At 48.1% G+C, this 138,478-nt stretch overlaps 9 protein-coding genes and 1 long non-coding RNA gene across 20 annotated transcripts; 1 reads left to right on the top strand and 9 right to left on the bottom strand.

Annotated features, from left to right (window-relative positions):
• Nucleotides 1-9,519: 9,519 nt before the first annotated feature.
• Nucleotides 9,520-11,194, bottom strand: HOXB1 (homeobox B1). Its single transcript, XM_063354478.1, has 2 exons — nucleotides 10,594-11,194; nucleotides 9,520-9,845 (listed from the first exon to the last, which is right to left on the bottom strand). Exons 1-2 carry the CDS (start codon nucleotides 11,192-11,194, stop codon nucleotides 9,520-9,522), a joined length of 927 nt encoding a protein of 308 aa, XP_063210548.1.
• Nucleotides 11,195-19,999: 8,805 nt separating this feature from the next.
• On the bottom strand, nucleotides 20,000-22,863 carry HOXB2 (homeobox B2). Its single transcript, XM_063354684.1, has 2 exons — nucleotides 22,318-22,863; nucleotides 20,000-21,147 (listed from the first exon to the last, which is right to left on the bottom strand). Exons 1-2 carry the CDS (start codon nucleotides 22,709-22,711, stop codon nucleotides 20,516-20,518), a joined length of 1,026 nt encoding a protein of 341 aa, XP_063210754.1. The 5' UTR covers nucleotides 22,712-22,863; the 3' UTR covers nucleotides 20,000-20,515.
• Nucleotides 22,864-26,803: 3,940 nt separating this feature from the next.
• Nucleotides 26,804-36,912, bottom strand: HOXB3 (homeobox B3). Of its 4 annotated transcripts, none has more exons than XM_063354700.1 (3): nucleotides 35,022-36,912; nucleotides 29,808-30,361; nucleotides 26,804-28,731 (listed from the first exon to the last, which is right to left on the bottom strand). In XM_063354700.1, exons 2-3 carry the CDS (start codon nucleotides 30,241-30,243, stop codon nucleotides 27,965-27,967), a joined length of 1,203 nt encoding a protein of 400 aa, XP_063210770.1. In that variant the 5' UTR covers nucleotides 30,244-30,361; nucleotides 35,022-36,912; the 3' UTR covers nucleotides 26,804-27,964. The 4 variants fall into 4 exon arrangements, with proteins under 4 accessions (XP_063210770.1, XP_063210773.1, XP_063210771.1 ...); XM_063354703.1 differs by having other exon boundaries at nucleotides 26,804-28,728; XM_063354701.1 differs by having other exon boundaries at nucleotides 35,913-36,912.
• Nucleotides 36,913-52,611: 15,699 nt separating this feature from the next.
• On the bottom strand, nucleotides 52,612-84,119 carry HOXB4 (homeobox B4). Of its 3 annotated transcripts, none has more exons than XM_063354791.1 (3): nucleotides 83,967-84,119; nucleotides 54,834-55,260; nucleotides 52,612-54,069 (listed from the first exon to the last, which is right to left on the bottom strand). In XM_063354791.1, the coding sequence occupies exons 1-3, from the start codon at nucleotides 84,117-84,119 to the stop codon at nucleotides 53,753-53,755; spliced, it is 897 nt and encodes a 298-aa protein (XP_063210861.1). In that variant the 3' UTR covers nucleotides 52,612-53,752. The 3 variants fall into 3 exon arrangements, with proteins under 3 accessions (XP_063210861.1, XP_063210863.1, XP_063210862.1); XM_063354793.1 differs by lacking the exon at nucleotides 83,967-84,119 and adding an exon at nucleotides 67,916-68,063 and having other exon boundaries at nucleotides 52,613-54,069; XM_063354792.1 differs by lacking the exon at nucleotides 83,967-84,119 and adding an exon at nucleotides 55,369-55,607 and having other exon boundaries at nucleotides 52,613-54,069.
• On the bottom strand, nucleotides 69,757-71,992 carry HOXB5 (homeobox B5). The gene is made up of 2 exons (XM_063354794.1): nucleotides 71,373-71,992; nucleotides 69,757-70,458 (listed from the first exon to the last, which is right to left on the bottom strand). Exons 1-2 carry the CDS (start codon nucleotides 71,920-71,922, stop codon nucleotides 70,211-70,213), a joined length of 798 nt encoding a protein of 265 aa, XP_063210864.1. The 5' UTR covers nucleotides 71,923-71,992; the 3' UTR covers nucleotides 69,757-70,210.
• Nucleotides 74,186-84,105, bottom strand: HOXB6 (homeobox B6). Its single transcript, XM_063354795.1, is given in 4 exon segments — nucleotides 74,186-75,143; nucleotides 75,146-75,271; nucleotides 76,645-77,232; nucleotides 83,967-84,105. Coding segments are annotated over 3 exon segments (732 nt in total). The 5' UTR covers nucleotides 77,054-77,232; nucleotides 83,967-84,105; the 3' UTR covers nucleotides 74,186-74,946.
• Nucleotides 84,120-86,541: 2,422 nt separating the features above from the next.
• Nucleotides 86,542-92,257, bottom strand: HOXB7 (homeobox B7). 4 transcript variants are annotated; one of them, XM_063354475.1, is made up of 3 exons: nucleotides 92,065-92,257; nucleotides 90,412-90,694; nucleotides 86,542-87,484 (listed from the first exon to the last, which is right to left on the bottom strand). In XM_063354475.1, the coding sequence occupies exons 1-3, from the start codon at nucleotides 92,143-92,145 to the stop codon at nucleotides 87,231-87,233; spliced, it is 618 nt and encodes a 205-aa protein (XP_063210545.1). In that variant the 5' UTR covers nucleotides 92,146-92,257; the 3' UTR covers nucleotides 86,542-87,230. The 4 variants fall into 4 exon arrangements, with proteins under 4 accessions (XP_063210545.1, XP_063210546.1, XP_063210543.1 ...); XM_063354476.1 differs by having other exon boundaries at nucleotides 90,412-90,765; nucleotides 92,065-92,206; XM_063354473.1 differs by having other exon boundaries at nucleotides 90,412-91,011; nucleotides 92,065-92,163.
• A 106-nt stretch (nucleotides 92,258-92,363) lies between these two features.
• Nucleotides 92,364-95,731, bottom strand: HOXB8 (homeobox B8). 2 transcript variants are annotated; one of them, XM_063354470.1, is made up of 2 exons: nucleotides 94,340-95,731; nucleotides 92,364-93,568 (listed from the first exon to the last, which is right to left on the bottom strand). In XM_063354470.1, the coding sequence occupies exons 1-2, from the start codon at nucleotides 94,758-94,760 to the stop codon at nucleotides 93,261-93,263; spliced, it is 729 nt and encodes a 242-aa protein (XP_063210540.1). In that variant the 5' UTR covers nucleotides 94,761-95,731; the 3' UTR covers nucleotides 92,364-93,260. The 2 variants fall into 2 exon arrangements, with proteins under 2 accessions (XP_063210540.1, XP_063210541.1); XM_063354471.1 differs by having other exon boundaries at nucleotides 92,365-93,565; nucleotides 94,340-95,728.
• LOC134524432 (uncharacterized) lies at nucleotides 93,355-98,610 on the top strand. Of its 2 annotated transcripts, none has more exons than XR_010073590.1 (3): nucleotides 93,355-93,482; nucleotides 95,974-96,082; nucleotides 97,227-98,610. It is a non-coding gene; the product is annotated as an uncharacterized LOC134524432 (long non-coding RNA). The 2 variants fall into 2 exon arrangements; XR_010073589.1 differs by having other exon boundaries at nucleotides 96,557-98,610.
• A 1,044-nt stretch (nucleotides 98,611-99,654) lies between these two features.
• On the bottom strand, nucleotides 99,655-108,088 carry HOXB9 (homeobox B9). Its single transcript, XM_063354662.1, has 2 exons — nucleotides 107,331-108,088; nucleotides 99,655-103,855 (listed from the first exon to the last, which is right to left on the bottom strand). The coding sequence occupies exons 1-2, from the start codon at nucleotides 107,836-107,838 to the stop codon at nucleotides 103,620-103,622; spliced, it is 744 nt and encodes a 247-aa protein (XP_063210732.1). The 5' UTR covers nucleotides 107,839-108,088; the 3' UTR covers nucleotides 99,655-103,619.
• Nucleotides 108,089-138,478: the final 30,390 nt, after the last annotated feature.

Raw genomic sequence — 138,478 nt, 5'->3', positions numbered from 1 at the left:
TCACTGGCACCTTTCACAAGCTCGCCATTGAGTGAACGAGAACGAGGAAACTACAGGGCGATACGCAGCTCTGAATTTACTGGCAGAATCAGCAGCAGTTTTGGCTTGATGCTGTTGACCTCTGATCCCTGCATTAAGTTTTTATGTTCAAGTAGCTGGTACAAGGCCAATTTTATGAATTGAGTTTTAAACTTGTACGAAGGTTTTCAGAAGGAACAAAATTTAGACTGTTAAGCTGTTGAAATGACACTGATACTGACCTGAAATACTCCGATCTTGCAGAGACAGAGCCCAAAAGGCACTCAGATGCTGAGCAGATACTTTGCATGCGTCAAATGCATTAGTTTAGTGACATGTATCCTCTTCTTGTGCTTCCATGAATGTTTCTCCTCACTGAGAGTTGATGACCACCAAAGACAGTTAATATAATGTGCTTCATCTGGAATACAGTGCAGCACAGCAGGGTATGGAGGCCTTGGCGCAGAGACAGTTAAGCAAGCCAGATGAGGTTCCAGTCATACCTTTCATAGCCAAGACTGTGCAATTGATTTATGTCCAGTGCTGATGATGACAGAAAAGTGCAGGCTAGTTAAAACAGGGCTCTTGGTGTATTTCATGTATGACTGGACAAAGCTTAACACAGCAAGTCAAAGACATTGCAAAAATTCAGGTCCTTAATAAAAACTCTCATCTGCATCTCGCTGGAAGTCTGCAGAGGGTATCACCCTATTGAGCTTAGCACTGTCTGCGAGCTGCAGATTCCTGCCCTCGGGCTCAGTCCGCATTGTACAGCACCAGCCAGCTGCCCTCAGACCACCTTCATCAGCTGGTTGAATGAACCTCACTCAAACTGGCCTCGGGGAGCGCTCAGACCACCCTTCCTGCTCGCAGGCAACTGGGAATCGGTCAATTTGACTGCCATGTCTTAATGTAACTTAAACGGGCTTGATCCAGCATACCTGAGGAATGTCACTTCCCACCCAGCTGCAGAAGTTACAGCGAAGGGCAGAAGCCACCTGAGACAACCCAGCCAACCGTCGTACCTCTGATGTCTTTGAGTGTAAGGTGCACGAAGCAGAAAGCGTCTCCCCTCCACAGCACCTAGCAGAGTGAGAGCCTCACCCCCTGGGAAATAGTGTGCCCAGTACAACAGCTTATCTCTGTATTTCCCTGCCTTCTTCCCCTCATCGTATCAAGAGAAAACAAGAATTTTGTGTTTGGATTGTATTATTAGTGTGGGGTTTTTTGATGGAGCAGCAGAAACAATATAAAATGCACAAAGAATGCCTGCTGATTTTCATGGCACTATCAATTTCCTCTCCAGCGTGGAGGAGAGGCAGGGTATGGGTCAAGGGAAAAAAGATTTACTTTTCCTTGATACACACAGCCTTGGCAACACAGTTGTGAATGTACTGAATTTGTAATAAGCCATTCAAAAAAAGCTCCCCTAGAAGACTTTATAACTTTGTAGGCAACCAGCCTCCATAATCAAGTCTTACAACATAGCCCGCTACTTCATAAATTTGAAATAAATCATAAAAGGGGCATATTAAAATAATTTGTATCAGTAGGGACTGATTTAAAGCCCAGCTCCTCATCCATCAACGAGATGCTTTCATTTACTAGCGTATTCCTCCAAACTGCAGGAAAAGCTTCGCCAAATCCATTAATAATAAAGAGAAGAGCGCCTTCACAGAGCAAACAGACAAAGGGAAAGCAGAGAATGATTCTCATAAACTTCTTTTTCTTTACAAGATCCCCTCCAAAAATAATCATGGCAGACAAGATTAGAGGTAAAAGACTTTTGATCTTTTATTGAAGAATAATTTAGGACAATTTCTAATGCCATTCAGCTCAGAGGGGATAATACATTAAAGGAGAGAGTGGCTGGAAAAAAAAATTGGCAGGCAGTAAACCCATCGGCTTCAGTGGGGGAAGTCTAGCGAGGAAAAGATTTATCCTTTGGAAACTGCTAAAGGTGATGCAAAGGGAAGGACTTCCACTTTTTTCCCACTTCCCTCGCCGTTTCGGTTGCCCGCAGGAGCTATTGGCTGGCGGGGGAAGCGCCCCGTCCCTGCGCGTCCGCGGGGCCCGGCGGAGCGGCGAGTCCCGGCGCCGAGGGAAACCCCGGCTCCCCCGGGCTCCTCTGCTGGGTTCTCCGCAAACTGCAGCAAAGCTGACAGTAGCTCTAACCCGTCCTTTGGCTGAGCCCTGGGACTAGAAGTATTGCTCCAAAAACATTTTGTTTGCACACGCTGGAGCGTTTCTATCAAGAAGACTCAGAGTTGCTTTTGAAATAAGAGAGCCTTAAAAAATCTCCGGCTGCTAGAAGGAACTATATTTTCTTCACTCTGACGATCGGCATTTAAATGTGAACTATCTCGAAGCCTTCCGTAGGAAACACAATTAAAGTGTCATTAAGAAAGCATTTTTCTCGTATCCTTTTCTGTAGTAAACGAGTTAGGCTCAGTGTTTCGGCGCTGTGTGGTGTGCTGAAACACGGGGTAAATCCGTGGCCATTTAACACTCTAGTTGGAGCAAAAGGGATTCAAATTTGGAACAGGATTTCAAGTACTGCTCCTTTTCATCCCAGCAATGCCAATATTTTCAATATTCACAGTAACTCACACAGAGAAATATTTTGTAGTAGTAACCAAAAAAATAAAAAATTTCCTTCCTTTCTCCGAGACATATTAGCAATATAACCGAGGTTAAAAGCCGCTTTTTTTGTTTGAAGGAAAACGTTCTCACCTAATTTACGGAAATTCTTTGGGAAAGGCGTTTTCTTGGTTTTGATCTCTTAGCATGGCGCGAACAGGGACTCTTTGAACCCTTAGCAAAGGAGATACTTTGTTTTTAGATGAGAAACAGTTTCTTTTACCGTCTTTTTGCAGTGCCAGCTTCTCTATTTGAAATAAACGGCATGTTTTCTTTCAGGTAACGCTGTTTTCTCTCTGTCTTCCCACGTGTAGCTCCCTGCCTTCCTGTCTCCAGCGAAAAGAATGCAAAGAAGTGGACAAAAAACACGGGGAACTCCAAGCACCCACTGCTGAGCTGGGAGAGGGAAATGCAAAGAAAATGATTCGGGCAGAATTGCTGAATGAAGGAAGAAATTAAATAAAGATCGAGGTAAGGTTTCCACGAGGTAATATTTCCACTGAACTAACTCCCGGGGGAAAGACCAGGAGAATCATGGTGCAAATTCCCCACCCTTCCCCCTTTTTTTTTTCCCCTGCGACCAAAACGTTTATGTTTTGCCACCTCACCAGGTTGTTTAATCAACAGGGACTGTGATAACCCCCAGAATTTTATAGCCATTTACAAATCCGTTAAATCTTTTGGGATTAGCTTTATGGCCACTGAAAGGGAGCTCACCTTCCTCGTGTCTGATTTTAAGACATAACTCATGCACGGTTATTTGGCAATCCTGTGTGAAAGGGCTGTAGACTCACAATATAGACCTCAAATTCCCCTGGTTCTCAGACGTGCCCTGCCAAGGTGTTAGAAGGATGCAAATATTCCGCAAGGCTTCAAAGATAAGTTCTTGCCGTGGGCTCTGGGGACAAACCCTGCCCTCTCTGGGACCCTTCAGCTCTCAGGTAGGAGCTCCAAGTCTGACCCCAAACCCTCTAGAAACTCGTACGGGATTTTTGCCAAGCCCCAAACAGACAGCGGGTGCCCCAAAAAAAGTCTCTCCGCCTTTACCAGAAACCCAGCAACCTGGAGAGGGGCAGATTCAGCTCCCACGGTATCTCTGAGACATGTCGGGTGTCTGCGATCATCCCCAGCTGACCCTTGTTCCCTCAGTCACCTCGGCCACAGACCTGCCCTACATATCGACCCAGTTGTTATTTTCTTTGAAGCCACTTTGGTTTTGCCTTGTGGTTCTGTCTTCTTTTCCTTTTTTAATGGGAACGCGTACGGGTGTTGCAATAAGCCTCTTTGCAGTATTTCTAATTTGCATCGGATTTTTATTTGCTTTTCTGACAAAAGGCTTTCAGAAGAGTCTTTTGGTATTTTTGCTGAGGCAGATTTCAGCTTGCTGTTACCTAAAGCCACCTCCTGTGTCATGGCTTCAGGCAGAAACAAATCAGTCTTAATTTTGCACATTTTAGGTTTTCATCCCTTGCTGTCGGGTATACTTTTACATTAAAAAATATAGATTCTATAATATATAATAAGTAATATATATGTGTGCTTTTTATACTTTGTATAAATATATATTTTATATATATGTATATCCCTTTCCCCCCCCTGCTGCAGTTTTTATGATTGTACTGAGTTTGCGGGGTTGTACCTTGTCACACAGGCCCCCTGGGCAGAGAAAACGTCCATGAACTATCCACCCTCCCGGAAGGGCTGACCTGTGCTCTCTGCACTGAAAAGCAGCTCCTGCCTTTCTTGGTGTGTCCTCCCTGGCCCGGTGCTTTTTCTTTTTTAACCCCAAATAATTGTTCAAAGCAGCCTCCTGGCCGGGAGTGCTGAGTGCTGGCCTTCGTGAGGGCTGGCTGGGATGCAGAGACCCAGGCTTGACCCCATCTCTGGTCCTCAGGCCAAGCTGGGCCCATCTTTGGGTGAATTCATTTCAGGCTGAACTTTGTGTGAACCTGGGCCCGAGGGGAAGGGAACCCGACAGAGCAAGGCTGATGGAGGCAAGTTCTGAGCAAACCCATCAGCCTGAGTAAATATTGAACAAGTCCATATGAAGGCTGTGGTTGAAATGGAGCTGTCAGACCAGTGTAAACTGAAAGGATAGGTGAGGCCTCTGAAGAGCAAGGAAACATTTTGTACACTCACTTCTGCAATTGTTCCTTCTACCCAAGCCCTTTGCCCCAGACCTCATTTCACCTGCCTGAGAGGCTAAAGCAACCCTGAAGCTGATAGGCGCTGAAATATCTGTGTTGGTGGAAGCAAATGGCTGAGGGGCAGCGGGGTGAGCAAAGGGACGGCACCGTGGGGTGGCCCTTTCAGTGTAATGAGCAGGGAACATTACAGCTGGGGTCGGACACGAGACAGCAGATCGGAGGTCCCTGACTTAAATCCAGGTGACCTATGCAGCATCGATACTGAAAAATAAATGTACTATATATTTGATACAAATACAAGTGAAATACATTGTCTATAAACATACACAATCCAAATAAACACATATATGCCCAGTTCCCATGCCAGACAATGCTGCTGGGGCGTTGGGGCAGGGGAAGTCCCAGGGATGGGAAGGGCGTTGGATGTGCAAGCTCCTGCCCAGTTGAGATCTGAGGGCAGCTCCACTCACCCAGTGCTTCCCACAGCTGCAGGTCTTTTGGCCAGTTCTCCAGGGGTTTTAGTGACACCTAAAAATGTGTTCATGTCAAAATGTTGAGTTTTACGTAGCAGGCATGAGAATCCCTCCTGGTTTACCTGATTTAGTGTGTATCAACTCCCTTGGCAATGTCAGCGTGCAAGCAAGTGCATGTGTACCTTGCTGCCTTGGTGCCACTCACAGAAAGTGGATCAAATTCTGTTGCAGTTGGCTCACTCACGGTGTGATGAAAACCTCTCACCCTCATCCTGCTCTGGTTTTGCTGAGAGCTGGGGAAGGGGTGGCCCCTGACTAATTTTTCTGTGTGAAACAAGTTTGGAGAAACACAGAAGGCTTCCTCCCCTCTTCTCCTCCACTTCAAGGCATCAAAGACCTTGTGGGCCAAAGGGGCCAGCAATAGCCCAATGCAGATACAGTACAGTCACTGAGGGGGAGGTTTTGTCCCCAGAGACCCCCAGGAACGCTTCACACCTTCAGTGCAAAGAGGCTCCAGGAGCAGAGTTAATAGCAGCCAGCAAAGTGGAGTTGAAAGTAAGGAAGTCTTCAGGGTATTATTATTATTATTTTTTAATAGGAGGTCCTCTTCTGAGATCAAAAGGGCCTCACATTGTGAGAACAAATGCTTTAGGAAGAGGAGAAACATTTCACACTAGGGGGGAAAGGAACAGATGGCCCCGGAGTAGCTGACACACCAGGCCAGAGCGCTGGGTGTGCTCCTCGGGTCCCTGCTCTGGGAACAGAGCCAGAGGAGAGGGACTCTGGGCGTCCCTTCCTCATTCCCTCCTCCCACAGAGGGACAACAGCTCCAACACGGTGACTGCCATTAATAATTTACACAGTTACGTTTCTTTAACTGGGAATTTCCCCTTCCTTTGGGATATTAAAAGAATAAATCTCCATTAAGAAGCGGCTTTGTGTGTGAGTGTACAGGGGCACTTGGCTAATTTTCCTGCTCATGAAAAATGCAATACCAGGGACCCACAGACAGACACACACAGAGATATGGGAATATACCGGATTATAAATAGCCACGTCGTTGTGTATCATTTATATAAAACAAAGTGCGTGTAGACCTCGAATTTGTGATAAAGCTTGACTATGGTGATAGGGCTATATCTCGACAGGGACTGCTGCATGCACATCTGCAGTGCGTGCCCCTTTCTGTGCAGCCGATGCCGATGGGCTGTGGGGAGGAGCACATGTTCATGCCCCGTATGGATCCATGGATACCTGTGCGGGTACTGAAGTACCAGTGCCCGCTCTTTATCTGCTTCTCCGGTTGTGGAGCGGACACAGGTGTCCCTCACCACCTCACAGGAGCATCTGCTACCGGCCGAGGGACCCCCAGCCGCGGGTGTCCTGGCGTGGCCTTCCCAGCCGGCTCCTGCTTCACAGCAGTGGGTTTCGGGCTCTTGAGACAAAAGGGAGCGTGAGAAACTTGGAGGGGAAAAAGAGATTAGCTGTGTGCGGTGATCGTTGTTAGAGAAACAGGGCTGGGCAGCGAGGGGGGCAAAGGGAACGGGTGAGGGGGGAGCCCGGAGGGGGTTACATATGTAAGGGCGCATCGGCACCGTCTCTGCGGACCCTTCCGGAGACTCCCTTTGAGTTTCAAATGGGAGCTGGCAGCCTTTGTTGTGCCCGACACACTGACACACCAGTACCCTCCTTTTTGTCCCGGCCTTTCCGCTCTCCTCCGGCTCTTGGGGGCCGGTCCGCCCGGCGCTGCCCGCCTCACCCGGCGGCCGGGGGGCAGAGCAGGGCCCGGAGACACAACCGGGGGTGAATATCGTCTCAGTGGAAACCCACGGGCTTTCTGAAGCACAACGCCCTGTTTCGATGAGACAGCTAAAATCGTACAGCTTCAACAAAACCTTCAATCCCGTTGGTTCAACGAATAGGTTAAATCAAGCTGACTCACACCCAACAGGTTATAAAGCCAATCTGTCTGGCTGTGCCTTTTTTTCTCTCTCGGTGTTTGCTAGTGTAACAAAATCCTCTTTTCACCTTTTCCCCCCTCTTTTTTTTTTTTCTTATCTCTGAGCTAATTGGCCACTCAAAAATCTTTTCTTTCGAGCAAGAGAGGTGTATTAGATGGGGGAAGATTGTATCTCCGGGGAAGAGCGATGCCCTGTCGCCCAGGGACCTCCAGATGAAGCGGGCCGGGGCCGAGCGGCGCTGCGGGGCAGGGTGCCCGGTTCCAGCAGGTACTTTGCTCATTCTTCGCCCCACTCACGCCCGCACCGAAAAGGTTCGCAAATTTGACGAAGCCAGAACAATAGGTTCTCCTGGCAGCCCCTCTGTTTACTTGTTTAGAAATCCCAGAGGCGTTTCGAGGTAAAAAGGTCAGAGCTATACTCGGGCTGGCTGCCTCCTTCCTCCCCGCCCGGCCCCAGCACGGCTCTGCCCCCGCCCAGCGCTCCGGTACCCGCACAGGGCCCTGACCTCCATCCCCCCGCGAACTGGTTTCGTATGTTACTTATACTGTGGAAAACAGCCTTTCAGGGGTCGCCTTGGGAAGCTGAAGGGAGGAAACTAAAGCGACGCTTCGTTTTGGTTTTGAGTTGGATCAGCCTCACAGGACTGTTCCGTATCAATGAGAAACTCGCTTTGCCCCCACCCCGGATTGCAAGTCCGTTCCAATTCGTGTTGCTGCTTCATTAATGCAGATCTGCTTCCGTGCCGGGATGCTTACACTGAGGATGACGATGATTTTCTGTTCTCATCAGGCCTCGTTGGGCTGTAAAATAACTCCACGCGGGGAGCGCCGCGTTTCTCTCCGGCCCCGTCTGGGCGACTTGCTCTGAACGCCCCCGAAGCAGAGGCGAGCGCCGGGCCCGATCCTGCCGATGCCAAGGAGGGAGTGGGAGGGGTTCGTAGGGTACCCACAGGAAGAAGGATGGGGCGTTTTGTTTGGAAGCTTTGGCAGCAGCCGGAGACCTTTCCTTCCTCCTCCTCCTCCCACCGAGCCCAGGCTCCCCCCGCCCTGTGTCGCGCATTTCCCTGGACGGGAGAGATTTCCATTTCCATTAGAGTAGAGAGGACTTGCGTGTGGAAAAAGTAAACTTTATTAGACTGAGGTAGTTTCATTTCGAGATACAGAGCACGGGGAAGGGAGTGGAACGGAAATAGGAGATTCCGATTAAGAAACCGCTAGTTTTTCTCGATGACGTTTTTCCCTTTAAAACAATTTTTCACAAAAGTCGCCGTGGTTTTCAGTTGGTCCTACCCTAAAGTTTCTCGTGGGGAAGGGAAACAATTTAGCCATGGTTAAATAATGTTTTTATCGGACTCCGATAAGCCTAAAAGGGTGGGGGTACAAGGAACCGTGCTACTTCGCTCCAAGACTTCAGGCTATCGAGACGTACAATAAATAGCAGGCAGTGCATCAGTGCCTGGGGGAGCCAAGCCCTGCGGCCCCCCCGCAGCCTTGTTCCCATCCACCTTCACACCTCCTACGACAGTGACCGTTGCCCAAAGTACTCCGAGGTCAGCCTTCGCCTCATCTCGTTTCCTCTGATAGCACAACCCTCCCTCCCCCAGGATCAGTAACAGCCACAGTCGCAGAGCGTGTAGAAAACCCTGTAAAGCAGTAATAGTGCAAAATGGTAGCGGAAGAGTTGCGTTTTTTTGCTTTGTGTTTGTGTCTTTGCAGAGGCTTCTTAGCATCTTGGGGGCCTCAGATTTCATTCCAAGATATACATACAGTAAATAAAAGGGAAATAAAAAAATACCCAAAACTTTTTTACAATCTCGCGGGGAGGAAAAACACATCAAACGTAGGATTTTTGCAGGCAAAAGTCGTTGTGCATATTTTTTAAAACGGGAGAAAACTAAATTCGTTTTAAAGTTTCTGTAATTGAAAGTGCAGTTCCTATGGGGGGGGAGAAGGGAGGGGGAGAAACGTCCCTGAGACAAACGCCTATTGCTAAGGATGTACGAGGACACGGCTGCTCCTTTGGAGTCCAGTGTTTTACAGAGGGTCTATAAATTAAGAGAGAGAAATGCGAGCGGGAGAACCGGTATCACACGTGTGGAGGTGGCCGGAGCCGAGGGGACTGCTCGGAGGGAAGCCTGGCCTTCCTTCCACGCCTGTGTGCGGTCGGGGCTGTGCGTGGGAGGTGCGTGTTCGTGCCTGTGGGTCTGCTGGGGTCTGCGGGGAGCAGCTGCCCCTCGAGGGCAGCCCCGGGCTGGTCCCTGCGTCCCCGCGGGGACGCGTTTCAGGAAGACACCGAGCTGGGAGAGGCCTCAGGTGAGGTGCAGTTGGACTGATCCGAGGCTTCGCTCGCTTCCTTGGCAGACCTGGAGGCAGCAGCCGGGGCGAGACCTTCCTTTTCCCTCTTCTTCTGCTTCATCCGCCTGTTCTGGAACCAGATCTTGACCTGGGTTTCGTTGAGCTCCAGGGTAGCGGCGATCTCCACCCGCCGGGCCCGGGTGAGGTACTTGTTAAAGTGAAACTCCTTCTCCAGCTCCGTCAGCTGCTTGGTGGTGAAGTTGGTGCGGATGGTGTTGGGCTGGCCCAGCAGTCCGTACTCCGACACTTTAGCTGTTAAGGAGCAAACACCAACAGGGCAGGAGCAACCAGAGAAATTCCCTTGCTGGGACGTGGCGGGGCGGGGGGGCTTTTCCCCGCTCCTCTCCTCTCCTGGGCATTTGGTCCCTCCACCGCCCGGAGCTTCGTGCTCCCTCCCGGATCCTCAGCTACCCCTGTCTTCCCAGCCCAGGAATACGGACTTCACCGGGCTCTGCAGAACTGCCCCCCCCTTTCCCTTGTAACCATTCCCCCCAGTTCCCTGCAAACTACCATGAAACCTGAACGTGCGTGGGAAGGAGTGGAAGGGGAGGGCGAAGGTGATGATGAGGGGAGGAGGGAAGATTGTGATTTAAGGAAGGTTGTGGAGAAGGAAGTTGAACAATAGGGGAGTGGAAGCCACGACTGTGGAAGAAGCAGGAAGCCTGGAGAATTTCCCATTCCGAGCTGGGCTTAAATCGCATTGGGCCTGCGGGAAACTGAGCTCAGGGACCCTCCATCAGGCGTGTCTGGGAAATCTCTAGCTGGCTTTTCCGCAGCGCTGAGCTGGTGTTAAAAAAAAAAAAAAAAAAAAAAAAAAAAAAAAAAAAAGACCCCCAAAGCAAAACAAATCTGTGTTCCCCTGGAAGATGAGCCCAGTTACCTTGCGTACAAACCCCGGAGAAGGCAACCTTTCCTTGCAGGGCTGGGGAGCTGCCCCCCGCCTCCCTCCTCCCCCGGCTGGGGACCATCCTCACCCAGCTCTGCCCTCCCCCAAACTCACCTGTCTTGGGGGGGTTCCTCTTCACTTTCATCCAGTCGAAGGTTTGCGTTGCGCTGGCGCCGGGGGGGCACGGCTCGGAGGGGCACGCAGGGTCTTTGTCCTCGTTTAAAGAAGGCGAGAGGTTACTGTAAACGCCGGGCAAGTAGCCGGGCTGCTCCTGCCCGTAAAGGTGTTGCTGCTGGTACTGCCCAGCGGCCCCGCAGTAGCTCTCTGCTAAGGAGCTGAGGTTGGATCCCGCGTTGGCGGAGTAGCCGGCCGCCTGGAAGTACACGCCATCCGCGTCCTGCTGGCCGAGGTAGAGCTGGTGGTGGCCGTAGCTGGGGCTGCAGGTTTGGGCCGGGTACCCGGCGGCCGGGGCAGCGCCCGCGAAGGGGATGGGGCGCCCGGAGGAGGGAGGGTGGTAGCCGGGGTTCTGCGGGGGGAGATGGGCGGCCGCGCTCCCTCCCACGCCAAAGCGCCCGTCTCCGTTAAAAGTGTCACTGGCGGGGCTACCTGAGCAGGAGAGGAAGGAAGGGGAGCTTTGCTCTAAATGGTGGTAGGCGCCCGTCCCACGGTTACAAATTGCATACTCTAAGAAGGAGTTCATCCTAGTATTGTCCATCTGCCACTGATGGAGGAGGGTCAGCCTGTTTTGGGGGGGATTCCGCCTGCCCTACAACCTTTAGATAGTATGTCAAAGCTGTAAAACTTCCTTCCATGCATCGCTGGCCCTCGAACCCCTCAGCCTTCGGCGGGGCCGGGGTGGGGGCAGGGGGAGGCGGCCACGTGGTCCGCCCCCAGCCCAATGAGCGAGGGGCTCCTGAAGTTTGTCACATCTCTGAGCTCATCCATCAAGGCCCTGACATTTGCATGACAAAGGGGTTTCAATCAAACCCTGCCCATCAATCTGATAACAACACGAATACGTCAAAATCTTTCCTCAAAGACTTTAAAAGAGAGGAGGGAGGTGGGGTGCGGGGAGGTGGAGGGGAAGAGGGGCTGGGGGAAGAATTAGAATTATACACAACTGTTTTAAGTGCTAAAAAGGCTCCCAAGTTATGCGAGTAGCCAGTTTCAGCAGAACTTCCCCTTACCCCAACTTAAAAAGGTTTTCCCCAATCCTAGCTCCATCTGAGAAAAAGAAAGACAGAGGGAAAAGAGGTAGGGAGGTCTGACTACTCTTTCCCCCAGGCACAAAAGGATGCTCTTTTCTTCATTTCGAAACTTTGCCTACAAAGTGGCTTGAAGATGTTTTGCGTTTTCTGGGCTGAAGAGTCTAATAAAAGCTCCGAAGAAAAAAAAGGCTCCGTGTGTTCTAATTTTGCCACACCGGCTTTGTGTCTAGGGCCAGTGTGGGTAAAAGCAACATAATTAAATCAATATTCTAATGAGGCCATGAAATAAAGTTAGGAAGACAGAATGTCTTTTGTTGGAGAAATACCATGCCCAGTTTAGCAGTTGGAGGAATGGAACTAAAAATGATCCGTATGTCTATCTTCATGTCCTCCTACCCATCCACTCACCCATGCACCTACCTATCTACACATTTACTACTGAAAACAGCAGCTGTTTTAAGGGCTTTAACCAATGCTGGAACTTTAAGCTCCTCTTTTCCATGGCAAACCTGGTTTGATCTTTCTCCAAATCTGTTGCCACTGGAGCTTTCCCCTAGCAGAGTCCAGCTGATGAGTAGGTGGAAAGACACTGACTTCAGGCCGGCCACTCCACTGCTGAGAGAATGGAAACATAGGTAGGCAACATTTATTTACTTGTTAGCAGAAGGGAGACAAGAGCACCCAACAATATGACGCCCACAGTCATTTGTTACTTGTCAAGATATTTACTGGTTATTCAGCCTCTAAGAAGAACCAGGAGGGCTCTTTTTTTTTTTTTTTCTTTCCCCAGGCCAAAAGTTCACTTTGAAAGGCATAAACACGGCCTTCAGTTGGTAGGTTTGGCTGATGCAACACGTTGGGGTAACATTTGTTAAGAAACTGCAACACAGACAGCCACGACACCAACCTTCCTCCCTCCTTTAAATCCCCCCCGAGAGAAAGTGTGAGTTTTAGCCAATTACAATTCTCGCCCTTCAATAAAAAGAATAAGGAGAAAACTATTTCCAGAGCTGCGTGCCTATTTATTCATTTATTCTGCCGACTTTGCTGATGCTGAGATATTCAAGAAGAAAATCTTTCAGGTTACAAATGTTCTCTGAAACTCGCTACCTCCTTTTTTGCATAAAACAACCAAAAGTGATTATAAAGATTCAAAGCAACTCTCATGTCATTCCACTTGCAAGAGAAATCGGTTTCTAATTTGATTCCAGGAGTGCTTTTTATATTATGTTGCACTCGCGTTTAAATTTAATGTATTATATTTAAACGATGTCTACAATAGATGATTTATGGGTGTAAAATGAAAAAAGAAAAGGATAGATGTTTATTTCATCCATGAATCAATTGTTTCATATTGTCTGATAATTTTCCACTGTGATCTCACTCCACTGTTACATTAAGGAGATGCTTTATGTCATTAAAATACAGCTGTCTTCTGGAGTTTCAGAATTAGCTCCGAGAGAGTTCACTGCTGCGGAGTTAGGGAGGAAAAAGTTTTGCTATTCACCTCCTCCCAGCGAAGGCTAAACCAAAGTTTAGACCTGAGGCAGCTCTGGGTGAAAGCACGGAGTTTCTTTGGTAGATGGGAAAATCAGCCAGGACGGGATCAAAATTTCAGCCATGAAATGCAGTAAGTATCCCGACCCGAGCAGGGGATGAAATGAGGTCCCCGGGCTCCTGGACTCCAACCCCACTTTTGGGGGAAAGTGAAGATATTGGGGAGGTGGGTGTGTGAAAGTGAAGATAGAGCTGAGGAGGGCATGTGCGGAGGTGAAGTCACTTTGGCAAAGGCTTTTTTTGTCTCTCAGTTGAGGTAACTGTCAGATCACGAAAGGTGGGGTGTTGGAGCCGATTTCCCCCCAGAAAGGAAGTCCAGGCGGCAGGATACCGGGCAGGTCTCGGGGTGTGCTGGTTTCCCACCCCCTGCCCGGAGCCGGCACACCCGGGGCTCCCCTGGCCGCCCCTCCCCGGAGCTGCCAGGCTGACGGCCCCGGGCAGGGCGAGCGGGGTAGCAGCGCTTCAGCCCACGCTGTCCTCCGGCTGACCTCCCCAAAGTGGCACGGTCTTCCCCAAAATGTATGGCTTGTGGTGACTGCGCGGTATTTTCGAAAACCGCAGCGTCAACGTGCATGCAGGCGCACTGGGAACGGCTTAGGAATCGCTTTTCCGAATTTCCTGCTTAGCCCCTCACCCTGGATCCGATATAAAATTGCTGCTGTTATTATTATTGATTTCCATTCCCCTTGTGGAGAAGGTGTGAGACCCAGTTTCGGTGCAGACCTTCATAACCTGCAGGAGAAAGAAATACCACATTATTGTTAACAAGCAATCGCCGGGTGAGCCTATCACACGTTTATTTATGTAAAACCTCCTTTATGGGGAGCTGAGAGAGGGAAGGCGGTCAAACAAAAGGTGTTGGTGGAGGTTCTCAAATTATCAGAGCTTTCTCCTATATCCCCCCGAAATAGTTACTTAGCCTTTCACTATATTAACTACTTGATTTTCACTTATGTATAGAGGGAGACAGTAATTATTCCTACCCCCTAAACTACAGACGGTGCCGTTTTGGGGATGCTGCTGTTGTTCACAAAACAGGATTAAAACAAATTCTCGAGAGATGGATGATGCTAGAAGGTGAGCGGGGAATTTTTAGCTCTTTGATTCCTGGAAAAAGAAACTCTGCTGTCCAGGAGCGTGGTCGGCTGCTCGGTGGGAGGCAGAAGAAATCACTTCTTTACCTCCTGGTCCCGATTCCTTGCCCGGCACTGTGTGTGCGGGACTCCGCAGAGCTGCATCCCCGCTCCCCGAGAGCCGATGCTGGCCTGAAGCACTTCGGGAGCTACCGCCCCTAAACCGCAGGCTTTTTTTGATGAGCAGATAAGAAATGAGGAGGTCACCAGCAGAATAAGGTTTTGGTGGCGGGGGACTTACGATGCCCACCACAGGCATCCCGTGCCCTTGGCCCCTCCATCCACCCCGAGGCAAATCCCGGGGCAGCTCATCTGCTCGCACACCCACACCCCCTCACTACAAAATGGGGCTTTTGACCCCCTAGGGAAAACCACGACTTTTGTTCCAACCCGATGAAGATATCGTATTAAAATAAACCTTTTCTTGAGAGCAGTTTCTCCCTTTTAGCGGCATAAAGCGGTTCCACAAAACCCGGGGCTGCAGCAGCCTGGCGGCGGGGAGAGCAGGGGACATTTCTCCCTTCCCTAAGAGACGGTTTGTTTGATTTCAAACAACTCTCCTGACATGAGGGATAGGGCCCTTCTGAAGGCGGTTTGTGGAAACACGTCTTATAAGAAATCTTAACGCGAGAAGTTTTCTGTGCAGGCGACACAGAAGGAATGTAGCGTTTCCAAAGGCTCCAGAGTGCTCCGAGTCTTCAGATACTTCGTTTTGGAGTTAAATATAACTCTCTGCAGAGAAAGTTTGTGTCGTGCGTAAGAAATGTCACTTTTGGCTCCTGGCGGGGTGATTTATAAGAAGCACTGCTGACGCTGGGGGTGCGTGTTTGGCTGCGGACTTCGTTATCACCAAAAAGGACTCGTCCCTAGAAATTGTCAGAGAAATTTATAGCCCCGGCATGTGTCTTGGTTAGATCATAGCCTGCTAAGCTATATTTGGGGCTAAAAACTGAAGAGGGGAAAATAAAACTGAATATGGAAAAATCCTTCAGAGTTTGGGAGTCCAAAGAAATGCAGAAGGAATCCTTTTAATGAGTTACAAGCGCCGGGCTATCCCCGAGCTGCAGAATAAATACGGGACAATTAAGATAAGATACAATAGTTCTTATCTGCCGCTCTCGGGAGCGGGGCGGGCGCGGCGGCGGGGACCGGCCGGGCGCCGGGCGGGGGACCGGCACCGTGACCAGCTCCAGCACGATGTCGTGAGGGTCCCTGGACGGGGACTGTCCGCAGGTGGTCAGCGTCCCCCGGAGGGGATGGGCGCCTCTTAACCAGGGAAAGGGACGTGTTTTGTGTTCTCGATCTCCTGAACAATACTTTGAGTGGAAGATTTGGGTGAGAAATGCCTCTTTCGATATTTTTCCTTCTCAGGATGGCACTAACCGCTCAAATCCCGCCTCCTCCTGCGCCAAAACATCAAATTCCTCCTCCGACGGCTCTGGGGAACCTGTCCTGTTTCCCTGTGAATCCCATCGGCTATTTCTCTCTGGTCCCCAGGGCAGGGGTGTGTCTGTAAACCGGCTCGTCTTACTAATGAGGATCATTTAAGCCTTTCTACTGGGTGAGGGCGAGAGGAGAGGTCTGTATCTGCTGCTCCTGCGTGCAGCGGTGCTTTCTCTCGTAGCAGGCAGACCCTGTGCGCTCCTTATCCCGGCCGAGCCCCGCTCCGGGCCGTCCTTGCCTTCCCCCAGGGCAGCTCGGCAACCCCGAGGGAGCCTCGCCCGGGCCCGGTTGGCTCTGGGCTCAGGGCCGGCCTCGGGCAGCTCCAGGGGGATGCACGGCCGGGACCGAACCCGAGGGGTCCCAAACCCTCCGCGTTTCGTTCAGATCCAGCATCTGGCAGGCCCGGCGTGGGCTAACTCGACCAAAACCCGCCCTTTAATAAGTGCATGAATTTATTAATAACTTCATCGACGTTGCTAATATGAATAGGTCCGCATTATTAATATCCACCAGCGTTAAACAGTATTCCACTGGGGATGAGGACTAGATTCACGTGGGCGAACTGCAGCGTTTCTTAAGTTAGTTTCCCCGGACCCGGCAATCTGTATTTTCCCCTGCGATGTATATAAAGAGGGAAAAAAATATCCGGCAAAGCTGGGATAGAGGCGGGAGGTGCCAGGATGTCGAGCAGGAGGTGGTTCCCTCTGCCAGCTCCTTCCTTTGATGGTGGTGGAGCATTAGGGGCACTCCTCAAGCTCTGGCCACAGAGGACTGGGATGCGGTCAAGTGCTGGAAAAGAATGCTACAACACAGCTGGGAAAACGGTCCCTGGAAGGATATTCCCGGAAAGCCGGAGTCTGGCACCGGCAGCTGAGGAAGACTGGGATGAATCCCCAGGAGAAGTTAACTCTTCCCACCTCACCCATCAAAGGCTCAGCTCCTTCTTCCCTCTCTCCCCCGCGTTTCCTTCACAGAAGGTTTTCCGCCTCGAGCCTTCCCATAGCTCGAATGGGTTGGTTCAACATCTTCAGGGCTTCGAGTAGCTCTTTAGCAAACACATCCCCAGACTAGATCAGCACAAGATAAATATTACTTTAACACCCCTACAACACGTGCGAGCGTATCTCATTTGCATATTTCTAGGTTAATAATCGTGAGGCAATTGCAGTGTTTTGACAACGATCAAGAGCTGAATACGCTTAATATGCTTAATATATGCCCTCCAGTTGCACAGAACAGAAGGGCAGGGTTGCAAATATGCATTCCCCATTTGTTTGACATTTTGAAGAAGGTAAAGAATGGCTGAACTAATGGCGAAATCTTACAGTCATTCAATAATTTAGATTTTATTGAATATTCCCCTTCTTTCCTCCGACATTTCAGTCTTGCTAATTAGGACAAATAAGAAGGGGCCTGCTGTTAGCAAGGATAATAACTGGCGAGGTTCCATTTATTAAGTCACTTTCCGTGGGTGTAGAATTGATCTGTGGCTGTGACTGGCATGCTTTCTAGACCTGCAGCAACTTTGAGAAGTCATTATGATCTGCAGCAGGGCCCTTGTTAGAGATTTGTATTGATAAGGTGTCAGGGTTTACGTTGGGGGGTTCGTGGAAACCCCTTCCCCGCTCCCGTCCCATCCTGGCGCTGGGGGGAAGCCGCCCCCTCCCAGCTCCCTGCAAAGGGTGACCCTGCAGTGGACGGTGTCCCTCTTGTCCCCTCCCCTCCGCCTCTCCCTTCCCCTCCTCCCTTCCCCACGGAAAGGGCGTGTGTGTTTGTGGAAATCCGCTGCACGATCGATTTGCGGAGAGATCTATCTATGTGCACCTATTTTTGAAGTTGAATAAGAAGTTCCCTTCTTTGGAGGGACAAAGGGGATGTGCAGATCCATGATCTGGACCGGGACCGGGCAGGGCTGAGCGGCCCTGGGGACCGGAGAGGGCCCCGCCGTTGCGAGCACGGACTGCCCGGCAGCGCTCGGGGCTCTTGGCGTGGGCCAGCCCCGACCGTCTGATTCCCTGCTCCTGCCGTCCCCCAACAAGCCTGTATTCAGGCTTGCGAGGGGGAGGAGGCGGGAGGAGAAATATGTAAAGCACTGGAACAAATGGCGCTTTGATAGACAACGTCTGGCAGTGCCAACGCTGCCGCTGAGTATGTTCCAGAAGCTGGAGATATTAAATAAACTTAAAGATAATGAATAGCCTTCTGTGGTACTTGGGCTGTGCCTGGGTTTTCTTCCCCCACGAATGGCTCTGGGACTTCCAGAGCGAAGAGGAACCGGTGAGAGAGGGCAGCGCGATGGGGGAGGCATGTGATGACTCCCAGGCTGGGATGCGAAGGCAACTCGTCTGCAGGCAGCGCAAACTATGCACTAGGCGCTTCCTTTTATTTATGGGAAGGTGTTAAGTAATGTTCACTTGCATATTTTAATTGCAATCTACTTCGATTTTCAATATAAACCTACTCTTTCCCGGAGTGAGATGCTAGCAGGTTTGAAACGTCTGCTCGTTTGGTAGGGAAAGAGGCTGGCAATATTATTAAGAATAAAAAGGTAGCCGTAAAATCACCCCCTCTATCTTACAGCGGGAAGAGACAATCCAGATCTTCGCGCAGCAATTTCGAAAACATCTGTCGAGGGCTTGCTTTATTTTATTTTATTTCTTTTCACAGCCCGAAGTAGAAAGCAAGCCTGGCTTCTGATGCTCTTAATCCGAAATAAAATATCGGGCCACCTCGCGGAAGTTTCCCGGACTCCACGGTTCTCCCGGGGACTCCTGGGGGAGGGGGTGGGTGACACCTCCCAGGCCAGCCCCAGGGACGCAACAACGGCCCGGGACCCTGCGGGGTGGGGGGTGGGGGACGGCAGCCCCCCGAGGAAACCCCCCGAAGGCCAGACCATAAAAAATAACCCTAACCCTAAAGAATAAGGCTGGTGGCAACGCCGCTTGTCATGGCCGCTCCGCTCTTCTCCGCGGCTCCCTGCGCCATTTTAAGGCCGCGGGTCCCCCCCATGATTCCCGGCCGCTCGCCTCCTGCCCCACGCTCCCCCCGAGCTCGCCTTTCCGCTTTACTTTCGCACAAACCCCGCTTGAACGCCTACCAAATTTCTGCCGTGGCTGAGGAAACACCAATGACTTAGCAAAGACGTAATATGATTTATTTTGGGTGTCACCGCGATTGATTCCTGCGCTGACCCCTTTTCATTCATAAGCCTCCCCACCCCCCCCGCCTCACTCTCCCTCCTTGATATATGAGTTTTGTATTTAAAATTACATGTTGCCAGAAAGCTTTCGTAAAGGGATCCGCGAGCCGGGACAGAGCAGCACAAATTGCTGTGGAAGGAGATCACAGATTTATAAGGCTCGGGGTGGTGGGGGTGTGTGTGTGTGTGTGCTGGTTTGTACTGTTGAAAAAAGGAGAGGAAAAAAGAAAGGCCTTTTTCAGGCTGATCTCTTACCCCTTTTTCCTCTATAGCATTTATTTGTTGACTAAAGTGCTGCCACGCACCACCCTCCCAGGGTGGATTTTTTGCATTTTCTCAAAATCCTCCCTTTCCGCCTCTTTTTTGGTACTCCGGGGCATTTACAACACCCATAATCGCGATATGGCACGGCTGTGTTTTCTGCTGCAAGAGCCGAGAGAAGGGGGAGTGGGCTGAAGGCAAGAAGCGGCGCTCGCCTGGCCAGGCCGGGCTGTGGGAGAAGCGCGGGGGGGTGGGGGGCGGGATCGCCGCGGGGAACGGGCCGCGGAATGTGCGGGGGCTCCGCGGAGCGGCCGCGGCCCCCGCGCCTCTCCGAGCCCGGCCTTTGTGTCGGTTTCCATCCCTTTATCCGGAGATTTCCTTACAGGAGGGATTTGCAGTTACAAAAATATAACCGCAAACATTAAAATTGGAAACAAATGTCTGCTTTGGTTTGGTAAAAAAATTAAATAAATAAAAACCAATGCAAACAGAACTGAATACAGCAAATATTTCTGACTCCCGAAGCCTCTTGAAGTGTTAGTTGGGAGCAATGTCTTTTGTCTCCTCTCTCAATGCACACGAGGAGATCATTACTGCAAAGCAGGAAGGAGGAAGGCGAATGATTTAGGCAAAAAATATCACATTTTCGAAAGAAATATGTAGCAACACACGTTTCTTGGTTTTATAAAGACATTTATTTACTCTATGAAAATAATGTACAATAAATAATTTGCCATTTACTATTAAAGGATTTGAATAAATAGTCTACATCTAAAACTTAAAAAGAGGAAGGAAAATTCCTCTGTTTTTATTTTATTTTATTAAGAAATCTAAAAGTCTCGTTCTGATTCCTGAGAAAGTCGCTTGAAGGATTTACAAATGTTTTCTCTTGGGGGCTGGCATCTCTGACGTGCGTGAGAACTATCGGGTGCTTTCTTTAAAATAAATAAGAAAAAAATATTAAAACTATACTTAAATACCTGCATTTAGCAAAACTCGGGCCGTTCTTTCATGTGAGCCTCCTAGAATAAATATTGGGAGGGTGATGCGGGTCCCACAGTGTGAGAAGCTTTAAAAGAAAGTGTTTGGGGGGTGGAATGAGGTGATTGAATGAGAGATGGCTGGGGTTTATTTTTGGGGTGCCCCCCCTCCTTGCGGAAGCCTGGGGGGAGCTGGCGGTGGCTCGGGACGGGACAGAAACCAGAAACGGCGAGGCGGGCGGGGAGCGGGGGCGGCTATTGGAAATTTAAATGTTGCAAATCTATAGTACAAAGTGCGCTTGTAAAAAAGTCCAAGTCTTCCTCGGAGAAGTGGACGGGGCTCTCCAGGGAGCCCTGGAGACCGGGGGAAAGCCCCTCCGAGAGCTGCAGGCAGGACTCTGCCGAGAAGATGCTCAGCTCTGGCAACAAAGGCGAGTCCTGGCTCTCGGGGTAGGCACGGTCCGAGGGGCCGGCGACGGCCCCGGGCTCCCCCCTGGCCCCCGCCGCCGCGAACCGCGGGCTCCCGGGCTCCTCGCTCCCCGGCTTCTCCCTCCGGTAGGGCCCGCCGGTCTCCGGAGCCGGCCCGAAAGCCGGGCTCTCCTCAGCCTCCTCCGCCGGGTCGCTGCCCTCGTCCAGGTTGGGGTAGGCGAGATCCCCGTCAGGGGTTTCTTTGTACTGGGTTTGCCTCTTGTGCTTCATCCGGCGGTTCTGGAACCAGACCTTGACTTGCCGCTCGGTGAGGTCGAGCAGAGCCGCGATTTCCACCCGCCGGGGCCTGCAGAGGTATTTGTTGAAGTGAAATTCCTTCTCCAGCTCCAGCAGCTGCGTGTTGGTGTACGCGGTCCGGAGCCTCCTGGAGCCGCTGGTGTCTGCCAGCCCCTGGATGTCTTAAACACATAAAAAACCGCACGTTGCAAAGAGAGGGAGCGGGGGCAAGCGGAGGGTCCGGATCCGTCCCCTCCCTGTTGCGGGCAGGGCAGAGCCGTGCCCCGCATTAACGAGCATGAGTGTGTGTGGGGGGGAGCCGCTACGGGAAAAAAATAAATGTTTTATTAAACTCTTCCCACCGTGGAAGAGGCTTGGAAATCACTTTCCTTGTCCCACGGAGGAGAAAGGATTTTTCTCCCTGGCCCCTTCCTTCAGGGACCTTCCTTCTCTGCCATCTTCGCGAACAAGGGGAATTTCGACCCTTTCCTTCCTTTTATTTTTTTTTTTCTTTTGCCGGTAGTCCGGGGACGGACGCTGTGGGGCTTTGATTTCATTATTCCTGTATTATCTGGCCAATGAGCTCCGGTGTCCGCCCTTCTCCTGCCCGGCGTTTACCTGAACGGTGCCATTAAAATACTGAAACACTGAATTGTGCCTTAAACACTTTGTCCCGGGGGAAGGAGGGTCCCTGTCCAGGGCTGCTGAGCTCCCCGGCCAAGAGGAGCCTCAGGGAGAGGTTATCACTTTATTGGGGGATTAGGGGGGATTTGGGGGTGTATTTAGTTTATTTTGCCATGAGGAACTGGCTCTCCCCACTGTGCTGGGCGCTGAGAGTCCAGCTCTCGCTCTTTCCACTTCCCCATCCTGCTGGGAGCAGCCGCCGCGTTACCCACCCGTCTTTCTTTCCCCCCTCCGCTCTTCCTTCGGGTTTTTTGGCTTTTTTTTCCCCTCCTGTAGGCTGTAAAAAAAAAAATAACTCAGGGCTGGGAGGGAAAATCAAACAAATGGAGCTGTGGCTCGGCTGCCAGGTCCCCCCGCTGGAGCTAATAAAGAGCCCGGCTCCCCCCGGCCCCCTCTCCCTCTTTGCTTTCGCAGGAGTTACATCAATTTGCTCTTTTATTTGCGGGGGGAGAAGGCAGGAGAACCCCCCCCCTCCCTCGGCTGTGTACATTGCTGCGGTGTATTTTATTGCGTGACATGCGTTCGGGGGAGGTGCGGGGCAAAGTCTGCTGGGGGGCGGGGGGGGCTGGGGTAGGGCTGCTCTGGGGTCGGGGAGTGGGGGGCATTGTTTATTATTCGGATCCTCTCCGATTTCAGCAAACACCCCCTCACCCCCTCATTATACGAACCTGCAGGAGATCCTGCGGCAGGGACCGGCACCGAGGAAGATGATGGGGGGGAAGAGGAGGAAGAAGAGGATGGAGCCTGGGTAGATTTCTTGGAGGATTTCTTCTCCTTCATCCAGGGGAATTCCGCTGCCAAGGGGCCGGGCTGTGCCGGAGGCTGGGGCTGGAGCTGGAGCAGGCCATGAGATGCTCTTTTTTGGCTCCTCGGTCTTGCCTGGCTGCTGGAACAAGGATTCAGGCTGAGGACGGTTTGCTCAAAAGGAGGAGGAATTAATGTCGAGTCCTTGATTGATGAAGTTTGAAATGTCTCCAGGACAGCGGGAAGAGACGTCAGGCACTCTGCGAGCGAAGGCTGGCTATTTATAAACCCGATCTCCCTCTCAAATTCAAAATTCATGGCTTTTCCAGGGCCCAGGGTTTAAAAAGTGGGAGGGGGGAAGAGGGAGGAGGAGGGGGAGAGGGAAAGAAATCTGAGGGCCTCAGTTTTTATGGCAGTGATGATGATGGTTCTCGGGCTTTTTATAATTGTTATATTGCTGATAATACAGGCGTATGGGGACCTTGCTCTATTAAACTCGAGACTGGGGCGAAATTGCAGCCAATTCCTGGTCACGTGGCCAGCCCTGGCCAATGGCAGGCGGGGCCTGGTGGCAAACAGAAAGCATTATTTTCTTTAATTGATTAAAAAAGGCGAGAGAAGATCCCCAGAAAAGTCCCCTCCTCCCCTCCGCCGCCATCCCTCCTCGGCCGGCCGCGGGGCGACGGGCGGCTCTGCCGGGGCCGGGGGCTGCGGCCAGGGAGCTGCTGCCTGCGCTGCCTGCCCTGCCTGTGCCGTGCGGCTCCAGACTCCCTCGCTGAGCTCCCGAGTGTTTGTACCCCCGAGGAGGGGGGAAACCAGGCGTGGGAAAAGGGGCTTTCCCCCCCTCCGAGGAAATGCAGCCAGGGAAACGCAGCCTAAACCGCGAGCCAGACGGGATCTCGGGTCTGGCAACCGAGGCCGGGAGTGCCTGATGCATTTGCATATCATATATATATATATATGTATTGCAGAGCTTGGGAAGTTCGAGCCAGCAGGAGGGTTTGGTCAGGAGGTTTGTGTCTGGGTCTGGGTATGAACACTTAGGAAATCAAGTGAGCTTTCAAGTCAAGTATATTTAAATCGGCCTGATTTACCTGGTTAAATTACTTTTAAAGGAACCGCATAATCCTTCTGCTTCTAAAGCCAGACTTAATGGATTCTTTGTGCTTTTCTTAAAGGCCAAACATATTTTAAGGTCACGGATATCTTTGAAATCACGTTTCTTCCTTCCCATCTTTTTTCCCCCTTTTCCCCCACCGCCAATAAACAGCGCCACTTCCAGAGTTTACAAAATAAATAAATAAAACGAAAAGCCATTTCCCAGGAAGATTTTTTTTCTTCCTTTTAAAGTGCCCGGGTCCACACAAACCAAAAAGAAGAGAGAAACGATCAATCTTTTTCTCGAAAGACTTTTGACAGCTCGGCCTAACTCAGCGAACAAATTTGGCTTTTGCTAAAGAGTTACTTAAACCAAGAAAGATTCAAGAAGTTTAATTCAAGGGTCTGAATTCAGGAAGTCTAGGAAGCAAAAATTTGGGGGGAGGAAAAAAAATAAGCTTCTTGTGGTAGAATGGAAATGTGGCTGGTTTGCAGTTTGTTTGTTCAAGGTCCATTTCTCCCATTTTGCAGCAGAGAGGGACTGGCGGGGCTGCATTCACGCAGGGAGAAGCCTAGAAACTTTTGTCAGTTCAAGCATCTGTGTGGGTGGTAAGGGTTTCTGAGAAACACATAATAAATCTAAAGCTGAAGCCGAGGCCGAAGCGCAGTTTAGCAAAGGGTGGGGGGAAGAAAATAAAAAAGCATTTACAAAACGCAGCTTGATTGAAGGGAGAATTTCCATAAATATTTCCTATATGTGAACACACTTACCGAAATCAGCATAAATCTACTCAATCTCGGCAGATCAGGACTTTTATAAAAATTAATAGTTGAGTTTCCGGTCATTTCTTGCTTGTTTGGTTTAAAGTGGCATTTGGGGGGTCTCGGGCTTTGCCCCGAGGCTGCCAGTTCCTCCCCGTGCTTTGAGGGACGGGGTGGGGAGCTGGGAGACAGCGAAAGAGTTTGGGATGCAAAAGGAAAACTCTTTCCATCCGTTTCCAGCTGGTCTCGCTGCTTTTGCTAACACTAAAGTTGCAAGGAAATAAAATGAAAGAAAGAAGGAAAGAAGGAAAGAGAAAGAAAGAAAGAAAGAAAGAAAGAAAGAAAGAAAGAAAGAAAGAAAGAAAGAAAGAAAGAAAGAAAGAAAGAAAGAAAGAAAGAAAGAAAGAAAGAAAGAAAGAAAGAAAGAAAGAAAGAAAGAAAGAAAGAAAGAAAGAAAGAAAGAAAATAAAAAACCTCTTGGGGAAAGAGGGATTTTTTCCCACGCACCAGACGGAGGCACAAGAAAAGAAATATCTCCCTCCTCAAGGGGCAAGGCATCACCTTATACGAATAAATTCACAGAGTTAGTGAGCGACAGAGAAATGCAATAATTGTAAAACAAACCCAGGCCTGCTTCTTTAGTGCAAATTAAAGTGGGGCTGTGAGGAGCTGGAGGAGGGGGAGCCCATCGCCAAACTGAGAGGTGTCACGCTCCGAGCCTCGGAATTGCCTTCTTTTTTCCACGATTTTAACTAGCTCCTGGGAATCCCTGACACAAACCCCAGCAACATGGCGACCGGGATGCGAGGCTGGGAAAATTATATTCAAGGAGGGGGGGTGGGGGGGTAGAAGCCAACGACAAACCCAAGCCCAACCCAAGCTCTTGTTCTTTGAGCCGATCCCAATCAGACCCTGCACGCTTTTATGCTTTTAAATTACAGTATCCCCGAATGGTAAATTGCTCTCTGCATGGACGGGCATAACCCAGCCCCGGTCCTGGGGAGAAAAACAAGCCCTGTCTCTCTGTTATACCGTTATTTATTATTGCACGAAGGTTATAATTATTAACCTGGAACTTCATTTATTAAGAGAGAGCAGAGATAGAAAGAAACGCGAGATCATTTCTCATGTAAAGCTTTCTCCACTCGACCTTTTTATACGTGTGGGTTTATCCAGGCACCTATGGACGTCCCTGGCTGTGCACACCTGCGTGTGTAAAATACGGATGCACACACTCCTTATTTCTACAGCCCAGCTCTTTTTTTCGGTACTTTTTACAGCCTTTTCACCCTTTTCTCCCGGCAACAATCAAATCCCCCCTCTCTTTTCCTCCGGAGGGGACCTTCCTCTCTTCACCAGCCACAGAAATGGAGCATTTGGAGCCTGACAAACAGTTCACCCCCTTTCCAGAGCCATAAAACTTTTACGGGCCCTCGCTGCTTTAATATAAGTTTTCTTAGGGCTTTAGAGCATAAAAAGCAAATTATTCACGGTATTATCCCATCTGCTTTTGCTGCTGGCACAGAGTTATTCTCCCTTTCGCTCGCACTGATAACGTAACCTTTGTCGGTGGCTTTTTCTGCCTTTTAATAACAATTTTAGATGCGTGTGTTGGTCTGAGGGGGATGTAAGTGTGTGGGGGTTTGTGTGTGTGCGTGTGCACATGTATGTGTGTCTGTGCGTGCGTGCACATGTGCCGTATTTTTATAATAATTAATTATAACAAGTAATTTAATTTCTCCTCACTTTCAAGGAAGGACCCCGCATAGAAACTCCGGGGCTCCCCCCCCCCCTTTTTTTTTTTTGTGATTAATCCTTTTCCTTTGTTTTCATTCGCGGCCCAATGGCAGCCCGGCCCCGGCGCCACGTGACCCCCTTTTGTGGCCGCGGGCGCGGGCCGGGCCGCGCAGGGCCGCGGAGGGGGCGGCGGGGCCGGGCCGGCCGCCCCGGGCCCGAACCCCCGGGGTTTCACCCCAGAAGGGGACGCAGACGTGAACCCCCCTGTCCGAACTCCGGAACATTTCGAGCGCTGCCTTCCCTGCCTTCTCTTCGCTATTTTTACATACACGTTATTTATGTTTTGCCTTTCAGCCCGACTGAGAGGACAAGATAAAATTGATAACAGAAAGTTTATTCAAGAATTGTTCAACAGACAACCCTTAAGCAAGGAAATAAAATAACTACTATAAGAACAAAGAAAGATCTCCAAAGAGGAGGGGTGAGGTGGGAGGGAGGGATTAGCTATAGTTCTTCTAATTCAGGACTATACAATTACAGTCTGGTTCTGCTCTCATGCCTCCAGTAGAACTAATTACATTATTCATAAGTACGCAGGTAACATAAAACTACTGGTCTTTCTAAATTACAATAACTAAAATAAGCTTGTTGTACAATGACAAGGAAACACAATGTCCTTTATAACAAGTAAATACTAAAAAAGTACAATTTGATTCTTTTTTCCTCATATAAATACATAATATTGGGGATAAATAATACAAAAAATGAAAATATTTTAAACTGGCTATAACCAATAAATATATATGAATGTTCACCAGAACACACACCTATTGAAGGACGTCTCGACTGAGTTGTACGAACGCCCTTCAAAGTTGTTTTTATACCCATTATATGTAAACTCTAAGTGCAACAAAGATGTCCAGACAAGAAAGCATTAGCAAATACTAGAGATCCATTCACTTCTGCTTCGATTGGAGGACATTCCGTTTGTTCAAATATACCCTGTTTTCACGTAAGGTCAAGAGAATAGGAGGGAAGAAGCATAGGACTTCTAAGTCTTAAGATTGCTTTTCTGTTACTGAACCCTAAGAAAAATACCCCCAGAACAAAAAACCCCAGTGTCGTCGAATGGAGACTTCATGTCGTCAGAGGCGAAGGTGGGAAAATATTCAGACCTGTCAACTCTTTGTTCCTCTCTTTGGACTGCTGTTATTGTTGGTAGAGGAGGTTTTAGGCATTTCAAAAACTTGTTTCCCAAACCTTTTTGCAATTCTTAGACCTCTCTTATTCTAATTTTTAAATTTTTTTTTTTTTATTTTTGAGAGGGGAGACAGGGGCTGGAGGGGAAGAGCGTGAATCCCATGTGTTGGCAGGTGTGTATATTTGCAGTTTATGTGGGGGCTGGTGGGAAGTTACTCAGTGAAAAAGGATGCCGCCTTCTGAAGGCTGGAAAGGAAAGTGCGAGGCTCCTCTTGAGAAGGAGTTGGAGAGGAGGGTAGTTTTCTTGCAAATCTCTTTTGATTGCATATGTATACACGTGTGCATGTTTCTGTAGACGTAGAGAGACCAACTGTAAGGAATTGGCTGTCTGACTGTTCTCCTTTCCAGTGTCCAAGAATTATCAGTGACGATTGGTACTTGGTTTGGAAGGATGTTGCTGATAAAAATCTGCTAGATTCCCACAAAACTACCCCAAACCCTTTTCAGAAGCATTTGTGTTGAAACACAGGAGGTATATCTCTTCAGAGAGAAAGCTGCTCTTGGCAGTAAATACTGAAATGGTTGGAAATTGTGCCTAATAAAACCCAGAAATAGTAATAGCAAGCACAACAAATGGGTAGAAATTGCCCCGTCAAAGAAAGAAATAAAATAGCTCAACACAAATGTTCCTGAAGCCAATCCTGCCCTCTTCCCCTTTCCCGTGCCCTGTGGCGAGGTCCCATCCGCTTCACCTGAGCCTGTCCCTGCTCTCTATCACAGGTGGGTCAGCTTGGGCGCCTCTTGGATTCTGCCCTGAGAAGAAGCGTGGTGCGTGGAAAGGTCTGTGTAGGTGGGGTGGGTCTCGCATGGTCCATGGTGCTGGCTCGGGGGCATCTGCGGAGGCCCGTTGTAGTCCATGTTGGCAGCCTGGTGATGTGGCAGGTGATTGAGGCCATAAAGGGACGGGCCAGAGGTGGGCATAGAATCCACATAGTTACCTCCAACATAGACGGGGCTTCCCTGCATACTGGGAGTCCCGTAGGCCACCCCGTTCCCTTGTAAGACGTGGGGGTCATACTCGGGGGCCGTGTTGGCGTATTTCTGCTGGGAGGGGCAGCCTTTGATGGGGTTTTGGTAGTTAGTTGACATGGCATAGGCATTTTGGTGGGGTTTATTGAAGGAAGGCGGTGAGGGGGCATCATAGTTACTGCTCATGGTGTGCAAGGCGTTCATAAATCCGGCTGAGGATTGCATGGGCTGAGGTGGGCTGCCGGTGGGGGAAGGCCCTCCAGAAGAGGACCCCATGCCTTTCGACTTCTGATCTTTCTTATACTTCATCCTCCTGTTCTGGAACCAGATCTTGATCTGCCTCTCGCTGAGGTTCAGCAGGTTGGCCATCTCCACGCGGCGGGGCCTGCACAGGTAGCGGTTGAAGTGGAATTCCTTCTCCAGCTCCACCAGCTGAGCACTGGTGTAGGCTGTGCGGGCTCTCTTGGAGGCCGAGGAGCCTGGAGGGCTTTTCTCGCCGCTGCAGGTTTCTGCTGGCCGTGAAATGAAATAAAAGATAATTACTTACATGCAGAAATTGAATGCATCGTTTCTTAATAAATCCTGGAACAGGCACAAGAGTTTGACCCCCCCCTTCCCTCACCCCTTTGCATTAGCCTGCACTCCATAATCATGTCATTTATTAAGAGTTCTGTTCTCCAAAGCTGCCCCTGGTTTATGAAAATTTGATCATGTCATGTAGAAAAGGATTCCAGGGCCATTTATTTAGGAGTCGATTATTTCCAACAGATAATTTTGAGAAAATAATATTTGGCAGGGGGGCAGTCACTGCAAAGCCAATTAATACTAACACGGGTCAGTGTTGGGAGGTATTTTGTTTGCCGAGGTACGAATGCACGCACACACACACATCTTGAGTGTGTCTTGTATTTGTGTAACACAAATATTTGCATGTACATTGTTAAACACTAAATCACATTTGTACCTACCTTTTTGGGAGATGAACATGGATATAACAGATAAATTATATTAACATAGAATGAAGTGTTTGCCCCAAAGTTTATATGAGTGTATTTGTCAGAACAGTGATATTTCCGTACCATTTTTTTTTCTTGATGGCATTAGGGATGTGTGTATGCATGCAAGAATATCCATGTGTTTACACACATGCTCTATATACACACACGTACACTCAGAGAGCACCATGTTTACTGCTGTGTCTGGAGGCAGGGAGGTGGGATGAGAACAAGCGCTCTGCTTTAGCATCGCTAGGTTGAGCAATGGGTGTACATTTTCATGTATCTGTATCCACACAGCCAGACACCGGCTGTGTACAACCGCCTGGCTGTATTTCCCTGTGGTGCTCTGGATATGTTTAAAATAAACCAAGTGTGCGCAGCCAGTGCTGCAGGATGGGCCAAGGCTCGCTCAGCCTGGCCAGGGCGTGAGGCTGGCAGTCTTGGGATCGTGCCCAGCATCGGGATCCTCACTGGACTGTTGCTGGATCCTCTCCCCATCTCCCCTCCCTCCAAAGAAGACCACTCTGGCCAGCGGCTTCGTTACCTCGCTGTTTAGGAAAGCGGAGAGTTACAAAAGCAGAACAGTGTACCTGTGCTAGGGGAGCTGTTTTTCTGTTTGGAGTTTTGCCTCGATTCTTTCATCCAGGGGAAAATCTGCTTGGTGAGACTGGCGTTTGCACTGAGGTTGGCTTTGCTGGGGGCAGTTTTAGTGCTCCCCGACTGGTTATTGCTGTTGCTACTGGTGCTGTTGGTGGCAGGGTTTGGGGGCGGCGAGACGGGGGGAGGCGGATGGTGCTCCTGGGGCAAACTTGGACGCATGCAGCTCCCGTTCAGGTCTTTATTTTTTGCGTGCGGGGTTGTGTTGCCAAGAGACTGGAGGGAGCAGGCGGACCGCTGGTAGTCGTTCTCCACGTGAGAGGCCGGCTGGAAGGGCTGCTGGGGACCCTCGTAGCCGAACCCATTGGCACTCCCATAGGAGTAACCCCCAAAGAGCGTGGAGCTGTCGTAGTACGTTGTCTTCTGCATCTCTGGGACTCCCCAAAATGATTTTTCCGGCTACCAGGGTCTTGACACCCCTATGGCAGAACATTGGCACCCCAAGGCCACGTGACAGGCCGTTTCCAGCTGTCTATTGGAAGCTGACCTGAAAGGTTAGGAGAAAACACACAATAATAGTACCCAGCCTATGAATCCATCTTGGGGCCTGAAAGGCCCATGACATGAATAGGGTCCCGTAGAACAGGGCGAACAGATGCTTTGAGCAGATTTTGTCCTGTGTGCAGCCTAAGGAGGCTCAACAAATGTTACAGTGCAAAAGAGTTGAGCTGGTTTTGGGGGTAGTTTTCCTGGTTGGTTGGTTGGTTGCACCTTTTTTTTCCCTTAGAGGATTGCACCCAGGATGTATAACTACACACATGCTCTGTAAGTACACGTGGTTTCCTCTGTATACATCTACTTCTGTATTTATCTGTATACATATATACACACATCCATGCATACGTATATGCATGTAGATGTGTGTTTGTGTGCACGTATACACATCCATGTCCAGATAACACACACATTAATGTAAATATAAGAATCCAGAATGGATAATTGCTAGCTACAAGCATGAAAGTAATGAAAGTCTTGCTTTCTTACCCCTGACCTATTCAAATCTGCCAGTCACACACACGAAAACCATCAAGACATCATATCATCAGAAATTAAAAGTCTGCTAAGTTTATTGTAGGGCCTCTGTCTGGTATATTTGTTTTTAAACTGGAAACAGCAAATAGTCAATGTGTTTTATCCAGGTAACGGTGTCCTGACACAGTTGGCTTGATTTGCTGTTTACACAATGTCTTTGGAATTCAGTGCAAATATTTTAAGCAGATTTAAGCAGGGGCATGAATTCAAGAATGTGCTTCCTTTGGCCTGTTTGTTACTCTCTCTGGTAGCACAGGTTGTATTTAGAAAACATACCCCTTCATTGCCTGCGCTGCTTTGTACTCATCAGTCTTGAATCTGGAACTATCATTGGCAAGATGTGATTCCAAAACCAGTTTAATTGCTGTTGTTTTTTTTGCCTTGGAAAACAATCGCGTCACCAGGCCATTTGCTCTTAACTTTCTACCCTTTGATTTTTCATCGTTCCTCCCTCCCTTAATCCAAGCTCAAAAAGTCTAAAAACCCAATCCAAAACCTCAAATTACAAAATGAAACCTTCCTTTTTTCTTTCTCTCTCTGACCTTTTTATTTTTCTTTATCTCTTTCTTTCTCTGTCTTTTCTCAAAACATAAACTTTCTCTACCATAAACACAGACTTATTTCTACTTAGAAATATGAAAACTATCTTGACCTGAAAACAGTCTGATGTGTGAGGATCAATCAAGCAGCAAACGTGTTTTAAAAAGGCAGTGACTTCTCTCTGCAGCTTAGAGTTTGCGAGGAGCCACTGTGCATTTTGTTTTGAAATTGATATCCATTGTATATTTAATTGTATCTATTGTATATTTAATTTTATCTGGGCTCTTTCATTCTCTAAAATAAAATAAAATAAACTCGGTGGAGATAAAGTCTAATGCGATATTTCTAAGTACCGGGGTTTAACAGAAGCCACAGCTCGACAATAAATAACATCTTTTTTTTCCTTTCCCTGACTGCTGTGTTCTTATGTCATGTCAGATGAAACCTCCGTACACTTCTAACACAGCCTCAGACAACGTGTCCACGAAGGGACTGCTTTGCTTTTTTACACTGATTAAATCCTTTATGCATTCCCAAATCTGTATTGTATCTTCCACGGAGATGTATTATTGTCTACAGAGAGGATGATATCCTTGCTGGGAGTTATTTTCATTTGGTTTCCTCGCCATGATAAATATGTCTTATTAAAAAGTAGACTCCACTACCCGAGCCGAGAAGCTGTGAATTAATTAACAAACAGCAGCGCCTTTATTATGAATAGGTTTGCTGAAAATATCTACGAGGGCAGAGGTGGGAATTTCTCCAAGGCCTTCCCGTCTGGCATAGGTTTCTTAAAAAAAAAACAAACCACAAAACAAACCCAAACCAGAACAGAGCGGAGAGGCTCAGCTAAAGTAGCTAAAAATAACAGCGACGATTTTTTTTTTAAATGTCCATAAAATAAATTTACAATCCCCTTCGCCCAAAAGCTCGCTCGCTTGTGGCTTCCACAGAAGATTTGCTTTGTACCTCATCTCTCAGCGCCTCGCAAATGCCGCTCATTTATCTTCGCCGAGGACGGCCGCAATCCTAATTATTTACTCCAAGGAATTGTTTAAAAAAAAAAAAATCTCAGGCAGAATAATAAATATTCGATTATCTCCTGTTCCAATTAAACCCGGGCAGGATCCGCGCTGGGTGTTTCATCACGCTCCAAGTTTCACTTTGCGAGCGGTAACATTTAACCACAAACTCTTTTCCTGCAACTTTTGAGTGCGAGGATTTAGAGGCATTTTAAAAAAAAATAAATTAAAAATAAATAAAAATCGGGGGAAGTTGCGAGAGGGAAAGGGCTGCGGGGAGGAGGATGCTCGGGAAAAAAATCAGGCGGCCGGGGGAAAAAGATAAAAGAAATGTAAGGCAGAGGGATTCTCCTGCAAAGCCATCCCCTCCATGTTGGAAATCCTAAATTCACAACCTGACTGTGTTTATGAAGAAGAGCAGCGCCTTTCCCCTCCCCCCGCCCCCTCCTAAGGTATATTTCCCAGAGCCAGCGAAACCAGGCATAGCCCCGCTTTTAATTTAAATTATTATTAATAATAAATATTCTAAACATGCCCTTAACAATAGGTCGGCTGCTCAGAAAGAGCTCAAATCCCAGCGACTGCCTTGCGGTGGATATGCCTGGAAAATAGAGACACATTCCTAAAATTTCCCTCTTCCCTCCCCCACAACCGAGCTTCACCCCAACCAGAACTCCCCAGTTGTAAAGCAGGGGGGGAAAAAAGGGCCCTGGATGAGGGCTGCAAAAGAGTCTCTGCGTGGAAGGAAGCTTAAAGCTTGTGAACTCTTCTTGAACCGAGATTGGAGTCATATGGTCATAAATCATTGGGACATATACTCCGCCATTCACAAAGTGATAGCCTATTTGAGTCCGGCTTACCTTAGTCTCTGACGAGCAAAGCACAGGCAGACATAATATATTTTCACATCCAGCATCCACGCAATCAATAAGCAAGGAATGACCCCCTTCCTTTAAAAACGTTAAAGGAATATACGAGAGAGAGGAAAAAAATCCAGCATATGCATGTATATATGTATAAAAAAAAAAGCCAAAACAGAGGGGGAGGGGGCTCAGCCAGTGGAGCTTTCGGTTACGGCAGCTCAAATTGTCTCTCTGTCTCCGTTTGGGAAGAGGGAAAAAAAAAAAAAAATCAAGATGCTTTCCAGCTTCCAAGATGTGCAGAAAAGCTGAGGGCTTTGAATGGACAAACCCTGAGATTCTAGTTGCCCTATAGACTGGTACGCGCTGCTCACTGATAACAATGGCCTCTGCTTTACCACAGCAAAGGGGAAGAAGGGAAAGGAGAAGGGAAAAAAAAAAAGAAAGAAAGAAAAGCTGAACACAACACCCCCCCCCCTTTTAACTATGCAATGCTTGGCTGGGATTAAAATAATAACGAAAAGAATCCAGGCTACGGGAGGGTGGGCGAGGGGGGAATAAAGCGGAGGGGATATTTAAAAATAAAGATTTGTTTCGGATTGCCGGGCAAAGCCAACGAGCCTCCCAAACAGCGTCACTAGTGAAAAATTATGCTAATTGCAGACGTGGTGGACAGAGGCCTAGGCAGAAAGATAGCAAAGCTTGCCTTTGATTCACGTGTTTAACAATTAGGTGTCAATTTATGCTAATAAACCGTTTCAACATAGTCATAGTCTCCCCCCTCCCCTTCCGCGGCGGCAATCGCGGCTCTTTCAATAGCTGATGCTTCTCCTCCCCCGGCCCTGGGGCTGCCTCGGGCTCCGCGCAGAGCCCCCCCCATATGAAGCCCACTTTTCTGGGGGACTGGGAGGGGTGGGGGGTGGGAGCCGCCGGCCCCCGCGTTTGCGAGGGCGGGCGGGGGGGGAAGGGGGAAGGAATCTCTTGTGTTGATGTAACTCCGCAGCCCCGCGTAACTTCGGCGTTAAGTTTGTGCTTCCCAATGTCCGGGGGGCTCCTCTCGCCCCTCGGCCTCCGCCGGGCAGTGAGTGAGGGGCTTGGGGAGGGGGGGGTCAGGGCCCAAATCGCCCCCGGAGGAGGCCAAGGCAGCGAGGTGTTGAACAATAAAGATGATTATTATTGCTATTATTAATAACGCCGTTATTGCTATGCAAGGCGCTGCCGCTGTCGCCACGGGAGATTTATGCCTTTCCCCGCTCCCACACGGCTGCCAAAGCAGAAACTCGCCAAGATGCGTTTTGGGGAAAGTCCGTGACGAGGAGGGGCTGGCGAGTGGGAGGAAGGCAGGGCAAGGAATTTAGGTGTCTGCACTTTTTTCTTTCTTTTCTTTTTTTTTTTTTTTTCCAAGTGCTACTTTTGTTTCACATCACGACTGTCTTCCCTCCTTTAATTCTGGCGCTCACTCCTTTGGGTTTAGTGCTGACGGGGGGGAATTTACGTTTAGCAAACCAAGAAAAAGAGGGACCACAAAGGCTCTGTGGACTTCGCTGGGAAGGTACGACCCGTCGGGGGGTTTCCATCGCCCCCCTTTTTTTTTTTTTTCTTTTGTGTGTGTGTGTGTGCACCTTAAGGCTGATAACTCTGGAAAGAAAAAGAAGGGTGTCCAAGTAAACATTTGACTTTTGAGAGGACTTACTCTGGGCTGGACAGCCAAGGTTTTCCAGGTGATGGATAAAGTCTTATCCCAAGGACTACGGTGTTTCCAGCTATTGTTCTGCCTGCAGCGTTCGGATCCCAGACGTGAGGGTTTCGACCAGGCGACACCATCATTGCCTTTTATTCCCCTCCCCATATGACTTTTTATGAACTGCTCCAACATAAATCTCCTGCTACAAGCTAGTTCCTATTTTGGAGCCCCGGCGTTGAAATTCCAGGGAAGGAAAGAGGAAAAACAGTCGTGGACTATTCTTTTAAAGACTTCTCTGTAGGTGAAGTACTCTATAGATTACTGACTATGGATCTCCACTGACTTATTTGGAGTACCTAAACAATCAGAAGTACCTCGGATTCTGCAAGTAACTCCTCTGAAGTGCAAAATTTTGTTTTAACCCTAACTGGCAGCCGAAAAAAAAAAAAAACTGTTAAGAAGGTCGTTGCACGTTTCTGTGTTGAGCTCCTGTAAGTAGTTTTTTCAGGCTCCCTGTGTATTGCCATCTTTGCTTTGGTTGCAGCTTATTTTTCTTTAAAATGTAACTCCCTCGCACTCGTCACGAAATCAGCAGCAAATGTTGCAATCTGACTGGGTTTCCCTTCAAAGGGAGTACAGGAAATATCTTCCATTTAAAACACTCCCTCAAAGTTAGGGCCATAAATCACAAAGTTTAAAGACAAGCCAGTAGCAAAATGAAAATACTCAGCTGAAATCCAGGGCAGCCGTGCTTATTCTGGGGTTGGTGGAGGGGGGGAGAAAAAAAAAAAAAAGTCACGTTGGGTGACTTTAGAGAAGGAATGGCTTCCAAGCCTGATGCAGGGGGAGACACGGACACACACAGAGAGGGGACCAGGTAGGATATTCAGCAAAACTCACCAATTCTCGGATGTCTGGTCCAGCAAACACGAGGCAGCGGTGGACTTTGAGAAAGCAGAAGAACTGGGAGGGGGAAAAAAAGGGGGGGAAGGTATGAAACTTCGGTCAGAAAAGCCTAGACAAGGGAATTAATCATAGAGAGAAACCTTTTGGGTGGAAATGGGGAGAAGAGAGGCTCTAATGAACAAAAGCCCCGGCATTTCCTCTGAGATTATCTCCCATCCAAGTAACCACAGCACTTCCAGGGATTGCCCCAGTCTCCATCCATTGATAACCCAATATTTCCATCGGAGGCGGTGGACACCAGGTTGATTTTTGTAAATCTGATGCGATCCCCCGTCTCCCCGGCGTTTCCTCACACCTTCCCCCGTGGAATCCCCCCCTCCCCCCCCGCAACGCCGACGAGGAAAACGCTTCGCCCGTTCTGGGGTTCGCGTTAGTGATGGAAACGGGGTGGCGTGAACCGTGGGCGGTTTGTCCACGGCTGGTGGTGAACTCTGAATGCAATTTTTAAAATATATATACATCGGGAAGGGTTTTGGTTACATTCTGGTGGTAATTTCAGAGTTCAATGCGTCTAAGAGATTAAATACATACTGTTAATTAGCTCTGGGTTCAGTAAGAGGGTAACAGCAGGGAAAATACCAGGCCGTTTTCCTGAAAGGCAGAAAAGCCTTAAGGATTCAGAATATGTTTTTTCGTGTTTCTCCAACGTGGTCGGAGGTTCGCCACGAAGCGGGGAGGAGCACGGAGATGCTTTATAGTGTACGAGGACACCATTCACACAGCAGTGATTTGGTGTCAGAATTAACGGTTTCGGGCCGTAAACATTTTTAAAGCCACGCCGAGATTTATCACCGCAACTTTGGCACGAAGGACTCGGAAAGGGAGAAAGAAGGGTAGAAAGAAAAAGCAATCTCATTTAAAAATATTTTCGTTTGGGGAAACATTCAGTCGCTTTAATAATCCTGTTTCCGTTCTGTATGTTGATGTTATTAATCTCAAATAAAAATGTTCCCCTCACACCCCTACTCTGCTTGTGACAACATCCCCGAGTCCATAAATCACCCGCGGATGCTTCGTGACCTTCTCTAGTCGGCGGCCTATAGCTGTATTTTTTATTAGTATTATTATTACATGCGCGCACCCTTTAATACACAGCTTTGGCAATATTCCATTTACATCACAGCCTTCCCCGGTTAACTGGGGCTTTTCAGTTCCCTCTGTAAAGTACACACGGAGATTTGTAAAGAGGAAAGGCGGGGGGGAGGGGGGAGAAGGAGAAGAAGAAGGAGAAGAAGAAGAAGAAGAAGAAGGAGAAGAAGAAGAAGAAGAAGAAGAAGAAGAAGAAGAAGAAGAAGAAGAAGAAGAGAAGAGGAAGAAGAAACAAAACACCCTTTCTGGGCTGGGAGCTCAGCAAACGCAGGCTCAGTCTCGGCAAGTTCCTCCCACGCCGGGCCCGGGGAGGAAGGGGAGAAGTGGGCAGCCCGAGAGAGAGGAGGTGGAGAAAAGAGAGGAAAAAATCGCGTTTATTTAGAGTGGATGCGGGAGGGAGGTGGGGAAAAGAGAAACAAACAAACAACCGAAAAGAAGCTGGCATAAATAAGGGATCCAGCAAGGAAGGCGTGGGGGCGTGGTGTTTGTTTTTCTTTGTTTTTAATTTATCCCCTCGCAGCACAGGCAGAGGAGGGATAGAGAGAGGTTTTTCCCTCGGCCGGTGTTCTTTGTTTTGACTTTTCTTTTATTCCTCTATTTGTTTTGCATTAATTTTTCCCTTAGAAGCAGTGCAGACCCAGCCGGGCCCCTGCTCGTCCCGATGGGCTCAGCCCCCCCGGGGCAGGGCAAGGAGCCGCGCAGCACCCACCGCATCCTCCCGCGGGGCTGCTCACCCTCCCATGGCCCATTTTTATGTCTGAAGAGAAGAAGTTTGGGTTTTCCCACTCCACAGACAGAGAGCCCGAGGGAGGGGAGAGCTCCGAGGAGGAGGGGAGAGTTATGGAGGGTCCAGGACCTCCTGAAACCCCAAACAGAAGCCAGCCCGGATAAGAAATCAAAATGAAACTGAGTGAACGGTGGGTTTTGCCTTGACAGATTAGACCTTTTTCTCCCCCTGACCTTTGCTTAGAAGAGCAATAACTCACCAGGTTAATGATCAATCGGCGGAAGTGCTTTGGAATTGTCGTGTCCCCCACCCCCCAAAAAAACCAAAAAAAAACAAAACAAAAAACAACCCAAAAGCAAAACAAAAACCGGCCGGACACACAACCCCCAGGCTCCTGCCGGGGATGGGTTCCCCCCGACCCCTGCAGCACCCCTCTCCCATGGGTCCACCCGTCGCCAAAAGCCCCGGCGGGGGCTGAGGTGCGGCGGGGTGGGGGGTCTGGGTGGGGGTAGGGATGAGGGGGGCCATGGGGGTGAGAGGAGACGGCAGTTTGCGGTATCAGCGTGCTACACAGCTATTTCGGGAGCAGCTCACCAGAGGCGGACTGGGAATCACCATCCCCACTTTTCTTCTCTCTCCCCCGCCCCCCCCTACCCCCGCCTTCCAAATGCCAAAATAATAGCTTGAATTATGCGCTCACGTGACTGGGACACGTCAACCTTTTGCCCATTTTATACAGAACTGGTAAATGACCGTCTCCCCCCTCCGTCCCACTAATTCCCCCATCAGCAAATTCCCCAAACTTCCCGGACAGCCGGGCAGGCGATGCCCCTCGCTCCCTCCTGCCGCAGCTGGGGCTGCCCTGGCTTTTGGGACATTCTGGGCTGCTTTTTCTTTCTTTTTTTTTTTTTCCCTTTAAGTTTTCCTTTTTATCTTTTAACCTGAAAGCGCAAGAGGCGAACAAACACTAACGAGGAAAGCCACTGCAGCAGCCACCGCTCCCAAAGCCTCAGCGTCCAGCCAAACAGCAAAGACGATGGAAAAGGAGGGAAAAATAACCGTTTGGGGGGACAGGAAAAACAGAGAGGGGCTTCTCCGCCTCCCCGGCGGCGAGGCAGCGCCCAGAGGCCCTTGGGGAATGGCTCTTCGCCCCCCGGAGCCGCCCCCGGGCTGCCGCCGCTGGCCCCGGCACCGAGGACGCGGCTCCTCTGCTTCCTACGTCCAGGCTCCTCGTTTCTTCCCATTTTAACCCCCACCTTCCTCCTACTCCTCAAAAAAAAAAAAAAAAAAAAAAAAAAAGAGAGAGAGAGAGGGGTGGGGAGAAAATGAGGATTCAAAGCTTTTCTCCCGCTCCCCTTCCTTCGCCTCCCGGGAGGATGAGGCACCCACGCTACGCCGTAGCCGTTTCTGTGAGAAAAGGAAGGAATTCGGTTTTTGTTTTTTTTTTTTTTTTCAGTGATACTCGCCTGAATCCGGGACCCGTCTGGCACTGGAGAACGAGCTGGGCATGGGGGAGAAGGGACCTGGGAGAAGAAATGAGTTCCATTTTACCTGTTTCCATTTGATAATTCATAAAGACTAACAATTTCTGAGGAGGAAGTCTTAGGAGAATGAGAAAGAAGTGGTGTCAAGGAATTATATTTCTCTCTTTTTGGGATGTTTACACTGAATATTTATCGTCTGTAGGGAACCTTGCGGATACCACTGAGTCCTGCATCCTCCCTGCCCAGTGCATCTCTGCAAACACCCCCAAACATAGGCACACCCCCGAGCCACTGCATTTTGCGAAAATCCTCTATTACTGTAAGGGTATTCGGTCTGCCATCCTCATCACCATATCAAAGGCTCCCACCCATCCCGGGCTCTTAGTTAATTTTTAATTAGGCGGGAAAGCTTTGAGAACGGTAATGTTTAACACAGCAGAAGACACGTAGGTGCAAGCGGGGTTTTTAAATCCTATTTCTCTTTTTAACACGGATGCGAGCGAAGACCCACCTCGCTGCGACACGCGTGTTTTTGCCAGAGGTATCCCACCCCTACGCCCACCAAACCCCCGGACAGAGGGAATAACCCACGCAGGGGAATAACCCGAAGAAACCCAACTGTTCGGTGCTCATCCACCCAAAAAAAACTCGTCTCGGCGCTCCTGGATTTACCCACCGCTGCGGTGCCACAAAGAGGAGCCGAGCTCTCAGATCCCAGCCCCCCCCTCCACACCCGGGATCAGATTCCCCACGCTGGAAAAAAAAAAAAAAAAAGTCGTTTTTTTTAGAGAGGGTGGGAGAAACGAAAACTAGAAGGGTGGGAAAATACCTTCACCTCCCCAAAATCTCCTGTCCCAAAAGAGCAGAAGTGGGAGCACCACCGCCGTATAGATCTATACGGTTAAATTTCAGAAAGTGTCCATTAATATCAATTTACTTCAATGAAAACTTTGGTTCTTCATGAAGTTGATGATTTATGATAAAATCAATTAAATTACGGCCACTTAGGGCCTGCGGTTTCTTCTCAGATTTCATTCGCCAACAGATCAAGCGCTTGGTAAAAAATCTCAAGTTTAGCTGGAGGCGAGTAAAAATAATTCCGAAGCTGAGGAAATTTAATGCAAAGCAATTTTCAGCAAAAAAAAAACCCAGACGCTTGTGTATCCGAGCTCCTGCTCTCTGCCAATATACCAGTTCGCCTCGGGAAATATCAGACACCGAGTCAAAACTTTTCCAGTTTCACAATGTATGAGGACATTTTTAGAACTGGCAACTTGTCCCGGGGACTGAGTTATTATCTCGCTCTAAAGGGAAAGGAACCAAAGGAGAACAGAGAGCACATATATATATATATTTAGAAAAACTTTCCAGGTTTAATTCGATTTCTCGGAGGGTTTTTTCCTCCATACAAACGATTTTCCTGTCTCGCTCTTAAAATACACATCGGGCGTCCACGGGGGAGGATGAAGGGGGGGGATGTTCGTCGTTTTTTGATTTGTTTTTTGTTTTTTTCAGCCAGAAATGAATAGCACAAAGCTATAGAAAATAACGCATCCGATATTCCCACGCGAAACCTCGCCCTCCCGGCCGTTTCCCTTTCAACCCCAGAAACTGCATTTGAGCGAAATGACCCATTTTCGAGGACATCCCTCCATCAAAACCAAACAAACCTTGAACCTTTTTAAAAGCCTGATATTTTCAGGCGCGGACTCCCCCAGTAGCCACAGCTTTTATGCCAAATGTTTAAGAGTCTCAGTCTTACCCATTTCGGTCAAATGCACTGCCCGGCTACAAGGAAAAGCAGCTCAACTAACCAGATGTTTGTTAGTCACATCTGGCCACTACTACACCCAGACCTGGGGAGGGAAAACCCGCGATGGACATACGCAGAGCTTGGGAAATCTTTTTTTTTTTTTTTTTTTTTTTTAAAGCCCTTGTAATTAAGGTCTGCTTCAAGTAAACAAAAAACTTTGTAGGGCCATAAATCACCATCACATACATTCTTCAGTTTAACACCCCGCTTTTCCAATGGGCTTTTGTAGTTCTTTTTCAAACGAGAGAGGTGCTAAACCTTTAACAAATGTGTCCCAGACAAACTTTGCGGGTAAACACGCGCTTGGAAAGAAGCGGTTTGCGGCCGGTCTCGGTTATGGACCCTGCGAGATTATTTTTGCTCATCTTCAACCTCCCCGGTCCTGCTCCCGAGGCATCACTCTTAATTTGTGACCAGGAGAAAGTCAGCTATAGCTCCCGGTGACCGGGGGAGAAGCCTGTCACAGCTTTCGGAGCAATTAATTATATCTCACAGCATCGGAGCTGAGAAGGTAGGAAAGGCAGAGCTGCATCATTCTTTTATTTATTTTTTTTAACTTCTTACCTGTGATACTGTCCGACCCAGGACTTCAAGAAGAAGGAGCGAAGCCGGATCGGGGTGGTGTGAGTTCGCAACTGGAGCAGGCAAATTAAGGAGAAGAGACTACTTTATTGCACCCCGGTGGATCTTGCTGACAGCTTTCTCGGACGGTTTGGATTATTTTTTTCCCCCAAAGCTGCTTTGATTTTTTTTTTTTGGACTCGTTCGATTCAAACGGAACTGACTTGACGTGGAGAAAAATAGAAAATCTTCCAAAACAGCTTAAAGTATTGCAAGGATGAGGCCCCCTTTGCAGAGAGATACCGAGCGGAGGGGGATGAGATGGGGGTGTCGGGAGGGGGGGTTGCGCACACGGTCCCCTTTAAAAAAAAAAAAAAAGACCCCAAAAACCTCCCCCACTCCTGAATCCTTGGTATCTATCTGGAAAGCTGTTTCTCTTTATAAAGACTTAAAATGTTGCAAGACGGTTATAATACTGAGTGACAAGGGGTGCTGGAGAGAAGGGAACCAAATGGATTCTGTTTTTTAGAGCCAGTAGGAATTGGCCAGCCTTCAATGTCAGGATTCAAAATTGATTCCATATGTCTCGTCCCGGGGAAAGGGGAAAAAAACGAAGGAAAGAAAGAAAGAAGGAAAGGGAGAGAAAGAAAGGGGGAGAATAAAAGTTATGCAAAGCCCATCGGGTTTGTTTCTTTCTTTCTTTCTTTCTTTCTTTCTTTTTTTCTTTCTTTCACACCCCCCCCTCCTTCCCAGTAGTCCGTGTAACTACCCTGTCATTAAATCTTGCCCTTTTTCAGGGAATATTTTGGGCTCTGAAGCACGCAGAGGGAGAGGTACCAGTAGCAACAAACCAGATCCTGGAGGTTATTTTTAGGCTTGGCTTTGCTGGAGCTGACCTCAGCGCGGGGAGAGGAAATTTGGATCTGGATGCTGGTGAAAGGGCGAAGCGTGCCATGGCGCGGCGTCGGCTCCCAAAAACCGGGAGGGAAAGGTGGGGGGAGGGTGGTAAACCCACACACACCGAAGAAAAAACACCCCATCCACCCCGAGCCGGGCAGAGGCGAGCGGCTGGAGCGCTGGACCCGGCGGCAGGTGATGGGCTCCAGGCTCCGGTGGTACCGGAGCCCCCGGGGCGGTGGGAGAGAGGCGCGGGGGGGGCCGGACGGTCCCTCTCCCTGTGTCCCCGTCCCCCCGCCCCCCAGCCCCAGAGGCTGCGGATTGCAGTTCCCTATTCATTTCACCGGAACATGCTCGGAGAGAATTTGACCCGAAGTTTTTCAGGCTTCTCTCCTGACCTCTAGATACCGCTGCCAATAAAGGACTGATATATTTCTCATTGAGTCGGACATCAAAAGGGGACGAAATAACAACGAGAGAGGATTTCTCCGTAACCCCTCCCCTCATATCTACACTAAAAAATATAAAGAGTCAAATCTCCACCATCGCCTCTGATTTATAACCTTCCTTTTCAACTGGGATGGTTACGCGCAGGGAAGTGTTGAAATGTGGTTGTTGCCTTTTATTTCTTTCGTCTTCCCCCTCCACTCTCTCCTCCCCATCAATACAAAAAAAAAAAAGGAGAAAACTTCAAAGAAAACCATCACCGTTTCCAAACTTTTGCCTATTTAACTGAAAAGCGACCGAACTCTTCCCTTTTGTCTTGTCTGCCTGTGACTCGTGTTCGCCTCCCTTTTTAAATATGAAAATGAAGCAGCATAATTGGCGTCGGCTCCGGGCCCTCCCCTGCGGCTCCGCGGGCCTGCGGCGGGGCGGGTTTGGGGTGATGCTGGGGTTTGCTCCGGCCTGAGCCGCATCGATGGAGCGGCAGGAGCTGCCTGGGGGTGATGCTGGGGGCCGGGCAGGGCAAACACCGCCTGGAACCCCCTTTCAGGGAAAAACAACAAAAAAAAAGGGGGGGTGTGTGGAAGCTGCTGCCGCGTCCTGCCCACCCCGCCGCCGCTCCGCGCCTCTCCGCGCCTAAGCCACAGGTTTCCGCATTATCCTCCTTTACTGCGCCGCTCCCTGGTCTCCACGCCTTGTAGCTCTCGCCCTCCGCGATGCTTTGATCTTAAATAACTCTCTCCTACCGCCTGCAATAAATTATGTATTAAGGTGCTGTTGACTCATATTTACAACGTTAATAGCTTCCTCTTTGGGAAAAGATAGGGTACGTCTGGCCGAGAGGGGAAGGGAGGGAGATTTCTTTGGGGATGAGATGTGATAAACACGGATTCGTGGCGCTGATAGACCAGGAACTTCTGACGAGATGACAGGCGAGGAGAAAGGCTTATTGCACAGAAATTAATGAAATAGCACTTGCTCGAGCTACTTGAAATTGCTTATTATCTCCTCCCGCCTCTTGAACGTTATTTCTGCCATTTGTAACTCCAAGGCATAATAGCTGGTTTCTCGAAAAACTCGGTTTCGACGAGTTAATAAAGAAATACAGCTTAAACGTGGTAAGGAACTATTCGCTCGTTATTTTTAGCGGCTCTGGGAGAGTAGCGGAGCTGTTGGGCGGCTGAGCTGGGAGAGGCGGTGGTGAGCGGCGGGGCTGCGCGGAGGATGCGCGGGGGATGCGCGGGACAGGGGCTTCTGCTCCAGATTTCCTTCCCGAACTGTGGCCGAAACGAAGCCGTTTTCCCTCGAGTCACCGTTTACCGCAGAGGGGAGAAACTTGTTTTTTTGGGGGGAGGATGGAGCCGACACGGGTGGGGGGAGCAAAGCCCTGAGGATCTGGGGCAGAAACACGGACCGAGGCCGTGCTCTGGGGGTAACGACGCCCCCACAATCCGCATCCTACACGGAGGGAAGTTTTGCATCACCCAAGCCCCTCTCTGCCACGGGTCCTACCCTGGGTGTGGGGTCCCCTCCAAGGTTTGAGGTTCTCCTCCCGAGTTTTGGGGTCCTATCCCGGTTATGGGGTGCCCTCCTGGTTCTGGGGATCCTAATCGTGTTCTGGGTCTCCTAATGGGGGTGTGGAGCTCCTATCCCGGCTCTGAGCCTCTTAATCGGGGTCTGGGGCTCTTATCCAGGGCCATATTTCGGGTCCGGGGTCCCCTCCCGGGCCGGGAAGGCAGAGCCCGGGGGTCGGGGCAGTGTCCCCAGCACGACGGCTCGGTCAGAGCGACCCTGCAGCCCTCGGCCACCCCATCGCCTTCTGACATCTGATTATTAAAGGGCGACACTCGCACAAAGGCGTCTGGACCGGGGATAAATAAAGCCCTGGTATTGATTTAAAGGGGGCTGCCGCCCAGGGCGGGGGCTGCGGGATGGCTCCCCCGCACCGAGCCCGCAGCCGCCCCCCGCCAAGGGCCAATTTCTCACGCTTAGCATCCCAGGCCGAGAGGAAAAACGAGAATACAATAAAATAAAACAAAATACCACCGAATAAAATAAAGGGGAAGGAGGGGGGAAGAGGGGAGGGGGTCTGCATCCGTTTGAAGTCGACAACTTAAATTAATACGGGGCTTGACAGAGAATGATGTTCTATTTCTGGCTCAGTCACCGTCCCTGGATCTCCCTTAATATTTAATGAAAGTCGCTGAGTTGCTCTAATTTTGCTACATAAAGGTTTACACTAGCAGACAGAGTTAAATATCCCCGCTCGGGCGGTGTGAGACTTGGCTGGCGAGCAGAGGGGAGGAAAGGGAAGGGAAGGGGGGAAAAGCGGTGAATTCTCATCCGAGAATCCGGTGCGAACATTTAATCTTTGCTCCTGTTGTCAGTTTTATTGACTCCTCGCATGTTGGAGCTTGTAAAATATTTAAAAACGCGATCTCCCACTTCCTCCTTCCCTTTCAACACTCCCGGTTAGGACCAATTTGGTCCAGTTTGGAGACGGGAGGGGCGGGCAGAGCCTGACTCCTGACCTCCCGTTCTCCGCGGAGGATGCGCTCCCCGCGCTGACATTAAAGCAGGTAGCGGTGCCCCCGGTTTGGGACACACACCTCGTCCCCAAAAGCTTCATCTTCGCTGCCCTTCCTCAGTGGCTTGGAAGAGATTTCGCTATTACAGCTCAGCGATATTTTACATAGGAATCACTAAAAAGGTAACAGCTGCCGGCCAGGTTCTGCTACTGTTTAAACCGATTTTCAGTGCTATTTTGCTCTGCTTTTCCAGAGGTTAATAACAGGCCCGGGCTCCTCAACAGAAAGACATTCCTTAGAGCACCTTCTCCAACTTTCCTCATAAGGACGTTGTCCTCTATCTCTCCATCCATCACCATCGCAGCCTCAGCCAGATCGGGGCGCTTAGAAAAACCACGCAAAGTTAGAGTCCCGCTAGAAAAGCACAAGGAATTACCCGCAAGGAGTTTATTCCCCGTTCTGTTGTTGTTGTCAGTTATGGGGACAACCCGCCTCTGCTGGGGTCCCTCGGCAGCGCCCCAGTTCCCGCAGATCCCCATTGTTCTGGCTTTGATGGGAAAACTCCCCTTCCTGCCTGGGACCAGAATCGTGCCTCTCTCAGAGGCAGCTACATTCCAGCCATCCTGCTGCAATCTGATTTGATTTTGGTTTATTTTTGCATTTTAAGCCCGATTTCTGTGTCTGCTTTAAAATAGGGCACATCCAGAAATTGCCTTGGTTTGCTAAAGCAACCTGTGCCTGTTCTCCAGCGAGGAGTCCTGCCGGGGGATGGGGAGAGGGAAATGGGGAGAAAATGAGTTATCGTTGATAAAAGGATGCTGCAACGCAGGACTCCGAGCTGTAATTTTTATATTAAGGTCGTGCTCTTTTACTAGGTTTATATGCCAATGAGGCGTTCCCGGTTTACCAAATTTATACAAATCTCTCCTTAATTGGTAATCACAGATGCTGTAATTTAAGACCCCCAGCTACAGAGCTTTCATATTAGCTGCTGATCTATTACTGTAAATCGTCTGAAATAATCAACTCCAGGGAGTGGGGTAGAGAGAGATCCTCGCTCTAAAATATCATCGCTTGCACATCATTTTCACTCGAGAAATGATTTATCTTGGACACCACTATAAACAACACAACTCTCTCACAAACACACACACAATGGCAGCCGCACTGCTGCTGACATGTTTATTGTAATAAATCAAGAAAGGGGGAAGAGAAAAAAAAAAGGTTGCGAGGAGAGAGAGGGAGAGGGAGAGAGAGGAATATTCCTAAAAATATCAATGAAATGCCTCGATGGGTATAAACACACATACCACCATGTGAAGAGAAATGGGAGGAAATGAAGACGGCTATTTGTCACATTTTACGACAATAACATTAATAACAAACAATAAATTTACATGGACATATAGACACGCTAGGAATTGGGAAGCCCCTGCTACTTACAATAATCCAGCCCTCGGCGTGGCTTCGTGGTTCCTGAGAATTGTTTTATTGCAGACTCCTCTCCCTCTCCCTCTCTCCTCCTCTCCCCCTCTTTCTCTCTCTCCCTCTCGCTCTTTCTCTCTTTTTTTTCCTCAGCTATAGGCTTGTTTTTTAAAGGACAGTTGAATTTCACGTCAGACACAAGGAGACCATGTCTGCGATTTTCCTGACGAATACATATCTATTCTGCAACCTCTGCATTAATTATTTAATGAATCACGTGATGGGGAAGGGGGAAGGGGGTCTCTCCGTTTCATACTCAAAGGACCACTGTGACCTTCCACCGGAACAGTATTTTTTTAAAGAAGTTTCGAACTGAACGAAGCTTGTCTGGATGGACAGAGATTCCCCCCTCCCAGGGCTGCTCGCCCGGCTGCCTGGCACGGCCGTGCCCGCGTGGGCTGAGGGTGTGCAGAGGACACCCACCTCTCATCCACTTCTCCATTAAAAAGCACGATTTTCGGTTTATTTCCCCATCCCCTCTCCTGCCTGGAGCTGAGAGCACTTAAATCCTTCTCCAGACCTTTCCTGCAGGTTGGCTTTGCTGGACTTTGGACACATCGTGCTTTTTTTTCCTTTTTTCCTCTCCACGCCGAGATTTTTATTACAATAGCACAACTGTTTTAGAGTCCAAACCAGCTGAGAATATTTATACTCCCGGTTTTTAAAGAGCTCAGCCCTCCCTTCGCCTCACTTCCAGGCCTTTTCTCCCCGCTGCTGTTATTGTTTGGCCAGCCTTTATTGCATTACAAAAAAAAAAAAAAAATCAAATTTTGACTCGGAAGAGGGCTGCCAAGTACAAGGATCCTGAAAAAAAAAAATAAAAAAAAAAGGATCAGCAACAAAGGAGCCGCTGGGAAAGGCCGCGGAGCCGCCGAGCGGGCGCTGCCCTGGCACAGCGCTGCCACGGGCAGACAAGGGGGGGCCCCGCCAGCCCCCACGTCCACGGGGGGGGGAATTGTCACCCGGGAAAAGGCAGTACGTAAAGCCTGGGAGCCTCAGGACCGCGTCCCGGCGCTCCCGGGTCTCCCAGTGCCAGCTGGGGGAACACACACGCCAGGGCAGAGCCTCTCCCCCCACTCCCAGCATCCCTACACCCACACCGGGGTGGCTGAACTGGGAACCGAAATGCCCTCCCCCCGCCGCCTGGAGGGAGCTCGTATTAAACGTAAAAATTAATTAAAAAAACCCCAAACCAAACTAAAAAGGTTTTTTTTTTGTCTCGTTTAAGCCGATGCTAAAGGGCTGGGGGGGGGTTGTATGTGTCTGGGCTCTCCCCAGCCAGGAAGGAGCGAGCGGAGAAGCGCTTGGTTTTCAAAAGCCCTCGATTATTTCTGAATCGATTTTATCGAGTGAAAGTGGTTGTCGGAAGAGAGACGTTTGGTCAAGGTGTAGGAGGAAGCGGGGGAAAAATCCGATTAAAAGGGGCTCCCGTCGCTGGGGGGACGGGGGGGGCGGGGGGCCCTTTTCCACGAGGGAGGAAACTTCGGGGGGGCTTTTATGGGAACTTCAGATCAATTCAGAAGCCGCAACTTTCGCTTCACACAACCACTTCTTTTTTTTTTTTCTCTCCTTAGTCATAAAACGGAGTGTCCCTGTGAATGGAGACGAGTAAATAAATTAAAAAAAAAAAAAGAAAAAGAAAGGAACAGAGCCATCCCAGGCAGCAAACGGGGCAGACACCCCCCTCTGCACCTCCACTGGCATTTTCGGGTTTGTTTCATGCAAAAGAAGCACCCATTTCAGTGGGGTTTTTAAAGCCCCCAGTTCAAAGGGTCGGAAACGCGGCCATAAACAGCGGCTTCGCCCTCCGAGGTGCCGTGATCAAAGCCGTTTTCTTTCTAAAGATAAAATGAACGTTTATATAGTGAGAAAGCGAGATTGATTTACGGATTTAAACACGCCGTTCTTATTGCGGATCATAAATCTGTCACCGGGGCTGAGAAACTCCCAACCCGCTCGCCGAGCCGCCTTTAAAGCGACCCAGCGCTATACCGGGGCAGCACGACCCCCCCCCCGGACCCCCTATACAGGGCAGAACCCCCACATCCCCCATATCGACGCATCTATAGATAGATATACACATATATATTTATTTTAACTTCCTCTATACCCCTTCTCTCTAGTAACTGCACCTCAGTACTGTTGGGTTACGCGATTTTTCTCACACAAAAACCGGTTTTTGTCCAATTTTGGGACCAAGAGGAAACAAAGGGGTTCAGCAGCCCGGCGCGGGGGAGGGGCTGGGATGGGGGTCCCAGCTCGGGGGTCCCGGGGCGAGGCCGCCCGAGCGTCTCTCGGCCCGGTGGGATTCCCCGCGCCGCTCCGCGCCTCTCCGCGCAGCTCCGCGCAGGCAGCTGGGCACAGAGAGGCTTTAGAGAGCGCTGTGGGCAGGGGCGAAATGGGAGGAGGTGCGGGGGGAGGGTGTCGGGGCGGGGGGGGGGGATGGAGGGGGACTCTCTGAAACAAAGGAATTTCTGAAAATGAGAGGCGAGATGAGACGCGGGACGAGGGAAGGGGCCGTTCGGGGGGTTCGCTCCTTCGGGTTGGGGTTGTTTTTCCCCAAATTATTTTTGGAAAGCGAACAGTCTGCTCTGCACAGGTAAAGCGCTGCCGCTCCCCCCGCCCCGCGCCTCCCTCCCTCTTTTTTTTTTTCTTACAAAGAAGCAAACAAACGAGCAAACACCGGGAGCTTTTGAAATGAAATCAGAGGGAAAAACGACTGTCGGGCCCGGGCTCGGAAACAGAACGATTAAAACGTGAGAAAACAGAAATAAACCCGCTCCTGAGTCCCTTCTGCGCTCCTTTCTTCCCCCAGCTTTTCCTTCCACGGCCTGAGACCGCGGTGAGGGCCGGGCCCGGCGGGACCCCGCACACGCAAAGTTTTGCTGAACTGCGGGGCTGAGCACAATGTCCAGCCCCGGAGAGGTCAAGGGGTTTGCGAGGTCAGTCCCCGGCTGGAATACACAGCTAATCGCCTAGAAAACGTGTCCTCTGCCTGAACTCTGTCCCCCGAGCGGGGCTTTGCCAGCGCTGGGTTTTGTCTCCCCCCCAATTTTCAGCCCTTTCCTTCGCCACGGTATTCCCGCATCGCTCCCGGAGGGCACCAGCACCCCCAGGACACCAACATCCTGGGACAAAAACACTCCCCAGGGCACCCGCACACCCTGGGACACCCGCATCCCGGGATACCCGCGCCCCAGCACACCCGCACCCCCCGGGACACCCGCATCCCTGGACACCCGCACCCCCCGGCGCTCTCTCCCCTTTGGGACACTGCAAATCCCTCCCGTGACACGGACAGGGAGATCTTGCTCGGAAAAAGCATTTTAATTTTTTTTTTTTTTTAAAAAGAGAAAAAATAGTAACAAAAAAGAAACCAAGCGTGGTGACCCTCCAAACCCCCACCCGAGGGGACCCCCGCCGCCCTGCCCGGGGTCCCTCAGCAAAACCCCGCAGGGCCGAGCCCCAAACACGCACAGCCCCAAACCGAGGAGGACACACACCAAAAAAACCCGACAACCTTCTCGCCACAAGAAACCCGCCTGCAAACTTTCTCTGCCCGCTCCCCTCCCTCACATCGGTCAAAATAAAACAAGAAAACAGAAGGAAAACCCCGCACAAGAATTCACGTGTTGTTTTTCTTTCTGCCTTTTTTTTTTTTTTAAATAAGCTCCTTTTTTCTTTTGCTTTCCCCCAGCTTTCTCGTGAAAGGAGGCAATAAACCGATCAGAAATGCATGCCAAGAGAGCAGCTCTGTTACCTGGTTCGCTCCCACATCCTTTTTCCAACGCCCCAGAGACGGCCCTCATGGTTTGGGTGGTTTCTTCCAAAGTGAGAGGTCTGGGGGAAGGGGTGGCTTGGGGGGGGTGGGTTTGGTTTTGTTTTTCTCCCCCAAAAATAAAGCTTTCACCTTTACGATCCAGATTTTATTATTAATATTATTATTTCCCCTGAAGATTCTTGTAGGACTCCGGGTGCTTTTTTCCCAACAGACGGTCTGCGGAGATTTGCTGTTGAATAACAATGGGAAAAGGATAAGTATTTAAAGAAAAGAAGTGATTAATGATTTTCTGTATAATTCTCGCATTTTTCTTGGCTTCTGTCTGCTTATAATGGCTGTGAACTTTTAGATCCTATAGAAATCTTCTTTTCTCCCCCTTCTATTCTATTCATACTTTCCAGCTTTGATTTGCTTCTATAGACCCCGCATTCCTGGAAGCATATGCTTTTTTGGTTTTTTTTTGGTTTTTTGTTTTTTTTTTTTTTAAGAACGATTTTTTGGCATTCTTAGAAGCACTATCTTGAAAATAACACCCTCTTTACAACCCAGCAGATCAAAGAGAGAAACGGTAAAATAAAATGCAACAACAACAACAAAACACCCCAACCTCAGGCATTACAATAAAATACAGCCCTTGCCACCCTCCCTGGGGAAAAAAAAAAAGGGGGGGGGGGAAGAAACTTTAAATGTTTGCAGTTGCTACCTCTAAAAATGCGATAGTTAACCCAAAATACATCCATAAATCCATTCCCTCTACATCAGAGCGTGTAACAGATCCGTACCATGTGACTACATTAATATTATTTTAAAGTATTAAAATGTCAATAGAAAGAAAAATCTAAGGGCCTTTGTTTGAGCTGGGGGCAGGGAGACTTTTGGGGACGCTTTATTTGCAAGGTGGCCGCGCGGTGACTTGCTACAACTAAAGGAATAACACATAAACACACCCTGGCTTTAAATATTTCAAACCCTGCCTTTGTTTCTGAATAATGCGGGGGAATATTTCGGCCCTGCTGGGGGGTCTCGGAGAATTCCGTGGACATTCAACAAATAAGCAAAAGCTATATTTTTTTTTAGAGGCAAGTACAAGAAAATGATTATTTTCTTCAGCTGGTTCGGAGGCTTCCCCCCCCTGCGGACCCCCCTGCACACAATAGTCTCTTTTTTTTTATTATTATTTGTAACTTAGAACTGGAATGTTATTTCGTCCCGAACAGTATTTTCGATACTTTCTATGAGAAAGAAAATGAAAATTAATACAAGAGCTGCGGCTCACAAAAGAAGCCATTTGTCTTCTTGATTATCTATTTGCTTGTCAGGCTATGAGCTATCGCAGGAGCCAGCTCCTTTGTAATATAAAAATACACAGAAAACCTGCAAACACCGAGAAACATCTGTGCAAAAATTAGACTCATTAATGCATTAACTACCTTGGAGAAGGAGAATTTTCATTTTATTTTTTTTTTAAATCGAGAAGTCTCTCTAGAGAAATACAACGCTGCATCCATTCCTTACAGCAAAGCGAAGCGCTAATGACCACCTCTGTTTTGTCTGAGACCAGTTTGGGAAGAGCGTATTAATATATGCTTAGAACAAATAAATCATAATATGTAAGGCTTAGCAGTACTTAAGGCCGATATACCCTATAGTCAAACATCTTTTGTTTTCATTAGGGAGTTGAGGCTGTGCCACTGACAACAGAAATCCCTGTAAAAAAGAAGCGTGCTGTTTAATTAATTTCTTTAAAATAGTTTGGTTTTTTTTCCCTCACCAGAACAAAAGGACAACACCCCCCCCCTCAAAAAAACCACACAGGGTCAGATTCACAATGAAAAAATTTATTTCCAATTGCGCATTTTTTTTTTTGTTCCTTTTTTCTGCTATTTACAGGTAATCACGGACACCACGAAGGACAAAGGGAGGGGATGGAGGCGGCCGGGCCGGGCCGGGCCGGGCGGGGGGTCGGGGGGAGCCTCGAACCGCCCCCCTCCTCACCCCCTGCTCACCCCAAGAGGGGCGAGCCCTCACCCCTCCGGCCGTAATTCACATTTTCAGTACAAAACTGGGCTAGACATCAGGAGAGGAGCATCCCCCCCCCTCTGCCCCTCACCCTGGGCTGGGGGGTGAATCCAGGTGCTGCTGTTCATCGCCCAGTTTCTAACCTACCCCCCGGCTTTCCCCTCTCCCCTCCCACCCCCCTTCCCCAGACTCACAATTAACCTGCTGGACCCAAAAAAATGGCAGGGGGGGCCCTACATCACCCTCCATCCTCTCGCTTTCTTTGTCCACCACCCACTTGACCTAATCTTCCTTTCCCCCTCCTCTCCCCCACCCCCGCACGACCAGCGCAGTGTCCGAGAGCCCCCGGCTCCCCACGGTCCGTGCCCGGCGGGGATTTTGGTTATATTTCTTGGGGTTTGGGTATTATTATTTTTTTCTCCATCGCAGGGCTGTGCTAGAACCGCCACTTCTTTGGGATGGCGGGACAGAAACTTTCCGTTTGTGGCTGGTAGGCGAGAAGAGAAAAAAGAGGAGGAAAAAAAAAATAAGGGGTTGGGGGGAGAAAATCCAGTTCGTCTTGAAGAAACTGAGCCTCATTTATTAAAGTGAGCGCTGGTTGTCGAGGTAATAGCAGACATAAGGTCCATCCTTTGTACGGGAGAGTAAACATGACAAATGGGGCAGAGCTTGGCGTGATTAAAGATGAAACAAGGATCCATCTTAGCCAAATCTGAAAACTACTATCTACAGCCTTCTTTTAATGGAAGAGAGGCACAACAGCACAGCTCTGCTTTGTTGCAGCTGAGTCTCCCTCTGTTCCCCCTATAAATAAAAAGCACCCCTCCTTCCCTCGCTTCTTGGAGCATTAAAAAAAAAAAAATTATCATGTGTTCCCTACACACACACACACACACGAATTCACACCCACAAACACGCACACTCCATCCATCCGTCCAAGGAATAGTTATAGGCTGGTGGCTGGTCCATGGGATCGGGTTTGAGATCCTCCTTGTGGGATCTGCAGGCTGGCGGAGGAGCTGGAGGAATTAGACCTGATCTTGGTATTTGGTAACTTGTGATCTTTTTTCCATTTCATCCTCCTGTTCTGGAACCAGATTTTGATCTGGCGCTCGGAGAGGCAGAGGGAGTGGGCGATCTCGACCCTGCGCCGCCGGGTGAGATAGCGGTTATAGTGAAATTCCTTCTCCAGCTCCAGGACTTGCTGCCTGGTGTAGGCTGTGCGGGAGCGTTTCGGTTCCCCTCCTGAGCAATTGGGGTTTACTGAACAAACACAAAGGAGGAAAAAGAAAAAAGGAGGAAAAAAGGGGGAAAAAAAAAGGAGGGGGGGAAAAGAGCAGAAGAAGAATTACTGAGCTGTTCCTTTAATGGGTCCTCTCCCCCCCAAAAAGCATCAGACATCCTTTTGGTGGGGGGATATACTCAAAAAAATACACCGCGAACCTTCTAAAAATACACCCAGAACCTATCTCCAAATCTCCACCTCCATCCTCATTGCTTGACGTGTATTCCTGTCTAAACGTTTTTATAAGGTCCCCCAGACACATTTTCCATGCCCTCTACGTGTGTATATACACATTTATATACACACCTCTACTGGAGCATCGCTCTATTATCCCCAAATCTTTAAAGTTCCCCCTACACACATGCAAGCAGGCAAACACAGACTCTCCTTTTTATTAAATATCACACTAAAAAAAAAAGGGTGTGGGGGAAGGGAAAATAGTAAAAGTTTACTCAACCCGCCACTTAAATACAAATTACGAAAACATAAAACTTAACTTATGAAGATTCAACAGCCATAAAAAAAGTAGCCTGCAAGAAATTGGAGGAGGATGGTAACAGAGACTTCAAAGGCACATGGCCAAGCAGAGCAATAAAAATTTATGGAGGATGTAATTATACCGCTCTGCAAACAGGCGATCGTAAATCTCCACGAATGGTTATTTTACAACTGGTGCAATAAGATTTCTACAAGACTTTGAGGTGCTACTTAGTATAAAGCAAAGCCACTTTAGTTCACTTACCCGTGCTTACATGGACTTTTTTCATCCAGGGGTAAACTACCGGCTCTTTGCAAGAGGAATTGGAAGGGCTTTGGTTGAGAGAGTTTTGGCTGCAGGAGGGTGGTGGGCTGGGGGTGACCGGCTCGCAGGGATGGTTTGGCTCAGAGAGGTGGCTCTGCAGTCCGGCCGGAGGATGGACATGACCCCGGGGGGATAACACCGCTGCTTGGTGGCCGGAGCTCTGACAGGACGAGTAGAGCTGCTCCTTGCAGGCTGACCGCGGCTGGTACATCGCTTCATGTTGGAAAGTGCTCTCTCGCCTCTGGCTGCTGTAATATTCCGGCGAGTGATTGGGAAGGTAATCGCTGTGGGAATACTCTTCACAGGGTGGGAACTTGGGGTCCACATAGTTGGAGTTGATCAAAAACGAGCTCATGGCCATTAATTTCTTAGAATTGCACACACGAAAAAAAAAATAATATATATATCTCTCCTAAAATTTATTCCTGTCCCCCCCTTTACTCGTTTTCCTGTTTCGTGAAACCCTCCTACTTACTGTCAAGTGAACAAAGTTGGAGTCCATGTGACAGCGCGGGCCAATGGCGAGGTGCCCTGCGATCCCCGGATAAGGAAATCTGCCCAGCCCGGGCTCTCCCGGGGCCCCGAGCATCCCCGGGGAGGCGGCCGGGGGCGCCCGCTCCCCTCCGGCCGCCCCCGGGCCCCGCCGCCCCGGGCCCCGCCGGCCCCGGGCTCCGCAGCGCCCCGCGGGCGAGCAGCGGCCCCCCCCCGCCCACACCCCTCGGGGGTGTGTCCTGGCTCGGGGAGGGGGGGACCCGGGGGAAGGGAAGGTGGGAAAAATAAAAATTCTTCCTCCCTCCCGCCCCAAAAAAGCAAAAAAATGTAATTAAAATAGAGAAATAGAGGGTAAAAATGATTTTTCAGGGTTTTTTTTTCAGCACATGATCCATGGCGGTCCCTCCGGGTGGTGGCTGCATCTCATTCCCTGCTAAGGTGATACGGGAAGGGACATTGCGCCCCGAGCCTGGCAGAGATGAATAGGGCTTCTTGGGGATCGATAAGAAATTCATCAGCTAATTCGGGGTACCCGGTCTCCTAAATCACATTTAGCTGTGCTCGGAGATGGACTGGTTTCCCACGCACCGATGGAAAAAAAAAAAGGAGCCCCATCCTCCAAGCAAGAAATCGAGGACTTGATGAACAATTACAAAAGCGAATTAGCCCAAGTCCTAATGCATCTTCGCCTCGCCCTTCTCGTAATAAAGACGCTTTAAAAGCCAGAGCAAAGCAGCAGCCTTTCAAAAGCCACCCCTAATTCCTCAAATTCGTGTTTAAACCTGAAACGCGCAATAAGCTCCTCACAAGCGTCAGGAAAGAAAGCGAGAATATATTTTTTTTCCGGTGTCAGTGCTGAGATTACACAAACTAAAGCAATAGTGGGATCCTGCCTCTTAAATCGCGGTAATAACGCCCCTGAATCCACCACACCACCACCCGCCCCCCCCGCCGCCTTCGCAGCTCAGATTTTATCTCGAAGTGATGATAAAGTTTATCGCGGGAGCACTGGAGTTGAGCTAAGGTCAAATCCAAAGTATTTCTTTTCAGCTATAAAACGGTTTTCTAGTTAAGACCTTGTTTTCACCCTTTTATTTCGTGTTCTGGGGGTGTGGGTGGCTTTTTTTTTTTTTTTTTGAATGCCTTCTGGGTTTGTGACCTGTAGTGTTTGTGTCAACTACATATTCCCCTAGATACGAATTTGTGACCCAACTTCCTTTACACAAATTCGGATCTACAGGGTACATATAGAAGACAGATGCATCCTCCTTGGTCGGAGATCTTCGCCTACCGCCATAATTATCTTCTGGGCAGGGGGAGCAGGGGGGTAAAGTTTTGTGACTCGAGAGATCAAGAATTAATCTAAAGATGGTAAAAAAATTCACTCTTCAGAGGAAGGACGATTCGTGAAAGCAGTATCCGAATATCTGATACCAGATTAGAAAAACTACAACTATTCTACCTTCTCCTCCGTAACTTATACATGAATTTACCGCTGTGTTAAAAAAAAAAAAAAATCAGCTCCTGGACTGAATATATAAGTATAGGCGCACAACGAGACCCGAATCCAAATAATCGTAGTTTAAAAGCGAAATGCCATAGCTCCGTCCCCCTCCATCCTGAAACACTCGTAATTATTTTCTGATACGCAGCGCCAAGATTTCATCCATTTTTCGTTCTTGGAGGTCAACCAAGGTTTGGGTTTATACGTGCGTGCGCGGGTAAATTATAAAAAAAAAGGGGGAAAGAAACAGATGAAAAGAAATACAGAATGTAAAGGCAGATGGGACGACAGGTTTTTTTTTTAATGACAGGCAATTCTTTTTACAACCCGAGAAAAAGATCAAAGGCGTTTCATTTCCGAAAAAGGGATATAAAGCAATAAAATATTCATACTGTCTAGGTAATGAACCTTCATTCGGAACTAATGAGGGTAGCATCATGTTGAGATTTCGTTTAAAATTACAGTTGCCCAAGAGATTAAAAGTATAGCATCCCCCCCTTTTTCTTTCTTTTTTTTTTTTTTGTATTTCAAAATGCAGAACGTTTTTTTCGTCAAGTATCTCCCGAATTAATGACATTTAAATGCCACACCAGAGAGGCTAGGAGAGAAAAGCTCTGTTTCCCCTACATTAAAATTCTCGAAAAATAGCTTCAATATATTTCACAAACTCCTTCATTTTACCTAAAAAAAAAAAATTAGTTATGGCCAAGAACGAATTTCCCGTAGTTCCCCCGGACACTCGATGCCCGAGATTTTTCAGGTACTTTAAGGTGAATAAGTCGGTTTTCCTGATAAAACGTAACATTCCCAGATAAACAGATAAACGAACCCATATTTTAAGAAATTAGCCCAAATGCACCTAGGACAATCCGCGAGCCATTTTACGCGCCTGAACAAAACGCGGGTTTCCAGCGAAAGCCGCGGAGCGCAGCGGAGGCGCCTTTGGCCCCGCGCAGGGAGTTTCCCACCCCCCGGCCCCGCACCTCCACTTTGCTGGGGAGCAGACAGCGACCCTAAAATCTACCTTTTCCTCTCTAAAACCTGCCATAAAAACTAAGAAGCCGAATCAAATCTGCTTGTTCAACGTGTAGATGCATGCCATAAAATAATTCTATAGAACCAATCCCATTAGAGCGCTTTTCTTTTTCTTTCCCTCTTAAATTTTATTCTTCCTTCCCAATCCCTGATTTATTTTATTGTATTTCCTCCCAGCCGCTACCGTAGCCATCTCCAAACCCAGGAGAGGAGCCTGAACAGAAATAACTAAATAACTAGGCCTATTCCGTATTTTTAACCCCCTCCCACATCCTTTTAAAAAAATAATAAAATAAATAAATCGGTTTTAATTTTCCTTCCCAATGACACACGGGGTTTGGTGCCAGCAAACCAGCACCCCTAGCGTTTACCAGAATTTTTCCCCCCACCACACCTCCAAGAAATCCCCCCCCCCTTGCCGTCTCTGATCCCAAATTAAAGGCAGCCCCTCGCTGCCCCCCCCCCCCTTCCCCGCACACCTTTCTCCCTTTCGCTGGGAAACCGCCCCACGCCGCGGAAGTTTCTCACAGCAGATTTCACCCGGGCTCTTTTCCACTTCAAAGCAATCCCAGTCTGGGAGGGCGGGGGGGGTGTCCCACGGCCTATCCCCCCTGACCCACAAAGGGGGGCCGGGAGAGCCCCCAGTCCTCCCCAAAAGCCTCCCCAAGGCACCTGTCAGCGCGGGGCGGGGGGGGGGGGTGGTTGTGCTGTTAAACCCCTCTTGATGCTGAGCGCCTCTTTGGTGGCCCCAAAAGAGGGGGCACTAAGACACCCACCCCCCGCCGCCCCCCGCCCAGGTGTTACGCCGCAGCGGTACCTACCTCGGCGAACGGCGGGTCCTTTCCTGGGAGCAATTCCCGAGGGGTTTAGGACGCTCCCTCAAAACTTGGGAAGGTTTTTGCAGGCGGAATCCTATAGAAACCCCCTAGAATTCCCCCCCCCACATCCCGCCACCCCCCTCCCCAATCCAGCCTGGGCTGTTTTGCTCTCTCTCCCCCGTGTTGCTTTTTCATTGAGATTATTTCTCGATAAGAACACTAATTTCTCTCTCTCTTCTTCTTCTTTTTTTTCTTTTTTTTTTCTTTTTTTTTTGGTGGGGTGCCCCCTCCCCCTCTCCCCCAGTATAAACCACTATTGTCCTTAAAGGCGAGCGGAACTGCTGCTGGCAGCGCCAGGAGGCCCTCTGAGCATTTTGGGGTGGGAAACCCGCAAGTTTTGGTATTAATCTCATAGTTTGTCAGTCTTTGTTAAACAGCGAGGCGTGTCCGCAGCGCGGCGGCCGCCGAGAGCCGCGCTGACCCGCGCTTCACCCCGCGCTCCCTCCGCGCCTCTCCGCGCTTTCATTTTTAGGGTTTTCCCCCCAACCCCCCCCGGGTATATCCCCCTCCCTCCACCGGAGATTTCGCTCTGGCAGCAATGAGGATAGGCATTTTTTAATTTTTTTTTTTTTTTTTCCCTTTTCGGAAGCGCCAAACCTCTCGGGTTTGTCTATTAAACTGGGATTTCCGCCCCCAGCAAACGGGGAGCGCTGGGGGGCCGAGGTGCCTTTTTAGGGCAGAACTTTTAATAAGGAGCGAGCGGCGCCTCGGCCCCTCTGCGCTGGACGAACGTGCCGAGGGTGGCTGCGGGGGGAGGTGGAAATTAGCCCACACCTGTTTTGCAACAGGGGAATGAAGATTTAAGCCTTGCGCGGTTTCCCAGCCAGCCTTGTGTATCTTTTTCATTTTTAATTAAAAAAAAAAATTAAATAGTACTTTCACCTAAAAGCCCGTGCGGCGGCGAGCGAGGAGCGCTGGCAGGGACGGGGTGAGCATCCCTGCGAGGGGGATTCTCCATTGATCTCCAGCCCCAACCCCGCGTTTCTCCCCGCGATAAAGAGGTCATTCGGAATGAAAATCAGGATTAAAAAGCGCATTCAATTGATTGTCCGGGGCTGGGGGGAAAAAAAATAGAAGGAAAACCCACCCTGAATTGTGTTTGCAGCGCCCGGCCGGCACTCGGAGACCCTCACCCCGGGCCGAGCAAGGGAGATAAATTAGAAATATCCTTGAAAATGATACCTTTAATTTCCTCCCTCTCTCCTCCCCTCCCTCCCTCGCTCTCTCCCTCCGTACATCTCTCCAAATGAACCCACTTCACACGAACACACGCAGCCTCGCGTCCCTAAATTGAAAGTTAAACGTTATGATGTAGGAGTGAATATTATAAAAGGAAAGTTGGGAGGTGGTTGGCTTTTTTTTTTTATTGCCGTGAAATTATACCTGCTTGTTTTAATATCCCGAAAACAAATGGCCTTTATTATCCATTACCTGTTCTATAAACCTGGAGTAGAAATGACTGTTCTAGAGAGATAAGTATAGTAATTACAAGGGCGAAGAGATGGATCACCCAAGTTACAACTAAACGGTAGCCCTTATATAGTGATATTTTATAAATACCAAGCAAATTCATGGCAATTAATTAAACCCGAGCCTTATCACGCGAAACAAAACGCTTTACGTTCTCTTGAATTTCACCTACTCCATGAATATATCCGCATCGGGAAAGCAAATGGATTTTCCAGAATGCCTTTCCCAGGGCTCTAATATTCTCTCTTTCTCTTCCAAGAAAAATGACCCTTGTTATAAGTATTTAGTCACTGAAAATATTTAAAAGCCGAGGGGGGAAAAAAAAAAAAGCAAATTTGCAGGGCTTTTTTTTTTTTTTTTTTTTTTTCCAGAAGAGTTTGCCTTGCTACGACTGTTTGCTTAAGAAGCTATTGAAAAGATCTTCCCCGGTCCCAGTGCAAATAATATTTAGAGTTTGGAGGGTTCAAAGTCTGGCAGAGTAGAAATAACTTTGAAATGCCAAGGGAAATATTTATTATATCAGTTCATTAAACTGTTGCAATGACCAGAGTGGAGTCACATTTCAAGCAAGAAATATAAAACATTTCATTCAAATTCCGGCGGAAAGCGTGCTGCAAAACAAAATTAGTTACTTCAACCGGGCCGAGCGACGAAACAGGCACTTAAAAGCGCCTTTAAATACATATGTTGAATTTTTTAAAGCCATCAGTCCATCGATTTTGCCTATATATCATTACTCTAGATTTCCTACGGTTAAGGTAGAAACGCAAACAGTAAATCACGGGCGTTATTTCGTGTCATTCTTTGGGGTTCTTGGATGAGTCTTTGCGCTCACACCGAGTCCGTATCGAAGGCTGTTTGGCGCTGGAGCTGCGGCGCCCGGGGGGGCGGGAGAAAGGCACCTCTCAAGGGTTTGGAAGCCTTTCCAAGTAAAGATGTTAGAACACATTTTCAGCAACCGTGTCAGACCTTTTTTTTTTTTTTTTCTTTCGGTATAATTTAAACCCTATCCAAACAAAATTGACGCTGGAATGAAAATTATTTTTTAACTGCTCGCGTTAATATCCTAGAGGGACCTCCACGTAATTGGATTTAATAAATGCATTTCCCCCTATATTCTGTTAATTCGACTCCAAATAGCGTTTCAGGGGTTATCTTAGAAAAATACTAAGAAGTCGCTCGGCGTTTCCTCACGGGAAACCCAAATCAATCTACCTTATTTCCTACCGCCATCCCACCCCAAATCCTGCAGCCCTCTTTTTTTTGCCGCCCCCCCGGCTCTCCGCTTTGCGGCTGAAGGTCGCTCCCACCTCACTATCACCCTCTCCCATCTCTGCCCATGAGCACAGACTCTTCCTCCCACCTCGCCCCCCCCCTCCCGCTTTCTTTTTTTCTCTCTCTCCCTTTTTTTTCCCACCCTGACATCAGTCTATCAGGGTTATACACAAGACTGAGTCACGCACAGCGTAAACTTTTGACCCTCAACTTTTTGACCCCTCGAGCTATAATGCTGTACTAACAAGCCCCCCAAGACCAGAGTTACCGTCTACGTCTCTAGAAACCAATGCGGCGCTGATTCCCCTATTTTAGTTAGTTTACTTTAAAAAGAAAGGAAGAAAAAAACCCTTGGATATTTCTTCTGGATTTTTTTTTCCCAGGGGGAACAAAAAATCAGAGCTTTACGAACAGTAGATGTTTATCTCTAGATCACGCATCGCTGTTTTAGCTGAATTTTTTCCCCCTTTTGCTCCTCCTATTTTATATTTAAAAGAATAGGAGAGGGAGGGGGGAAATCCCTTAAACCACAGCTGCCTTGCTTTAGTTCTCTTTTAATTGGGATTTCACCTAGGTGAGTTGTTGAACTGCGGTAACTGGCCTGCTTTGATTTTTCCTTTTTTCGGGGGGGGGGATAAAGAGGGAGGTGTTTCTATGATTATTTTTGGAGCACCGGAGCTCGGCGACGGGCAGCGGCCGCGGCCGCCCGGGGGGGGGACACAGGGGCGGCCGGTCCCGCTCCAGCCCAGCCCGGCCCGGCCCGGCCCGGCCCGTCGCTGCTGGCAGTGAACTTGGTCTGAAGCGAGCTCTGCTGGCTGCTTGGGGACGTTACAGGCGAGGCGGCTGCGCCCGATCCCCCTGCCCGGGGTCGCCTCTTCCCCCCTCTCCATCCCAAATTCCGCCTCCCCCCCCGCCCGGCCCCACAACACCAGCCCCGCTTTTGCAAAGTCCCCCTGCGTAAACAGAGCCCCGATTTGCCACCAAACAAACGTCCTTTAACAAAAAATCCCAGCGCTGTAATTTGTTTTGACTTGAAGGGTATATATATATGTGCGTGTGTATATACATACACATGTTAAAAAGAGATAAATCAAAGGGGGAAAAAACCCTCTCGTACTAGTCTTATTCTTTCAACGCTCCCTGTCAAAATAGTTTCTTTTTAAAGCTATTTAGGGTAACAGAACACGGAAAAACTACGCAGGGTGGACACCTCTCGAGTTAAGTTATCAACCTCCTTCCAAATATCATTTATTTAACGTTAGGAGAGGAAAGAATGGGAAAAATCAGCTCAGACACCGAAATAGCCACGCTCTGAAAGAAAATTTCATTATTAGATCCATTCTAGGACTGGAAAGAGACCCCCAGAGGAGGAGCCAAACCCCATAAAAGTCCTTTTCGGGTTCCCCAATTGAGGAGAGACCTTTATCAAGAGGATTTTAAATAATCCCGTCAGCTCGTTCCCTTCAGGTCGGACGTGTAATAAAAAAAAAAAAAAAAAAGGAAGAGGTTGGGGCTGGGGGAAAGAAAGAGCAATTTCTCAGCCTGAAATTCAGCTGTGGGGGAGGGAAGGGGCTGGTTTCCTTCGAAAGCTTTCCCTTCTTGGGGAGGTCACGGGCTGTGCGTGTAGGCTGGAGTAATTTACAGCACTATTGCGAATAAATAGGTGAATAATCGGATTCTTCCTTTAAATAGAACGAAACGCAAGAATTACAGCCCGAGCAGTGCAATTTCTAGTCTCTGCCGCCAGCCCCCACCCCCGCCAAGGCAGATAAGGACCCGCAGCCTCCCCACCTTCAGTTTTCTGACCAAGGCGGGGGGGAAGAAAAAGAGGAGACCCCTTTGGCTTCTCAAAGCATAATTACCACATTGTTGGTGTGTGTCTGTATTGGAGCAACATGAACCGCATCCAGTCCTTCTCCAGCCCTCCCCCGTCTTACTGCCACTCACCGACACACCCGGGCAGTGGGACTTGGTAAATTAAAAAAAAAAAAAAAAAAGACTAAAAGAAAGAATGAAAGAAAGGGGGAAAACAAAAAAATCCAAAAATGGAGCTTATGTTTTCCTCCCAAAGGTGACCCGGCAGCCCCCGGGGTCCGGGCGGTGTTGTGATCCGGTGCTCACCCTCCCCTCCGAGAGCGGAGCCGGGGCTGTACAAGTCTGCTGACCTCGGAATGATCCCTCTTGCCTATGAATTATTGATGAGATATGAGCTCTGATTTCTCTTTTCAGTATGCAAACCCCATTATACTGTTAAAATGGCGATTTAATCGTTTAGAATAGCTTCGCTTTTTTCCAACTCATTTGTGCCCCTTCCTTTTCATTTAATTCTCTTAATTAAATCCTTTAACAGATTTTAATCACTTTTTGTTGAATAAAATAAGACATCATACACATCTGTAACTAGGTTACCTTGGCGAAGTTTGGTTTTGGTGGGGTTTCTTTGGTTTGGTTTTGTTTTTAGTTTGATCTGCTTGCTTTCTTGGTTGAGTTTGTAAAACCTGGGCAGAAGGAAATTTTATGTCGTGTTACGCCGTACCCTGTGAGCAAAGAAGGTCTGAAATGCACAAAGGCGTTTAAAAAAAAATCCTAAAAAAGAAATAAAAATTAATAAAGCCATGACACTCAAGATGGCCTGACAGCGGCATTGCGACACCGAGCTGCCTTTTGCATTGAAGCGCTCCCCAAACCTCTCTCTGTCTCCCACAAACGCGTTTCCCCTCCCCATTTATTGCTGGGAACCGAACAGGTATTCGATGGGTGAAATTCCATCTTTTTTGCCCTTCAGCAGCAGCCTGGGCATGGGGGTCCCCCCCCCGCCCGGGCTCAGGGCCCGGGGGAGATGCCCCAAAAGGCAGCTTGAAGGGGCTGTAATTAGTAGAGATGCTCAGCTCGGCTCTGCCAGGCTGGAGAGCCTGGGCTGGCCCTTGGGTGAGAAATAGCTGCTTTTGGGGTTGGGTTTCTCCGCCTTCAAAATACCAGCGAGGTTTATATACCGTTTACTAAACGAAATAGGAAACCTCCAGGGATGAGGCGAGCCTAAAGAGACAGGACGGGGGGAAAAAAAAAAAAGGCAAAAATGGGTCTGGTTGCAGGCGTTTTTAGTAAGTGAGAGATGCTGGGAGGCAGGTGAGCTCATGGGGAGGCTGCTCTGGGCTCTGGTGGGCTTTGCACACTTGGGGCAAAGAGCCCCCATCTACCCAGGCCATCCCTGAACTCAGCTTTGGAGGGTCCTTAAATCAAAGGTTTCCCGCTCTGTACCCAGAGCCACGGCACAAAGGTCTGCACAACCACAGGTTTAAAAAAGAGACATTTTCCTTCCTAAGCGGCCATCACGTCCTAGAGATTCTCCATATTCTTAGACCCGATATTAAAGCATTTTGTATTCATTCTGTCTTCTACAGCTACAGAAGAACTAATTGTCCCACGTCTGATGTATGCCATTAAAGTGAGAGAAACGATGAAAAATGCAAAGGAAAATCCCCGCCTACCTGCACGGTCAGAGCTCCGTTTTCCTGTTTACTCTCCTTATACTTCCTTTTCATCAGCAACAGGGAGATTTTTTTTTTTCCTTTAAAGGATGGGGAGGGGGGAAGCCTGTGCTAAGCTTGTGACCCTTTCCAGGCTGTAAAATGGTAGCCAGTTGTACCTCCTTATGCTTCACTGAAAGCTGGAGGTTAACAACATGTAGGGGGGAAAGCAAGGAAAAAAACAAAAAGAAAAAGAAATAAAAAGGAACACTCCCCCTACAAATAAGCCCCACAAAATCCAGCTTGTAAAAAAAACCCCAAAACCTCAAAAAAAATCCTGTTACAGGCTGCAGGTAGAAAGCAGTTCTCGTGGACAGAGAGGACAGGGTTTCTCGTGAGCAACGGAAAGGAGAGGGAAGGGTGATGATATTACACCAGCAACAGAGCCCAGTCCCCGGCTCCTTTGCTGTGACACAGGCCCAGTGCCACCCCTGTGCCGAGGATGCTCAAATAAGAGGGGGCGGCACGGGGCTGTTACCTGTGGTCACCCATACAGGCATCTCCTCCTGGCTGCAACGTCCTGCAGCTCAACTGCATCGCAAATTCCCCTTGCTCTGGCTACTCCGGTCTGCCCTTTTCCCCTTGGAATAACGTGTTGGGTACACCAAGCCATTAGAAATGGTGGTGCTTAAGCAAAAACAAACCAAACCAAAACAAACCCAAACCAACAAATCCTTGTGCCTCCTGTGATTGGGGTGGATTTGGAAGGAAAGTTTGCCTGGGACGGTAGAAAAGACAAACACCTTTGCGCAGGGATGTGGGGAGCAGACAGCGATGCAGACGATGGATGGGGAAGGGGTGGATGGATGGGTAGATCGCTGAGTACATGGGTAGATTCATATATTTTTGAAACACAGTGTTTGTGGGTATTGAACGTATGATCACATTTTCAAACATACATTAAGGCGGAGGGAGGCCACTTTTCTTGCCTAAATCGCTCGTTATCATTTGAATCGGTAGAAGTTATTTGTAGCCACCAGTACAGACCAGAAAGGTAAAGAATTAGCAGGCCGTCACTTGATCTAACCCCAGCACGATCCCTCACCTCTCCCCACATCCCCTCTCCCCCCGGCGTTTCTAACCCCGTGTAGGACAAACCGCCTGCAGCCGGGCGTGTTTGCGCGGATAAATTCACCATTAAAGACCATGCCATTGAAGCCCTTCAGGATCCCGTAAAATATCTTTATTACCAACTGAAAACCAGGCGTTCCAGCCTGCGCAGAGACCAGGGAGAGGCTGCTCAGCACAAAACCAGTCTGCTGGGTGGGAAAGGCTCCCTGCACCCCTCTTCCCCTCCTCGAATTTCCAGCTTTTGCGTTTGTGTTTACAGGTTTTCAGAGCAGAGGTTTTTCAGGATTGCACTGGCCACCCTCTAACTGCTCAGGGAAAAGCCAGAAGTTCAAATGATGATAGCAAAGATATTAGGAGACACATGGAGTAGGACAGGAAAAACAGCCCAAGGAAGGAAAAGCAATCTCCAAAGTGTGCTAAAGGGGGACATTCTGCTTTGTGTAAAAGAGACGGACATGTGTCCACCAAATGTTGTCTTACCGTAAAAAGGAGGGGGGGGGGAGCAGCTTGTGACTGCTCCAAATTCTAGAAAAACCCCATCCCCCCCCCAGTACCTCCGCTTTGAACTTTTTTTTTTTATATAATTTTTTTAAGGAGCGGGGGTGGTGGGGCGGTAGATGTGAGTTGGTTCAGGTGTGGACGAAGTGTCGCCCCACCTCTGGCTGCAGATGTGGCGACTTGGTTTTAAAAAAAAAGCAACAGCCAAGGGTTTTCCCCCCCGCGCCTTTCTATTTTGCTCTGTCTGCCCTCTTTTACTCTATCTGCGCGACCGCGGAGCCGCAGCCTCCGGCCGGGGCCACCTGCCCGCCCCAGCGCGGAGCGGGGGGACACGGGGGGCCGCAGCCCCTCGCCCCCGAGCCATGGCAGGCTCTGCTCTCCTGCCCTTCCCCGCTAAACTTGTTTATTTTCCCAGAGAAAAAGGCTGCTGCCTGCCTTTTCCAGAACGATGTAGCCCTTAGAGGGAGAGAAGGAAATCTGGGAGATATCGGTGGGTTCGATGAGGTTTGGAGGGTCCGTATGCAAACTGCAGCGCCTCTGATTATTTTTCTGTAGCACTTCAAGACAGGCTGGAGACATAACAGCGGTCATTCAGTGTCTCCATATGGTAGAAACGAACTACGGAAATATGAGGACACTCGTTCGTATTATTGGAAAAAAACCCGAAACCCAACAGAGAAAAAAAAAGGCAAAAAAAAAAAAAAATCCCTGGGGCAAAACCCCCGGTCTCTACACAGGCCGAAAGGGAAAAAAAAAAGAAAAAAAAAAAAGTGCACACATTTCCTTGGCAAGCAGGTAAAAACAATTAAAATCAAAAGGTGTTAACAACCTGAAGAGCACAGACAGAATACAGCTAATTGAAATGCAAAGGCATGGGGCAGATTTGTGGCTATTTGCGAGCAGTATAAACCACCCCGAATCGCCTCCAACAAACGAGCAAGAGCCTTTTTACATGGCGAAGGACAAAACCAAACTTTTTCTGAAGTACACATGTCCCCCGGCAAAGACAGGATGGAGTTTGCCTTGCAATGATAATGAATCTTTAGAGATTTTTCTATTTCTCCCGCTTCCACAAAGTTTACTTGCGGGCCTCGAAGCTGTTGATGGAAATGTAATGCAATTCCAGCTCTCGGGAGGATAGGAATTAGGACCTTCTAAAAGTGAGAAATAAAGCTCTGAAAGAGAGACAGACCCTCTTTCCTCCCCGCTCAGCCTTCAGCCATATCAACCCTTTAAAATAGTTTAAGCAGATAATATTTCAGAAGAACTTACTTTCAGGACTCCAGTCTATTGGCTCTCTGGACTGAAAACTGGACCCGCAAAACATGTTCCCTGCAATTGCAACGTTTATCTCATCTGGAAAAGTGCTCACCCATTGCTGCCCCTTACAAGCCAAACCAAGCAGTTAAAGTGTCACTTAACATTCTAGAGAATGTGAAATATATTGTACATTGTCAACTCCCCAAAACCATAAAACTAACTTTATGGACCTCACGTGACTTTTGAGAGCCAGTGAGGGGTATCTGTCTGAGGTCTGGGCGATTTTTACGATCTAACTTCTAGATAAAACCCTATCCATTTGACATCTAAATGTCATACCCACTTTTGGTATAGTTTGCTATTGGTAAAAAAAAAAAAAAAAAAGAAAGAAAAAAAAGAAAAAAATACCAAGGGAAGGCGAGCAAATGGTTTGGGATCTGACAGTCCACTTCACATCCCTCTCAAAATCACTTAAGAAGTACCTAAACAGTGGGAGATTAAGTTTGGTAAGTTTTAAGCTCCAACTTTACTTGCTACGAACAGAAAAAGCCTAAGCTGTATTGTAGAGATGTCAGTGGCGTTTTGCCAAATCGAGCGACTTTAAACCGGAGTATGTCGTGCCTTGTTAGATTCCCTAGGTAGCGAAATGGCAACATTTGCCATCTTTGATGATGTTAAATTATCTGCAGCCGAAGCGACTCGTTGTAGTGTCAGTAGTTACAGGGCTGTGAGCTGTTATTTACATGTTGAGCCAGAGAGTAGGAGGTAAAAGCAGAAAGCACAATAAACCGAGGACGAGAGGGCGCGGAGAGAGTACAGTTTAGCCAGAAATGTGTTATATATATACATGTTTTGTATATATATATAAAAAATAAATATATCTATACAAACACACAGATCTGTAATTCTATAGAACACAGTTTTACGTGGACATCTACGCGGATATAAATACCTCGCTTTTACGCTTTTGAAATGTGCGTTGTGTATGTCTGTATCTGACAATTCCTGAAATGCACGTAAATCTGCCGGGGAAGCGTTTATACCGTGTTATTGCAACTTGAAGTACTTGAAACCAGTTTGTCTGATCAAGTGGGGTGTGTGGGTGGTGGTGGGGGGTGTCTGTGTTGGTTTTTTGGGGGGGAGACGGCGGTTTGGGGCAGTGCGGAGGGTCGCGGTTTATTCCCGTGCGGTGCCCAGAAGGGGGTTTGATGCGAATATTTGGTGGGTTTTGAGCTCCCAAGGAGCTGCCCGGGAGGGGCTGCAGCTCCGCCGAGAGCCCCCAGCACAGGCTCAGCCCCAGCCAGGCACCGCTCCGGCTCCAGCCTGTGCTGCAAAACCCCCGAGCTTGTGGAGAAAATGCAACTGGGAGCCTTTGTGAATAGGAGAAACGTTTATTTGACTTCAAGTAAAGCTACAAACAAATACAAAAAGCTTATTGGCAAAGTACTAACAGGCAGCTAGACATGACAGATGCCATTTTTACACATAACATTGCATTCACTCTGCCCACTACAAACCGTCTATTAGTCACATCAGAAATATTTCTAGTATTTACAAACATTAGAGCACTCCATTGTTGGTCCGATTTTATACATTTTTTTTCTTTAATTGTGAAGTTTACCCACGTCTAAGAGTACGTCTTGGAATTAGCCTGGGACTAGAAATCCTGGCCTGAAGTTTGAACTAAAACACAGACTGGACAATTTTAAGACAGAAAGATACAAGAGCTTTTTTCTTTTCTTTTTTTTTTTTTTTTTACTTTTTTCCCTTTTTTTTTACATTTTTGTTTGGTTTTTTTAGATTCTTTTTTTTTTTTTTTTCTGCGACTGCAGTGCAGGAACCCCCGATTTTAGCTTAGGCAGAGAAGAACTCACCCAAAAGCAGTAAACTCAGAAAAGGGGAAAAAAAACCCAACAAATAAACAAACAATCGTATCTGTTCTCAATTTATAAATAAGTTATAACATTTAAAGGGCTCACATAAAACATGCTAGCTTTCCAGAAAGCATCAAGAGAGCACGGACACATACATTTATAAGAACAACAAGAGCATGAGGAGCATCTGGAAATAAAATTTAATTAAAAAAAGGTTGTTTTTTTAAAAAAAAAAAACAAAAGCAGAACACGACATGAACTCAGTCCTGGGATAACGGTACCATACGCGTTGTTTTAGAATATCAACAACATGCCGAAAAGAAGGTGCCTCACTGTACAGTACTCCGAAACTAAGATCTGCGGCGCTTTATTTATTTATTTACGTATTTCTTTCTCGTCTCCTCTTCTTTCCTCGATATTCCTCCTCTAGAATTTATGGCTGAAAGGCGCTGCCCGCCGAGGCTAAGCTCATGCTTTTCAGTTTATTATCCTTCTTCCATTTCATCCTCCTGTTCTGGAACCAGATTTTGATCTGGCGCTCGGAGAGGCAGAGAGCGTGAGCGATCTCTATTCTCCTCCTGCGGGTGAGATATCTATTGAAGTGGAATTCCTTTTCCAACTCCAGGGTCTGGTAGCGAGTGTACGCTGTCCTCGCCCTCTTACCGTCTGGTCCAGTCATGTCTGAATAACACGGACAACAGCGGGGTTTGGGTTTTTTGCTTTCTGCTAGGATTTTTTCCTTATCCTTAAGGCTATTTTTTTTTAATATACCGAGGTGAAATATTCGCCTTCTTCGGGCATCTAGTAAAGCTGCTTATTCCCCAAATAACTGTCCCCCCCCCCCTTTCTCGCACACCCCCAAACACGTGTAAAACCCCCCACCCTTGGCCCCTCCAGAACCGACATTCGCAACTCAATATTCATAATTTAACTGGAGAAGCGAGATGTTGAAATCTCCCCTTTTTTTCGCCTCTGCCTGGGTGTTTCTGGGTCTGTTTGCAGGGGCATCTGCTTTACTGCTGCTTTCTTTTCTCCAGGAGAAAACCGGGGCGGAGGCGGGGGGGGGGGTCGCTATTCCCCGTGTATCTCCTCGCAATTTTGGTTTTGTCAAGAGCAGATTGTCAAGAATACACCCAGCAAAATAAGAGTAGGAAAAGACTGAGAGACCCATCTGTGCATATAATGCCATTTTAATGGTCAATTCTTTCCTTTCCTCTCCTCCCCCCCCCCCAAGGAACACCCCCTTCCCTCGATTTTTAAATTACCTTCTCCCACCATCCGCTTAGAGCTAAGAGCTCGAAATAAGCCCACATTTCGCGGCAAGAATAGCGAAACTAAAATAAAATCGCCCCCCCTCCAGGCGCCAGAGGCAGCTTTAAAGCAGCGACCAGAGCAAGAAATACAAAAGCAATAAATAGCTGCGTTTCTGATCAAAGCGCCTCCACCGAATAAAAGGAAGGAGGGGGGGGGAGAAAAAAAAGGAGGAGTGGGGGGGTGGGGAGGGAAAATAGGGGGAAAAAACACAAGAGAAAAAGAGAGGGGTGTGCGAAAATAAACAACAACAACGACAACGACGGAAAAAGAAGTAGCTGTACCATGGCTAATGTGAAGTTTCCTCATCCAAGGGAATATCTGAGGTGCCTGCCCTTCTGTTGCTGCGGTGGAGGTTGCGATGGGCTCTGCCTGCGCTCGGGGGATGCTGCTGCTTATTGGAGTGCCCTCGTCGGCTCCCGAGGACGCGCTGGTCTCGTCTAGTTCTGTGAAATTTGTGTTGGTGGTGCTGGCAGAAGTAGCTTGGTCGGAGGGGGACGGGGCGGGTTTGCCTCCATGGCTCTCGCTGTTGGAGCAGGGAAGGGAGTCGGGAGAAGATAAGGAGCAGCTGGACGCCTGTCTAAACCTGCTCTCCTGAGCTGGAGAAGGGAAACCGCGGGAGCTCTCCCCCACAGCCCCAAAGTGACTAGAGGAGGCTGAGCGGTTGATGCTAAGGTCCATCCCATTGTAGTTGTAGCCATAAGAGCTGGAATGCATGGTGCTTGAATCTCTGTAAGAACCGTTCATGGAACTGCTGGTCCCATAATTTAGTAACTGATAGTCGGGGCCATTTGGGTAGCGCCCTGAGAACGAGTTTACAAAGTAAGAGCTCATTTGGGTTATTTTGGAGGGCTTGATTTGTGGCTCGTGGTCGTTATAACCCTGTGCTTGACGATTTATGATGTATTAATGAATTATAGCAATGCACTGTACTTCGTTTTTGCTATGTATGCGGCCAAATATGGGGGGAGGGTGGGGGTGCGTTTGGGAATCACGTGCTTTTGTTGACCAGTCGTAAATTCTCACTGATGACCTCAAGAGGTAATTCATGCTCTATGGTTACAAATAATGACGATCGCGGAGTCGTTTAGGCCCAAAGTCGGTGCGCGGCGCCCCAAATCCCCGGGCGCGCCGGCGCGCGCTCGCCCCCCACCTTGGCGGAGCGCGCCACCTGCCGGCCGCGCGGGGACACGCACCGCGCCCGGGGGGGGGACACGGATCCACACACGGGGACCCCCGCACCCCCAAACCCTCCCCCGCCGGACGCCGCTCCGCATCCCCCCCTGCTCCTTTATTTCCCTTTTCCTTCCTAAAAATCAAGGCGGAGATGAAAAGCGGGGCGGGGGGGGGGATCCTGCTCGCGTGTCCGCGCTCCCCGCGTGGGTCTTCTGCCCCGGCTCCTTTTCCTTATTAAACTCTTAATTTCTTCCTTTGTACGACCGCCGGGGAAGTTTGCGAGGCAGCGAGGGATGAGGTGTCGGGTCGCTGCGAGGCCGGGCAGTCTTCTCTCTTAATATTTGGAAGGGGGGGAGGCAAAGCGAAGCTGGAAATTGTTGAGGGGGAGGGAGGGGGGAGCGTGGCTGCTTGGGTTTATTTTCGCGTGGTTATTGTCAGAAAAGTCGAGGTTTCTTGCACGCTGAGCGTGGAGCCAGCGATGCGGTCGCACCTTAATTCTGGAGGAAAAAAAGAAAAAAAAAAAAGGCTGGGGGAAACGAGGGGGAAATAAAGGAAAAGGAGGGAAAGTTCAGCCGGTGGAACTGGTTGACAACGTTTAGGATATTCTTGCTCCTGAGCGTTTCACGTCCTCTTTGAACACAGCATTGTGCTACGTGGTTTTTCCTTTCCATTTGCTAACCTGCAAGGAATTTTGGGGAGCAAAAGCACTCTGAAATTGGTAAAAACGTTGTGAAAGAGCTGTGCTTTGTTAAGCATTACTTTCTTTTTTTCTTCTTCTTCTTTTCTTTCTCTCTCTCTTTCTTTTCCTTTTTTTTTTTTTTTTTCCAAGGCAGTTTAGGAATTTCATATGCTTGTCTGCAACTCATTGGAAATTATGCGCCATATTGAAAGTGACATATAATTATAATAATTACGGGCAATGAAAAGCGTGGCAATAATAGTAAATGTCCTACAGCTGTGAAGCTTCTGCATGAATTGATTTTAAAAGTGACTGACATTAAACCAGCTTGTGGCATGGGGGAATGCATTCATACATAGGTATTTCTGGAGGGTAGTGGGGAAAGGGGATGGGAGGCAGGAGATACTGTTACATCGCGTTTTCCCCCTGTGCAGCTGCAGAAAACGGTATCCGAAACAGGCTGGGCTGGTCGCTTGCTTCCAGTCCTAAATCCCCGTCAGAAAAAGCACTTCCTTTCGTTTGATTCCCCCAAACCCAGGAAAAGTTTGCCATTTGCATGCACGAGATTCCTCTGTGGTACGGAGCAGAAACGTTCCCCATCCCATCCCGAGCAAAGTCAGCCTCTCCAAAGGAGCCATTGGAAACGCTTTCAAGTGAAAATAAAAATCTACGCTTTTAAAAGAGGTCATCAGGCTTAGTTTAGATTTTTGCCACCTTTTTTCCCCCCGCCTTAAGTGGAGGCTGTATTCCTGGAGCTGAGAAGCCACTCGTTTCGCAGGGCAAATTCCCTTGAAATCTGGACATTTTTGCCATACACTTCACTTTGATTTGGGTATATGAAGTAAGGGACCAGATGTTTGAAAGATGCTAGGCAAATGTTAGGTATCTTTGGTAGATAAATGAGAGCATATTTTTGCCCGTTTCCTTGATTTATTATGTATATGGAGAGCGTTTCGTCATAACTCTTTGTACTGTAACAATAAAAAAGAGCGATACTAAAGCAGAATGTCAGCGAGGAAATACTATTGGTGAAAGGTCTTCCATTTAAGATTAGACAAAAAGAGGGAAAACCAGATTTATCTCTCCACTGTAACTTCCGTGTGCTTGGAGTTGCTTGTCCTTGCAGATTAGAAGACAGTGTCATACAGAGAGAAGCAAGGCTTTCTTTACAACTCTCTGCTCCTTAAGAATGGCAAGTTCCCTGGAAAAGGGAAAGATAATAACACTAATGACAGGGCGGTGTGCGTGAGATCGAAGACTTTGTTTTTATTAGAGAATTCCATGTCCATACCTAAGACAAACTCCAAACACAACACGTACAAAAATTAATAAAATATAACTTTTTTTTTTGTCGTTGTTGTTGCTTTTGCATCCCTTTAGGTAGTACTCGTTCTTTCAGTAGATATTCCTTTTTAAAAAAAAAAAAACCAACAAAACTAATTACAAAGACCCCAGGGCTTGATTAATTTACCAAAGGAGAAAAAAAAAAGAAAAATGAAAAAAAAAACCTATGTCAACCGTGCATGAAACATTTTTACAAAATTAAGACAATAAACACCCCAAATGACATATATTGCAGCACTTCCATTAAATACAAGAGTTAGCAGATTACTAACAGTGACACCAAGGGTAGAAACACGGGTAGGAGTCCTTTTTTTTTTTTTGTCTTTTCTCTTTCCCTTTCTTTTTCTCCTTCTTTCTCTATCTCTTCAATTTTTTATTATTATTATTTCATTTCGGGGGGTGGAGTGGGAGGGCAGGGAGGTCTAGGAAGGGGAAAGAAAAATTAAAAAACGCAACTAGAAGCCTGATTTTTTTTTTCTTTTTTTTTTTTTTTTTCTGGACACGACATCACTGGGAACACGAGTCCATGGCATTGGTGGCCCAAACTTTCTAGCTGTTGCCACTGCTGCAGAGGGCTTGTCCCACCAATGTGCAGGTTCTCCCTGTCCTCGCAGCCAGCCCACACCCTCCTCATCCTCTCGGCTCTCACACACACTCACTCACTCCCTAGTTTTCTTTTTTGTTTTTTTTTTGTTTGTTTTGTTTTGTGTTTTAAATAATACTTTCACTCCGCCGTTTTTCTCCTCCTCCTCCTCCGCGCTCAGTTGCGAGGAGTTGAGCAATTTATTCTCTTTTTTCCACTTCATCCTGCGGTTCTGGAACCAAATTTTGATCTGCCGCTCCGTCAGGCAGAGGAATGGGCGATCTCGATCCGCCGGCGCCGGGTCAGGTAGCGGTTGAAGTGAAATTCCTTCTCCAGCTCCAGCGTCTGGTAGCGGGTGTAGGTCTGGCGGCCTCGGCGGCCGCTGGGCCCGAAGGAAGAACCTGTGACACCCGCAAAAGAAATAGGCAAAAAGATAGGAAAAAATAGGAAAAAAAATAGGAACAAGATAGGAACAAAACGGGGGGGGGGGGGGGGAGGGGGGGGGGAGGGGGAAAAGGAAAAGAAGAGGAGGAAAGGAAAAAGAAGGGAAAGCCCTGAGGTTTAGTGGATCCACGGAGATGCTGGATAATGCGCGGGGATGCTGCGCCCCGCACCGCGGCTGTGTGCGGAGGGGTGTGTGCCCGCTCCCCTGCCCTCCAAAAGCTTTGGCCAACCCCCAAAATAAGCCCCGTGGCGGTGAGACCTTCCGTGCGCGCAGGGAGGCTCCGCACCCGCGGAGGCTCCGCAGCCGCGCTGCAGGCAGCCGGGCAGAAGGGTTAATGCTGAAGTTGCCAGGCTGCAGGCAGGGCTGGGGAGAGAGGGCAAGATCTATCTTATTCCGAGATGAAAAATCGCAAGGTGTTCTCAGCTCCCCCCCCCCCCCCCCCCCCCCCCGCCCTCGCTATTTTCCACCCTACCGGCAACTGTAATAGATCTGAGCATTTAAGCAATAATGAAGTGAATCGATCTGCCCAAACTCTACATTAAAGAGGACACAACACTTTATGTCCCTGCGCTAATGGACATCAATTTGGAACTTAAAAGGCAACAAATGCATCTAAACATGGGAAGGAGGGTGGTGAGCCTCTATTATTTTTCTCCCCCCCTCCTTTTTTGGGGGGTTTGTTTCTTGTTTTTTGCCTTTTTTTTTCCTGATCGAGGAAACAGCACTTAAAGAAGTCATATATCACCGGGTGGGGGTGGGGTGGGGGGGAATTCTCCCCTGGCAGACTTTTCATTATGTGCGAGTTTCATTAAAAATGTAGCCCTCTCCTTTCAAATATTTAAAGACTTTTATATTATTTAACTCCAGATCGGGCAGCCAGCGAGAGAGGGAGCTGCGTGTGTTTGTGGGGGGGTAGGTCCGTGCGTGTGTAAAGTCATCCAGATCTGATTTAGAAAAGATATCTCCCTGTGCGTGTGGGGGAAAGACAGAGACAAATCGTTGTAGCTGAGTGACACGCAAACTGGAATGTGTAAAAAAAAAAAGGGGGGGGGGGATGGAGAAATACTGTCTGGGGGTTTAAATACGGAGCAAACGTTTTAGCTGGGGGGGTGCTGGGGGAAAATACTTTAGCGGCGTGAAGTTGTGGTGCGTGTCAGGAGCAAGTTGGAGCCTCTCGTGTCGCCAAACTTCCCCGCTGGAAGTTTGGGCTCTAAAGTGAACCTTATTCCTGCTTCCCTCGCTCGCTCGCTCTCTCTCTCTCTGGCGGTAACAAATAAGAAAGGGGGGGAGGAGATTGATGTATTTATTTCTGTAAAAGAGTAAACTCACTATTGCAAGAGTTCATCCGCTGCATCCAGGGGTAAACCGGGGCGGAACACTTTTGCTCCTCGCTCTCTCCGAACACAGTTTTGCTCTGCGCGCAGTCCGACTTGCGCGGCTCGGGGGCGAAGGGCACCTCGTCCAGGCTGGGGGGGCCGCACGCAGGGTCCTTCTCCCTGAAAAACCCGCCGGCCCCATAGTCACAGGCGGAGCTGCGGCTGTAGGCTCCGTTGCTTTGCTGGTAGTAAGGAGAAGAGGTATAGCCCTTCTCCTGGACGCCCGTGGCTCCATAGGTGGTGGGGTAGTGCCTCAAAGGATCCGCATAGCCCGAGGGATATAGCGGGATCTGTCCCAGGAAGGGCTCCTGCCCCGCCGCCAGACTCACCGGGAAGGTCGAGTTGACAAAATAAGAACTCATTGGAAGGAGCCCGCCGTCCTTTCCCCGGCTTTATGATTTGTTGTGTTTTATAGTCCAAGTGGTTTAGCTATTAGTAGTATATCGGAGATTGGGTTTTAGCTGAAGGGAGATGGCGTGGTGCCAGCGAGGGACACAAGGAAATACAACCATCTGATCATGGGCTGACCAATAGCAGGCGCCTGAGGTTGCAAAATAGCACCCATGAGGAGCTGAGATTGCACCAGGGACCCCAAGAACAAACCATCCACCCCCTCTTCCCTCCCTTTTAAACAACAGAAATGCACCCCCTTAACCAAATATATAATATCTGCCGAAAGAAACATTCCCGGCGCGCTCGGAGCTTCATAAATAAATAAACGCGTCCCCCCCTCTCCCCCCCCCCCCCCCGGAGCTCGGCGCGGGGGTGTGCGAGAGCCCGTCTGCGCGGATGGCGGTGTGCGCGCCTATATGTATTTACACACAGAGAACGTATACAAATACCCCCTGTACGTGGGGGGAAAAAGAAAGTTAATTCTTCTCATTCGGAAAACTTTAACCCTTGGTGTTTCCAAGTCGTCCTGAAATGTCTGGGTACTTGGCTACAGTTAGAGGAGGGGAAAAAAAAAAAAAAGAGGGGAAAAAAGTTTTTTCTTTCTGTGTGTGTGAACTTTGCGAGGAGGAGATCCCGCCGGGTTGATTAACTTAGGTTTGCTATAGGAGAAGAAATCGGTTTTGACAACTTATTTCAGTTCATGTTTATCTAATTACCATAGATTAGCATTCTCTATTCGGGCAAGCTGCGCCCGCACGAGCCAAACCTTCGCTTTTCATATATTGCACCTTTTTCCTTTCCTTTTTTTTTTTTTTTTTCCCTGCAAAAGCTCCGTATTCGGGAGATAAATGGAAAATCGAAGTATTTCCTTTAACCCTTGCTAAATCCCGATCTCCTCCGGAGTCCGGTACCGCATTGTGCCCTCTTGCGTTTTTTTGTTAATACCAAATCTATGTCCGACCTTTTATGGCTAAAAGGAAGGATTGGGTTACGGTCATAAGCTGAGTTTATTGATTGTTACCGATAGAGATTATATTTTTTTTAACGAGAGGAAAGGTGGCGGTGCGGTGGGGCTGCTGCCTTGGAGGTGCGCAGAGATCCCGCGGTTTTGCATCCCCCCACTTTAAGCCCGTCCACACTGCAAAAATGCCTGTTTTTGCAAAGTTAAAACGCTGGAAGGGATAAGCCGGAAAGTCTCAAGCAATTCCCGGCTACCCTAGAAGCTGCACTTTGCTCTGGGTTTTGCCTCTCTCGGTTTTGCCCGGGTTTCCTCGCCTGAGATGTGCTCTGCTCTACCTGGTGCATCCCCCCCCCTCAGATCCCTGTTTGCTCAAGGTAGAGTTGGATCTCTGATCGCCGCCTTCCTTTTTTTTTTTTTTTTCCAATGGGAAAATCAGAGCGGTCTCACAGGGAAAAAAAAAAAACACAACCCAAACCTAAATTAAAGCCAGTACTGTCCTCCGATCATTCCCGTTTTGTCAAGGATTTGTTTCCTGTCCGAATTTGTAGCCATCTGTCTGTCGGGTCTTATATGCAATGAAATGTCACGCCTTATAATACACACTCCCCTGTACTTGAATCTGTGAATGTGTGTGCTACAAATCTAGAATTACATATATTACATGGTGACTGCAGAGCTGCCAATGCGGCGCTCTCTGACGGAGCTTTAACTATCTACGAAACTAGTATCTTATTACAAGCTAATTTATTTTAAACATCATGTTTACAGCAGCAAAGCCAAGATTATTTCATGCCACGGCTGCAATGAACATTTCGACTGAAACGTAATCCTTATAATTCAAGGAAATAACATGCAAAGGAAGTAGTTTTCCATCCTCCACCCCCTCTCTGACTGATATCTCTTATATTTGTTCTTGCAGAGTTTCCCTTTGTGTATGGAATGGACCCAAACTTACGTAGATCTGCTTTATTGGTATGCAAGGAAAAAAAAAAAAGGAGATTGAAAGGGAACGATGACTAGAGAAGAAGGAAAAAAAAAAAAGGCTCGGATGGGAGCCTGAAGTTAACTGCTTTGCAGGAGCCGAACAGCTCGTACGTTTGATAGAGAGTTACGCAATATTTGTAGCTCTGCAAAATCAGCGATTATCTGGCATGATCAGCTCCGCATGCAAATTTTGGGCTAAGAAATGGGATGTCCTGATAATGCAACGCGTGAGTACATCTGTTGAAAATGTTTGCTCTTTTGCTCTCATATTTTCTCTCACTTCTCGTGATTGCTCTGCAAATAAAACCCTCGAAATTGTTTGGAAAAAATCCACACACCCCCTCCCCAGTTTTACCGTATTAAAATACTGCTCATCCTAGTACCTTTGTGGCTAAAACAGGCTTTTTGCGTAGTTTGACAGTCGACATTTAAAAGAAAATAAAAATGCACTAATTGAAGCTGACCGCTTGCTAATTGCTTATTGCTGACATCTTAGTCGCGCTATAGATAAAAAAATAATATGTCTTGCCTCTTAGAAGCAGGATAGATGGCTATTTGGGGGAGAAAAAGAAAAGAAAGAACTTGGTTCCCAACGTGAAAAAAAAACCAATGCCTGCCATAGTTTTCATCTTCCGGAGGGTCAGGCCCGCGGTCTAATTGATTTGCCACCTATAATACATGTAAATACGAGCAGAGGTCTTAAACCGCACTAAATCTGAGAACTGAATGTTTAGCACAGAGGTGTTTCTATTCCCAGTTCAATAGCTTTACAAAAAGGAAAAGGGGGGGGGGGAAAGGAATTTAAATGTTGGGTTATCAGCGTAGCTGTTTAACAAGACGCTCTCCTGCTTTCCCCGCTAAAGTCCGAAGGTAAATCTGAGACGGATTTTGCGAATATATTTCCTTTGGACGCCTCTAGCGCCAGCCCGGCCGGGAGGGAGACGCACACAGAGCAATAACGGTTGCAGAAACGAGCTTATACAGTAGCCCTTAAGTCAGACCCGTCTTTGACGGCACCTATGGGCACGTCTTTATTCAGTCTTTGGCCCCATCTCCCCAAAAACAGGCGCAGGGTTTGGTAAGAAGGAGCAATAAAGCGGGGAAGTTGCATTTCACTGCGCAGGGAAGCCGGCTTTCCCCTCCTGACAGACATCACTCAACTGGCAGGGTATAAATACAGATAAAGAGAAGTATTTACAGTCTGTACAACCTCAGCTCTCTGCCCAGCAAGGTCCCGCTTTTTGTCGCTTTGCTTTTCTGGCCAGCAAACGCCAACCCCACCAAGCAGAGCTCGGCAGATAGATGAGGGGATTAAAACAACACCCAAATATTTCGAAAAGCAAACAGAACAGAGCATTGCTTGTGTGAAAGCTAAACCCGCTAAGAACTTGGTAGAAAGTTCAGGGCAGTTGGTTCCAATAAAAAATGAAACTCTTTTTTTCATGTGGAGCTGGAATTCCCGATCCTTCTGAAGTGAGAACACAGCGGGGGTTTCCCTACCGAGGGACTTATTGCAGCCATAAAGTCAAGCCAACACCACGAAACCACTTGAAAAAACCCCTTGTTCCTGGAGTCAGACATAGAAAGCCATTGGCAGCAGAGAAACCTCCTCTGTAAATGCTCATGCACACCCGAAATCACCTCGGAAAAAAACACCCGACAAAGCCATGTAGAGCTCCAGGGTTGGAGTATTTAAAACAATGATCCCTGAAGGTGTAAAAAAATACCCGCTCTCCCCGCGCATAACCGCCTGAAACTTAATTTCCAGCAATTTAAGTTTAATTTACCTGACTTCCCGTGCAGTGCATAATAACCTTGTTAATGGGATCTTTGAAAAGAAGCAATAATAATCTACCATTGTTCTATTAAAGAGTGCAGCTAATTATTAACAAAAAAAAAGTGGGGGGGAGGGGGGGGGCAGGGAAGGGCAGAGGGGGAGAGGGACATTGGGGGAGTCAAAAAGCATCCAGACCGAAGTATTTCCGCGAAAGCAAGCCCGGGGAAAGGGGGTGCTACTGGTCAAATAATATTGGGAAAGCAGGGAGAAGGAGAGGAAAAGGCGAGACGGATCATGTAAGGCGGAAGGCGAATGCTGGGGGCTGTTGGGAATTACAGCATGGAACAAGTTAATCATGGCTGTTGCTGGTCAAAAGAGAGAAACTTTTCTTTTTCCTCCTTTTTTTTTTTTTCCTTTCTTTTTTTTTTAACATAGTCCCTGGGCATCTCACTTTCTTCCAGAAAATGTCCCTCGTCTAGACGTAAACAGTTGCCAGGAAACTGTGTGGTAGAAGGAGAAAACGAGAGGGAGAAAGCAAGAGGGAGGGAGGGAGAGAGAGAAACCTTTTAAAATAACAGACCCGCATTGTCCCTTCAAAGCCTACAGTAACTTAAAAGTGATTCGTCGTCTGCCTTTACTCCCTGCTCCTTCCCCAGCAACCACCTCAATTCTGTGTACACGACTTGACATATCTTTTCCAGACCCCACCGAAATGACCACTCGAAGCAATAAATAAATAAAAGCTCCTCTGCCTTTTATGATTAGCTGAAATCCCCTTCGCCTCGTACGTCATTATTGCATCGCATTTTACAACATCTCCGCTCGCGTTCACGCTCAGCCGCCGAGCAGCCACCTTTCATCTCCCATGTGCGTATAGAAAAAGAGATGGGAGGTTTCATATGTGCATGCGTGTGGAGATCGGTACACACATGGCCGCGCACACGCGTGTCAGGAGAGGGTGGGGGTACATAGAGCCACATGCACGTATAAGGTGTCCATAGCTCACATGTCAGCGCACACACATGTGCCAGCGCATCCTGTACGTATAGAGAGAGAGTCACTTTAAGGCTAGAAAGAGAGCTAAAAGCGCATCCACCGTTTGTAATTCACAGCAGGGCACCAGGCCTGAAGGGTGAAGCGGGGCCGAGCTCTGCCGGGGGACGGGGGGGTGTCCCTGGGCCGGGGAGAGGGGAGGGCAGCCGGGGCATGCCCCCCCCCGCCGGGACACCGGCTGCGGGGAGCCCCCCGGGAGCCGCCGGCCGCCGCCGCCGACGGTAGATGGCAGCAGACGGCGGGGAATGGGCGAGCCCGGCGGCGGCGGCACCGGGGGGACGGCGCGGCGGGGGGCTGCCCCCCGCTTTATGCCGTTTTATTTTAGTTTTCTTAAATAAACAAGCAGGGGAGGGTGGCAGGAGGGGAGCCAAGCCGGGAGCAGCGCGGACACCCCCCTCCCCAGACACGCACACCGGGGTACACAGAGGTTTCTCGGTCATCCCACGCCGGACCGGGCTGAAATGGTTAAAAAGACCCGCCCGCACCGAGGTGAGGGGTTTCCACAAGTGGTTGCCCACGCAGGATGTGGAAGAATCGGCATAAAAGCGTTTTGGAGCAAGGTTTCTAAATTAAATTAATTTTCAATATTTTTTTTCCTTACGAAGAGCAAAAAAAATAATAAAAAAAACGAGCGCGAAGAGACTTAGGGAAAAGGGAGAACAGGCGTTTGAACCGGCATTAATTTCTTCCCCGTGATTTATGAAAAATATAACAGGTTCGTGAAGAAATAGCTTTTAAAAATGACTTTCTGTTTATTATTTCCACGGCTTGCGATCATTTACTCTTGTCCACACAATATTCAGGCACAGTCCGTTTAGGTGAGATAAATCGTCACGTCATAAAATGGTTTATGCTTAAGTAATGAATCTCTTCTTACTCAATCTCGCTTCACATACACAGGCTCTTACATTATCTTATTTAAAAATCACCTCGTAACAGTAGCAATTAGTACTATATTTCAAACCCCCCGCCTTGAAATCTTGGAATAAAAAAAAAAAACAAACCACATTTAAAATGACGGGCATCTCCGGACAAATATTTTCCTAAACCCGAAGGCAAGCGTTAGGGTATCAGACAGGGAGAGCAGAGGGAGATTTGCACATAACCTGGTGTGGAAAAGCACGGCACACCGTGGGGCTGAAACCCAAGCCGACATTCCGGTCGGGAAAGCCGTAAAGCCCCGTTAACACTGCAGAACGCAATTAAATACAAGGAGGTTTATTGCATCGCAACGTCAGCTTCATTTGGGAGTTTCACGAGGGGAAAAAAAAAAAATACAATGAGAGCGCTGCGCTCTGGGTTGGCTTCATTCTTATTATCTTTTTTTTTCTCCTTTCTTTTTTTTGTTTTCTTTTCTTTTCTTTTTTTTTTTCTTAACTAATTTCCAGAACCTTATTTCCGAGGATTGCCGCGAACTGCCCTCTCCGAAGAAACCACCCACATAATAATGACCCTGGAGAGCAACGCAAAACCCAACTGGCTTCCACACAAACTTCGCCAAATTACTGGGCTCGCCTGAAGACAGGCAAACTGGCAGGAGATTCTGCGAGGGGAAAAAAAATAAAACACGACAACTACCCACAAAGGGTTTGGTATTTTTTTAAAGGCAGTATCTAAAAGCCTCCGTCACTGAGCTACTGCAAAATCCTTCATTCCAAGTCTACTATCTCCAGGTGACATTACAGGCTTTCTTTTTCCTTCTTTTTCCGTTATTTTTTCTTTCCCTTTCTTATTTCTTCATCTCTTTCTTTCTCCCTCTCTTTCTTTCTCCCTTTCTTATATTTTTTCTATTTTCTTTCTCTGTTTCTTTCTTCTTTCTCTCAATTTCTTTCTTTACCTTTTTTCCATTCTTCTTTCTCTCTCCCTTTCTCTCCTTTTCTCTCCTTTACGCCCCACTTTTTCGGGGAAATTGTCACTTAAACAGATTTCCACCACCCCTGATTTCTTCCAGTGCCTCCCTTCTTCATCACCCCACCCTTTTCTTTCTATCCTCCCCCCCGGGTAGAGGGGAGAGGGAGATGGGGATTGGAATAGAAAAGGCAGCTTGACAAATGCATTTTTCTCAAAGAAAAAATTAAATGAAGAGAAACAGATATTATTCCCTTACCTTTTGACGTCCATTTCTGTGGTATAAGTAAATTATATAGGGAGAGAGAGACAGCGTTTGCTTATCTGTTAGCTGACAAATATTGTCCCAACCTGATAGCCGTCGATTGCCTCTCTGACTTGTGAGAGCTTCTTGCATTTCTGTCATTTGCATAGAAAATGGAGTAACTTCCCTCTTTGAAAAATGATAGCCTCCACTCGGTCCAGAATCTCCTCTGCCCCTCCATTACTACTGAGATTCCAAATCAGCAGGCAAATTAACAGAGGAATTAAAAAAAATAATAAAAAAACCCCATATAACTCTTTTGCTATGTGTGTGCGCGGAGGTGGGTGTCTGTGTGTGCGTGTGGATGTGTGTATAGGCGTCCCCCCCCCGCCCCTCTCCCCTGTTTTAGCCCTATCGAGCTTATACACAAAAGTAAAAAAATGTAAAGAGGCGAGAGCCCTATAGAGGACACTGATCCGACCCAAGGTGCAGCGGACAGAAGAATGGTGCAATATAACCACATGGGAAATAATAAAAAGTTCATGTTCACGGTTAGCAGTCCACATGACCGGCTCTGGCCAATCCCAGAACCCAGCCACTCATAAAGTTCTATCACAAAGTTGTAAATTTTCATAAAACAACAAGGAATTTATTGCATTTCTTCATGACCGGTTTAACAGCAGTCTTTTTCTTAGCCGCCATCTTTTTTTAAAACAAAAATAAAAGAATATGAAAAGGGGTTCAGAGATATTTTTTTTTCCCCCTTCCTTGGTTGCAAGTGGGGGGTGTTGGAGAGAAATAATCGAACGCTGCCTCAGACGTTAGGCTATGAACAATAATAGCCCCCCCAGAATAAAGAGCTTGGGGTTGGGGTTGGTTTTTAACTGGGGAAAGGCACAGTAAAACAGTGGGGTTCGGGTGGGATTTTGGATGTCTCTTTCTTTTTTTAACGCAATTGAGATCCTTTCCGCTGAAAGGAGCAATTAGCAGATTTCGGGGGGGAAATAAAAGAGGCAAATAAAGGCAATAAAAGGCTGGCCGGGGTGCCCACGCCCCGGGCAGAGCCGAGCCGGCGGGGTTGGTGCCCGCCGGGGTCCCCACGGCCAAACACCCCCACGGAGTCGCCGGGACCCCCCCCGGGTCCCCCCGGCTGTAGCGCGGGGTGGGGTGGGGGGGATGCTCCAGCAAGGTGAGTCACCCCGCCGGTAAAGCGCTACCCTGCCTTTACCAGATTAAAGCGTCGGTGTGACTCGCTTTGCCTTTTTTCCCCGGAATTCTCCTCAATTCCTGTTTGCCCCCCGGCCGCCAAGGGCCGTGCCAGGGGGGGTCAACCAGCCGGGCCACTGCGGTCCAGGAGCGGGGAGGGGGCGAAATTTCTGGAACCGCTGCTTTTTGCTTTTTTCTTTTTTTCCCCCCTCCATCCCCGCTATGCACAGAGCGCTCCCGCAAAGAGCTTGCACCAAGGGATTTCACCAAGGAAAAAGGACAATTTCCCTCTCTTTTCCCATTGCCTTCAAGTGGGAATTTCGGTGCGCAAAAGCCATTAGAGCCGCTGCCTTTAATAATGGGCTGCCCATAATTAGTATATGCAGCATATACTGGGAAGCTGTGGTGTAGATGTGGGCGCGCAGATGCTTGACGTGGCATCTTATTTTCGCTAAAACCTGCTGAAGGATGCCCTGAGCGCCTTCGCCGAGGACTCGAAGTCATCTGCGGTGGCGGGCGGTGAAGAAGCAGAGGGACAGGGAGGGAAGGAAGGAAGGAGAGAAGGTGGGAAGCTGCCACCACCAAGTCCTTCCAAAGCTGGCTCCATTATTTTCCTCTTGTTTTTTTTTTTTCCCCCTGTACATCTTGCGCAACGCATTTGTGGAGCAAATTACGTGGAGCCTCCGCGGGAGGAATCCGCGGCTTTACTGCGCAGCCTGGCAAATGTAAATAAACAGGGAGGGGGAGAGGACGGCGGAGGGTGCTCCCCCGCGCAAGTGCTTAAATTTACTTGCCTTTTGTTTTGCATTGTTGATTTTTTTCCCCTGCGTTTAATTGCTTTAATTTATTTTATGCGTGCTTTGATGCTAAACGTTATTTGGTGCTAATGAAAGAGTTCCAGTCCGCAGTAAAGTAATTGAAGGGCGGAGGGAGATTCTAAAAAAAAAAAAAAAAAAAAAATACTAAAGGCACGGCAAAATAGATCGGTTTTCTGCAAATTAGTTGCAAGAAGAAGAGAATTAAAGCACTGGGCGGAAAGACTATTTGGGCTGATTCTGGCTTCTTTACATTCCTCCTTTACGCTCTTACCTACTTCGGTAATAGCCCCAGCGCAATCACAGAGGGAGAGAGAGAAAGGAGAGCTGCCCGCATTTCGAGAGCCCCCACTATCAATTAATATATCACTATATTCGCCAAATCTATGGAAAAGGTACTAAAATTTTGAAAGGAGTGACTGTCCTAAAAAAAGAGAGAGAAGTTCAGGATGATGGGCCGGGGCATGTATTAATCTAAAAGGATCTTTTAGTATATTTGTACGTGCGAAAAAACACTTTCAAAAGCCGGTGTGTAATTTTTAACAAGGGGAAGGAACCCAACGCGCTGGTAGATTATTGGAGATTTCTTTTATTTCGAAGAATAATAATCACAGACATGGGGGGAAAAAAAAAAAGCAACGCGTCGCCATTAAATAATTTGCTACTTTGATATACAACATTTTACGTAGCACAATATTAATTCCTCTCCTTTCTTTTTTTCGTAGAGTGTTGGACAAGGAAGAAATCCAGGTAAAAATATACACAGACAAAAGAGCATAGCAAGGAGAAAAGAACCACAGAGGTTACAGGGAGAAGGCGTGATAATCATTCATATTATGTACAGGACTATATACGCTAAGTATAATTTGCATTCAGACTTTCAGGTCACGTTTTCTAAATTAAAGGTGCTAAACACGACCACGTTACTTCATACCAAAAGGTACACCGCGAAGTACAAACGGAGATTTACAAATTACTTGTACTATAGGAAGACTCACATAGAAAAATGTGTCTATTCTGACTCTAAAGCCACATTTAATAGGTAGATAGTCATTCTATTGTACAAAAAAAAAGACTTTAATATAGGTAGTATTTTTTTCAGTGTCAGGAAACACAATGTATCATTCCTAGGGTTTTTAATTATTTATGCACTTATCATTTATCTATTTTAATATATAGTCTTTTTCTGTGTGTTTCCCCCCCGCCTTTTCTTCTCGCGTGGGTTTCCACGTTTCCTGCATCCACCTCTTCGCCCCTTTCATTCCTCCTCGTCGTCCTCCGCGTCCTGTTTTTCCTGGCTGTTGGAGCCGGAGCAGGCAGTTTTATTTTCTTTTTTCCACTTCATGCGCCTGTTCTGGAACCAGATTTTGATCTGTCTCTCGGTGAGACACAGGGCGTGGGCGATCTCGATGCGTCTCCTCCGCGTCAGGTAGCGGTTGTAGTGGAATTCCTTCTCCAGCTCCAGGGTCTGGTACCTGGTGTAGGTCTGGCGGCCGCGTTTTCTGTCGGTGCCTGGGAAATAAATACAGATTTACATCAGCTGGGGGTTTGGGGGAGATGTTCTGGGGCTGCTGGCTTGGTTTGCTCTCTTCCTTTTTCCTTTGGGTGCTGCTTAGCGAGCACCAAGCACCCATCCACTGCAGTCCCACGGGGGGACAATGTCCTCGGAGGATCTGTGCAACCTGGGACAGCCCTTCTTTTTATTTGCGAGATCAACTCATCCTGCTCGAGGCTTTCCCCACCTCACCCTCCCTCTTCTCAGCCCCCAAACCACCCCAGCTTTAATTTCCCTTCGTCTCGGAAAAACGTGCTGTGCTTTTTTTTTTTTTCTTTTTTTTTTGCTGCCTGTGCGTGTCTCCGAGGGAACAACAAACTTCAGAAAGTTTCCTGCCCTCATAGGACCCCTCAGACTCTGAGCTCCCGCTTTAGTTTTCATTTAGACGCCAGAAATTTCGGATGGTTGGGGAATAAATACAGAAATCCAGTTTAGACAGAGCGAGAGAGGCATCTGCTACCTACACAAATCCAACTATTTGTCCTCTTTTAAAGCTGTCATCAGGGCGCCTGCTTGGAAGGTGTGATGGTCTTAATTATTTCAGGGGATGTTCTAGGTACAAAATTGACTTCTGGGGCTGACGGGGGGGGCTACTACCCCCGGTCTGCGCTTGTGGGGGTGTCTGCAGATGAGAAGCGCCTCAACACTTAGCCCAAGCTCCCCACCACCCTCCAGCTGCCTGCGAACGGGGTTTGGAAAGGGCCCAGCTCCTAATTCTCCCTTCCACCCGACATTTCCTGCGGCCTGATTGGAAATAATTCTACAATATGGTGTTTGTGATCCTGACTCTATTTTCTATGTAAATGCTATGTATATCTATAGTATAATGTATTCTTTCCCAGAGCAGTGGGGATGGCGAACAGCAGCCCTCGGCCTCTCCTCCACACATTCCACTGGACTCCTCTTCTTCTTGCCTTTTTTAACACCCCCCCTCCTTTTAAAAGAAGAAAAGATCCAGTCATTAAAAGGAGGGGGGAAAAAAGGCAAAATAGCCAGGCTAGCTGTAAAGTAAAAATGTGCAGGTCGTGGAATGTGGGTTGTAAAATCCGCTGAGGGGAGAGCCATAAACTGCTGCTGAATAGGGATGACAACTCTATCTCTGCTCGCTGATGAAATTCCACAAGCGCGATCGCACAGTGGGCATGAGGCACCGGGGGGGTGGGGTGGGAGGGGGACCCCGCTTTTACGACCGAGGTCGATTTTCTCTGGTTTTAGGCACAGCAGATCTCAGAGCATCCAGGGGCTTTGGAGCGCAGGTTTTTTTTGCCCCGCTCCCAAACCCTCTCTAATGTCGATCCTCGCAGCGTCACAGGCTAAAAAGGGGGTGAGCCGGGGAGGGGTCGGGGGGAGCTTCTTAAATCTAAAGTCAGATAAAAGCAGAGATGAAGTGTTTACGGCCAGAAATATTTGGTCTTTGATAAATCAACTGTAAAAGTGAATGAATTATGGAGCAGGTAATGGAAAGAACTGACCACCAAATAAGTGTGAGTGTAACTCCTGCCTTTATAACCCGCTACACATCGGCTGCTTCGCTGCTTTCTTTTTCCTCTGCTTCGCAGGGAGGGTGGCCCGCACTCTCCTCGCCCCCGAGGGCTGCTAACAAGACCCTTCCCGAATATTTGGCGGCGGAGGGCGCCTGGCTCGCAGGGATGCTCTCAAGTTGCAATCTGGCACGGCAGAGGCGAAGCCGGGGCGGCTGGAAAATGAGCTCACGCCTTCCCCTCCGCTCCCAGCCGGGACAGCAGCGCCTTTCCCCCCCCTTCTCGGGATTACACGAGTGTAAACACAACCACGCGTGTACACGGACTCCGGCCGGGCCGCTCCGAGCGGGAGGAGCCCGGCCCCGGAGCGCCCGGCCCGATCCCGGTGGGCTCCGTGCGGGCGGGACGGCTCCCGCGCGAGGGAAATGGATATTTATTAAATGTTAATTGACATTAATACCCTGAGACGGAGCGCGTTGGTGACTGAAGGCAGCGCGGCCGCCCGGCGTTCAGCCGGTTTGAGACACATGTGCGGGGGGCAGCGCGTCCCGGCGCGGGGCGTCCCCCGCCCCGCTCCGCTCCCGCGGAACATTGCGCGGCCTTCCGCGGAGCTGCGCTGTCCTGCGCCGCCGCAGCGTCCCGGGGACCCCCAGCAGGGCCATGCTGGCGTCCCCAGAGAGCCTTTCCCGAGCACACCGCACCCCTCCGCGGTGCTGTTTTTTGCGAGGTGACACAGAAAAGCGTTCTCCCCCCTATATCCATCCATCCATCCATCCATCCATCCATCCATCCATCCATCCATCCATCCGGACTCCGGCCGGAGTGTCACCGTTTTAAGAGCAGGGCTTTTAATTGCAGCGGGAATGATGTGTTGCTGTTTCTGATGGCAACACGCTACGCTTAATTGCAGTGTCTGGGAGATTGTGGTGAGGGGCTGGCAAATGAAGGTTTTGCAATCTAACAGAAAACAAACCAAGCTTGCAAGCACCTCCCATAAACAGTTTCTTTCAGAATCTATATCTATATCTACACGGGGGTAGCACAAGCTCCATCCTGTAAATATAGGAGAAGAAGGGGCTGGCCATTATTTCTGCAGCTCTGTCTGTCCCCTCTAAGACAAACTGCCTTTTGCATGGCACATACACAGCCCCAGCAACACCAATAAATATTTAAAGCTAAAAGGATGGCTTTATGGCGGGGAGGGTGTGTGTGTGTGTGGGGGTCGCTCTCTCCCCCTCTCTTTTGAAGATGCGTTTTCAGTGAAACGTCATGAAAGGAGTTGGGGACAATTCCCCCCTCCCCTCCCCCTCCGCCACCCCCCGCGCACGCCATGGAATAATTTACACTCCCCCCACGCCCCCCCTCCACCCCGGGCTCCTTTCTTTAGGGAGGCTGGGGCTTACCTGTGCTCCTCATCCAGGGGTAGATACGGAAGTTACTGTCGCTTTGCAAATCTGAGTCCCTCTGGTCCGTTTTGCTGCAATTCTGCTTGGAAGCATCTCCCGGGCACATCATGGAGAGGTTTTGCTCAAAAGGGGAACAGTGCATGTTGAAGGAGCCGGGCTCCAGGCCGTAACCGGAGGAATACATGCTGGGGGGCTGGGGGTGCACGGCGCTGCCACTGGAGTAGAGCCCGGGCATGGAGGCGGCGAAGGGAGGCGTGGATCCGGCCCCATACCCCGCTCGCTGGGTGTTGGAGGCGAAAGCGCAAGAAGTTTGCTCGGGAAAGACTCCGGATGGGAAAACCGAACTTGCGGCTTGATATTTAGAAAATAAAGCATTCGCATAATACAATGAACTCATAATTTGGCCGGGTGATTTGTAGGTCGGGACGTTTTAGTGTCGGTTTTACGAGGTACCGTGATATATTACGGAATTAGAGTCCAGATTTACACCAAAAAGGAGCCCTTTTTCCTCCCGGCCCATGTGACGCGCGGGCACGTGGCTCCGGCGGCGCCAATCGCCGCCCGCTCCCTCCTCGGGGGCAAAAAATTGTAGTGCTGCTGGATTTATAAAATATGATAAATAATTGATGCGATATAAAACCCTCCAAGATCTATGCTGGAAAGAGTGAAATTGTGCTGGAGTCGATAAGCAACCTGTAATCAGTTTTCAGCTCAGACCGAGGGAGAAAGGGGAAAGGGGAAAGGGGGGGGGGGTAAAAGCACGTTGCTGATAAACCAGCGTCTCCCTCTCGGTCTCTCTCTGCTGGAGGAAAAGGAAGGGAGCTCTATTTATCCCTTTATTGATCCCGTCTAAAATTCCCTCCTTCGCACCATTTCCCCAGCTCCGAGGTACTTTTTCACAGGACTGTACATAATTCCCTCCCCTCCCCCCGTGACTCCCTCGCCCCCCCGGCCAACCCCCCCCCCCCCAAAAAAAAAAAAAGACAAATGTCTCATTGATACCTAATAGTTTCAGGGTTCTTTTTTTCCCCAAATGCCATTCAGCTCTATATCTAATTTATTCCAGTGCCACAGGCTTTGAGCTTCGTATTGAGCTGGCATTTGCTTTTCTTGTTGCGAAAAATAAAGAGTGTAGAGATCCCTTGTTTAGCGTGTCAGCGGTTCTGCGGGACTCAATTACAGTTAGAAGTAAAACCTTACCAGCTGGCTGATTTGCTTTCTGCTGCAGAAGCAGAGAGACCTTCCAAAATGTGATCTGCCTCAATTTTTTATTTTTTTTTTAAGGGGATGGGGGTGGTGGTTTAGAAAGAAAGAAAGTCTTAGAGGCAGGAAAAGCAGCCCAGACAATGGTGGACGTGCATCTAGGGTTTGTGCTAGATCTCCTTTCCCAAGGTTACGTTGCAAGGGGATGGGTGTGCGTCCCCGCACTCCTCTATTGCCATGGCAGGGCAGCTCGACAGGCGAAGGAGCAGAAAGCAGCTCAGCTGCGCGACTGACCATTTATTTTTTTTGCAGCCCAGATGAGTGGGAGGAAAGGAGAGGGGGACCCAGAGCTGGGCTGCGTCTTGCGGGGACAGTGGGGTGGGCGAGGAGAGGGAGAAAGGAGGAAGGAGAAAGCAAAGAGGGGAGAAAAAAAAAGCGCCACGTTACCTTCAGGAAGGATTTCCACACAGCCTCCCAACCTGTCACCACCCAGGAACTGTTAGAAACAACAACAAGAGCAGAAGCCATGGCAGTTGCCCCGTCCCCCTCCCCTTCCCCGCCGCTCCCAGGCAGCAGCTCCCCGGCCCCAGCCCGTCCCAGCAGCGATCCAGCCCGCCAGCATCTCTCCAGGCAAAGAAGTCTTTGATGGCCAGGGCTGCAGCTCCGACACAATTGACTTTTATTTCCTTTCTATCAAAGTGGTCCTGGAGGAAATGGAGCAGAGTAAAAGAATGATGTCACGGAATTCTCGCTTGTAAACTTTATTGTAACTTTCTTCCGCCGCTTCCAGGTTTAGACAATAGAACAAAGTGATGAAAGAACAACAAAATATATCATTAGTTCCCCCAATAAAGTAATTCACGTATACAGTATACATTCTTTTTCACAGTTAACCTAAAGATCACTTTACAACTTGCTTCACTGTGCGCATGCTAACTAAAGGAGAGAAAACCGCTTTTTTTTCTTGTCTTTTTTTTTCTTTTTTTCCCTTTTTTTTGGAAGAGACATTTAAAAATTGTAAAAAAAAAAAAAAAAAAAAAAAAGAAAATCCCTAACCAAAGAAAAGAACAGAAGTAAGAAGTAAGGAAAGTAAAGAGAGAAAGAGAGAGAAAAAGAGAGATAACTATAGCATAAATAGGCAGTTTCATGTTGTTGGGATGTTTGTTTCAATAGCTACCTCCAATACATACAGATAAACCACAACAAAAAAGGTGGAAAATAAAAAAAAAAGTGCACAAATGTAATTTCACGTAACTCCTATAGCATTGAAAGCTATGTTAACCAACCCACCCCCCAGGAAAGAAGAGAGAGACAGAGAGAAAGACAGAGAGAGAGAGAAAATTTCACAGTCATGTTTTACATAAGCTATTGCGTTACACTACCACTAGTTAATAACTGGCAAAAGGCAGGAGAGACCTCCCGATCACTTTTGCATACTGTTCATTGTATCAAAGGATAATCAGGAAAGTGGTGCTTACAGCTATATTGTTTTACAGCAATAAAAGGTTTTTTTTTTTTCCTTTCTCTTTTCTATGCATTGTTGGTTTTTTTCCCACCCCTCCCTTACATTAACTGCCATTAACGTGGGGCTCGGGGGCTCTTCCACCCCAGCAGCGCTTGCCTTTCAGTCCTTAAAAATCCTTTTATTTCTTGTCCGCCTTCTGTGCTTCCCCTTCCTCGTCCACCTCCTGGGCTCTTTCCATTTTCTGTTTTTCCAGTTCTTCCTGCTCGCATTTGCTGCTGGGAAACTTGTCTTTGTTGTTTTCCTTTTTCCATTTCATCCTCCTGTTCTGGAACCAGATTTTGACCTGCCTTTCTGTCAATCCCAGGGCATGCGAGACCTCGATCCTCCGTTTGCGGGTCAGGTAGGGATTAAATAGAAATTCCTTCTCCAGTTCCAGCGTCTGGTAGCGGCTGTAGGTTTGCCTCCCCCTCCTCCGTCCAGCGGCTGCTGGGGAATTGCAAAGGTTGGGTGGAAGAGGGGAAGAAGAGAAGGAGGTTGAAAGATACATAAACCAGGCTCGGGAATAGGCACACACAGGCTCACACCCGCTCACACACACTCACACACACTCACACGCACACAGGCACGGGAGGGGGAGGAAGAAAGGACTGGCAGGAGCAAAGGCAGGAAGCGCGGAGGGAGAGGGAAAGGCTCCTGGAGAATATTATACAAGGGAAGATGGTTATAAAGGAAAGGGGTGATGGTGGCGGGGCGGGGGGGGGTCACCCACCAGCCCACTCCGAGCAGCCCAGCTAAAGCCTGCACTTGCACACTTATTATTACCCGAACCACAACAACAACAACAACAACAACAACAACAACAGACTCCGGCTCTTTGGGATCCCGCAAGAAAAAAAAAAATCAGAGCTGCAGCCCGGGGAGAACAAGCAGCACCACCGAAATCCCAAATCAAACGCAAAACAAAAATGAAGGGGCTTTTTAAGGCTATAAAAGTGCCATAAACTTTAAGGACGCTTCCTTCCACAGAAAGCCGGGCTCGCTCAGCCCCCAGAAGAAAAGGTCTCCTTCAGGGTAATTAAACTATAAAGCAATTTACAAGTGCAAAAGTTTACCCCCATAAAGCAGTAAAATACAGTCACTGGGGAAGAAAAAGGGAGCGAAAGAAAGCAAGCAAGCAAGAGGGGCAGAAAGAAAGCAAGAGGGCTACTTTATGGGCTCAGGAAATGCCTCCTCGCTGTCCTCTCCATCTCGCCTCACCTTGCGGTCGCATCCAGGGGAAAAGCTGGGTCGGAGAAGGGCTCTGCTCCGAGCTCTCCGCCTCCTCTCCAAGGCCGCTGGCAGCGAGCTTGCAGTCCGTGTACTGCACCAAGTCCGACTCCTGGGCGCTGAAGAGGCTCTGCCTTTGCAAGGGGTCGTAGCCATAGAAGTTGCCGGGGTCCCCATGGCACGCCACGGCGCAGGGATTCTGTTGGTAAGGGGAGCTGGAGAGTGAGGATGCTCCGTGGTAAAACTCCTGGATTTGGGTCGGATGCTGGAAGGTGCCCCCCGTGCTGGGTCCGTACACCACCGTGGGTCTGCCCCCAAGATCCTGAGCGAACCCACAGTCATAGTAATTGGGACGCAAGGAGTCCCCGGTTTTGTATTTGGAGAAGAGTGAGTTGACAAAATAAGAGCTCATTTTAATTTAAATAAGAATATTTGTTTGGAGGAGGAAGAAAAGGAGGAAAAAAAAAAAAAAAAAAAAAAAGAAGCCAACCAAACCAGACCACAGGAATCTATTAGCAAAAAAAGAAAGCGCTAAGATGCTAAGCAACGACAGTTTGTGATTTCCAGGAATATAAAAGGAGGATATAATCAAAACTCTAAGCCTGCATGATATTGAATTCTTTCCTCCCCCCCACCCCTAAAAAAAAAAAAAAATCGCCACTTAAAGAGTTCTCGCTTTACATTTCCAAGAAGAGATGCCAGTTCATAAACAGTTTTCAGTGATTTACTTCAGCGCAAATGAGTTGTTTCATATTTTGCAGTGTCTTTTCATGATCATTTGCATCTATTACCAAAACCTCATCCTATTGGCTTCTCCTTACTCCACACGGACTCTGCACTGCATGATTGTGAAAGGAAGAGTGTGAGAGAATAAAGAAGGAAAAGCAAGCGAGGGGGAGCGAGAGAGGGAGAGGGAGCGAGAGAGAGAGAGAGAGAGGGAGCGAGAGGGGAAGGGAGAAGGAGGTGGGGTGAATATACGGATTAAATATGTTTAACTACCTACATTAATGAGATATCGCTCGCCTCACAACAAATCACATACCTAGACCACCCAAAAGATTGATTTTTGGGGAGTGTTGGAAAATTAAAGAGAAGCGCTCGCAGTCGTTAATTTCAAAATTTTAACGAGGCAGTTTTAGCCTTTTTAAATGTCAGGGTCGCTTTGGAAAACTGTAAAAGAACACGATTTAATTGCTACCAGTTTTAAAAGGTCCTATAAATGTAATTGGTATTTTAATACAAGTTATCAAATCATACAGCTTCTTACCCTAAACATATTTTAAAACAAACGAGGTAGTCATATTTAACATTTTAATGATCAATTTCCTTATTATTGATAAAGGTTTAACTATCACATGAAGGGAATTGCATTTGTAATAGCCCCAAAAAAGGCTGTAAACTGTTTAACAAACTATAAAACGCCATAAAGCCGGGGATGTTGTTGTTGTTTATACCGCACTACATAAAAGCCGTTAGGATTTTACGAGTTCGTTCCTCTACTGCTATAAACCAGAGGTTTCGATTGGACCCGTCCGCATTACAGCGAGATGTTGAGGTGTCAATATTGAATTAAAATGATTATAGTTTTTCATATATAACATTGACTTTTTGTGTCTCTCCCGCAGCCCCCTCCCTGCCTCCTCCCCCGCCGAGGACTTGTTCAAGACGTGGTCGGGGATGATTGCGAACTAAAAGTATTGTGTCGCTTATCACATCCAGAACAGAGCCTTTATGGTCAGTAACTGATGGCTGTTCCCTACCTCACCCCCTCCTCAATAACTTCATATTTATTTATTTATTTATTTATTTATTTTTTGCATGATACTTCTAATGAAAACTGGGGAGAAGAGGGGGGATGGGGTCAGGCAGAGAGGAGCGAGGCTTTCTATTTTATTGGCATTTGGTAACAACGGAGCAAACTTACCCCTAAGATGCCAACGCTGCAATTTTCCACCATCTAAACACACAGGGGGTAGATTTTGAAATTCATTTATCGCAGTCAGCAAATATTACCGCGACGTATTTCAGCTAATAACGACACCAGACCCTCCCAGCCCAAACGCTGCCCCAGCCTGCCTAACACCCACGGCGCCCCTCCAAGCCCCTCGCAATGCCAGCTATATTTTCCAATGCTTCACCCTTCATCAGGAGTTAAAGGCACTCTTTTAAACCTCTATTTATTCATCCTTTTTCCTTTGCCCTGGGTAGATTGCTGCTGCTTCCCATTGCATCCGCCTGCGCGGTTTTGACACGAGAAAGGTGAATTAAAGACGGTTTCGCTCCTGCCTGCCTTGAGCTGAGGGACGATTTTCAACCTCCACAACATGGAAAAGAGGAAAAAGTTGAAGTGTTTCGGTTAGTCTGTCTTGCCAGGGCTTTGGTAAAAAAAAATACCTGAATTAAAATTGGCAGTGGGAATAGGCAGGGAATTGAGAAAGGCAGAGAGAACGAGAGAGAGAAAGAAAGAAAGAAAACAAAGATAGCAACGGAATAAAACTTTAAAACCATCCTTAGAGAAATAATTTAAGTAAATACGGTTCCTTTATTTTGTGTAGGGATAATTTCAGTCGAGTCTAAGAGCCTTTTCAAGTAATTATTGTTGTTGGAGTACTTGCAGTGGTATAATTAAGACTTTTTCCCCCCTAAAAGACAAGTTAACATTTTATTTTTCTCAACACTTTTATTGTCGATTGAGCAGAGTTTGGTTTCATCTTTGGACATAAAACCCCAGAAATGGTGCTCAGAAGTAAATAGAGCTTCGCAGCCTGGCGTGGGGATGCTCGATGCTAGAATTTTCAAGAAAGCAAAAAAAAACCAAAAAAAATCTGAATCGAGTATTTTTAGAAAAGCAGCTATCTTCCTCTGTGTGTATTTGCAGGCGTGCTTCCACCTACTGAAGTCTGTAAAGTAAAAAATAGCAGGAATTCCCGTTCGTACATGGACCCCAGGAAGGCGGGAGTGAAGTTGTTCTTGGAAGTTAACATTTTTATCAAGTGCAGTAGAATTTTATGGTCATGATGTGATGGTAACTCACCAATGCACCAGAAATCAATGGCTGATCTTAAATCATTCATATACTGTACTCGGATTCCTGATGAAAGGAAAATGTTTCTATTATAAGAAAAAACAAGTGGGGATGTGTGTGTGTGCGTGTGTGTGTCTGGGAGAGAGAAGATAATTTATAAATACCCAGTGGAGGAAAGATTTATTGGGAATTCACAAGGAAAAAAAAAAAAAAAGAACCCCAAATCCTTTCTTAGGTAAACCTTAACTTTTCACTACTCTGCATTTTACTGAGCGCACAAGGGCAAGATATTTCTTTATTTTCCCCATCTATTTCTGTTTACGTTTGTATGTCATTTAATAGCATTTAAACAGTCTTGAGATGCTTAAACTTTGCTTTTTAAAACAACATGTCGCATCCCGTTCTGTCGTGAGCGTCGGTTTAATTTGTTACGTTCTCCCCCAGAATGTTGCTTACGGGAGAACGGGCGTATTTTCTGGTGGGACTTGGGAGAAAAATTTATTCAGAAAAATATCTGTTTATAACAATTTGGAAGAAAACCTATATTGAAATTATTGCCACCGTTGCTTTCTATGTTATTTGTAGCTGAATTTGTAGCTGAAGGACTGAAACTATTCAGACTGTTTTTCTCTTGTAATTTTTAAGAAACAAAGGCCAAAACAAAAGCGGACTAACGGAGTTAAAAGTTTAAATTTTTGCTGCCGCTGCGTCAGTGGCGTATTTGTACGTATCACAAAACGTGGTAAATTAAGAGCTTTTTGGATTATTTTACTATTTCGTAGCATTTAAAAATATTTCCAAACATGTTAAGTGAAGACTTTGGGCAAAGAGCAGCAGCATTACCAAAAGACAGAGCAACTATACCAAAAATGACCGATTCGGCTCCTAAAAAGTATATACTGTTTGGTTTTTTTCCCCGCGATGGTTATCAATCTAAAACATAAAAAATAAAGAGCCGAGACAGCGCAGATCATCCTGACGGCTGAGATGAAGAGTCAGGGAAAAATATCCTGGGTTTGGGTGCGCTTTTCTCCCCGAAATCTTGGAGCCACTCTCTTCTCCAGCCCTGCAAACGTAAATCTTTGCTTTGGAGATAATTAAGCTGTCCTCCCACCTCCACCCCAACCAGCAGAAGACAAAAAACGATGGGTTTGTGTTTTTTCTCCCCTTTTAAATGAACATTTCAAATAGATGCGTGTCCCACCTCTCACCGCATCCCAACACAGAGCCTCCACATTTAAAAAAAAACAAAAACAAAAAACCCCCCCCAAAACTCGCATAATTTACCCTGGCAGGGAAAAATAGATGTAAGCGATAAAATCGGCAAAATAGCTATAATTAACCCTATATTTTATGCCTCGGGATTATTCATGCTCGCCAGCCAACAGCCCGCTTGTCGCCGCTAACGAAGTCAAGGTGTTACGCGGAGCCCCGCGGCCGCGCGCGGGAGACGCGCGTCTTGCGTGGAGCAAGGGCGCCACCTAGCGGCGCCGCGCGGAGCCGCAGCCTGCGCAGCGAGGGGGGAGATTCCCTTTGGGGTGGGGGGGCAGAAAAAGCGGGGGGGTATCCCCGCTCGGACCTGGGGAAATAAAGCTAGGCAAAAGCGAGGGGAGGCGGAGGAGAAAAAGAGGGAGAAAAGGGAAAAATTGAGCTCTTCCTCCGCGCTCCGCAGCGCTTAAGTTTTACGCGGGGAGAACCGCACCATCCAGCCGGCAATAAAAGAGGGAAAATGGGTTTGCTTTTGAAAACCGCTATTGTTTCAAATTCCGAGACTAAACAATTGGTCATTCTGCTCTGGAGGGGGAAGGCCAGAGCTGTAAACCGATAAAGAGCTTCCCAAGCCCAGACGTCTCGCCAGAACTTCGAGTGTGTGCGGGGGGGGTGCCCCTGTGTGTGTGTGTGTTGTTGTGTGCACGGCTCAGCGTTCTGGCAGCCTGGAATTGCTTTAAAGGAAAAAGAAAAAAAAAGCGGGGGGGGGAGAAGGGGAAAAAAAAAAAAAAGAACAAAGGGAATCATCCAGAGCGCTGGATTTTCACGGCATCTGCAAGAGAAGAATAAATTAGCCGAAGTCCCTCCCCACCTTTTCTCTCCCTCTTCCCTCTCCCCCCCCCCCGCTTATTTCTTAAATACCCCCACCCCTAAAAAACAAAAAAAAAGAGAAAAAAGGAAAAAAAAGGGGGAACTTTGTATGGAACTGAAGCAGAAACAAGAGCATTTACACGTTGGGTTTCCCCACATTCCCAAGTCGTTGTAGTAATTTAGGAGTTCCTGAAAGTTTTCTTGCACTGTTTGCTTTACAGCCGTTTAGTTCCTTAACCTTCAGAAATTTATACCCTATAAAGTTTTATAGCGGTCATATTCTTTTATTGCAGCACACTGCACTGAATTTTCCTTTTTTTATGACAAGTTACTTCCCTTTCTCTCTCTTCCCTCACTAAGTTCCAAATATCTTTCTTCTTCTTTTGTTTTCTTTTCAGAGCTGCCCCAAAGAAAGGATTTTTTTTAAGAAGTGAAATATTGCCCTTTAGAGCGCCCATTATGTTAAAAATTAGTGGAGAGAGATTCTTGGTTATATTTCTCACTACCTGCTTCCTGCAGGGCTGAGCAGGTCTTAGGGTTTGTTTGTTTTTTAAATATAGAGATAGAAACACTTTCCAAGCGCTTGTATTTCTTCATGAGCAATAAAACGTCAAACGAATTTAGAGACGGAGTTATAGGAGCCGCTCATTGAGCCCTTGGAAAAAGGAACCGCGTGTCAAATCCGAGGTGATGCCAAGCAGGGAAAGCGGGGTGGGGTTTCTCACTGTTTGTTTTGGGTTTCTAATTTTTCTTTAGCAAAGTTTTCCTTGGGCGGTAGGGGAATAAGCCAAAGAAAGTCAAATAAAGCCAGCCCACTCTGCGCCTTTGCTTCTGGTCCCCTAAGGCTGATGCGGGAAAGCAAAGATCAAGCCCTCAAAAACAAACAAATAAACAAGCAAACAAACAAGCAGCCACCGGTAAATGTAACCAAAGATTAAAGATCTCCGATTTAAAAATAAAAAAGTATTTAGAAAGGCAGCAAGTTTGCGTGGGACCAAATAAGCACTCGCTACGCCAGAGAGGAATTATCTCCATTTGCCTCTGGACAAAGCAAAAATTGGTTCTTATAATACACTTAACGAGCCACTAAAGAACACAGGAAAACACAATAAAAATATTTCTGAAATTTTAGATGAAGCAGTATAACACAATGACATATAGGAGCTGTTGTTCTAAAATCGATTTTTATTCTGGAGCATTAAACATCTCTGGAAAATACATCCGGGCTGATGCTACAGAAGACAGTTTTTCCAACATTCCTTAAGTAAGCATATTTCCTAATAAAATGAACTAACATTTTAAATTCTATTTAAAAAGAACCTTATATCGTCGTCTTAAAAATATCCGCTCTTTACCACAATTCTAAGGAAAGTGAAAAACGTTTCTAAATCCTAGTGGCCGATGGGTTGCAAACATCAATTAAGTCACGGATACGCTTCTGAAAAATATAGTAATGAGGATTTAGGCAAGTCCATACTCAGTTCGAGAGATGAGGAACACACCAATTCAGCACGAAGCAGATTTGAAATTCATCCATCCTTGAGAAGAATCAAACAAAACTGAAAAATTTGACTGCCCAGCTTAAACACAGATAAATCAACTTTTCTGACCCACTATTTATTTATTTATTTTTAATAAATCCAGATTTAGAGAAATGATGCTGCTGCCACCAACTTTTTTTTCCTCGGCTCAAAATGTCTCCGAAACAGCTTTTCTTAATTGAGTTTCGAGGAAGGAGATTAGGCGCTTTGGCACAGGGTGAAGTTTGGTTACATTTAACACCCTCCGGCAACAGAACAGTTAAATTTTGAAACCCCCAAGGAGCTACTTCATGATGGAAAGTTTTACATGAGAAAGTCTAGGCATTAAAAAAAAAAAGGAAAAAAAAGGCACAAAACTTTCTGAGGAATGGTCTTAAACAGTTAAGATTCGGTTTCTTGTCGAGTAGGAGATTTTATTTATTTATTTTTTAACCCCTTTCAAGGGGAATTGAAGTGGTGGAAATTTCAGTGCACCGAGGCGCAGCTACTTGATTCTTATCTCTGGATCATGGCGGGGGGGGGGAGGGGGGAGGCAAAAAAAAAAAAAAAAAGGCAGGAACACTTTCCAAAAACACAAATCTGCCTATCGCTCCTTCCCAGAGCAATCCCTGTTCACCAGATAAAAGTGGTCTCACAAAACCTGACGCTGAGGATACACAAATTAGTCACTTCTGAAATCAGATCTGCACTGGCTCCTTCAGATATACAGCAGAAATAAATTTCTTTTCTCTATTCCCCCCCCCCGCCCTATTAAAACTAGGCACCTTACACTCGCCTTGTTCCTAGAAAGCCTCCTGGCAGCTAAATATACAAATTTGCACACGAAGAAAACGAGAGAGGTTTATTTCGACATTTTCCATCCACTATCAACTGCAGAACTCTTCGCATACTTAAAAAGCCACAGTAGAAACAGAAAACGAGCTTCAACAGTCACAGAAACACAACCACAAACACAGTTTACAATACCCACCATATAATCGACTGGTACTAACCCCCCCGGACCCCCTCCCTCCTCCCGTTCCCCCCCCTCCCTTCCCAAAACAAAGTTAAGTCTTACAGAGATAAACGGAAACCAGTCCCGCCCGGGCGGGTTGGAGAAACCTCCAGCGGATCTGTCAGATGAGAAATCAGCTCCGGCCGGCGTGACATGAGACCAGCAAGGTCCAGATTTGTTACTCTAAACCCTTCTTGGGGATGAGGATGAGGATGGCGCGGAGCCGACGCATCCCCCGGTGCCACCCGCGGGACGAGGTTCCTTCCCCGGGGAGGCGGCGGGGCCCCGGCGTGGCACCGGGCCCCGGAGGAAAGCGGGTGGCAATGGGAAAACATGCCGGGAGCTCGCTTCAGACGAAAAAAAAAACAACAAAACCACCCACAAAAACCCCACCCCAACAAAACCCCACCGACATTCAAGTATTAAAAGCATCTCAGCAAACGGGAGGGGGAAGAAATACACACAGGCTAGGGTTGGCACTTTATCTCTGCAACAGCCTACTGCTTTAGGAAAAGTCAATTCACAATAAATTATAAATATGCTAGCACTAAGAACACAACCTTCCCCTCCCTTATAGCTCTACTAAGGTAGTTTTTTAACTAGAAAATCCCTTTCTTCCTCTCCTCTAAAAGTTAGGAATAAGTTGGCAGGGGTTCTTCCGCCCCTTTTTCTCCTAAATAATTTACAATGCGGCTCTGAGAGTGCCCCCCACACACTCTCTCGCCTCCCTCCCCGTCCTTTCTCCTCTTCCAAGTGACCCAGTATAAAACTACCAGATGAGGAGGGCTGCCTGTAAAGATCCTACTAAACTTTCAGGTCAAAGTCACATATCTGCCATGGCACGATTCAAATAAAAATCCCGCATAATAAAACAAACTAAAAAAAAATAGAAAGAAAGAAAGAAAGACAAAAATAAAAGAAAAGAAACCCAGCCCGGTTGGGAGCTGGGCTGTCATTAACCGACTACCCCGGTATAAAGTTGGCGAATTGAAAATGATTTGTTGGGTGCAATTAAACGCAAGTCTTACGAATGTGTCTGTCTTGCAGTAGTTTAATTAAATCGTCTGGTTCCTTGGCCACCTCAACGTGTGTGTGTGTGTGCGCCGGGGTGTTGTGAATGTTATAGAGAATCATTGTCCTTACGTGGATAAAGAAAGACAGCGAGGTTTGGTGGGGGCTTGGGCCAGGGTTGTTTGCGGCCAGTTGTGTTTGCCGTCTTGCTTTCCATGGAGAAAATGCGAGCAGAGAAAGCTGCTGCTCAGACAGGAGCCTGTGTCTATGTTCCACTGCAGGGAGAAGAAAAGAGAAAGGGGGGGGGAAATAGAGAAAGAAAACAAGAGAACAGAAACAAAACCCAGCATGTGTCCCCAAAAAGGAGCTGCAGTTTAGGCTAAGTTGCCTCCTATGTGGCAATACTAAGAAGATTTAAAAAAAAAAAAATAAAGCAACATCTCGCATGCAAAGGTGGAGATGGGACACGGGGAGGTTTTTCCCCTCGTGTTTGGGGTGTTTGGCAGCACTACAGTGGGGGTGCGCGGCCGCGGAGGCTGGGAGCTGGGGGGGGAAGGGGATGGGGGGGGATGTTGCTTTTCTGGGTTTTTGTCGGGTTTGTTTTGTTTTTTTTTTTCTTTTTCATTCTTTGCCCTGTTCCTTGTTCATTTTCTTCATTTTCATCCTTCGGTTCTGAAACCAGATTTTGACTTGTCTCTCACTCAGGTTGAGGAGTCTGGCCACTTCGTGTCTACGGTCCCTCGTCAGGTACATATTGAATAAAAACTCCTTCTCTAGTTCCAGGGTCTGGTATTTGGTGTAAGGGCATCGTTTTTTCCTGGAGGAACGGGCGTGAAGCCAGCTGGCAGCTGGGTTGGCTGAAAGAAAAGCAGCAAGATCAATACGATGCAGCTTGAGTGTTTCTCAGAAGGTTTTAATCATGCCATCAAATATTAAGATTACACGGACGCATATGCACGCCCGGGTGAAAAACGCTCCCCGCCACAGGCGTTGGCAGCAGAGGCCGTACGGAAATCATACGGGACCGTCAGGCTGCGCAGATGGGGCGGGGGGGCGATCCCGAAATGCACAGGCACCCCCGTGTCTCCTAAGTGGGGGGGCCCAGGACCCGCGGACACGGGGTTACACCCACAGATGTGCTCACACGCGTGTCTGTGCACACACATGCCCCCGCACACGCGTTTGTGCACGCACACGTTGCCCCGCACACGCGTGTGTGCGCACACACATGTCTCCCTGCACACGCGTGTGTGTGCACACACGTACCCGTGCACACACGTGTGTTTGGGCTCACACGTGCCCCCGGCAGAGCTCCCCCCACTTTTCCCCACGTCCATCTCTGCCAGGTAAACACCCACATGCACTTAGAGATTTGCATAACGCACGTTACGCACCATATATACAAAGAAATCCATGAAAAAAAAAAATTGTATATATTCTATATTTTTCAGACGTGTTTTCCCACGTGTCTCCAGATTTGCTCCCACAGCCACGTCGCGCAGGAAAAGAGCAGAGAGAGGGGGTCTGGAGAAACCTTTCATAAATCCTGCTTATTTTTTTGGTATGTGGCAAGAAACGGTCGCGATACAATAAACATCCTCTGAGGGGCTGGCTGGACCCTGCTGCCGGAGATCTGGACAGTGTTACCCAGAGACACGGACATTTGCAGGGCTGCAAATGCGGCCAAAAATAAATAACAGGCTGCCCGTCACCCTCGCGTGTGGGAGAAGTTACGTGGGAATTTTTTTTGCGAAAAGGACATTTCAGGAATTAGCTTATTCAAGGAGGGGGAAGAGGGGGAAGAGGGGGGAGAAAACAACATTTTGGGCGCAGAACTCACCCCCGCAGACACGGTGGTGGTGCAGGTCGCACCCAAAGGTGAAGTGGGTTTAGGGTAAATAATAGAGCATTTACTAATCACGTGCAAATATTAGCTGACCGTTGGGTAACTGTGAGGCGGGAAAGAGTGAAATGAAGGGTTATAGACAGACCACGTATTTCTATTTTATTTCCTTTGCCTCCTCTGAAATTATGACTGAAGCCATAAACCTTTACACCAATTAAATGGACCATTATAAATACATACATACACACACGCGCGCGCCATCAGAACGTTTCCTCTACGTAAAATGAAATATATTGAATATTTTTAAAAAATAATCCGGTTAATCTTCCACTGTAAGTACTGCCTCTTACAAATTTGCACGGCTATTTCCTTAATGTAATTGACTTGATCTAATATGCAGAATTAAATATTAAAGAGGAAGAAAGCTGTTAATAATTGATACTGTTAATCCTGCTACCCATCCTTTAATGGCGATGGAGGGCTCTGCTTCATAACAGATTTTTATTCGGTTTGGGTTTATTTTTTGGTCACATCTTGGATCGTTAAAATATAAGATAATTCAAACGCGAATGTTGCTTTATCTATTCACGATACACAAATCCCTGAACAGGAAAGCGAATGGGAAGAGGTTCTGACACATCTTTTCTTTAAAATCCAGCAAATAAATTAACAGATCCCTGTGCCCTGCACAGGGCGGAGATTCATTATTGCGAAATACTTTCAAAAATTGAAAGAGTCAGGGAAATTGGTGGGAGTACTTTCTGCAAAACAGCTCCGTCTCCCAGCCCTGGCAAGCTCTCAACATCAGCCCAAATTAAACTATTATTTAAAACAAAATATGCGTCGTAACCACATGCCATAGAAACCACACAGCATCCTCTTAGCGCGGGTCCCTGCACTTATAACTTAATAACATTTTCTTGGACAAGATTTTTATATATTCAATTTCAGGGACATTGAGCACAGAACCTGGATGTTTAATTCTCTCAAATCATTCACCTCACGGTTGCAGTTTGTTCTGGACCTCTGCCCAGTACAATAGAACAGGACTTTCTTTTTGTGTGTGTGTGTGCGTGTGTGTGTGCCTGTGTGTCTGTGTGCAAGTTAAATGATAGGAAAAAAAAAATGTCACCATAACATCCTGCACAAGGAGGAGAGGAAATCATGAAGGGCGAGAATATACTGTATTTTTGATGGTATGGTTGCAATGGCAATCTCTGCTGCTCTTCCACGGCGAGGGAGGGGGGGAAATAGAAGTTAATTCAAGGGGAAAAAGAATGACTGTGTCAGTGCGTCCTGCACAGACTCCGAGCAGTTATACCCTCGGCGGGGGCTGCTCCTCCGCCAGTTTGGAAAACTTGGGCTTTCACTGCAAAATATTTACCGTGGGGTGAAGACAAGTCCCCCCTTTGCTCGGGCTTTGGCTCCGCTTTTCCTCTCAGATGGAAACCAGGGACCAGCCGGATCGGTACGAGGGGAAGATACTGCCTCTTTCTTACTCAAACGCCATCGCGTTATTATTATTAGCGTTATTATAATAATATTATCATTATTATTAATAATAGTCTTATTAATAGCATTATTGATGGTATTATTAAGTATTTTCAAGGTGAATGATTTTTTTTTTTCGATATTTCAGGAGAAAAAAGACAAGCCAGCTCGCGAAAAAAAAGCACATGCTGAAGTTTAACTGTTTCCCCAATCTGGCGAGATTACAAATAAAAGCTAATTAAGTTGGAAGCACCCCCCTCCCTCATTTTTTTTTTTTTACTGGGAAAGAGCGTGATTTTGAAATATTCATACCCCGAACCCTTGCGTTTAATACACAACTTAAAAAATATAAACCAACAACAAATAAACAGACAAATACGAGGAATGAAAGAAAAGCCACCGCCGCCGAGAGCCGCAGAGGGGGTGAGCAGGGCAGCGAGCCCGTCCCCGCATCTGCCCGGTGCACCGGGGCGGCGGGCACGGAAAAGCCCCCGCTGCTGTTTACTTCCCCCACGTGAACTTTTCCTCCGCAATTTCTCCTCTTTCCCCCCTTCTTCTCCTTCTTTCTCCCCATCCCCCCCCCCCAACGCCGCCGCCCTCCGCTCCCCTTTCCCCACCTTTCTCCCCAACATCCACGGGCTCCCCCCGTCCCTTCCCTTCCCCTCCGCCCGCACCCGCGCAGATTTACTCCCGCTTACTAAAGTGGTCTCTGCTGCCGGAGCCAGCGCTTTGTAGCAAAGAGGATGACTCGCTCCAGCTTTTGTCCGCTCTGGACTCTGTTTAAGCCCAGAGACGACGCTCATTTTTATTTTTATTTTTATTTACCGGCAGAGACAATGCCACCCCTCTCCCCTCCCCACCTCTCCCCTTAGGTTGGCATCAGCAAGCTGAGACTTTTCTTTAAGCCCTGATTTTAAACTTTACGCAGCATTGTCCCCTTTTATTGCACCTCCTCCAGCTTTTATACTGTTTACTTCCTCACTTTTATAACTTACTTTGATCTGTCCTGTCTTTGTCTTCGCTTCCTTCACAAACTTTATTGTCCTCGAAGCTGGGCCTTTGATTGGAAACGATCCCTTCCCTTGCAGCAGAAGTTTCTAAATTGTACTCCTGTGTTCCCTGTTTATGGACATCCCCGGGACGGCCCAGCAGCGGCTCTGCCTTAACAGACCCCTGCCCGGGGAGGTTCTCTGCTCTGGGTACTGGATCCAGCCAGCTCCGGAGATACCTGCTATCAGATGGGACGCTTTGATGTTGAATATATGGATGGTAGACGGCAGGAAGGGTACCAGAAGAATGTGGATTCAAAGGAGTCCAGGAGGCGCTGAAAACTGGAGGTTTTGGCTGAAAACTACAGGAGGGGAATTCTAGATGCTCATTGTGCCCAGCTTGCCTGGAACTTGTATATTGCCCAGATGAAAATTTAGCTGAAGGCGAGTCTTCACTTTCATGACTTATAATAGAGTCGACATAATAATTGCTAAGAGTCCCAGAAATGGACATTCTCAGACATCATACAAAGCACGGTTCAATGAAGGGAAAAAAATATATAGGACAGATCTAGATTTGTACTCTACCCCCTTCTCCAACTTCCCAGCCAACAAAGTACAGTTGGGCTGCTGTGTTGTGAGCTCCCAGCAAAATGATTGGTCAAACTTTTTTCGTGTGCCTGATAAAGCGTCAGTCTCGGCGTAAATCAATCGAAGCCGAGGGGGCTGCGCTGCGCTGTCATCCGCCCTTGCATTCCATATCAAGGATGGATTGTTTTATGTTTATGCAATGTTGCAAAACGTCAGGAGTTTCGAAAAGCCACCAAACGGGCAGAGCTGGGGCTAATATCCCTTCCTAGATTTGCTCCCGAAATATTAAGGGGGGGGTCCGGAAAGGGGGGGGGGGCGGATATTTTTTATCATTTTTTTTTTAAAGAAAGATGCTGATGTGCTCGCTTTGCCTTTAATAACCATCATGGGGGAATAGAGATAAAAGCTATTCTTCGCCACTCGGGCTCCAGAGTACGATAGCAAAAAATCAGAGAATAAGTACAAACCACCACTCCCCCCCCGCCGTGATTTCATATACATACATGTGTGTGCCTGCATTACAGGCATATACACGTAGAGCCACACATATATGCGTTTTTGTAAAGAAAAAGACAGATCTAGATAGCGGGGAGGGGGGGGGGGAGGGCGTTACGAATAATTAACCAGCTGGGATGGGAAAATGGATTGTTAACACGGTAAAAATAATGTGGGTAAATATGAAATTTAAAATGTCACTGGCGTGGACGGGGCATTGCAACTTTGACCAGGCAGCTGCCGAGCCGCAACCCCTGTATCCATCCAAAGCCTGCCTTACACTTCACGCTTATATATACATCTCTACATATATATATTTAAAATATCTCTGCATATGAACGTATGTTCGCATGTTTGGCGGTATAATCTCAGGGTTGCTTTGCTTGGGCTAAAATAGTTTCCCACATCGCTGAAATCAGAAGCCTTCATTTAACTTTACAAGGCTAGTAAAATACAGTGCGCCACTGATCCGGCTTTGTTACAGAATGCCTTAAACTTGTGATGGTTAAATAGTTTAATAAAACTTACATTAGCTTTCTTTGATTTTTATAGCCTTGAATTTATTGCCTGTGGAAAAGAAAGGGGGCAAAAAAGGAATCCCTCGCGTTTTCAGTCACCGTGCCCCCCCTCACACCTCACATGTATGTGCCCACGGAGTGTGTGCGTGTCAAACACACACCCCCCTCGCCTGTCCCGCTTGCATATTCCGCGTGTTTTTGGAAAACGCGACGATTTCGGGTTTTTTTTACCTTGCACCGAATGATTGACGCGGGGTTGGAGCCCGGTGCGGCTCCCAGCACAAATGATGCGGGGTAACGGGGTCAGTTTTACCAAGTTATGATGATAAATCCCATTATTGCAAGATGGTCCGACGGCGTCGTAAATGTTGGTTAAGGGAAAGGTGCGCTCTGTGATTACGGCAAAAGTGTTTCCCTGGACTTCAGCTGTAACAGTCTGGATCAATTTGCCTCCTTTAATCTATTGCCCCTCCGCCCTTCTCCCTCTCACCCCAACACTGAAGGATATTTAAAGTGAAGGGCAAAGATATTTCTAGGAATGATAAATCATCGCGAACCCTTCCTGAAGTGTATGGGGATGGAGGTCTATATTAACAGGCTAATAATAACATTGAGGGGTGCTGATAGCCGCCTCAAATGAAGGAAGAATATATTTCGCATTTCTCCCTGTCCGTATGAGAGTGTGTGTGCGTGTGTCCATATGTCTGTGCCTGCACAAAACGGATGTGGGAAATTGCTACCAGAGGTGTTTTACTGGTACTGGAAGATTATGAATGCGCTTAAAAACCTCCACCCAAAGCCTGAGATTTTTCCCTTATTGCTATAAGCGGTGCTTTTCCACGAGCATCTGCCCTAAAGCCTGATGGAGGGACACGTTTCCCCATGTCCAGGACCAGAGCTCCTCTAAATGAGGCGCTATTAGGAAGCTGTCCATTTTCATTTAAAAAAAATCGAGAGGGTCGGGATGGTGGGCAAGGAGAGCCGGAGCTTAATGGCGGAGGTCAGATTTATTTTTGATTTTTGCATCCATCAGGGTAGCAAGAACCCCCCAACCAGCTCAAAATCCTCCCTGGGCTGGAAAAGCAGAGTCAGTCTGCAGGCTCCAGCCAAGGTGAGGTTTGAGGAGTGGTTGGGGAGCCCTCTCCAGCCTCTGGGCTAAGACCTTGCAAAGCCAGCCGTGGGTAAATGTCACCAGGTGAGTACTCCCCACTGACCTGCAAACTCTCCTCTCCGTTCCGGGGGGGTCAGCTCCAAAGTAACTCCACTTCACCCCTTTAAACCGGTGAAGGCAGAGAAATCCCCTGCCAGTGAGCAGCGTGGGGCAGGGTCGCTGCTCTCTCCAGTGCATCTCACGCGAACGGGGGGTTGTGTGAAACGAGGGGGGGAAATTCCTGCTTTTTCCAACTTTTCACATTTCTATATCTCTTCCCCCCCCCCCCCCTTTTTTTTAAACTTCCTGGGGAAGTTTTGAAATGAAAAGACCCTGTGTCATCAGACGTGAAATACGAGTTGGTTGCTCACATTGTCATATTTCTCGGCTTTATTGCCTTTCAGAAATGATTTCTAAAAATCAGACTGTTTCACCAGAGGTTCGGAGGGACTCTGCAAATGTTATGGGAGCTTGGGAAAGGAAAGGGCTGATTTAAGTGTGTTGTGGAGATTAAACTCGCTTGGCGCACGGAAATGTGTTTATACAACTGATGGATAAACAGCCGTGTTGGTAGCAGGATGTTGAATAAGTATAGATGAAATTATTGAACGTTAATTGAAGCAAAACACCTGTTCTCTGTTTGCTAGATAGATTGGCTACGTCTTACCTGTAATAAATATATTCTTGGAAAAAAATCCTGGTGCGCCTCCTATAAATAATGATGAACTATGTCAGCATGTGAGTATATAATTTTCTGTAGTATATAAATTTAAACCAAGAAGACTCTTAGGAGTGTGGCTGTGAGGCAGAAACCAAGGGCTTTCAGATCCCCAGTGAATGGAAACCTCACAAGAAGATCTGCAAAATCCATTTGCTTTTGCTCCTCTGGAGGTTTCCGTTTGTTCAGTAGTTTATTTTTTATACATATCCCCATAGCTCATCTCTTTGTAGCCTTTTCTGAGAGGGGCTTAAGGCAAACTACAGCTTCATCCCAGGTCTGCTGGCTTGGAGCGAGTGCATCGTGCGGTGCTGCCTGCTTCGGGGGACACCACCTAGGCGTTTGTATTTTAAAGCCCCAAATAAAGCCCATCAGAAATTACACGAAAAGCTCTTCTGTTTGCAGAAAAAATCTTGAAGAAGGAAACGTCAAGGAGAAAGTGACCTCGGAGCAGAGTCTAAAAGTCTAAAAGGATGAATCTTTGGGAGAGGGGAGGCAGGATGTGTGAGCTTCGCTCGGTTCGCAAACTAGATTAATTTTAGGTATGTGGTTGTTGTGAGCTGGTAAAGGGAAGTGGAACTGGAAATAGTTATTAAAAAAAAAAAAAAGTCCGAAGTGGAAACTTTTTCCTGCTTTCAGAATCAGGGCCAAGTGTATTTGGCTGTGAGGAAAAATTCGGAGTGTTGTCAGCTTGCAATGGAAAGCCAGAGGCTTCTGAACTCAGATACTGTTTATAAATACTCTTTATTGTTTGTGGAGAGAAGGAATCACTTCCAGATAGTGCTTTGAAACACACAACTGCCAAAATCCATCCTTAACAAACAACTCTTTGGGTTGGCGTTTCTAAGCTGAAAACAACCAAATATGAAATATTTTCAAAACAAGCAGATTTTAAGTCTGTGCAATTGCCACCTTTTACTGATTTATAAGTTTTGGCATAGGAAAGAAAAAAGAGCGGATGAGCCATTTCTTACCGGAAACATATTTAATCACTTTTTAAAGACGGTTGTTACCATTTATTAGAACTGGCACCTTCTTCCAGCTGATTTTGCCTCTTTATCAGGGATATGGGGAAGGTGGAGGAGACCTGGGGGTGCGGAGCCGGACAGGGCAGGGCTGGAGGGGTTCACCAGGATCTTTACACCAAGAGGCTGACACGGCGCCGGGGTGTAACGCGCGTTACTTGGGGCGTATTCGCTTCTCCAGTCTAGGTTTGGAAGCCGATAAGGGTAAGCTAAGAGAGGATAAAAGCTGAGAGTGAACTTCATGGCTATGGAGAGTCTGGAGACCAGATTCTGAGATAACCCAACCTTCAAAAGGCTGAGAGTTTATTTTAGGCGATATGAAACATTCCGAAATTATAATAATAATAATAACAACAATAATAGTGATAATCACAACAACAACAAGGAATAACTTTTTTTTTTTTTTTTAAGAGCCAGGAAACGGAAATAAAAACTCAGCGTAAAGCAAACATAATTTATGAATGATACATTTAGGCAGGTCTAAGAGGCTATGAAAGAAACTTCAGTCACGGACCCCTCCAAATGCACGAAAGCGCAACAAAAAATCCCTCCTGAAGAGTAAAACCTTTAAAAAAAAAAAAAAAAGTTAAATAAGTTTCTGTAGCCTAAAAGCCGAAGGATCTACCTTTGCCATTTCCTGTGCTAGCTCTCAGTTTGAATGCTGCCGTCTGTTAAAAATCCGTAAGTGGTGAAGGAGGGAGGGAGGGGGGGGGAATTCCTTGTCTGAAGAGAAGCAAAAACAAGTTACACATGTGGGCAATTTTCCAAGGACAGAAAGTATACTCTGGCTAAAAACCCCAATTCCAAATGAGGTTTGTAATCTCAGCAGTTAATAAAGCATTTCGATCCCTTGCAAAGTAAAAGCGTATGTGCATCTGAAAAGCGAAGCTGGAAGGGGAGAAAGTTAAAATAAAGTTTGATTGTTGTTCGGGAACCCGCATTCTGGCTACTAGACTAATTCCCCCCCCCAGCTCCCCTCGCCTCCATCCTTGAAATAATATTCAGCTCCCATGAAATAGCTGGGCGCCCGCCTTGCTCCGGCTGCCGCGGATTTTACACCCCGGGAGCTGCTGCTGCAACCGCTGCGGGTTCCCCCGGCTCTGCTTTGGGGTCACCACGACATAACTGATCCCCCACCCCCACCCCCAAAAAAAGTCGTCTAAATCTCATTAGTCTGGGAGGAAGGGAAGTAACAGCCCGTGGTGGTGAGAAATCTGTCGCTCCCACTCAAGGCAGGGGAAGAGGGTGGGAAAACACAAGCGCAGGTACAAGAATTAAGTTTGCGATGGAATTGTTTCCATAAAACCAGAGCACGAGCCCTGGCAAAATAAAAAAGAGGGAGTTTCTTTCAGACAAGCTCTTTTCACAACACTTTTGCCCGTAATTAAAACTCATCCCGGGTCGGGGTAATATCAGACAGGCTGGACCCTGGCAGGGGAGCGACTTGGGGGGAATTTGCTGCATTAACGGCAGAAATGTGCAGCATGTCGCAAACCAGGCAATTAACTACGCGGAGGATATTGTTTTTCTTGTTGTTTTAGCCATCCCCACACAGCTTCCTCTCCAGGTAAGGTCGCTCTTATCTTTCTAATTTGGAAAAGAAGAGAAATGAAGGGTCCCTGCGGGACAGGCGGGACCCCCTGCCCACCGCACCCTCCTCTCCCCGCTCCTGCCTTCCCAAAGCCCTTGGGAAATTAGTCCCAATTCCCGATTTCAGGCAGCAATACAGACCCCCCGGGCCTGATTCTGATCTTTCCCGGCTCTGTGTCCCCCATTCTCCTCCCTGGCCCTTGTTTCCTGTATTTACGTGGGTAGGAGGGAGATCAAAATCAGAAGCCCAGACATTTACAAGGCAGGTTAGTGGTTGCCTATGGGGACATTATTACCGAATAGTTTATGATTAACTTTCCCAGATTGTCCTTTTCCGTTTAAGGGCTTTGAGTTAGGACACAAGTAGCACGTTGTTTCTAAGGAAGGAGTCACAGGGCTGGTGAGTGGGGTAGAAAACTCTGAGTTATTTTACGCTGTTTGACTTTCCCTCTCCTCCCCTTGAGCGGCTGTTTGTTTTATAGGCGAGATAGGCACTACGCCTACAAGAATCACCAGTTTCGGGAATAAAGCATGCACCGGTTTAAAAGCCATACAAGTTTTTTGGTTGTTTGTTTTCGTTTTCTTTTACCACTCCGAGTAGAGAAAAAAAAAAAAAAAAGAAAAAGAAATCCAAGTAATCCTCTCGGCCACAAAAAGTAGCAGCAGATGGTGGTTTAGACCCTGGATATGGTATCAAAGTTTAATTCTTGAAACCTCGAAGGGAGATCCAGTCCCAGGCTTCTCTAGCCCTGGCCAGGACCATGTGAAACTTGGTTTTATGCGTATTTGAAACACCAGTGCAGGGAAAATCGCTTCCATGGGCTGGCTGCTCACACACACGCACAACTCCACGGGCTTCCAGTCTGCAGAAAGTGGAATGGGTGGACTTCATCCCAGATCCAAGCACACCCTCTGACACGCAGAGCTCTCCCACTCCCTCTTTCTCACGCGGATTTTTATAGTTTTTAGTATATATATCGATATATACTGTTTGGTTGGTTGGTTGGGTGGGTTTTTTTTTGTTGGTGTGGGTTTTGTTTGTTTGTTTGTTTGTTTGTTTTGTTTTGTTTTTTTTTTTTTTTAAACAGCGTATTCCCACGTGCAACACTGAGATACGGAGGAAGGACGTGGTGAAATATTGTGGGCATTTCTGACGCCACCTGAACCCTTTTGTTTCATGAACTTCGCAGCCGTGGTCCTCGCACAGGTTTGCCTAAAGATGGTATATTCGATGAACTTAAAGATCAATGCCCAAATAATGAGCATCAGCCGCGCATCTATGTGCGGCTACGTGCGTACAGACCGCGGCTTGGCATTTATCAGTCTTTAAAGGCGTGGGCACGTTTCTTACGAGATGCAGGAGCTTCTCGGTGACTAAACATACCGAATTAAATATCCAGAGGTTATGGCTAAGTCCGGAATCTTTACCACTATAGGGAAAGGCACAGAGCCCCGCTCGCCATCCCGGTCCCTATAAACGTTGCCAGCGAAACGACGAACGCGAAGCGCGGCGGAGACGCGCCGCAGGGCCTTTAGTAAACTTATTTTTATCAACGGGGACAATTAATTTCATGCGCTGGACGGAATTCTTTTGTGTTCCCTAACCCCACGTTTTACCCGTTACACCGAGGTGTAGATCACGGCTACTGAAATAAGACACGGTTCTATTTCTTTATAGCTGTGCGTGTACTTATAAGTACATATTTTTCTGCGAGACACAAACTTTAGTGGGCACACGGAGGGGTTTGCTATCGCGGGGCTGCCTGTCGCTGGGGAGGGGGGGGTTTAGCCTCTGAGAGGCGCCTCACCCTAATTAGACCTTTAATAAGCTCTTGATGATTCGGGGCGTGACTGCGTCGTCTCGCAAAAGGACCCTGAAACGGGGATTTAAACAAAGAAACCATCACCCCTGGCCCGGCCGTGCTCGGTGCGGGGGCGGCGGCGGGGGGGGGGACAGGGACCCGGCGGGTCCGCGCCCGGTGCCTCTCCGGCCCAGGGGATGGAGGGATGGATGCGGGGGGGGATGCAGAGGATGGAGATGGGGGAGATACAGGGATGTCACCCCATCCTTCCCGGGCAACAGCCCTCAGCAAACAAGAGCGAGGAGGATAACTGGAGTAAATCAGGTAGTTTGATGTTCTTGTGTTTAAAATTAAAAGCCCAACAACATGAAACTACCTAATTCACAGAGCAGTTCTAGTTCAGCCTTGGGTCAAAGGCTAAAATTCCCAAGAAAGGCGCCTGGGCGGCCATTTTGTTTGACATCATCTGCAATCTGAACTTTTATAATAGAAAACAGTTGCTAGGAAACAAAAGCAACAAAAGGATCTTTTCAGAGTCGAAATAAAACCCCTCGGATTGCACGAAATAACTATTCAAATGATTTCCTATGTACAGTGTCTGGAGCGGATCCCTCCTGCAGGACTTTACAAATAGTTTACAAATAGACCAGAGGAAACAGTAAAATGCTATTGACTTTGAGAAACAAGCGATTATCGCAGCCATAAAAAAGAGCAAAAATTCCTAAAGTTCTTCCCCCACCTCCTCTGGAAAGCTAATTTAAAGGAGCGTTTCCGATATGAAGCTGATTTATCAAGACTCCGTATTAAAACTCTATTACCAGATTTTTTTTTTTTTGGTATCTAAATCTGCCAGGGTTTGGATAACTTTCCGCAGAGAATAGAGTCAAATCAGTGAGTTCCGGGAAAAAAAGCAATTAATTCATATTCTCCTCCCCTGAAAGCAAGTATAACGTGATTCATTTAAAGAAAGAAAGTAATGAAAGTAAAGAAAGAAAGAAAGGAAAGTAAGGAAGAAAGTAAGGAAGAAAGAAAGAAAGAAAGAAAGAAAGAAAGAAAGAAAGAAAGAAAGAAAGAAAGAGCCAAGAACATATAAATCAATTAAAGCAAGAGAAAAAAGCGTCATTGTGACTATTTTATAGGTGTAAACAGCAACACAGAGAAACTTATTGTGGCCTTTCCTCCCTCCAAAGCGCACCCCGCGTTGGAAAAGCGTGTTATAAAATAATGACTGGGTGGTGACAAAAGGGAGAATTAAAGCCGAGGAGCGGGGCCGGGAGGCGGCCAGGCCCCGGGGGCTTTGCTGAGCCCCGAGTAACTTCCGCGGGGGAAGTCTGCCAAAAAAAACCCCACCCCAAAACCAAGCACCAAAATTCCCATTTAGGGAAAAGAAAAAGGGGGGGGGGCGTACATCCCCAGCCCATCGGGTGAAGGCACAAAACACTTTTATATATATATATATATATATATTTAGACATATATAACATAAAGTCAATGTCTTACCTTGTAAGCTGGGGGTTTGTCCTCAAGTGGATTAAATAACTAAAAGGGGTGAGCAAAAGAAATAATAAAGGCTGGAAAGACAATAGGCAGAGACAGCCCCGTCCCGAAAGGGCAAGTTTAGGGGAGTTTAAAAGTTCATTGAAGAAACAAATCCTCCGAGTTCAAGAGATGCACGGAGGAGCCAGAACCTGGCCTATAACTTAACTTCATTTCATTTGAGAAGCCTTGAAAAGCCTGGATGGGACGGTATATAAATCTATCGTACCGGAAATACAATAAAACTTAGCCATGTTGTTGAACTTCAAACACTTTACACCAGGTCGGGCGGGGAGACGGGGCGGAATCCGAAAACAAACAAACAAACCCACAAAGAACAGCCGCCCCCCGAAAAACCCAAACACCCATTTGAAAGAGAATAGGAAGGGGGGGTGTGTGTCTTTTTTTTTTGGGAGGGGGGGGAATATTGACAGCCTTGGGGGGGTTGTTTGTGTTTGTATTTTGTGCGAGGTTAGAGCTCTCTAAGTGCACCGAGGGAGGAAAACGTCTGATTCCGCATCTTTGGTAGAGGCTGTAATTTGAAATTAATAGAGATTTTTTCTGTTATTTCACAATGCATCATTTGTCTCTTTCTCTCCTTTTTGATGCACAAATATAGGCAGGTTCAAGTTTAAATCAAACCTGCGCAGGGAAAAAACTTAAGGTTTACCATACTTCAATTACATTTACACACGAGGGATCTGTCATATTACATACCTCCAGTACATACATGCGGTATGTGTTTGCAGACATGCATACATACAATCTGCTATACTTACACGTACCGCACCTATAGCAATTTTAAAATTTGTCGAATTTTTTCTATTTCCTACAAAGAGGATTAAAAAAAACTCTAGACCCACTGCTTTACTTTTTATGCCAATGCAATTTGTAAGACAAAAGTCGCGGTCACACTTGAACTCGTCTTACTAAAAGCTCTTTTTCAGACAAAACAGGCAGGAGGAATACATTTTAACAGAGCTTTCACTGCTGCAACTTGGAAATGAAGCATCCCCCCCGCCCCTAAATTGCAGATTGAAAACATAAATAAAGAAAAGCACTCAAGATAAGCGTGAAAAACAAAACTGCATGTGCCATTTAATTTCACGATTAGGTTTAAAATAAATAACAGTAAGGGGGGGGGGAGAGAAAAAAGAAAAAGAACCCCAAACCTAAGTAGGTGATGTATTAGGTTTAGTTCTTGGGCTGGAATAACATTTTAAGGTAATGGGAATTTTTTTCCCCCTTCTGGCTGTTGCTAAAGTTTTAAAAGACATTTTAAATTCAGACGTCAAAGACAAGTTAGAGCTCTTAGACAGTAAATGGATGTCTCAGCTATAAGATAACTTCTACTTGTCAGGGGAATAAGTGCTAAAATAATTAATAGGCTGGGATGGGAGGGATTTCAAGTGTTTGCGTGAGCATATATCAGTAAATGTATATATGTGTACATATCCATTACACACACGCTCTTACATAATAGAAGAATCTATTACAGATCATCCAAGGGAAATAGCACTGAATCTCAAGATCTCATTATGGGTTTCTTTGTGACTTACTTAGATCTTCACAAAGCGGCATTTTTATTAAAATATGGTTATAGCAGCTGGTTTTCACAGTTCCCATTCATCAGCCTTAGCCTTTGGGAGTATTTGGTGTCCGCTCCTCAGGAGTCATGCGGATATTCCCAAGCAGAATATGTTACTAACGGGAGGTGCTTGTCGCATTTATAGGAAAAAGATTAAAAAGTTGGCCTTAAACCCTCCTCCTTCCCTCCCCCTCCGCATGTCCGTGCCTGGGAGTGAGGGGGAAACAGCTCGGCGTGGGCTCTTTCTCTCTTTCTTCCAGCTATCCATCAAGCCAAAGGACATACCAGCAATGCACACAAACCCGCGCTGTGATATTTCTTAACCACCCATTGCAAAAAAATATGTATGTATTTTTTACGTGGACGCTTGAATCATTACAGTTCTGGTAATAATAACAACGATAAAAGAGGAATAAATAATAAATGCCGCCCCTGCGCTGGCCGGGGGTGTATTTAACCACCCGGCTTCCGGAGGAGCCACCGGCAGCGCCGGCGGCCCCGGTGTGTCCCCCCGGCTCCGCTCACGGCGGCGGCGGGGCCGGTGGCCTCGGGGCGGCGCTCGCCAGCCGGGCTCGGCCGGGACCCGCAGCGCCCTCGGCCCGGCCGCGCTCCGCAGAGCTGGCTGCCAGCTGAGGCGGGGGGCAGCTTTTCTTTCTCTGCCAAGGAGGATACAAACATTTTCACTGGTTTGTTTTGTTTTGGTTGGTTGGTTGGTTGGGGTTTTTTTGTTGGTTTTCTTTTTTTTTTTTTTTTAGTGAAAGGAGGGTAAAGCAGAGAGAAAAGAGCTTTGGAGTAAAAATGGAATTAAACTTCCTGCCTTAAGGAAAGACGCATTAAAATTAAAAACAACAATAACAAAAAACACCAACAAAACCCCCAAATACACTTCTCCGCAGCCCCCTATAGCCCTTGTGATCCACGCTACGAGCCCGTAATCCCGGGGGGGCGGAGGGGTGCCTCGGGGTGCCACGGCCCCCAGTAGGGGTGACCGGGGGGGTCCCGACAGCGATGGGCAGGCACAGAGGAGGGGTCCTTGCCCCCCCGGGGTGTCGAAGGGCAGGAGGAGCCCCGGGCGAGGGACCGGGGGGCGAAAGTCCCGTGGGCCGCCAAAACCACGTCCAAGCCCGGCCGGGGGCAGCTCCGCCTGTGGTTCCCCTCGTTGGGGAGAAGCAAAACCGGGGGGGGGGAGTGTCGCCCCGGGGGCAGCGTCGCCCCGGCTACTTGTTGCTGCGGGAAAAATAGTTTTCCTCCGGGATAAGGGAGGAAAACCCCACGAGTGGGGTGAAGCAGGAGCCCGTGGGAGCCCCTCGTCCCGGCCTCCATCCGGGCTCCGTGGGATGGGGGATTTGCTTTTCCGTATGCGGGTTCCCCCCCCTCGAAATAAGGCTCGTCCCGCGTTCAGGGAGAGCCGGAGCCCCTGATTTTATGGACTGAACCCGCAATTAGACAGTCATTAATGCCGGGCAGGGAAACCCAAGGAATGACCCACGCGTGTCCCCGCAGCGCCCCTTCCCTCCGCACCCAATTCCCGAGAAATTAAGGGAAAATAAACTCTGCAAAGCTCCGAGGTTAAAAGCAGAACCCAGGCAAAGCCCCCTCCACGTTCCCTTCGCTGCTCCAGTTAATTCCAAAACTCCAATTAATAGAAAACTCCAATTAATAAGAAGGAGAAGGCGGCGGGAACTCCAGCACACTCTCCTCATAATAATTCCCTGTTTCTTTGCAGGGCGAAATGGAGCCCTGGAAGGTGCGGAGAAGCAAAATGAGAAAACCCCTCGGCAGCGAACAAGGACGTAAGAACCTTCCCCCGCCCCGCAGCCGAGTTTAATTTGGGGAGTCCGGGGACAGCGGAGGTGCCTTTGCGGGCTCCCGGCTGAGCTCAGCCCCAGCCCGGCCCGGCCGCGGGGTCCGGGACCCCCCAAAACCGGGGGATGAGGGAGAGCTGCTTCGCTTGGAAAAAAATTAATCAGTCTCCAGACATGCGGCAAAGTTTCAGAGTTAGTTAAATGAGGCTTCCTTTAATTAGCAATAGCGGCTTTGGGCGGAGGGGTTAAGCCTTAGAAAGTAATTTTTGCACGTACAAAAGAGTTCCGTAGGCTTTAAATAAAATAAGTTAGCAAAATATTTCGGACAAGCCTATGGTCAGACAAGAAATCGATCGGTCGAGCGCCTTTAACTTTCCAGAATTAAACCTCTCCCTTTGCCAAGAGCGTTACAGGTCCGAGAACTCGAGCGAGAATGTATTTTGCCCCCTATATTCGCATGCCAGTAAAACATTTCTAAAATCTTCGTTTTAATGATTTTCAGGAGAGTTTTTGTTTCTTTTCAGGAATTCTTTCAGTTGCTGTATTTCGGGGTATTTTGAATTACACTTGAATCTTTGCAAGAGTTCTCAGTTGGGAAAAAAAGAAAAAAAAAAGGGAACAATATTGATAAAAATTCTCTGGAAATGAGCAACAGAAATCTATCCAGCACCGGGCGGTCCCTTGAACAAAATACTCCATTTGTTCCTACGCCATCCATTTGTTGGGAAATTCAATTAAGCCTGGCTACCTTCAATTATTTACATAAGCCCTCTGTCCCGGAGACTTTAATAGGTTTCTTCTCTGGTTTTCGACATTGTTATTAGAAATCCATAAAGCAGGGGAGGGGACAGGAAATTAAATTTAAAGGTACCTCATTATGGCACAACTGCTTTCCTAGCTCTGCATCGCTGCGGACGGACGCAAGTTTATGCAGACGGAGAGAAACACATGGCGACATGAGAAGGTTGAGTCCCCTCAGCGAGTGGACTTGGCAGTCCTGTCGAAATGACCTTTTAGTTTCAAGTCTAGCAAGAAGCTTTCCTTCCCATCCCACCGGCGGGCTCGGAGAGTCAGCAGAGAGGGGAAAAGAAGGAAAAAAATAAAGAGGGAGAAAAGAAAATCGTGCGAATGGTAGAGCCACGTAAGTAGAAAGCGTGGGTTGGGTTGTTATTATTATTATTTTTTTTTTTAAACTACGTATGCGCTGGGAGAGGCTGAAATGAGGTGGATTTATTCCAAAGGTTTTCCCAGCCTTTGAGCCAAGCAGGATTTCTCTGCGGTGAGCTGGAGCTGCGACGCGGCCGCTTCTAATCCCCGGGTCCGTGGCGCAGGTTAGTGGGTTTAGGCAAATAGGTGAATAAATAAGTGATGCGAAAGATGAAGAGTCGGACCAATGACTAAAAAAGAAAAGTAGTCAAAACTCCCGGCAGAGAAACAGGCGGGTGGAGAAGGGGGATACGAGCAACGCGGTTTTGCCTCCCATCTCTGTTTTAGAAGAGAGCTTGAGGGTTTTTTTAGAAGACGGAGCATGAAACGGTCATTAAAAAATAAAGACGAGGGAAGATAAGCAAGTCGGCTCGCCCGTCCAGAGAGCTGGCTAGCAGTTTTCTAGCCACACGTCTGCAGCTGATGAGGAGGATAAAGTATTCTCAGGAAGCTACACGTGGGAAATTATAAAAACCCAAGACGTTACGAAAACCGCCTCCCCCTGCAGTCTCCTGGCGAGGCCGAATCCAGCCCTCACTTACCTGTCCGAGCCTTTCCTTTCCTTTCTGTCTTTTTTTTTTTTTTTTAAAAGCAAATGCTTCCCCTCCCCCTTAAAAATACCAGGGAAATAAATAAATACCGGCAGCCCCTCTTCTTCGCAGAGGCATCCTTCCACCACTTGTTACAGCCGAGCAAACCTCCCCCAGCTCCGGCTGATTTTATTTTATTTAAGGTTTGGGTTGGTTTTTTCTTTAATCCTAGGGACTCCTGGTTGAACGTTAGTCTGGCTTGAGAGCGAGGGTGCTGTAAATTAATTTTTAACCAAAGGGCCATTGTGTTAGCAAAGGGGAAAAAAACCCCACCTTCCCTCCCCCTGTCTAGACAAAATCACTCTGTTTTGACGGCAAACCGCAGCTTTCCCCGCTCCTCGCTAATTCCTGCTTGTTTGCCTTTTTCTGCTATAAAGCAGGGGAGGGGAGTTTAATTTTTATTGATTTGTTTTACCCACCTTCGGCTTCTCGTGCTGTTTTAGCATCTTTAGACCTGTCTAAAGATGGAGCTTCCTGACGCAAAAAAAAAAAAAAAAAGAAAAAAGAAAAATGAAAAAAGGACTTTATCTTCTCTGTTACTCCCCCCTCGTCCATGGGCAGGCTCCAGCACAACGGGCACCTCAAAACCCCCCTCGGCAGCGTCTGCCCCCGCCGGTGCGGAGTCCCAGTCCCGGGGAGAGGCCGCCGCAGCGCGGGGAGGGGGACGGGGGGACGGACTGGAGAGGCACCCCACAACCTGCAGGGTCGGTGGGTAAAGCGGGGAGCCGCTCTGCGGCATGGCCCCCCCCCCGAGCCCCCCGGGGGGATGGCAGGGGGTTTTCCAACCTCCCTGCCCAAGCAGGACTCCTCATCTGTGCCCATGCAGAGGGGGGGACGGGGGTGGGCAGGGCTCCTCTGGCCTCTCCGGGGGGGAGGCAGCCCAGACGGGGTGCAGGGGAGGCGGCAAGACCCCCAGTCCTGGCTGCTGCCCGCTCATCTCCATCCCCAAAGGAGGTGCGGGGGGGGGAACTTCTCTTCCCCCCCAATTTGCAGTAGGATGGGGGGCAGGGAGGGAGGGGAGGCGGCGGGGGGAGCGGGGCGCTGCCCGCCGCTGCCAGGGGAAGGAGAGGGCTGGGGCTTCACAAAAAAAGATATTTTGGGGATAAGCGGGGGGGGGGGGGAGGTCTCTGCCGATTGACTTATCTGTTAGAAAGCGCGTCTGCAGGCGAGCCCACCAATCCGCGGCGGCCGAGGATGCTGAGACCATCCCCTGGTGTCAGTTTTAATGGGAAACTTCACCGCTTTGCAGAGTAGGGGGTGGGGGGGATGTATTTTTTAATATAAAGACCTGCAGCTACCGCCGGCTTTTCCCCTCGCCCCTCCCCGCCCGCTCGGCCCCAAACAGTTTGCTCACACCTCTATTTCCAGCCTCCCCGTTTTCGGAGTGGGGATTATTTTGGGAGAGCCCTTTGCGGAGGTGAAGCGGGAGCCTGTGGCTGTGCCAAGGCGTGAAAGCCCATCCCCAAAAATAAAAAACTAGGGAGGAGAAAGAGTCCTGCCGAGAGCTGATGCCCAGCTCCCCCCACCGAACCCGGCGTTTGCAAGCCGGGCTCCAGACCTTTGCCTCCTCTCAGTGCACCTTGCCTGCAGGCTGCACCCAGCTGCGTGCAGAGAGGGGAAAAATTGTAATATTATATATTAAATATTGTATATTTGATATTACATAATAAATATTATATATTAAATATTAAATGAACAAGGCCGTGGCATTTTTAAGGAAGGAAAGACTTCCCGGCTGGGGTTTCTTGCTGTAACGCCGGGACCCACGGAAGGAGGGATGAGCCGGGAGGTGACGCTTGGAGCACCCCAAAAGTCGGGGGTTCCTCTCTTTCCTCTCTCGGCTCCTCCTCGCCCTTCCCGGGGACAGACTGGGGACGGGGTCGGGCCGCTCCCGCGGAAAACCCGCGCCCCGCGGGCTGCGGCGCTGCACACGCGTGGGTCTGGTGGGGAAGAGTTGGGGGATTAGCAAGCAGAGCAGTTCCCCTCCCCCCCGGGTACATATATCCTCAGCCAACTGCTTTTTCCTACCCCCTCCCGCAGGAATTCAAGTTCTTGGCCGGTGGCTGGATGGGGACCTTCCTCTTGGGGTGGCAAAGCCGGGGCTGCGGGGGGGTCTCCCCAGTTTGGGGGTTGCTTGGGGGCATGGCCGAGGAAAGCCGGGTTTCCGCGGAGGACGGCGCCCAGCCCGATTGTTCTCTCTTCAGAAAGGATTTATACGCAGGATTAAATGCCCGGCCGCACAGGACAATTTAACAATCAGCGTGAATTAATTCTGACTCCGTCTCTAAGAAAAATGATGGTTTGTGGTACAATCCTCTGCAGGGCTGTCAGTGCAAAGAAGAAAAGAAATCAAACCCCAACAGCACCGGCGGGTTTCCGATGGTTGGATGCACCTTTTCCAAACCGTCTCGGCCTGAGAGCATGGAAAAAAGGGGAAATTTGGTTCTTCGGTCGAATCTATTTATCCAGTTTCCTCGCTTTAATTCACCTTCCCTTCTGGAAATGAGCCTGCGGGGACGGGCTGTTATTGGAAACCTATTCAAGCTTACGCCGGTAGGAAATACTCTGCAGTTGCATCTCGTTCTGTATTGGTGACACGTCCTCAAAAATATAAAAATACGCTGGTTTAAATGGCTAACAATGGGCAATAATGAAAAAAAAAAAAAAGGAAACAGTAAGGAGGAGTAGAATTTTACAGATTTTGGAAACCATGAGTATAAACCAAAACTTCACATAGAAAAAAAAAAAAAAAAGACCCCAAACCAAACGCAACCAAACCTCTGCTATAAAACACCCGAGGGAGGAGGAGAGGGGGCACATTTCCGAGGGCTCTGAGCCCCGGCGGGTATTTGCCCCCTTCCAGCCGCCTCCAGCCCCGACGCTCCCCCCCGGCCGGGACTGACCAGGACCCGCGCCCCGCACTTCTCCGAGCCGCAGCCGGGAGCTGTGAAATTGGGGTGTTTTTCCCCATTTCAGCTCTTTTTTGCCTCCCGTCTTCTATTGCAACCGGTTCCCCACTTGCCCTGGCAACGAGTCTTTACACAAAGTTCTTCATTAAAAAAAAAAAAAAAAAAAGCCCTTTCTCCGCCAGGGTCTGATCCTGCACTGCGCTCCCTCGGGGGGGACTTTTCCCTTCAGCCTCTCCCCCTCCTCTTCCTCCAGGGCCCAAAGTCCAGCCCCGCTTTGCACATTGATCCTGCGGTCCAAGGGGTCACCCGTGGGTGCTTCCGGGGAGTCGGGGGGCAAAACCAGCGTGTGCCCGAGGGGGACCGGCCGTGACTGTCCCCCCCCCGACCGCCGGGCCCGCTGCAGCCCCGGCCCCGCTCCCTGTACTTGCTCCCTGGTCGTGACCGTCTCCCCATCACCGGGAGCCGTCGGGGAATTGGGGAGGAGGAACGGGACGGATAAACGGGGGCAGGACTTTTAAAGGAAAAGTTCAGGATGGAGGTTTCGGGTGTCTCGGCTAAAAGGGGTGAAGATTTGCGATTTATTTTTTTTTTTTTAGGCAAAAAAATCCGTGGTTTGTCGGAAAAGCATGAAGGAAAAGGCAGCTGAATTCCACTGGAAAGATGGGAAGAGGGCAGGGGATGTGATCAGCCCTTGGAAAGGACCCTCGGCCCTCTCGAGAGTTTTTTTTTTGTGGAAGTACTTGAAGGATGACAAATGTACGTCCGCAGGGATGGCTGGAGAGGGCTCAGGCGTTATCCCCGCCCGGGGGAAGCCGCCGAAGGGCCCGCACTAAATGCACACCGTGAAGGCGGGTGGGGTGGGGACTTTCCTCCCTTTTTCTCCGCGCCAAATCCTGACAATCGCTTCTCGACTTGATTTCAGCCGGGGGGCTCTGTCCCCTCCCCACCCCGACGGGTTTTACAAAATTTACTTCACCTTGGGGTTTTCACGCTGAAGCCCCGCGGCTACGATCGTGCGGGGCCACGGGGCGGCGGGTGCCGAGGGCAGGGGACACACAGTGAATTTTGCCACACGGTGCAAATCACATGAGAAACAACCCCAAACCGCTGCATCCCCAAATTCGTGCTCCACCACCGGTGCTGGAGGCGACCGACCACGGGCCGAGATCCCGGTCCCGCTCCGGTCCGGTCCGGCGGAGCACGGGACACCCCCGGCCACAGCCCTGATGGCTCCGGTTCTTAAAGAAACCTTCCTTGTAAAAGTCACTTTACATCTCCCGAGCCTGAAAATTACCAGGTAACAACTTTTTACGACCCGACTCCCAGGTCATTCCTTAACTCAACTCTCCATCCCTTTCTCTCCTGGCTGTGTTTCCCAGTAAGAGATCCCTCCGGGTTTAGCATGAATTTAAACACTCAAACCTTGCAAGGAGAGCTGATTCACGACCTGGCCTTAAACCGCAGGATTTTCGTGTCGGCTGGAGTTGAACTCTGATTCCAGCTGGGGGATTTTCGGCTTTTTAAAGGTCGTTGGAATCCCCATGATGGGGGTTAGAGCCCCTCCACCAGCAGTAGCTCCAGTATCTGCAGGAAGGTGCTGGGACTGGTTTGTCCTGAGGGTTTCCTGGCCCTGGGACATCCCAAGGGCCATTCTGTTCCCTTGTAGGCCCAGTCATCCACACAGAAAAATCTCAACCCAATCCCAGCCTGAAGCAGTTGGAGAAGCTCCTCAGATGCGTTGCTTTGCTGTTCTTGCTGGTTTTCCTTCTAATTAGTTGTGCATTTTGTGGTTCAAAGCAGGAGGTTGGTGGGGAGAGAAGGAGGGGAAAGAAGGGGAAAGCGGCACTGGAAATCCAGTCAGGGAAAAAGCACAAGAGCAAATCCATGGCTTAACTCCCCTTGGAAGTGGATGGATGTGAGCCCTCCTCTCCCCTTTGCCCCCCCAGCCCTTGTCCGGGGACCTTCGCCTCTCGGGTTTATGGTTCTCCTCTGTGTATGTCAGCGTTTCACGCCCTTGGTGACACAGCCTCCCCTTCTCCAGTCCCTCTGAAGATTTGGATCCCAAATAGAGCCAAAAAAAGGCTTCTCCAGCTCTGTGATTGTTCCTGGTGCTTGGGAGCTGGTGCGGGTCTGACCACTACTCTGCCCATTATTCTTTAGATAAAGAAATAAAATAAAATTAAAAGACCCCAAAATGAAGAGGCAAGTCACAAGAGTAAAAGGAGACTGTATCCCAGCCGCAGAGCTTGGCGTCTCTCCCCTCCGACAGAGCAAAGGCAAGTTGTGGCACCATCCTGAAACTATTTAGTTCGCGTCCATGGGAGATGGGGGCCTTTTAAGGTCTCTTCTCCCTTCCCCACCCCCAGAGCCTCTACCCCTCATATATTATTTTTACTAATGTGGTGGGATTTTTTTTTCCTTTCTTGGAGGAGGAGGGATTTGTGTAGCCAGATCCGAGGAATTTAGAGAGAGAGAGAGAGAGAGAGATCCCCCTGTTGACTGGAGAGATGTTGTTCTTGGGATTAGAGATGTCTGACCTTGAAGGTCGCAGGTCATGGTCTTGAATAAGGAGCAGGAGTGCGAGGTTGGGATTGAAACTTGAGGTGTGTCTGCTGGAGATCACAGGAAAAGTCTCCCAAACAAAGAGGAATGCCTCGATCAGGGTGAGAAAGGACAACTTCCCCAAGAATTATGGGCTCCTTCCGGATGGTTGCATACCTGCAGACCCCCCTAAAGGATGCGCCGTGGCTGAGGGAGGAGAGAAAGGAGGGGAGAAAGGAGGGGCAGGATGGCTGGAGCCAGAAGGTCCCATTATTTATTACTATTTGCATTCTGGGCAGGCCCAGAGGCCCCGACGCCCCGACTCTGGCGGTTTTATGGAGATAGGTGCTGTGGAGAGCGATAGAAAGAGCATCCCACTGTTGGGGCAGGGCTGGCTGCCCAGCAGCATCTTTGCAGGAAGGGAAGAAAGGAAGAGCTTCCCCCGAGGGCAGGGAAGTAACACAGAGGCACAGCACGAGTCTGAGTCTCGAATCTGTGTCCAACACAACGACTGCGAAAGTCTTCCCTCTGGGAGATCCTGCAGTGCTCTGGGGAGTAGCTCGCAGCTCTGCGCCTCAGTTTCCCCACAGGGATACCAGTCAGAGGAGCAAAGAGGACTTGTTTAAGGGCAGCAAGGGTAGAATAGACTACAGAAACCTTGTTTCTCTGCTGGGATCTCCATCCAAATAAGGAAAGCAACATATTTAGTGGTCCAGAGACATCTGTCTTGTGCCCATGGACCCCGCAGATGGAGGTTTGTGCATGTCTGCTGCTGGGCCCCTGCTCTGTCCTGGGCATGAGGTTATGTGGGTGGTGTGATGTCCCCTGCTGAAGGCTTGCACATCCCACCAAAACCACATACAATTCACTGCTGGAAACAGATCCCTTTGGCTAGTCAACGTGGCATTAAAGTCCATGTTCAAATATGCGCCCCCTTCAGACCCCTGGGCCAAGAGGAAGAAGCACATCAGAAAGTGTTTGAACATCCATGACTTTCAACGGGACCTCAGCCCACCTCCCTGAAGCCCCAGCCCCGAGAGTCTCAGCTCCAGACCCTCTGATGATGTCAATATGTTCTAAATGACCTCAAGGATGAAAAGCCCTGATCCTATTTCAACTTTTTTTTGAAGAGAGCGATGAGGACCGCATTGTACCATCCCTGCGAACCGTGCACGGAAAGATCTGCAGTAAAACTCCACAGGCCAGGTCTTGCTGCGATGCTTAAGCCCATCCTTAAGGCCTTTTCCTTTCCCTCTTCGGGGCCGGTGGTCGGGAGGGGAAGGCAAAGGTTCAGGGCGAGAGCAGCCCCCGGCCCCGGGAGCGGCCCCGAGCGACGCTAGAGGGAGCCCCGGGCTCGACTAATTAACGAGCGAGAATCAGCCAAGTGAGAAAAACATCGGCGCTGGGAAAGAAAGTGAGAATTAGTTTACCCGTGCTATTACCGGCATTTCAAGCTGCATTTATGCTGATTTATATTTAAAAAAACCCTCTATATGCGTAGCAGTGAGATGACACTAACCCAAAATGCAGAAAAGGAAATGGCTTTGTGCGTTTGTGATCTGATTCGGGGCAATTTGTGTTCTAATTGATTTAAATGGCTGTCAAACCCGCTTTCCCCTCTGCCTAGGTGTTTATTCTTCACTTTGAGGCATTCCAGGGAAAGCAGAAGGCATCAATCTGTCTCCAAAATGCCTTTTTTATGCCGTTATTGATTTTTGAAGTGCCTCTGGAGGAAGGGGAAATGTAAAGAATAAATGTTAAGGGGCTCAACGCTTCCCAGCCTGGCCCAGCCGTAAGCTCATGGCCAGGGAGGCCAGAGCAGAGCTGCTCCAGGCAGGTCCCCAGGCCTGATCCAGAGCCTGCCGAACACAGTGGGACCACAGCCAAGAGGCCACAGGAGAGGGTCGCAGGGGCCAGGGGCACCCTTGGGTATCAGTTAAGCAGCTGCAGCAGGGACCCTTGTTTTTTGGGGTGCTTGTGTGGTGCTGTCTTCACACAGAAGGGTCTGCAGACCCATCCTGAGCCCCAACAACCTCGCCTTCCTCCCTCTGCAGTCCTTCCTGCATGGCGCAGAGCTCTGTTGGAGGTCCGAAGCCTCCTGAAGGCAACTGGGGGTTTTCAGAGGTTGCAGCAGACTTAAGCGGAGCTCCTGCGGGTAGGGAAAGGGGAAAGCAGTGCCAAAACATGTCTCCGTGACGTGGTGGATGAGCTGGAGCTGTGTGGTGGATGAGCTCAGGCTCGAGTCTGAGCAAAACTGAACCAAAAGGGAGCTCAACAGAAACGAGGTCATAAAAGCTGCTGTTGGTCTTATTTATTATCATTTTAATCTTATTAGCATCCCATTCAGTGGCTCTTTGGAGAATAAAACACTGATATTGTGTATTTATCTTGACAGAAACCAACCAACCTTAATAAAAATGAATCGCTCGATAAAGAAAAAAGGGGAATCAAACCTTTCTTAAGTTTTATATTGTCTTTTTAATTAACTACTCTAATATTGCCTAAGTACGTGGGAGGAGGAAAATAGCAGAGATTATGCAAAGGGTTTACTGTATCCCATGTCCTAGGTGTAAATAATGCTCCCGTTAATTTAAAACCAAGGCTGCCTGTCTTTACGACTTCACTGCACTCCCATTAGCTCTGTCTTTATACAGTGTCACGGGTGCAAATAGATTGGGTTGAAAACTTCCCCCAGAGCCACTTTAAAGTGACTTCTAATCTTTCCCTTTAGTGGTGTTAATTCAACTTCACAAGAGTGTTTGAAGCACCATTAGGCAGAGAAATGGACCTTCTCTCCTGCTGGTGCCCTTATCCAAATAGCAACGTTACAAAAGAAAAAAATCTGTTTCATATCAGGCCAAGTCTCTGGGGCTCCAGAGAGCAGCTGAAGGAGACATGGGCTTCCTTTTTATGAGACTTAAATACATAAAGGATTTATGCTTTGCATTTCTGTATCACTGCCCCATGGAGGTCTCCAAGCACCTTGGAAACCTCCTGCCTCGTAGCATGCAGGACGTGTGGCAGCAGCTGCTGGAAACGGGGACAGAGACAGAGCTGGGGATACAGCCCGGGGAAGAGAAGTGTCCACGTAACCCAGGCTGCCTACATGGTGGCTTGCCACTGGGGTGGTTTTTTTACAGCAGGACGCCAAGGAAGTGTGGAAAATAAGGTGCTGGGATGCCCTATGTGTTTTGTGGTAGGCCGTGGTCATAGCTATGTGCCTGTCTGGCATCCTACGAGTGGGTGATGGGGGTGAACAAAAGCCACCATGGTATCTGTCCTTAGCGGGAATGTGGCTGGGCATTAGCAAGAAAGTAGCTGCAAGACCTAGAATTTTCAGTGCTGCTGGGTGCAGTAAGGTCTGTCACAGCATCAGCCCCGAGAACCATCCAGCCCCACTTCCAACACCAACCCCAGGTTTCAGTGGGGCCCAGGAGCAGATATACAGGGGAAAAGGGACATGCACACAGCACATCTTTGCGGAGGGTAATGTCCCAGCTTCGGGCAAGCAGCAGAGCAAGAAACTTTCTGACCTGGTGGCTCTGCCTGGACCATCATGATTGACGGCCAAAGTTGGATTGTCCCTCAGTAACTCTTGGATCCCTTTTTGACCCTCTTTTACAATTCTGGTTTCTAAACCTCCAGTAGCAGTGAGTTCCAAAGTGTAAGTGCACATTTTGTGAGAAACAACCTGTCCATGCTCTGAAACAGAGGATAAATATTCCCCTGGACCCTTCCCTTTGCCTTCCAGGCTGGGACAGACCTCTGCCATCCTCCATCTCAACCTTCCCTCTGTTCCTGGCAGCTTAGCCAGCAATGGTTGGTGCGGTTACCCCAAGCTTTGGTGGAGAAAATATCTTATTACAGGGCACTCTGCCTCAAGAGAGCCAAACTGTCCCTGGGGTCTGGCAGGTGCAGGGATTACAGCCCGGGAGGAAGGATTGCAAGGTCCTGGGATGCGACTTTCTCCTGTCCTCCAGGAGAGGGCAATCCCCGGCTGGAGCTGAACTGAGAAACGCTGCTTAAAAAGAGATGCTTGGGAGGATTTTCCTCTTTCGCGGCTCCTTCCAAGCAAAAGCTCAAATTACTGTGATGGAGGAAGGCTGTAAAATGGAAAACACAGATGGGGGAACTTGCGGGGAGTGGGAGTTCGGGGTAGCCTGTGTTTCTTTACACAGCGGGATTCGTTAATACAAATTAGTTCTGTGAAAAGGAAAAAGCAGAGTTAAATATAAAGCAGAGTTTCTTTTGAATCAGTCAGAACTTTCTGCTGGGTGATACAATCATAAGCTTGTCCAGCCATTTATTTTTGTTAGACTTGGGTTGAATTTATCTTCTTTCATCTTCTTTCTTTTTAAAACCCAGACAGAAGATGCAGGTGTACGTTGGGTAAAACAAGCAGATCTATACGTAGCCCCTCTCTCAACCTCCTCCAGATACTTGATTTCCAGCTCACACACTGTCTTATTTACGCAATACACTCTCACACCAGCAAGTACACTCTTCACCTGCCCGGTGGAGACAGGCTGGTGAGCAAGACCCTGGCAAAAGTTTATTCCGAGTTTTATTCTATACCATTGGGTCACAGATCCAACAGCTCAACCTCTTCTCTGTCTCACTTTCCCCATCTGCAAAATAAGAATCACGGAACTGTAACATTTTGCAAGATGCCACATTGCAGAAGCCATGAATTAAACATAATTTTCTTCAGATGTCCTCTTTCCTAAGAGGGCGGTGAAGAGCACGCCAGTATTTCAAGAGTGTTGTATTCTAAGTGTGAGAGGTGTCCCATGGGTTTCAGTGAAGTTGCTTCCAAGCATGGCCCTAACTTTGCACTTGAATGTGTCCAGGGGCTGGGGCTGGGGGGGAGGTGGGGAGGGGAAAGGGGGTCAAAATTCTTCTAAGTAGAGAAACCACCCATTGAGGAGGGCTGCTCGACACCTCAGAGATTTCCCAATTACTTCCAGGGAGAAGGTTTGGAAAACCCAATATACAACTATTGGAAGGGAACTGGGCATCCCACCGGGCCACTTCATCCTGGTGAGGGTGTGTGGCTCAGAGAAAGAATATCTGGAAACTAAATGAACAAAACCTTGTTAAAATAGTCCTTGGAGCATCCTGTCTCTTGCTAACTGTTAACTACAGAAAGAAAGCAGGAATGAGAAACAAGACTCAAGCCTGGGAGAACTGGAATGTGGAGCTTTTTGGCACAAGCTGAGCAGGAGAAGTTTCCAGAAGAAACAACATGAGTGAGAGGATTATTACGAAAGGCCAGAGTGTCAAATCTGTGCTGGGAGTTAAAAGGAGCCCATAAAATCCACTCACCAGAAATGGAGCCAGAGCAAGGTCTGGAGTTAACTCCTTAAAGTCTACAAAGCAGTGATAACCATCAGGAGTGACTTTCTTTCTGCGAAGTGCAGACTCTGGGCAAAGTCCCATCTTAGCCATCACCCAGAAAGCTATAAAGAGGAAAAAAGCAGATCGAGCAGGTTGATGAGTGTTTTATGCAATGCAATAAATCCAGTGTCCAGAGCAACTCTCTAATTTAAACTCCCCCTTCATAGCCATTTATAATGATTCTTTCAAAAATAAGAGAGAATCATGACAATATAATCCAGTTATATTATAACAATATAATCCATATGCATCTAATTTTACCATCATTATTAATAAAAATTATTGCACTGCAGTAGCTCTGTGAGGCCAAACCCTACTGGAGACTTGCAAACTGATTTCAAAGTAGGAAAAAAAGAAATTCCAATGGTTTTTAATTTTTTTTTCCCTATTCAAACCCTTTGCAAGTGCTGAGCAGTGAATCTCTGCAAGTTACACAGCCATTTCTCCTCTTCTGTATAAATGCAATGAGCCTTGGCAGGTGTTTGAATACTTATTAGTCTAAAGAAGTAGAGTCTGAAGAGAAATTTCAGAGCATTGGTTAAATAATATATGAAAGCGGGGGCAAGACTGGAGTGTGTCATGTTCTTCACTTTCATGGTGGACAGGACAAGAAACGATGGGCTTAGATTGCAGCTAGGCGGATTTATGTTACACATTTTCAAAGATTTTCTATTTGCAAGGAACAGAAAGGATGAATTTGGAGTCCGAAAGTGGTGGCGGATCCCTGACGCTGGGTGGATACGGATACGTGTCACAGAGATAACAAGATAAAACTGTCCCAGATCATGTGGCAAGCTGAGACTGGCATTCCAGCCTTTCGCAGAGGGTACGGGACTCATTCTTACAGCTCTCGCCTCCTGCTTTCCCTGCCAGGAGCAGCTGATTAGTAGATTACAGACCAGTCCCGACCCGTCCCCGCTTCCCCTTCTGCTTCTGGCCTTTGGACCCTGACCCTGCTCTCCACGAGTGCGATGAAACCCAGCTGCAAGTCCTGCCCTCCGTGCCCAGCTTTGGCTCATCCGCACGAAAAAGGCAGGATGAGAGAAGAAGCAGGGTCTAGGAGATCATGAAACGCTGACTTGAGAGTTGTTAGTAATTCAGTCCTGTTTGGATCACAGCTGTTCAGAGGCATTTTGGGAGGAAGAAGAAAGCATATGGCCAACATTTTCAAAAGATTTTGGGTGCTCCCCTCGAATGGCAGGTGCTCAGCCAGAAGAAATGACTCCAGTTTAACACACACCAGAACAAATATCGTGTCTCCAGCTCAGAGGGGCAGAGCATAAAGGGACAATCAAACTGAGATGCTTTGAAAAGACAGAAACAAGTGTAATACGGAAGCAAAGGCAAACTAATGAAAGTCAGAATGAATTTATGAGGCACCTTAATGAAACATGCGGACATGCAGAGGATGAATCCATGATGTTTAAGCTTTTAAGTCTGCAGATAGCATGGAACTCACATGATTGGGAAGGTAATAAATTTCATAGCAAATGGACAAGATCATATTTGCACAAAGAAAACCTTTGCCCAAAGCAAGCGTGTGTGGTTAGTGAAAGATTCGATTAGGTTATTTGATGCCAGTTGCACAACTGTCTTGTTCAAAGACTTGTACTATGTTCTGTCAAAGGTTGCACCCCTTAAATGGTAACATTTATGGATTAAAGTCGAGCAGCTTTGCTCTGCCCAACAGATGGGTCTTGTGCCTTTGATGAAAGAGATCACAGAGAAAATGATAAACAAATCATGTCCAACTCCATACCCACAGTGACAGAACATATATAATATATGTTACTTTTCACTTAATTACCGAGAAAACGCTCAGACAATACGCAGTCTCAACACGGGACGGGGAACCACTGCGCAATGATCAGAAGCTGTCAGCATTTATTACCCGTCCTGCAGCAACGCCCCGGCCCAGATGCGGCTCGGAACCCCCGCTGCACCGCTGGGCAGGCACGAAGCAACCCCCCCGCGGGGTGTCAGGGGGGACTGCGGGCCCGGGGACCCCTCCCCAGCACGCCCCGGGCTCTGTCTCCGCAGCTCCCCGCGCCGCCGGGGCCGCGCTTGAACCCGGGGCCGGCAGCACCGCGGAGAGCTCCGCGCCCCCCGGCGGGGCGGGCCGAGGAACACGCGGGGCTCAACGTATGGGCACAGCTATATACCCCTAGGAACGCGTATTTGTATATTTATATTGTCGTATATCTATATGGAAGCATCATTCCGTCTGGGCATTGACATCCACAGGTTTTCCGACCGAGGGTCTGGACACGGCCGCGCTGGCTCATGGCAAAGCTCCATCTGTCCCACCAGGCGTGGCGTGGATTTCCCCTTTCCTACGAGGTTTGGGGTTCTTCTTCTCCAAACCCACCCTCTGAAAGGAGCCCACAGTGAGGGTCTGCTCCTCCTCCCTGCGACTGGCAGCGAACGCTAATGATGGGCATGACCAGCAAGAGCTGTACTGGTTGTGAGTCCTCATCAGTCCAGATATGGGGAAGATCCTCCCTGCTCTGGGTATGGCCACGATCTCCTGAAGCAACAGAGACGTTGAGTAAACCCAGTTACTTGGGCTGGTACCTGGCTTTTCTTCCCTGCATTTATCGGTTTGTAGTTGTGCACGCAGCTGCATGAAAGCACTGTGCAACAAGACAAAAATACCACCACCTTAAATTGCAAGAGTAAAATAACACCACCACCTTGAATTACAAAATTATAATAATAATAATAACAACAATAGCAGCAGCAGCAGCAACAATAACACTCCTTAAGCGATATTTAACACAGAGGGACAGAAAGAATAACTTCTTCCCGCAGAGGAGGAAAAATCTAGAAGCTAAGTGGTAAAATATAGGTATCAGAGTGCTGCAATGTATTTGTGCTTTCTACGAGCTGATGAGGTGCGTCTCAGATGGGCAGAACGAGGGGACTGTTGCCTGGGGAGCCCCTGCGTGTGCAGCGCAAGCGGCTCCGCTGCCCTGGGCTGTGTTTGGGACATCTTTTCTTGCAGCCAAGATCTGCAAGATTGCAAGTGTCTCTGCAAGCCAAACAGATGCGTGAGGAAAATTACCAAATAAGCAGTGGTTTCGTGCAGGGAAGAAACGGCGGGTTTTTTTCTTGATATTTAGTTTTCCATAGCTGTAATCACAACTTTCTGCAAAACAGAAACTGAGGATGACGCAAAGTGGCAGCATGAGATATTACAGCATAAGGAGAATTTAAATCTTCTTTACTTTTCACTCACCATGGGCGAAAGTGATTTTCTCTTCGCTTTTCTTTGAGAAACTTGGAGCTGCAGGACCCTTCTTATCTTCAGTGATAACTTTCTATTGTTATTTAACTGAGTGTATCCGATTCGCTTTTCCTTTTCTCCAGTCAGGCAGCGAGCAAAGAAAAAACTTACACACCCAGAGAAACCGGTACGGATAATTTAATTAACCCTGGGGGAAGTGTAACTGCAAATAGAGCCAAATAATAATTTGTACCCTAAAAACTTGGTGTCTAGGGCGAGCGAAAGGTTTATTTCTGATTCTGGGAGAATAATAGTAGCTGTGAGTTTTCTACAGCGTAAATTGTTAATATGACACGAAGAGTTTTACAGAAATAGTTTCAAGGTTGAAACTTGCATTTAGTGATATCGTTACCCCCGCGAGAATGGTATGTCTCCGGTCTTATTTTAAAAATGCCTCCTCGTTATTTGCTGTGCGTGCACGTAAAAAATTACCCAAAGAAAACGGAAACAACAAAAACTGAGAGGGTTTTACAGAACTTTTGCAAACGTGCGGTGGCGGCAGGGCCAGAAGCGACAAGGACCCAGGCGGCGGTGCCCGGTTCAGCCCGCAGCCAGCGCTGGGACACGGGCTTGGGGGGGCTGCGACCGAACAGGCAGGTGGAGCTTTGGATTAAGGTTTTTTTGGCGACGGGGTTTATATATTATGGAGTTGCGGATGTCCAAAATAATTTTAAATCTGATTAATTTGCGAGTTTCACTGTTGTAAAAAATTAGGCTGGTTTTTGTGTTTTGGGTTTTTTTTTTCCTTACTTTTTTCTTTTTTTCCTCTCTGCCTTTATTAATTTATTCGAAAAGCAAATTTAAGCGGGTAAAACCGGCGCTTCTAACCGTCCACAACAACGATTCCCCGGGCTGTTTCGGCTGTGGGAGAAGGCTCGGGGTGGCCGCCACCCTCCCCCTGCGACAGCCACCTCAAAACTCTGCTCCGTACGGCAGGAAAACGGCCCCTCGCCCCCCTCCGGCCCCGGCCCCGCCGGGGCTGCACCCAGAGCCCTTTCCCCGTCCTTTCTGGCCGGATGAGCCCCTCAACCGCTTCCCTGAAGCTTTTATTTTATATTTTTTTTCAGGTGGTTTTACTCGCACAAGGTGGGTGCGGAGCCCGGACGGGGTCCCCGCCGTCCCCCTGCCCATCGGTGCGGGGATGTGGCATTGTCGTCGGACCCTCTCGGTCGGGGGACGAGAGCCGGGGCCGGGATTTGCCGGGATTACCCGGGACATGGATGCAGTGAAATGCCGAAGTTAAGACTCAATAGCCTGGGTGACGATTAAGCAGATATTCTTTATTGCAGCTTTAATATAGCAAACCCTACTTCAACATGAATCCCGGACCGGGGCACCCAGCGGCAAGGCGGGCTGCACCCACGTCCCTCGGGGGCAGGGGGGTGGCATTATTTCATTTATCAACCGATCACCCCCAAGCCCTTTCCCTCTCCCTGCCTTCTGTCACGGAAAAGGTCCCCCCCGGTTTTTCCTTTCCGCGTTTTCCCTGCGCGGAGCCGCGGGGGGGTTGGTTTTACGATCCGGCCCGTTGGAAACCGCAGCACCGGGATTTACTGTAAAACGTCGCGGCGGCCTTTCCCGGATGGGGACTTGAGACGAGAAAGTCTGAGAATGTCACTTAACCAGAGTTTGTCGCCAAAATACCGTGCTCTTGTTCGGGCGGCGATAAATTTCCCCTCTGGCACGGAGCAAATTGAACCGCGACGGGGGGGAGCCGGGGGGGGCGCTCCCTGGCCGGGCGGGGAGGGGGTCGCTGCTCCAGCCCCTTATTTCTCAGCATCTTTATCCCTGTGGGTCAGATCCAAACCTCCCCCCCCTCGACCACCTTTCCCGACAATATGGTTGCCCCACTGTTGTGTCCTCCCCCCCCGAGTTTTGTCAGTCCCAGCGCACACAGGCTCTCTGACGGGGAAGGGATCCTGATTTATACCCAAAGCACCATTGGATTGAATTACGCTTCCTGAGAGGTGAAAAGGGCCAGACACACACGAGCACCCCTGGCCAGAGCCTGGGAGGGGGCACGGGTCTTTGGGGTGGGCTTGGGTGGACTCGGCCCCACGCATCATCCTGGGGCTCCATCATATAGAGGAGCCTGGAGCCTTCTGCTCTGAGAGGAGGGCTTGACGGTGAAGTGACAAGGGTGAGAAATGTCCCGGCATGGTAGAGATTCGCAAGAGCAGGAGGGGAGAGAGCAGAGAACCTGGTGTCCACTAACTCCCTTGAAGAATTCCGGTATCTCACTTCTCGTCACACTGGCATTTGCAGCAAAAGGAAAAGTAAAAAAAAAAAAAATTTAGGAGGAAAAGTGGTAACTCCCACTGATTGTGGTGTGTTCTTCTGTCTTTTAAGACCAAACAGGGAGAAAGGAGAAAAAAACTCCAACAGATCCTGTTGAGCAGAGATCCCT

Source organism: Chroicocephalus ridibundus, chromosome 17, assembly GCF_963924245.1.
Source record: "Chroicocephalus ridibundus chromosome 17, bChrRid1.1, whole genome shotgun sequence".
Taxonomy (NCBI): domain Eukaryota; kingdom Metazoa; phylum Chordata; class Aves; order Charadriiformes; family Laridae; genus Chroicocephalus; species Chroicocephalus ridibundus.
Note: the sequence above shows the minus strand (reverse complement) of the source record. Positions and strands in the feature narration are given on the sequence as shown.

Coding starts and splice junctions, on each gene's coding strand:
- HOXB1 (XM_063354478.1), bottom strand. CDS start 11,194: ATGGACAATACTAGGATGAACTCCTTCTTAGAGTATGCAATTTGTAAC. Junction 9,846..10,593: donor GAGGAACCCCCCCAAGACAG/GTGAGTTTGGGG, acceptor GCTCCTTAACAG/CTAAAGTGTCGGAGTACGGA.
- HOXB2 (XM_063354684.1), bottom strand. CDS start 22,711: ATGAATTTTGAATTTGAGAGGGAGATCGGGTTTATAAATAGCCAGCCT. Junction 21,148..22,317: donor TGCCGCAGGATCTCCTGCAG/GTTCGTATAATG, acceptor TATGTGTTTAAG/ACATCCAGGGGCTGGCAGAC.
- HOXB3 (XM_063354700.1), bottom strand. CDS start 30,243: ATGCAGAAGACAACGTACTACGACAGCTCCACGCTCTTTGGGGGTTAC. Junction 28,732..29,807: donor AAACAGCTCCCCTAGCACAG/GTACACTGTTCT, acceptor TTTCACGGCCAG/CAGAAACCTGCAGCGGCGAG.
- HOXB5 (XM_063354794.1), bottom strand. CDS start 71,922: ATGAGCTCTTACTTTGTAAACTCGTTCTCAGGGCGCTACCCAAATGGC. Junction 70,459..71,372: donor GAAACTTCACATTAGCCATG/GTACAGCTACTT, acceptor CGTGTTATTCAG/ACATGACTGGACCAGACGGT.
- HOXB4 (XM_063354791.1), bottom strand. CDS start 84,119: ATGCAAATGACAGAAATGCAAGAAGCTCTCACAAGTCAGAGAGGCAAT. Junction 55,261..83,966: donor ACAGAAATGGACGTCAAAAG/GTAAGGGAATAA, acceptor TGCAATTCTAAG/AAATTAATGGCCATGAGCTC. Junction 54,070..54,833: donor AAAAGTCCATGTAAGCACGG/GTAAGTGAACTA, acceptor GTGTTTGTTCAG/TAAACCCCAATTGCTCAGGA.
- HOXB7 (XM_063354473.1), bottom strand. CDS start 90,811: ATGAGTTCATTGTATTATGCGAATGCTTTATTTTCTAAATATCAAGCC. Junction 87,485..90,411: donor CCCCTGGATGAGGAGCACAG/GTAAGCCCCAGC, acceptor TTTATTTCCCAG/GCACCGACAGAAAACGCGGC.
- HOXB8 (XM_063354470.1), bottom strand. CDS start 94,760: ATGAGCTCTTATTTTGTCAACTCACTCTTCTCCAAATACAAAACCGGG. Junction 93,569..94,339: donor CCCCTGGATGCGACCGCAAG/GTGAGGCGAGAT, acceptor GCAATTCCCCAG/CAGCCGCTGGACGGAGGAGG.
- HOXB9 (XM_063354662.1), bottom strand. CDS start 107,838: ATGTCCATTTCTGGGACTCTTAGCAATTATTATGTCGACTCTATTATA. Junction 103,856..107,330: donor CAAAGACAGGACAGATCAAA/GTAAGTTATAAA, acceptor CTTTTCTTTCAG/CCAACCCAGCTGCCAGCTGG.